This window comes from Tenebrio molitor, chromosome 2 (assembly GCF_963966145.1).
Source record: "Tenebrio molitor chromosome 2, icTenMoli1.1, whole genome shotgun sequence".
Lineage (NCBI taxonomy): Eukaryota > Metazoa > Arthropoda > Insecta > Coleoptera > Tenebrionidae > Tenebrio > Tenebrio molitor.
The window spans coordinates 28,190,607-28,328,999 of record NC_091047.1 but is presented as its reverse complement, the minus strand read 5'-3'; the positions used below and the strand labels follow the sequence as shown (position 1 = coordinate 28,328,999).

Below are 138,393 nucleotides of genomic sequence, written 5' to 3'. Positions count from 1 at the left end.
CAAACTATTGAAATTCTCGAAAGCACTGGAAGACCACAAAAGACGAAGTTCGAAAAACCACAAACGTATATAGATCTCCCAGAGCTGCAGCGGTTTTATGGCAGGGCAATAGTAATTATTACGCCTGTTGAGATGCCGATACGCGACATAAACAGACCCCTGTCAATCATCATTTTCGTTCTATACCTGTCAGTTTACAGGGTAGTACTTGGACGAATTTACGATTAGGGGTTGTACTTGCGGTTTAAACCTATTGTCGGTGTTGTTAACGTTTATACAATGGTACCCTGCCATAAAACCGCTGCAGCTCTGGGAGAACTTTACTAGTTTCAATTTGGTTGTAGGTCGTAAAATTTTATGGTACTTTAAGTTAAAGATCTTGCGGGGCTTATAAATCCTAGTTTACCACTAGCAGGTAATATTTTAAGCAGGGTTGTATTGTACATTTGGTATATTTGCATTGTACGGCAAACGGCACGCGCCGCTTTCCAACCTTTTCAAACCCAACCATTGTGCCCGTTAATCGCTCATAATATCCAATAAAATTTTACGACCTACAACCAAATTGAAATTACAATATGTCAATGACATAAACAAATGTCACTCATGTCAAACGGCGGGAAATTCAGATTACACTGTTACAAATGGTTTGATTTTTCCAACGCCTACTCAGCCCAGGATTTCATTTGAACACACGATATTTGAGTCATATTCAAAGCTTTATCGTATCTAACGTATTATGAGCGCGTAACTAATGTATTATTATGATTAAATAACGTATTATAAGTAACTAAGGAAGCTGAGTTATTCGAATATTATCATAATTATCAATAAATGTGTAACATAAAGTAATCATAATCGTTAACAATACGATAGATGTATTTGCAAACAACTTTTGATTGATTGGTATAAATTAATCAAATTATTGTCAATTCAAAAACACACGAAACTAGTCGGACATAAACGTTGAAGGCACCACAGGTGTTATAATGATACGTCCTCGGTCGGCGTGCTCCCCTCGGGACAGAGGCCCTGGGGTTTCACTATGCCGACCTCGCGCGTTATCAACCTTATAACACGCTTGATACCTTATAGTTATTAAGGTTCAATAACATTATCGTTCAATAACAACACAGTAGGGTATTAATAGTTATTAATGTTAAAATTAATTAAGGTTAAAATTAACACACGTATTTCAGATACATCCTGCATAATTTGCATTTTTAAAAGGAAAATTTTGCATCTTTAAAAATAGTTACAAATTATCTTTAACTGATTGTAGCAAAGTAGTACCACAAGAACCGTCTTTGTCGTCTTGATCTAATGCCCACATCATCACTCCTCCCAAATTACGAGACTTTGCAAATTGAACCTACAACAATAATCACAATTAGTTAATATTTTGTTATACTGTACTCGTGTCAACTATACCTTCAGTCCGATAGAGCGAGGATTATCGAAGCCAATCCATTGATCTCCGGAGTACTTGTACGGTACTTCTTGTTCGTCATCCCACACTTCAGTCCATCCATCGACTAAACTACAAATCTGGAAAAGTATCATTGAATCAAGAATTAAAGAATATTTAGGTGCGTACGTGATCATAGGATCCTCCTTCTCCTCCTCCAACTGTCGGGGCCCCCACTCCGTGGTTGTTAGGGTCGGCTAGAGTGTACCCGTGACCGTAGAATCCCAACCCCAGAACGATCTTATCAAGAGCAGCCCCTCTGTTCAACCAGTTATTCACAGCAGCGGCGCAGTTAGCGTGACTTTTTTCCCAATCGCTGTCGGTGGATGAAGCATAGAGCGGAGAATTTTGACCAGTCTTACCACCAGCATCCCCATGGAAGTCATAAGTCATCAAGTTTATGTAGTCAACCACTCTGCAATCATCATTTGTAACAAGTAGGCGGGCACATTTATTGTTGAGCGACTTTACTCTGAGATTGCTCCAATATTGTAAGCACCAGCATCTGGGTCATTGGATACAGCGGTGGTCAGCAAGTACCCTCCGTTGTCGTTGAATTTGCCCCTCAGCACCCAAAGCATGTCGATGAAATTTTCCTAAAAGTTGCAAAGTATGTGATTTGTATTTTGTACGAAACAGGTCTTTACCTGATCAGCAGGGGTACCACCGCGTTGTCCGGGGTACTCCCAGTCGATGTCTAAACCATCAAAATTGTACGTCTGCAAGTACCAAAGGGTGCTGTCAGCCATGTTGGCCTTCTTGTCAGCATCTGCAGCGACATTGGAGAAGGGTGTAGAACCTTCGTTCCAACCTCCCACGCTCAAGATCAGCTTCAGATCAGGATTCTTAGATTTTAAGCCACTCAGTCTCTTCAGCATAGCTAAGAGTAACAATGAAATGAATGAACGCCTGCTTTGGTACATTTTAGCAAATTAACTCACAGTCGCTTCCGTCCAGACGAAGACTTCCATCCTCATTGATACCCATAAAAGCGTAGTTAATGTGGGTGCAAATGTTTACGTCAATGTCGTCCGGTCCGAAAATACCCTCATTCCAAGTTTCGTAGTAGCAAAAGACTTTATCTGAAAAATCGTTTGATTATTTAAGTTTGAGAAGCAAACATTTTTACCTGTGGCCGCTGAGGCTGAGTCAAGCGAAACATACGCAAAAAGAAGGACTATTAGCTTAAGTAGCATCTTAGATATTTTGGCGAACTGTTTAGAAGCAAAACACCGACGAATAACTAATATTAACCTGCGATCTTCTTTATTTAAGAGCTGCCCTTATCATTGTTGTCAGTCACTTTGTGACTATTTTGGTCGTCGAGAGTAGCACATTTATAAAATGATAATATTAAGTGGACCTTGTTGAGGTGATGTGAATTCAATCTGAAAAACACTTCAATTGATCTAATGATAGTTGTTTTAATTTAACAAAAAACTTCCCATCTCTGTAAATACTTACTGTTACTGTTTTTAAATTTCTGATATTTTTCAAAATTCAATTAAATAGTGCGGTTCTATTATTAACTGTAGGAGTTATCTAATCTGCAATTACGAGAGAGGCGATAAAGATCGGAATTCAGAAAGAATCTATCTTGGCAACAGTGTCACCAAGTGAAAATGAATAATCTTTGTTTAGGAAGTGGAAATTTGTTCAAAATAAAAGTCAAAAATCTTCTGGGCCGTAAGCAATGATGTCAGTTATTGTAAGCGTACCTATTTTTTCACAATATGCTAAAATCTTAATTTTTTCAAATGTAGCTATTGTCAGATCAATGCACAAGATAATTGAGATATTTATCTGGTTTCAGCACACAATAATGGCAAACAAAATTTGACGTAAATATAACACAAAATAATATTAATCTTAAGCATCAGATGATTCCAATAATGGTTACCAGAGGCTAGTGTGATCAACTGGAACAAGCTATCAGAAATCATATATTAATAAATAAAAATAGTTGTTATTTATTATACAAGATGATAAAATTAATTGCATCTTATTTTTTTAAAAATCATTGTCAAAATTGTGTCAGGTTTTAGAATCTCGTTAGTATGAGTGTTGTCAGGGTAATAAAAAAATACATTTTAAATTTCGGTAATATGTGTGATGTTAGGGTAATAAAAAATAATAGCTATTTATGCACCAAGGGCGTTACAACGATGATTACGCCCGGAGACCGATGAATCCAGCTCGAGGGCTTTAGCCCGAGAGATGGATATCGTTCGATGGGCGTAATCATTCGGTGACGCCGTGGTGCATACAAGATTTTATTTTTCACTATACTCTGTCCGCTCATAGATTGCTTGATATAAATGTTACTAAACAAATAAAAAAAGAGAGTGTGTTGTAAAGACGCACGATAGAAGTGAAACTTTTGTATTTCAGGGAAATCAGAATATTGTAAATTATCACTGATAGGTGCAAGAGGAGGTGGCTGAGCCGAGGTGCTAGTTGCAGGTTCATTGTCTTTATTATTTACACCGTCCAAACTAGCACGTATTGTACTCCTTTCTATACTATCTCGTTCAATTTCAGATCTATTTTTTCTTTTTTTTCACATTCTGAACTGTCACTTCACTCGTACTATTGCGATCAAAAAATTATGGACACTAATGTCATCGTGCTGTGCTAAAACGACCCTTATGTATTAATAACTTCAATTTTGATTGTGTCAATTTTGAAAATATGAATGTCAGATTTACCGAGAAAATATTCAAAAAGTTGTAAAAATCAGACAAATGGAATAGAACGAGGTTTTAATTAATAAAAAATATAAACCAAATACCCAAATGTACTCGCATATTAAAAAAAATATATTTTAAACCGGTATCAAATTGATAACAATTTCATCTTTCATGTGACAGTTTCAATAAAGCATGATTTAGAGTTATTTTTTTAATGTGACAGAAGTTTGATGTCCAAAATTTTATGATCGTAATAGTACGAGTAATTTTTCTCTCACGCCACGCTCTTGTTCTTTCTGCGGCTGACTTAGGCATATTCACAACAAAATTGTATATTTTAATGAAGTAAATAAATTATTAACAACGATAACACTAAACAATATCGAAATGCGTAACTCATTGTTCATTTTTAAGCCTCCAAATTTAAAGAGAGGACATTTTCGATAAATGCCGTGAGTGTGACAAAGACAGAAGTATACACAATTTTAAGGGATGTTTGTATCATGTCAAACAGATTAACTTACATGAAGATGGAAATATTGGCGCAACCGTTGTGCGAGTGCGAGACAGTGTTTACTCCCACCACTTTTCGTCACACAAAAAGGTTGCCGATCAGAATTTCAAAACCCTCCCATAAAAAGTTTCACTTCAAAAAAAAAAATGGCATCTTTCCAATTATGAATTGATGAGGGCATTATGAATTCATTACGCCCGCTTATTCTTAATACGCCCTGTTATTATTCCCCGGTTGTTATGGACATGTTTACGTATTTCGTATCCTAGGAGTTATTATTATACTAAAGTGAAAAATAAATTACTTTATCTACCCTTGCGGTTAAAGTAGCACTTTATCTACCCTTGCGGTTAAAATGCTACTTGACCTTTTGATTTGAATAGATAAAAGCACACTATAACATCTGTTCTAGAAAAAAACTATTTAATCTGAACAAGAACTTAAAAAAATGTGTACACATAATGTTTTATAAACTTCTACACAGAATCTCAACTTAGTCAAAAAAACATAAAAAGACGTAATAATAACAATACTGTGTATATTTGCTACATATCTACCAGAATTAGTTAAGAAAACAAGTACTCGGTGACGGCGATCTTCAAGTTACAATATTATTTCAATCAATTTAAACAAAAATGAACCCAACTTATTTCATTTTAAATGAAATAGCTTTTATATTTTTTGAATCAAGTATGCAGTGCCTACACAAAACGGTATATGTCGTGGATGGAAGTGGGAAAGAATTCACATTTTTGCAGATTAAGCACTTTTAATAGCTCGTATTAGATCTCCATTGTCATCGTTGATAGTCCAAACCATTACTCCGCCTAAGCGGTTGGCCCTTGCGAATCTCACCTACAATCAAACTTTTCGCCATTTTGACAAACACAAAAACATTTAAATACTTTTTCAGCGATGGAATCAGCATCGTCATACCCAATCCATTCATTTGCTGAGTATTTGTACGGCACTTTTGAATAACTGTCCCAACATTTAGTCCAACGCAAGCCAGCAATCTACAAATTCAGAATAAAAACTGTTTAAAACATGTTTTTTTACAACACTTTACCTGTTTGTATGTCATAGTGTCCTCTGAAGCTCCTTGAGCTGGTGCCCCCACTCCTTTGCTACCGCTTGTTAACCTATACCTCTGGCCGTAAAAGGCTAACCCCATGACTATTTTCGAAGGGGGAGCTTCACAACACCATTTTTGAATGGCGACCTTACAGTTGGAGTTTTCCTTTTCCCACTGACTGTCTGATGAAGATGCGTAGAGTGGGGCGTTATGTCCAGTTCTTCCTTGTGAAGCCTGGTGGAAATCGTAGGTCATAACGTTAATAAAATCCACTGAGCTACAACAAAAATGTCAACAGTTTGATTTTTCTTAATTTGACGCTTACTCTGCAATGGATCTTATGTCATAAGAAGAGGGATTTGCAAGGGGTGAAACTGCTATCGTGAGAAGGTAACTACCCCACCTGGCAAACTTGTTTCGAATTATTCTCAACATGGTAACAAAATTATGCTAAAATAATGGCGCTTAGAATTTTTTTGAGTTAATTTTCATTGGTAGGTACTCTGTCTGCAGGAGAGCCGCCGTTTTGCGCCGGGTATTCCCAGTCGATGTCAAGACCGTCGAAACCATACTGTTGCATAAGTGAGAGTGCACTGTCGGCCATCGTTTCGACTTTTCTGCGATCAGCAGCGATGTTAGAGAACTTGACAGAGCCCACATTCCATCCACCAACGCTCAGTAACAGTTTTCTTCCTGAGTTAAAACTCCTCAATCTTCTTATTGTGTCTGCAAAATTTGAATGTTTAGAAATGTCTTGGTTTTTCGTTTGGTTAGATGACATACTTATGTTAACACCTTCGTCTCCGTGAAAATCTAAGTTGCCGTGATTGTCGACGCTGAGAAATGCATAAATGATGTAATTGTAAGCTCTGTCAATGTTCTCGGGTGTTGGTGACGTTGGATCCCAACTCTTGTAGTAACCGACAATTTTGTCTTAAAAAATAAAATCATATCATTATTCCAATATGTAGTTTGCAAATATTTCATTTTTGTTATATCCATGTAACTAAGAAAGAACAATAAAAGCCATGTTGCCGAGGTAAAATCGACATAAAGTCACTTCTTGGAAATGCTGGAAATAATGAAGAAAATAATTGCAAACCTGATCACAATCATTCACAAGTATTATTATGCCACTGGCTAGTAAAAGACAACAAAAACCTGCTTTAATATTTAAAATAAATATGATCAAAGCTGCAACATTTGAACACTCATATCTTCAAATCTAAAGCAAATAGAATTTTTTAATTATTTTTCTCATTATTTTCTAATATGAGTTGACATTCCCCAATTGAGTTGTTCCGCTACATAGAGATATTTTTTTAACCCCACTTTCTAAACATAGGATAAAATATTAAGAAAAAATACTTTTACCAAATAATGGTATTCGAGGTTAAAATTTATTAATCAGTGGTATTCTTCGCTCTAACCTATTTTTGACAAAAATGTTAAAGTAGATGAATCATTTATATTTCTTGTTCATCAAAATAATTTAGAAGGGCCGGTAGATTAGAAAAATGTTAAAAATAGTGATTAACTGATTATCATATTAATGTTACTATAGGTATATTGTTATTGATCATATACTGCGCCAAAAAATTGTCGCAAACACTAACGTATTTTTGCATCCTAAAAAATGGCAGAAGTAATTGAAGCAAAAATGATATATTATAATTTATTCTTTTCTTAACACATATTATGTTAATGAAGACGTTTACATTTGTGTAGATATGTTTTGTGATCATGAAAGAAAAAATATTTTCTAAATTCGATGTGTTGCGACAATTTTTTTTGGCGCAGTGAAGTTTAGGCATCATTTTTAAAAACAAAAGTTTTCAAAAATTTACTCCTATAGTATTGTCGTTATGACTTTTTATCTGCTCCGCCCACATAAATTGACTAATGAGAATCAAAGCCAGATTCAATCTGTATAATTTTTCATCACATTTGTCACGTAAAAAACTTAAGGTTAGAATTTTGCTGTCTCAAATCCACAATTATTGTTTTTCGAATGTCAGAATTTTTTTTCTGTATAAATCAGATCGTCTTAAAAACCTACTTGATTGATAACTAAGAAAATGTAGTGGGCGGGGCAGATAAAATGTTACGTTGTCTTTAGTATAACATAGAAAATAAGAAAAAAGCAATATAAAACACTTAAGTTACTGTCACGTGACTAAATTCTACGAATCCACGTATACCTAAGCCACTCCCTGATACCTCCCCAAATCACATTTTGTCGTCATAGAAACGAATAAACTACATATTATATGTACTAAATCGTATCTAATGTCTAAAACTTACTTAACGACATTTTTCGAAGTATTCCACAGATCTAGTCAAACCGATGATTTAGAATTATTCCATGGATCCCATGAAACTGATACTTAAATAGGTTTTGTTTCATCGGCGTCGACGGAGATGTTTCGTTTACGGCTGAGATATATACAATGTGTATCTATTTATAGAGCAAATGAAGTTAAGTTAAGTAGGGAGATCGGCCCACTCGGTCGTAGTCGGACGTGGAAGCAATGACTAAGTAGGACTTACTCGTATAAACGAATAATTTGCATGTAAACAAAAATATTTTTCCAAGAAAAGACATAAAAAGAATAGATAAATGTGACTAAGTGGAAATAAATACATTTGAATAAATAATGTGATGCACGTCAACGTTATCATTCTTGGTATATACTGATATGTACGATTATTAAGTCAAATTTGGCTACAGCACATTTCATACTTGAGTGGATACAAATAAAAGGACTAAATGTAATGAATTGCTTGGAAAATGGGATTTCTGCCATCACATCCAGACTTCTGCTTTTGACATAATGGACTTGGAACAATAATAAAATTTTGTGATCTATAACATTGTACAAATCTTTACTTATCTTGGTAATTGTTTACTTTACCTACTTCTGGAATTTTCGCGTTTTTTCTGGCTAGACAGCCTCAGGGCGTCCTCCTACATCGTTTCCCACCACTGAAACCTTGTGCAAATGAATTTTTCGTGCCCTTTACTGTAGTTTCAATTTGGTTGTAGGTCGTAAAATTTTATCGTACTTTAAGTTAAAGATCTTGCGGGGCTTTTAAATCCTAGTTTACCACTAGCAGGTAATATTTTAAGCAGGGTTGTATTGTACATTTGGTATATTTGCATTGTACGGCAAACGGCACGCGCTGCTTCCCAACCTTTTCAAACCCAACCATTGTGCCCGTTAATCGCTCATAATATCCAATAAAATTTTACGACCTACAACCAAATTGAAACTACAATAGTTAGGTATACTAAGACATTGACGCGACCTTGAAACACAACAAGAGAGAAAAAAAGGGCATTTGCACAAGGTTTGAATGAAGGGAAACGATCTAGGAGGACGCCCTAAGACTGTCTAACCAGAAAAAACGCGAAAATTCCAGAAGTAGGTAAGTAAACAATTACCCTTATCTTCATCAAAGGTTATTTCCATCTACTGGTAATTGTTACTGATCGTCCCAAGATTCAGTCCATCTATCGTTCAGTTTACATAAACAACTGCAAAAACTGAAAACAAAATTTTTTTGTATTTCGCTGTAACCAATGTAACCATAATTAATTATTGACTTGTGTTCTTAGGCCTCTTTCACACGATTAACTTGTGTGCGACACCAAAGAACTTTCCGTAGAACCTTGTCACACTGTCAACACTAGGTATTTGGGTCAGTTACCCTTTCTCCAGTCAGTAGCCGTGGCCTCACTAGTGATTATTTGTCATCCACGATAGAATGTTTAACAGAGTACATTTTGCCAGTGTTTTTGCTATAAAAATAACTGGAAAAGAGACTACATATAAAAAAGACAACTTTGGATTCATCTGTTGATCTTAGCAAGGTTCGAGGGATACAAAATTAATTTTTTTAATTTTTATTTTTTCGTTGATCATGATCAACACTCTCAACATGTTGAGAAAAGTCATATTCCGTGTGGTCTCCCCGTGTATTTCCATCGTTTGAAGAAGTACCTGCACAGAGGAGAATTTTCGCTCGTTTTCTCATCAGCAGAGGTCTCAACGAAGTCGTAAGTCATGATGATGCAAGAGTATCAACAACAGTGTTTTATAACAATTTTAAATATAGTAAAGCTTTGGTTGTAAACATGAGCCAAGAAAATCTTATAAATTGTATTCACATTGTAGCTGTTCCCAACAGGATTTGAAGACACTGGAACAGTTATTAAACCTCCTTCGTTTTCATTAAAGAGAGTACACAATCCACATTATGTGGATTAAGTTTCCTAGAAACAGTAAACGTAGTATTAACAACTTTCTTTTAATTTTTTATACTCTTTATCAGAAGGTGTTCTTCCACGTTGTCCTGGATATTAATCCATGTCAAATTTGTACATTTACGTGTACATCTGCAACGACATCCTAAAAATTTCTTCGAACCTTCACTTCATCCACTAACACATCAATAATTTTAAATGCGCTCATTCAATCAATGGTTATTTATTGTTGAAATGATTTAGAACTATTTTTTTATTTACTTCTTCCGTGATGAAATGGAAATATGGTAATAAGGTTTAAAAATCGTGTTTGAGATAAGATCCAATTCTGATCGTTTTTGTTCGTGTTTTCTCGAAGGACCAGATTTTTCGCGATATTGTATCCGGCTCGAAGAACCAAAATGTTCGCGTATTCTCGAAAGACTATATTCTATTCCATCTTTAAAAAAACAATAGGTTGCCATGCTTTAATTTTGTTAAATTGGCAGTACTGAGGAAAGTTGTTGCATTTCTGTTACGTCCAACTGTACCCACGAAGGTCTGGACGGGTGCTTACACCCCCACCCTCAGTTTTCTAGAAGTAGGTAGTAAAATTTTGTAAATAGTAGGGAGAGAATAACTAGAAACCAGAGACGAATAAAGTACTCAACAAAGGTGACAGTTATTTTTTCTCGAATAAAGACGTCCATCACAAAGCGTCCAATTCGATCGCAACAACCCAGCAAAAACACAGCAGACAAAAGGGTTACAGTCCTAAACAAAAGTAGTAGTTATATTTCATTTCATTTTGGTTGTAAACCTTTTTTAATTAAATTTGAAATGCTATGTTGCAAGATGATTCTAAAACAAAATATTTTAAAGTAATCAATAAATGTCATTTTAACGTTTTTCTAATTTATTTTCAATTAGATAACACAAAGTAATAATTTAAAGGGTTTGTGAACAAAAACACGTCAAAATTTCAAAGCTACAGTTTTTAAGAAAGATCCCACAGATTCACAAAAAAAGCGGAACATAAGTATGGCAACATTGTGACTTCAAAATTTTCAAAATTCCTAACGAAACTTTTCTTCAGATATACAGGATGAAATCTGTCAGATTGTCATGGCCAAGCATCGTTTTTTTAAAGTTGGAATACATTTTTTTATAAACTAAACTCCATCCATTTTCAATATACATTACTGTTAGGGAATTTTCTTTTTTTGTATTGCAATGAAAGTGTTTTATTTTTTCTAATATTGAACATTCAAAGCGGGCGTTTTGAATTTGTCCAAAAATTTGACACTGTCAGATTAGGAGACGATAACAGAATTAGCAAAATTTTGTGTCCGGTGTTCATTTAAATTTCCGGTCAAAGTTGGCGTTGAAGAGTCGATTGTGAACGCACCACTCGTATAAAAACACAAATAACGGTAAAATTTAAACAGTTGATTAGTGATCCGTAATTTTGACCGGAAATTTAAATGAACACCCGACAGTTTATGTAGTGAAAGGTGCACTCGCACTTAGATTATCAAAGGAGAAGATAGTTATATACACGGTGTCCCAGAACTCGCGCCCCAGAGAAAACAGACAAATGCCGACGACAATCTCGATTCTAAAAATGCAAACGAAGAACAATTAATGGCTTTCCTAAGAGAGTTGTGAGACATCTAAGATCCAACAATTCCAGAAAGGGAACTCTGAGGTGTTAATGTGAATAAAATCGGTTGCTAAGTTTATAAATTGTCACAATTAAATAATGTCATAATGACATGTCAGCTAAAGTGTCAACATCAACATGTTAGGTTAAGGCAGATGTCATTCAAGATGTCACATTCGCCATCGATCACATGAATCTATGTATTTTAATTTTTTTAAATAAAACAACAAATGGCGGTTCTGAAAACAACCTTGTTTATTCTAATGCACGAGAGCTTATCGTACAAAACAGGAAGAAAAAGTATAACACAAGCAAAAAGGGATTATGAAACGAAAAAAAAATACAATCAGAGGAAGTGCTCAAAGTAGCCACCATTCATTTGCAAGCATAACCGTGCCAGTCGCAAAAGATTCAGTTTAGAATTCGTAACCATTTCAGGAATAACTGTGGCAAAAGCTTCCTGATGGCAACTCCTGAATTGTTCTCCTGTAGCAATAAGGCAATAGAACCGCACAGGCCAGTGTGGTGGACCACCACAACTTATCAATCCTACCTAAAGAGGGAAGTTAGCTGACATGTAAACTAATTTCTAGTGAAGACATACCACACGATTCCCTAATAGGCCAACCCACAAATTTATATAAAATCGTTGCTGAAATGCTCTTGAAAATAGAGCATGTGGATTTACTTCATTTCCACATTCTCCGTAAATTATCAACATTTCCACATAATCCGTTGCAGAATACCTACATGATGAAAGAGCACGGTTGACCACGACGGCGGTACTAAAGCGATTTGAAGTGATTTGAATGAAATTTTGACACTGACGTTTCTCAAAAGTTTCATAGCCGTTCAATTTATTGAAAACGTAATAAAATATGCAACCTAGCAACAATTACGGAAAATAGACCTGGATGGCTTAAAATGCTTTGATTGGTCGAATTAAACTGTTCTTTTCTTGAATACCGTTCAAGATAGAAAATTTTTTCATTGGAATTATTTATTTGTCCTTTTATGAAGATTTCTACTTTTTTCTCTGGGGCGCGAATTCTGGGACACCGTGTATACTCAATTTCATATAAATGTGCATCTAAGCAAACCATGAACATCTGATTTTCTGTTGGTATTAAAGCTAAAGCTAGTGACTTTGACTTTCAAAGTTGCTTGCTCTGCGCGAACCCGATTTGACTAATTTTTCAGTTTTTGTCCATTTTAACGTTGCTGATTTCAAAAGCAATGTTACGTCTTTTTACTGATTAAATTAAAGTAATTCTTATTTGTTTTTGTCTTTGTATTTTTACCAAGTAAAGCTTTATTGGACATGACCTTCATAAATGTGACTTTTGTAATGTAACTAACTAAATTAAAGGTGCTTTTACAAATGCACAGCTCACTTGATGCACATTTATATGAAATCAATTATAGAGTCTGTTTAGAAGGAAAACGATGTTTCTAAATTTTTTATGGAGTTTTATAGCTATTCAGATTTTATATGGATTGCCAAAATCAACACTATAAATTGTCTTTGATGGCTTGCAATAAGGGATTCCTGCCACCACAAGCTCCATCCTTGTCATCATTGTCAATAGCCCACATCATGACTCCACCCAGATTTCTGCTTTTAGCGTATTGCACCTACAACAATTATAATTCTTGTTATCTAGAACTTTGTGCAAACTTTACTAACCTTCAGACCGATCGATCGAGGATTATCGTAACCGATCCATTGGTTTCCGGCATATCTGTATGGTACTTGTTGTTCATCGTCCCAAGCTTCAGTCCATCCATCGTTCAGTTTGCAGATCTGTAAAGTTAAATCACAGATAAATACTTAATCAAAAAGAATTGAAAGAACATTTTTTTAATACTTCACTGTAACCGATGTATCCATCGTTCATTCCCACACCACTGACTGGTGCTCCTACAGTGTGTTGGTTGGGATCTGCTAACTCGAAGGTATGTCCGTAGAAACCTAGACCCAAGATCAGTTTAGTAGGGTCTGCTCCACTGTTTAACCAATTGTTTATAGAAGAGTCACAGTTTGCGTGGTCCCGTTCCCAGTCGCTGTCACTTGAAGAAGCATACAGAGGGGAGTTTTGGCCTGTTTTTCCACCAGCAGAAGCCCCATGGAAGTCATAAGTCATGACGTTAATAGCATCGACAACTCTAAAGTTTCAAAAGTGGCGAGTGGCGTTTTGATTATACGCAAGAGTCAAGAAATACGTACTTAGAAATTGCATTTACGTTGTAACTGTTTCCATCAGGATCCGAAGACACTGCAACTGTTATTAAACCTCCTCCGTTTTCGTCAAGGAGATTGCGAATCACCCACAGCATGTCGATGAAGTTTTCCTAAAACAGTCAAAATGTTGCAAACATTTTTTAATTTTCAATTTGGTACCTTGTCAGCAGGAGTTCCTCCACGCTGTCCTGGGTATTCCCAGTCGATGTCGATACCGTCAAAATTGTACGTTTGCATGTAATAAAGGGTACTGTAGGCCATGTTTGTCTTCTTACCGGCGTCTGCAGCAACATCTGAAAATGTCGTCGAACCCTCACTCCATCCACCAACACTTATCAAGAGTTTCAAATTTGAATTTCTAGATTTCAAAGCGCTCAATCTTTTCAGTATATCTGGAAGATTTGAAGGTAATTTTTTGTTGAATTGATTTTGAATGTTTTTACCATCTCCACCATCGAGCCGAAAACTGCCATCTTCATTTATTCCCAAAAACGCGTAATTGACATGAGTGCAAATGCTAACGTCGATGTCTTCAGGAGCGAAGTAGCTTTCTGCCCAGCTCTCATAATAGCAAGCCACCTTGTCTGTGGAATTATTTAAGAAAGAGTAGAATTATTGCCATGATTGATGAACCAACTTACCAGTCGCAGCGATTGCGTAGTGCAACGACAGACACAGTGCAAGTATTAGTTGAAGTACTATATTCATTTTGTTATTCCTTTGACAAGGAAAATCTTACTGATGTTTTCGATATTTATTTGGCTTATTTGTAGCCCTAATTTATCAATTTATCGGATACTTCTAACCACTTTGCATCAAGAAAAAACTTCAAAAGGTAAAAGTCTCATTATCAGATGGAGATAACACGGAAACAATAACTCGTTACATTTTGAAATCGTTGTTTGTATTTGGAAAAGGTCTTAAAATCAGAAAAAAAACAGAGATGCGTATTGATCTTTTATACTGGGTGCCCCAAAATTCGCGGAACAGCTTAGTAGTACGTTGTTAAGTAGTCATTAAAATATCAGCAAAAAAAAAATTAATATTCTTTTTTGTAGAAGATATGAACCTATAATATCACCTTTTGGAAATGATGGAAATAATGAAGTAAATAATTGCAAACATGATCACAATCCTTCAGCATTCTTATAGCATTGGCTAGTAAAAGGTAAATAGTCAAAATATTTTTTAATATTTAAAATAAACGAGATCAAAGCTGCACCTTTTGAGCCCCCATATCTTCAAATCAAAGAGGTAAAGAATTTTTTAATTATTTTTTTCATTATAGATATTATGTATAGCGGATGTATTTTTTTTTTCTATTTTGTATAGTTTTTTAATATTTATCTATGTGATTCTGTAGCATATTGCTAATAATAAATCATTATTATTATTATCATTATTTTATAACATGAATTGACATTGTCCGATTGAGTTATTCCGCGAATTTTGGACTGCAGCTGAAATGTAGCGGAACAGTCTGTTATTGAAATGCGTGACCAAATTTTAACCACAAGCTACTGGCTTCATGTAGAATTTAAATTCTGTCAAAAAATAAAATGACATTTATTTTTTGAACTACAATTTTTTTAAATGGCTTTTAGTCTTCTACGTTGTTCCACAGCCTCGTAGATAAAATTTCCCCACATTTTAAATGTACACCCTGTTTATCATATTTTATAAAACTTACACCAATGCGGTTTCCTTGTTTTGAAGCATATTTCCTAGAGGTTACTTCGCATTGGCCTACACTTTATAAAATGTGATATACACGGTGTATTTTTAAAATGTGCCGAAATTTTATCTACGAGGTTGTGGGACAACCTAGAGAAGACTAAACGCAATTTAAAAAAGTGTAGCTCAAAAAATAAATATCATTTTATTTTTTTACATAGAATTTTTTAAATATTTTTTCCGAGTTCTACATGAAGCCAGTAGCTCGTGGTTAAAGTTTGGGCACGCATTTCAGTAAGACCCTGTATAAACTGTTGTAATTAATATGTATAACAGAAATGTAAAATACAAGGTCCGCCCGAAAGGTTCGGATTGGTTTATTATTGCTGGTGTCTTTGATATTGCAAATTTGAAATTTCAAGATGTGAATCATTACATAGGGGAAGGCATCTCAGCATAGTTGTCATGCCATATTTCATTCCCAGTCCCTACTTCAAAATGGTACCTTACATTTTTAATGACACCTTTTTAGTGCGTCTGTATAAAAAATTGAGAGTTAGAAAGGAAAGTTTTTGAAATATTTGACTTTGAAGTTTAAAAATTGAATATTTTATCAATTTATCTACTTTAACAATAGAAAATTTCCAAACTTTCAAAATGAGTTTGCGAAATAACTGTACGTACTATTGTTCAAATAATAAACGGTGACTATCTTGAGCATTTAAATAGATTTAAATTAGAATACTCTAGGTCTCTATGTTTTGTGCGGTAAGTCACATTTTTCTTTTTGTCAGGGTCTGTAGCCACATCAAAGAATTTTTAGATCCTTCACTCCAACCCCCGACACTTATCAGTAGTTTGGGTTTTTGAATTTAAAGGGGCCAAGTTGCTTCAATATTCCTGAAAAAATAAATTCTTCCTAATTGTTTTGAAATTGTAATAAAATTTTTGATTATTCTTTTTGTTATTTGTTATTACATATTAATAATTAAATATTTTTTTGCACTGCCTAGGTTTTAAGTGCTATATTTAATTGTTTGCATTGCTATAACCACATTATGCTAACCTCATCTTTCTATTCGATAAAAATAACCTATCACTTTTTTACACAGGTTAATTAAATAAAATGATAACAATGATAATAAGACGCCTTTTTTCATAATCCGTCATTAAAAATGTAGGATGTCATTGAAAACATTGAAGTATATTTAAATAGAAACAAAATGTTTTATATTTAACGATTTCCTAATGTTAATAGAACTCTGGGTTTTATTTGTATTTTTCAATTCTTCCATATAGGTATCGTGCGATTAAAAAAAAATCTAGTTCCTAATAATAAGTAATAACTGTCATGATTCAGTTAGCGACACCAGGTTAAATATTGTTGTACTTGACAACCATCAAGTTTTTCTATTGGAATTGAGAAACCTTAAAAATGTTATTCTTGCACCTTGATGGTCCTCAACTCTGATTGGTCAAGCTTAGGATGTCTTTTCTCGTTTATTATCGCTTGAGAGAGGAGTCTTTTTCTTTAAAATTCAGGTTATAACATTTACACAAATATGTATTCCCATTTTTCTCTGGGGAGGCAGTTCTGGGACACTCGCTATTATTTGTTTCTTTCTTTAATATCTTTTCTGTCACGATACTGATACTTATGGAATTAGGGATTAAAATATTTTTTCTCATTCAATTTATAGTTTAAAATGTTTTCATATATTTTCTCTTGTATTATTACAAGTTTGTTTAATTCTAGAACTAGATGTTCACTTTCTTAATTCTGGATAGACGAATATTTAAGAAGAATTAGGTAAGTATTTAGAAATTAATTAAAAATATTTTAAATTTTTATTTTACCTTCAATTATGAATTAAGACGAAAAAGAAAACAACTTGAACTTTTTGTTAGTTAGACTTTCTCTTCAAAAAGTGTTAAGTGTATACAGGGTGATTCTGAAATAAGTTTGAAAAAAAAATGTGGAGTATCCTTCACGCAAATTAATTCTGCTTAAATAACTTTTGGAAGTGAAATCAAAAGGATGGAAATAACCCTATATTCTTGTATTTTCAACGCCTATGAATAGGAGACATTTGTCCAAATTTTTTCACTTCATTAGCAGCCCTTGTTACATCAACTCTACAATAAAGTCGCACGTGCAAAGGTGTAAGCACACTGCTTTGTAAATGTTTCTATGGAAATGATCGAGAGCAGTTTGTGACTGACGGGCACCTTTTACCTTTGATTAATATTGTTGCTAAACTACTAAGATAATCAGGTAATCACCTTTGACATAGCCAGCGTGTTTAGCATTTTGACCAAATTTTCAATCATTGGTATCTCGAAAACGAAAAAACTTTTATAAGAATTTTTTTTTGTCTATGACGTCTTCTCATTATCACCAATTACCGGTTTTTTTTTCCAAACTTATTTCAGAATCACCCTGTATTACGCCATTTTGGTCACGATCGAGATGATCAGCGCGCTCTAAACTTAAGTCAAGTTTACTTATGAATAGTAAACAACAAAATAAGCTGCTTTACTAAATTTATTTCAAAAGACTACACTTTTTCTGACATATTTACTACAAATTGTCTTTTATTGCCTGCAACAGAGGGCTTTTCTCGCCACAGACTGCATCCTTGTCATCATCATTAACCGCCCACATCATTACTCCTCCCAGATTTCTACTTTTAGCATACTCCACCTAGAATTTTTCATCCCAGCAAACACAGTTTTGTCAAAATCTTGCATTACCTTAAGCTTAATCGATTGAGAGTTATCGTACCCTATCCACTGGGTGTTTGAATACTTGTATGGTACTTCTTGCTCATCATCCCACTCTTCAGTCCATCCGTCAGCAAGTTGACAAATCTGAAAATATTTTAAACCAAATTTTTTACAATAATTTTTTAAATGAAAAAGTACCTCAGAGTAGGACGTATAATCTGCATTTGCGCCATTAGCGGGCGAACCCACTGCGTGTTGTTCAGGGTCTGTCAACTCGAACACATGTCCATAGAATCCTAGACCTAGAATCATCTTCGAAGGATCGGCGCCGCTGTTCAACCAGTTGTTAATTGAGGCGTCACAGTTGGCGTTGGGGTCTGTGTCGGCTGAAGAGGCATAAAGAGGTGAGTTTTCGCCAGTTGTTTTGTCATCTTGAGTCCCGTGGTAGTCAAAAGTCATGACGATTATAGCATCGACCACTCTACCGTTAAAAAATTAAATCAGTTGTCCTTCATTCTATTTTTTCTCTTACTTGGAAATCGCATTGACGTTGTAACTGTCTGGATCGGGATTTGCCGAAACCGCCACTGTTATCACACCGCCTCCGTTGTCATCTAGAGCTTTGCGAACAACTGAAAGCAAGTCGACGAAATTTTCCTAAAAGATAAATTACAAAATTAGATTTTTCACACTGAATTCAATACTTTGTCATCTGGAGTCCCCCCGTTTTGGCCCGGATATTCCCAGTCGATGTCAATACCGTCTAAATTGTAGGTTTGCATGTAATGGATGAGGGTAGATGCAAGAGTTGATTTCTTGTGAGGATCTGCAGCGACATGGGAAAATGCCATCGAGTCTTCGGTCCAGCCACCAAGAGTGATCAATAATTTGACATCAGGATTCGTCGACTTAAGAGAACCAAATTTTTGCAAGACGCTGTCTGAAATTGATCTTGTTTCTAACAGAAGTGGGAAGAAATTTTTGTTTACCATCGGCTCCATCATCAAATCGGAAGTTTCCGTCGTCGTTTAGTCTCAAGAAGGCAAAGTTGACGTGAGTGCAGGTACTGACGTCGATATCGTCAGGTGGAAAGTGGCTTTGATTTGTCCAACTTTCGTAATAGCAAATTACCTTGTCTGGGGAGAAAAAAAATTGTAAAACAATTTATTGTAAATTAGGAGTATTAATTAAAAAACTTACTGGTTGCTCCTAATGTAGTGTGTAGCAAAAAATTTGCCACAAATACTGCTAAAATTAGTTTTGCAATCATTTTCAGGAGAAGACAGTTTCTGACGATGCTTCATTTGGGGGTCCTATTTATAGGTAAAATTTATCTTTTTCTCAAAATTCTCAGAAAAACGCAAATGTAATGATCGAATTTTGATAATTTTTTTGGTGGCGGTTTTTCTTTGAGATTTGGAACCTTACAAACATCGAGTAATTGTTTCTTGGAAATATTTCTGTGTAGTACGGTTTTTTGCTTATTACCGTAACTTAAAGAAAAAAAAGTAACAAAGAGAAGATAACAACATAGGTACTTAAAATCAGCAACAAAAAATTATTTTTAAAGCATAAGAAAGAAGGACGATGAAAGATAACGATGAAGGACCAAATAAAGAAGTTTATTATTATCTTGCATTGGTCACATGCTTCAGTTATCTAATCAATCTATTAATCAGAAGCAAATGTGATGTAAGAATAAACATTTGTTGCATGATCCACTTTCCGAGTTTTAGATTTGTTTTGAATTCACCGTTGTAAAAATCTAGATATCTGTACAAGATGTTTCACGTAACTTTCCTACCCTGACGAACTTCAAATACAACCAGTAATTTTCTTTCACTTATAACTATAACTTTCATTAACGTCAGGGGTTTCCAAAAATATGATAATTAAATTATATTTTTGCATTTTGTGACTACTGAATATTGAGTTACATACATTCGGCGTATATCTCGGAAAGTTACGTGAAACGCCTTGTATAGTGGGTTCAAAAATTTTGACAAACTTCAATGTTTATACTGTTTTTCCATAATTCTGTTCAGTACAAAGTAATGTTTTTTTAAATGGGATCAACTCTATGTTGTAACATTTTCTGATAACAAAACCCTGATAAATTTGTCATAGGCTATTTCCAGCCCGCGATTGTAACATTCGTAGTCATGACAAGAAGGTGGCGTTACTTATGTTGCTACTTACATTTGTGATATTTTAATCTTTGTTTTGTTGAATTAAACTCAGTTTTCAATGTGCCGCTAGGTTTCGGATGAGTCAGAGTTAGAATGTTGTAGGTACGACCCTATGGGAGCTAGGTGACTTTCAGGAAGTCGTGGGGTTAGTTAGTAAAGTAACGTGGGGTCAATGGTTAGTTAGCGGAGGCGGACCTAAAGCCTTGCTTTATGCGGCTCTGGGATGTCGACGTGAAGCCCCGCGGCAGTTCTAGACCTCGTGGTTTGTCGGTAAACGGTTGGTTGGGGAAGGCGGACCTAGGCCTTGCTCTATGCGGCTCTGGGATGCTCATCGTACAACCCCGAGACGCTTCTATCACTCGTTATTGGTCGGTAAACATAGTCCGACGCGTATTAACACGAGTATCTAGAAATGTCGCTTGATCTCAGACGATTCAGACTAATTATGTTCCTGAATCCCCTCGCGGCCGAAAGTTTGTTACCTCCAGCTCTTAAGCTCCTGTTGGCGTACCTTGACCGCGTATTTACTAATTAAACATACACTGAGTTTTTTTTTTTCGCTGAACATACAACGTAAAATGGCTATGTTCAGTTCTAAAATGGACAAGTCAATTCATTCGAAATAGGCAACCAAACTTACAGATTCATGAATCCTATGTTCAGTAAAATAAAAAACTCACGGTAGGTTTGGCATTAATCGAGTTGTAAAATATGAATAATACTTGGGGTACAGTTTTGAAGAGGATTTTTATCCGTCCCTGCCTGTGATAACTGCATTGTAATTTTGTTACATGTTTTTTTTTGCAAACTTTAACTTGTATTTTTTGTTGTCATTTACACGTTTCTGTCCATTTTTAAGTGTTACCACATTAATATTGTTGTCTGGCTTTGTAAGGGCCCCCAGCTAGTTAATTTACTTTAATTCGTTAAACTTAATTCCTGTTATTTTGGATTCGTTTCATTTGTTCGTCGGAAATCAATGTTATTACAGGCATTTTTCAATAAAAGGTATTTTGCGTCCCTCACTCATGTGTTTTATTTTGTGGTACTCTTCCAACTGGAACCCTCATCGTTTGCATTCCGAACCTCTTCCGCCAGAAGAAAAACACAACGTAGGACCCTTCGCTTCGATGACGATCGCCACCACACTTGTAAGTATCAGTTTTGCGCAGGTTCGAATATTTGGCGGAGAGAAGTAGGAATGTATTAGATCATTACAGAATTAGCGTTAAATTTTATTGTTAACCTTAAATATTTATTTGTTCTTGTTTGAGTTCAATTATAATTTTTACACTAAAAACTATATTAAATTTTTAAAGTAAAATTTGTGATTTTTTCAAAAAAATTGTTACGTAAAGTCCGCTTTTTTTATAATCAATTGTCAAAGTGTTGTCAGGTTGGCAGAAAATTCAAAACAGTGAATTTTATAAATCACGTTTGGAACATTGACTTTTGAAATTGTCACCGAATGTCACATTTGACAATTTAAACTTAAATTAAACACGTGTCTCAAACTCACAAACATATGCAACATAACCTCAATAATGATCTAGGGGAAATCTAGGGTGAAACTGAGATAGAACTGGACCAAATGTCAATGATTTTTAATATGGTCTTTTTCCATTTTTTGACATTGACAATTGATTATAAAAAAAAACGGACTTTAAGGTACTCTCGTGTCAAAAATTAAAAATAAATTACTCCCTAGAATTCGAACTTTTAGGGAAATAACGTTTTTCATGTTGTGTGTAACTAGAATTTTCAAAAGTTATTTTGAATGCCTAAGGTTGGTTACTTTGAATTGAGAGATTAAATCGAAATAAATATGCCGTCAGTAACCAAAATTGATTGTGAAACGAAAAATCATCTATCACTTAGCGAGAAATTAGTCATTTGCAACTGTTACAATTAATTTGCTGTCTTACATTTTTGGGATATCTTTTGTTTGTCACCAGAAACCACATAGCCTCCAACCTAACCAAATTTATGGCAACCTAGTAACGAATATCCCTAAATCCTAGGGAGTAATTTATTTTTGACACGATTATAACAAATTTTTTCATTCATCGTTTAGCTAGAAGGAAGGTCTATGAGAAAGAGAAGAAAAAAGTGGAGAGTTGTCATTTAAAAAAATTGGTGATGACGTCATTGTGCAAAAACCAATGATGTTATTTAAACAAATTGCACGTCACATGATGCCAATTTTCGAAATAAAATCGACCTATTCGAGCGATTTTCTTAAAAATATCAGATAATGCTATTATGAATTTTGTTCCTCACTTTATCGCCACACTGTATTGTTTGAGGGTTGTCTTGAGTATAGATTTGGTCGGATTCATATGCTTTCTTCTTTAGATCCTTTATCTCCTTAATTGTTTTTCGTTTCCATCTCCCATCTTCAGGTTTTGTTTCCTTAAATATTTTCCTCAACATTTTCCTTTCTCATGTTTTCTGTTTCATCTCGGTCTTTTTTGTTAAAACTCAGGTTTCAAACCCGTATACCACCGTTGGTCGTAGACAACTCAGTAAACCTATAGAACGCAAACTCCTATGCATTTTATTGGTTTTTTTGGAAACGCACCCACCACAAGCCGTCAGGGGACGCTGCCGTTTTATAAAAATAAAAATCGCGGAAACTTATGCCAAAATTAAAAAAACATATATATAATACATTCATTTTTGTTTTAGACCAGAATAGGCTATTTTAATTTTTTTAAATATTGGTATCGGGGCTATGTCAAAATAACAAAATCAAAATTGTTCGAACTGCCAGTGTCAAATTTGACATTATTATTAAGTATTAAGGTAAATTAGTTTTAAATTTGTGCAATATTTACATTTATCACTAAATACACACATTATTGAGTCCTCGAAACTATGTAGTTAATTGGAAAATGATAATGCTTGGCTACATGGTCATGAACCTCAAATACAGGGTCTCTATAAATGATTGTCGGGTCCAGCCAGCCATGGAAACTTGTCAAATTTTGAATGTGCCGCTTTGTTCGGCAAATAATGAATGTCACATTTTCAGGTTAGGTTGTTTGCTTTTAACCAGAGACAAGTTTCAACTGTGCTTTACTCTTGCTAACATTAATGTATTTATTATTTAATATCAACACCAACAGGGGAACAATTATTGCCCCCATCGTACCGCCACACACTGTACAGGAATTGGTATGAGAACAAATCCAAACAGATAAATACTTGATACTGCCTTTTTGTCTGCTTTAGTGCTTCCACATTTCTTGTTTTATGCTAGTGGTAAATACGACCTAGACTGAATTGTCGAATATGGTATTGACTCCCATTTTTTCTTCCAATATAAATAACAGTGTTTTTCAAATAAGTCTTTCTGGTTTTTCAGTAAAATCAAATGTATTCAACAACATAATTTACAACACTAAATAACGATAACAAATAGTTATTTTTTTATAAAATAGATTTAAAATGTCCCCCATTAACTTCTAAACACTTGACAATTCTTCATTTATTTTCAAAAATATTTTGCAGCATTTCTTAGTTAAAGGTACAGCAACACTGCTATCCACAGTTTCACACACCAATTTTCAAAACATGTAAAGGAGTCTCTACAAATTGGTGTGGATTCTCAGCACTCCAAATTATGAAATTGAGGTGATTTTGAATGTGATTACACTATTAAACACAACTTTGATAATCTGCAGGTTGGAATTCTTGTACAACACTAATTTTATAAAGATGCAGTTGTAGCCTATTTTAATGATTTTGTGACAAGTGCTTCGTGGTACACCAGATTGTTGAGATAAACAGGCTATGGATATCTGTAGAGTCTTTTCCACCATTTCTTTCAAAACCTCGAGTATTTCATCAGATACTGGTGGTCCTCCTAATGATTTGCCCTTGCTAATTGTTCTGATTGTTAAAAATCTGTTCACAATTCGCTTAATGTGAGTTAACAATCATCTTGAATGTTGTTCAGATATTTTGCTGGAATTCATTTTTACAAAGAGATAATTCCCCATTACTAAACCTTCCATTTCTAAAGTAAAAAACAACAATGAACGTGTTTTGTTCAACAGAATAAACCATTGTAAAGAAAATAAAGCTTAAATAAAACATAAAACATTAAAGCATAACCTCACAAATTTTGAAGAATACAGATTTTTGGTGTATATTAACTGTGATTAACTGCGATAAAACGAATATAAGGAACCAGAACTCGACTGACAAGCGCAAACGAAACGGTATTCACTAATGTCAGAAGTGACCGTGAAAACGAACTAGAATTTGGCATCGGTTTCAAAAAAGCGGAACAGTAAAATTTTTTCCCAAGGCTGGCTTGACCAGACAATCATTTATAGAGACCCTGTATTATACATGATGTATATTGTCATTCAGCCACAGTCTTACCATACAACTCGCCAAATTTCCATAGCCTACTCTGGTCTAAAACAAAAATGAATGCACTGTATTTTGACATATTAAGTCATAAATAATAAATCTACTGGTACGAGAATTTGCAGAGTTCAAAGGTATTTAAACCATGTGGAACTCGCCATAGATTTTCAAATCCAATTGAATATCCTGGGCATTTTATGGAATGGATTTAAAACACGGGTAACAAGCAGTTATCAACTTTGTAGCCTTTTAAAGTGTAGGTATAACAGCTACACTGTGTGTGGACTTCATTTTACCAGCAAATACTTCGGCACGAACAATAGATTGCTGAATGTGGCCGTATCCTCGACTCAATACAACTTCCCTCCTTTTCCAGTCCAGACTTACTTCCAGTAATAGTAAAAAAATATTGATAATTATATTTTAACTGAAAACTATTTTTTATAGAATTTTCATTGGATCTACTAATCTACGATATTTCTACTGAAGACGCTATAAGTAAATTGTGTAAATCCTGTTTTATGTAGTAATGAAGATATAAATTCTTGTGAAGTTTCAAAAAGAAAACAAGAAAAGCTGAGCATAATCAAAATTATAAAAAGCCCGAATGTTAATCCAAAATTCGGGTTGCAACTACGGGCTGCAATGTACCGAAAACGTTACATGCAAAATTCGATGTCAAAATAAAGAGCAAAATTTTGAAGGTGAGGAAGCCATAAATCTCTGTTTGTCGCAATTGAGGAAAAGGAACACCAAATCAAAATTTATAAGAATGCAATGGAAATGTATCGAAAAAAATTGAAAATAAAAACTTCAAAATAAATGAAGTCTTTTAATTTCATAAATAAATTATTTTGAGAATCGCCCTCAAATGTCACATGATTTATATTGACAAATCACAACTCCTAATTGTTTAAATAGCAACCAATCACAATTTAGTTAAGCGGAAATTTTCCCTAGGGAAAATTTCCGATATAATTGACCTAGGGAAAAATTTTTTCGGGCGATTCTCTTCCGAATATACCTCGGGACAGATATATGTCGCCAGAAATTTTTTCTTGCAGTCCAACACTCGTGTTTGTCGCTCAAAATTTTCTTGCTACAAACACTCGTGTGTGAGGACTGCTCGAAAAATTTCCGGCAATATATCTGTCCCTTGGTATATTATATATGAGAATCGCCCTCAAATGTCACATGATTTATATTGTCAAATCACAACTCCGAATTATTTGAATAGCAACCAATCACAATTTAATTAAGCGGAAATTTTCCCTAGGGAAAATTTCCGATATAATTTACCTAGGGAAAAGTTTTTTCGGGCGATTCTCTTCCGAATATACCTCGGGACAGATATATATCGCCAGAAATTTTTTCTTGCAATCCAACACTCGTGTTTGTCGCTCAAAATTACCCTCGGGCTGGCGCCCTCGTGTAATTTTCTTGCTACAAACACTCGTGTGTCAGGACTGCTCGAAAAAATTTCCGGCAATATATCTGTCACTTGGTATATTATATATGAAAATTAAAATAAATAAAAAAGCCAGGATATCCAGCTGGCTGTGTCTTATTTTGCACCTACCACAAGCCAGTAGATGGCGTCGGGACACAAAAAACTATGGGAGTTTGCGTTCTATAGGTTTACTGTGTTGTCTATGCCGTTGGCTTATTACTACTGTCCTCTATATTTTATCTCTAAATACTGCTTCTGAAACTACGTATTGTGATGAACCAAGTGGGCAATTCAAAAATCCCACCAAGCGGCCACCTACTTTTTTTTCTACCAACATAAGCAATGAAAATAAAACCCGCGAAAATTCAAAAAAATGGCCAAGAGCGCGTGATCGTACCTCGTTAATTTCCCTACGTTGTGTGTTTTTTTTAATACAAATTAAACACTACCAGATTTGTTCCAACAGGGTTTGTGAACCACACAGAAGAGTGCAAATAAAAACAACACAATAATTAGTACAAGATATTTATCCAATGTTATTATTTTTGTTAACGCCGGGATTAATGAATAATAAAACGTTTCTGGAGAGGGCACCCAAGTCTCCCCAAATGTGAGAAGACTACTCATTTAGAACTCTAGGAAAATGGTGAGCTCTGGCCATTCCCCTAGACCCCTGAATGAGGCTGCGCCAAAAACCCCTCCTGAAAAATACGAACAAATCCGAAGTGACCACGTGAACGGGACAGTTATTGTGAGTTGAGCAAACCAACACAATTCAAAATTCAGGAAAAACAGAAGGGTCATGTACATTACAAACAATGCAGTTACTTCGGACCGTTCGAGCGAGAGCGAGCACTAGGCGAGAACTTTAGCATTTTTTTTTTTCAAGTTAATTTACAATGTACGACAGATACGCTATAGAAGGAGTGAGTGGCTTGTGTGTGGTCCGGTGGTCTGTGGCACCCTATCCTTATAACTTTAACATTTCCCGCCTACCCGTGATTTAGTGCTAAAGGAAAAGTCCTAGCTGCTTTACATTAAGTCAACAAATTTAGCTACTCTAAGTTCAGCGGTTGAGTTGAATATGACTATTTCCAAGCAAAAACAAACGACGCTTGTCAACTTACACCATGAGCGACGTTGCGGGCCACCATTCAGCAAGCCCCGCCAAGCGTTATGGTCTTCGGGTCTCTCTTGGGACGCAACATGTTAAACGAGGGGTCACGGGGTCGTGTTCAACGATTGGATGTTAGGAAAAACTAAACCCCTCAAACAGAGAGAAACCCTCGCGACAAGGAAGAATTGACATTTACAGCAACTGGAAAATGCAAACGAAACCGCGAAAAAGCTTTCTTGACGGAGTAACCTAAGAACACTTTCAACTTGGGATGGAAAAGTGGTAACAACCAATAACACATACATAAAAATTTAAAACCACAGTCCGGTCGACCCTAGCTTAGTTGAGCCGGTTTATCGACATAAGGTGGCGCCCTGAATAATATGTAGGGCACCAGGACCTAAACGATGGAAATAACTAAATGTAGAAGATCCCTGGATAAGGAAAAGCCCGCGCAGATACCTGAAATATAAACCCAATTGGTTGCTACCAGGATGGAAGGTGGAAACTTTAAAATTTTGATTAACGTGTTAAGCAATAAATAGATACTTGTTACACCAAAAGCGTCGCTCGGAATAATTAAATGAGGGATCAAAAATGAGGGAGTGCGCTTATAAATTGTGAAAGCCACAGACCCATGCTAAAAACTTGGCCTTGGTGCCCTTTTTCTTTTAGGAACGTTAGTGAATTGTTACACCTGAGTTTACAACAAACGTGAGCCGTACGTAGCGTACGATTTTATAAAATTTGCAAAGCTAGAAACAAGCTGCCTTACGCTCCTTCGCAAGCTTATAAATGTTAAAAACGTAATACATGGGGATGGTCGAGATAATTGTGGATTTTGTAAAACATGGTGGAAACCTCACAAACCCACGTGTGACCCATTTGTGTCTTATTATTGTTAAACTACATTTCGCGCGAAACAGAAATAATTTTAGTACCCCAAACACATTCCTAGTTCAAAAACAGAAGCTGGACAGCAACATTTAGCACAGTTTAATATTAAAAAAAAAAAAAAACTAAAAACGCACAATTTGAACACAGAAAAATACACCGTACTTCTGCACTACTCTGCAGTCAAGACCAAAAGTGTCCCAAAAAAAACATAGCCGTTCATCCCCTGTCGACTTTCACCCCCGCCTCAAGTGGTCGGTGATGATACCGACATCGGTACTACCATAGTTTTTATTGGCGGTTAGTTTGAATTCAAAAGCGGGTATCTCAGTATATTCATTAAATAACACACTCGATAGCGGATTCCCTTGCTTAACTTAATTTTTTTTTACAAAACTTTGTAGGACTCTTCTGTCTGCCGAAATTTTTATCTGTGTGTCTGTCATACCAATAATTTTTTTTCTGGATCTTACTGGGGTATCGAAATAATAAATAGATATGTTGAAATTAATAAAATACAACGTAGAATGGAAAAATATCTTTCAAATTTTTCTAATATGTATTCGTTTATTTCAATCAATAAGATTATCTTTTATCGCATTAAGTAATTGGTTTTTGGTCCCAGAGTATCCAAGAAAATCATCCATGTCAACAGTCCAGACCATCACCCCAGCCAAATTATGATCTTTTGCAAATTGAACCTACAATTACAAAACAAACAAAAAATGTCAAAAAACTTTAAAAAATAAACGATTTACTTTCAATGCAACTGATTCGTCGTCGTCATAACCGATCCACTGGTCCCCCTTGTACTTGTATGGAACCTTTTGCTGATCATCAAACTTCCTCTCCCAGTCACTCGTCAACTCACAAATCTGGAAGCCCCAATATCATGACAACAACCTAATTAATTTCTTTTTTGTCAGAATTTGAGAATTCTCTCCTGTGTGAACGGATTTTGATAAATTTAACAACTTGTCAAAACGAAACGTCAAGCTAATTTTAAAGGTTTTCAGCGATTTGGAACCTTTGGGGGCCTCGTCGAACAAAAAAACGTTGTATTCAACTTGTTCTTGTGTAATTTGGGTTCTTTTTGGCACTCGTGGACCTTTAAAACTCTCGTTTCACTCGAGTTTTAAACTGGCCCACTCATGCCAAAAAAAGCCCAAATTACACACGAACTCGTTAAATAAACTACTATTTTGTTCGACACTGTCAGAATTTGAGAATTTTGTCATATGTGTATGGATTTTGATAAATGTCACAACTTGTCAAAACGAAATTTCAAGCTAATATTACAGATTTTAAGCGATTTGGAGCCTGTAAGGGGCTGTCGAACAAAAAAACGTTGTATTCAACTCGTTCGTGTGTAAATTGGGCCTTTTTTGGCACTCGTGGGCTTTTAAAACGAAATGCCCACTCGTACTTGGGAGCATGGAATTTCGGGCAGCAATTTATGTGTCATTTAAAAAAACTCAATGTAGTCTAAGCTTTATTGTCATAAATGTCATAATAATTAATTTTGACTGAACCTCAAAATAAACTGTCACAATTGTTCAGTTTTCAGAAAATCACATCTAAGGACTTAACTTTTCAGGATTGTGAATGCAATTTGTCAGAATGATATGTGACAATAGTAGATATTAAAATGAGGTTATTCATACGTCTAGCACCTAAAGCCTATTTCACATCTTATATCAGTCAAATTTCAAGTCTGCCCGAAATTCCGTGCTCCCAATCGTACCAAAAAAAACCTAATTTACACAAGAACTCATTAAAGAAACTATTACTATTTTATCACCTCATTGTACCCCATAATGCCGTACCCTTTGGTATAAGGCCCCGACATTCCAGCACCCACGACAGGAGCCCCAAGATCGTGCTCATTAGGATCGGCTAGCTGGAAAGTGTGTCCGTAGAAGGCCAAACCAATGGTAAGTTTTGCGGGATCGGCACCTTCATTAAGCCAGTTGATAACAGTCGAGTTGACATTCTCGTATTCTTTTTGCCATGCACTGTCAGAGTCGCCCCAGTAGAGTGGAGAGTTCTCGGCAGCGATGCCGCCTCCGGGGATGTGGAAGTCGTAGGTCATTAGATTGATAATGTCGACATTTTCAGACATTCCGGGAATGTCATAAGCGTCATCGATGGGAATGGCGGAGACTGCGATCGTGAGAATGTATCCACCGGGTTGGAAAGCTGTTTTCAGTTCTTTCAGAAGAATTACGAAATTTTCCTGAAAGGGAGTAAAACAATTTGAAATGTTTCGTGGTTTATGCATGTTTTTATAAAACAAAGATGAAAGATTTCTTAAGAAATTTTACCTTATCTTTAGCTTCTGGATATTCCCAGTCGATGTCTAACCCATTGAACCCATATTTATCGAAAAATTCGAAACAACTAGCGATCAGATTTGCTCTAAGCTCTGCAGATGCAGCAATCGGGGACAAGATAGCGTTTCCAGCGTTCCAACCCCCGATGCTGAATATGGTTTTTAAATATGGATTGATATCTTTCAGAGCCTCGACTCCTGCGATGTTTCCTAAAAGTTTTCATTTACAACACTCTTAAAATATTTACTGTGACTCCGTACCTTTCTCGATGTCACCCCATTCGTCTATGATTTGCAGGCTTCCATTCGGGAAGACTCCCAAGAAGGCGTAGTTGATGTGAGTGCAGATGCTTGCGTCGATGTCTTCAGCATGAAAAAATCCTTTGTCCGGTCGGTAAATCGCCCAGTTGGCATAGTAGCAAATTACTGTGTCTAAAAACCTTTTTGTTTGGATAATCATTAGAACAATTGAGTTGGAATATACCTGTGGCAGCGTGACCATAGTGGACGAAGAAACACAACCCCAAGAGCAAAATCAAGTACTTTGGAAACATCTTGCAAGGTTTGCGGATGTGGTGCAGGCGAAAGTAAAGATTTGCCAAATTGGAGTTTATAGTAAAACGGTGATAATTATCTGAACGATAATGTCAATCAAGTGGATTAAATGTCCATTCTGTGTAAAGTTTTTGTTATTTACTTCTATACCGCTGCAATTAGGATCGAGTGTTTATCTCTTCAGTAAGTTCTTGGAAACAAATGATTATTATTGTTTTAATCAACTTAAATAGGTTTGAAAACATCTACTGAGTGTTTTGTTATTCAAGAAGAAACAAATGCTAATTAAGATTTTATTTGAACCAAAATAAATAGTTTTCTCTTAATTAAAACGTTAAAATTCTACTGACAGTCTCTGCTAGCGTACAGTTGCCGGAAACAAAGGAAGGGTGGGCAGTCTAATTAATTAACTTGACATGTCGGAGCTCAATCATATCAAAATTAGCAAACTCATCAACTGTCATTATAGGTAACTCAAATCAAATTAACAACGTGATCACCCTCAATGGTGAAAACAACATTATTTCAATTAACTATAACTCACGAGCAGTCCTGATCTCAGTCAGCGAGTACATTTACACGGGCCGCTAACGCCGGTGTTATTTAAAACCGGTGTTATTAAAACTTAAAACGGGCGTTTACACAAGAGGTGTTGTACAGGCGTTAAAATCTACATCGGTGTTGGCGTGATGTGAGCTAAAACCTCTTCGCAGTGTGACCAACCGAAATGCTCGAGATTGGCGTTGGCGCTCGGCGCTTGTTGTTGAGCGGTTGGCGGTTGCCAACGACAACTGTGCTTGTGTTGGCAGGCCTGCTTCAAAACTGGTGTTAAGCATGGTGGCCATTTACACGTACATTTTACACCGGCTTAGTAACGTCACGCCTGTTGGTAAAGTGGTGTAGCGTTAGTAAATCGGTTTTAGTAAAACCGGCGTTGATTCCCATTTACACGTCAATTAACACCGGTGTTAACAACACCGGTTTAAATAAAACCGGCATTAGCGGCCCGTGAAAACGTACTCAATTGACTCTCAATTAATTATTAATTACGAGTGGTCCTGATCTCAGTCAGCAACCCTCAATTACTAATAAATCACGGGCAGTCCTGATCCCAGTCAGCCACCCCCAATTAATTATAAAACATTTAAAGACTCACAATACTAATTGTATTAAATTATGGCCATGATTGTTATCAAAATCAATTATTAAAATAGGTAAACTCACCACAACACCAACAGAAACAGGTCACTCAGTGTTACACTCACCTTATTGAATACACTTTTCCACAACAACCAACTTTTGCGCAAAAATGAATTGAAAATTAAACAGCGATGCAGTTTTGTTTAAGAACTATTTATTCCAAACTCCCGAATGCTTTCCTAACAAAGAGGTCTAATAAGTATGACTCACGTAACGGTAGCGTTTTAAAAACTATTAAATAAAAAGGACGCAAAAACGGAAAGATCACGGTCACATATGTAGGACAACAAATATTAAACAAATTTTTGTTTCCTGTTTTTCATCTTTTGCATATGTCTAAGTCACGTCCAAAGGTTAGATGGATTTATACACTTGTTTTGGACCTTCAGGAATTTCCATAAATATTTAGTTGAAGATACACAAAACAGTACCGAGACTTTATTTACAACCCTCTCGCACACCCCGATAGTGCGAGAGGCCAGACCGTCACAAACCTGTCAGCGTCGGACCATGAGACCCATTTCGTGATTGTTGGATACTTATAATTAGGGTATTTAAAGGGTGGACTAAGTCAGTCGAAGACGAACTGTGACACAGTGCAGGGTAAAGAGTCCAATTGGAATTTGTTATTAAAGTTTGTGCAAAAGTGAGTTTGTGAAAGGTGTAGTTAATTTACACAAGGTGAGTGGATCATTGAGTAACCTGTTTCTGTTGGTGATGTGGTGAGTTTACCTATTTTAATAATTGATATTGATGATGATCATGGCCATAATTAAATACAATTAGCATGGTGAGTCTTTGAATGATTTATAATAATTAATTGAGACTATTGAGAGTCGCTGACTGGGATCAGGGCTGCTCGTGATTGCTAATTAATTGAGGGTCGCTGACTGAGATCAGGACCGCTCGTGATTAATAATTAATTGAGAGTCGCTGACAGTGATCAGGACTGCTCGTAAGTTATAATCAACTGAGATGATGTTGTTTTCACCATTGAGGGTGATTATGTTGTTGATTTGATCAGAGTCATAACAGTTTCATGAAATTGCTAATTTTGATATGATTGAGCCCCGACATGTCGAGCTAATTAATTAGACTGTCCAACCTTCCTTTGTTTCCGGCAACTGTACGCTAGCAGAGACCGTGAAGTTGCTAGCGGTGTGAAATTGATTGTGATGCACTGGCAGAGACCGGGGATGCTGCCAGTGTGGCAGATCGAGTGTGTCGCTGACAGGGATCAGGACCGCTCATCTGTTTTTGGTGATCACAATTAATTGAGGGTCACTGAGTGATGTCAGGGCGCCTCGTTTGACTACAGTTGTTTATTGAGATGAGGACTGAGTCCTAGAGGGTTCTGTGTGAACCCTTCCCTTTCCCCTAACCCTGGACAGAGCTCAATGAGTTAATAATAATTGATAATGACCTAAAGTACTAGAGCTCAATGAATATGTAATGATAATTGACATTCACCAAAGGTATTAAGAGTTGACGTTGACGTTGTGATGGTACCATATTTGAGATGTGTGTGATTTATTATTGTAAATATGTGTTGGTTGTGCTCGCACAACACTTTTAGGGAACTAGTTACGCACCACCCCATTTTATTATTTTACAGGAGGTAAGCCTGTGATAGATGTGCAGACCACGATCACTTCGATCCACGACACAAGCCGTCATGACACCATTGTTAACGTAATGTTCACCGAATTATTTTATTTATTGATAATTACCAAATTACGACATCCTGACAGTGCATCAAGTCTGATTAGTCTCAGCATTACTATTATTTTTGTGTGCTGTCTCTCTCTGCGAAAGTTATTTCCCTCGCACTCGCATCATAGTCCCTACACATATTGCGCCGTCCTACACTTTGAAAAATGATTAACAATAAATAATTCAAAATGAATAGACTGAGCTGTCAAATGTCAAATTTAGAAATGCAGAAGAGGCGGCAAATCCATACGTATACCTACCGTAAATCACAGTCGATTAGTGGGTAATGAATATTATAACGGGGGATCAAGAAGGACTGTTTAAGTTGGCAATACAATTAAGAATTTTTTTTTATTCGGCTATTTACAACGCTGCAACCGGATATGTTTTGTGGATTTATTTGACAGATATCTGACATAGCATTAATAATGACAAAATGGTAGGTTATGAGAGTAAAAATTAACTAAAGGAAATTCTCGAAGTGCTCCCCATTTTGCTCTAAACATAAATTAACTCTTCTCTCGAACGATTCACCAGTATGTTTAATTTAATTTAATTTTTTTTCAGTAAGTTTTTGGAAACAAATGATTATTGTTTTAATCAACTTAAATTGTTTGAAAACATCTACTGAGTGTTTTGTTATTCAAGAAGAAACAAATGCTAATTAAGATTTTATTTGAACCAAAATAAATAGTTTTCTCTTAATTAAATTGTTAAAATTCTACTGGCAGCTCCCCGGTCTCTGCTAGTGTAGAGTTGCCGGAAACAAAGGAAAGGTGGACAGTCGAATTAATTAGCTCGACTTATCGGGGCTCAATCATATCAAAATTAGCAAACTCATCAACTGTCATTATAGGTAACTCTAATCAAATTAACAACGTGATCACCCTCAATGGTGAAAACAACATTATCTCAATTAATTACAACTCACGAGCAGTCCTGATCCCAGTCAGCGACTCTCAATTAATTATTAATCACGAGCGGTCCTGATCTCAGTCAGCAACCCTCAATTACTCATAAATCACGGGCAGTACTGATCCCAGTCAGCGACCCCCAATTAATTATAAAACATTTAAAGACTTACAATACTAATTGTATTTAATTATGGCCATGATCGTTATAAAAATCAATTATTAAAATAGGTAAACTCACCACAACACCAACAGAAACAGGTCACTCAGTGTTACACTCACCGTATTGAATACACCTTTCCACAACAACCAACTTTTGCACAAAAATGAATTTAAAATATAAACAGCGATGCAGACTATTTATTCCAAACTCCCGAACGCTCTTCTAACAAAGAGGTCTAACAAGTATGACTCACGTAACGGTAGCGTCTTATTAGTCGGAGAGCTGATGACGAATTTAGGGAAGGTATTTTAGGCAATCAGATATAGAAAAAGTTGTACAATTTGAAGGTTAGTGAATCTGGAATCGAGAGTCGCTAAGGGCGTTTGCGGTTATTTTACTACTGCGCAGCACATGACACTTGCAAAAAAATTAAGCCCCAAAACATACTTTAGGCAACTTGAAATTATATTAATTTTTTAGTTTAACATTTATAGATTACAGAAATAAAAATGCCAGATTATTTGGACGGTTTTAAAGTACAGCCCGACTGCCTCAGTCATTTTTTTAGTGCACGCAAAAAATATACTTTAGGCAGTCCAAAATTTTTATGGCAGATTTATTTGATATTAAAAATATGAGCAACAAAGCCCGACGAATACGAGGGTTAAAAATAATTACCCGACACGAATAAATATTTTTAATATAAAAGCCATAAATTTATTAACGAAAATTCGAAATAGTAGTTTATTTGACGAGTTTGTGTGTAAATTGGGCCTTTTTTGGCACGCGTGGGCCATTTTAAAACGCGAGTGAAACGAGCGTTTTAAAGGCCCACGAGTGCCAAAAAAGGCCCAATTTACACACGAACGAGTTGAATACAACGTTTTTTTGTTCGACGAGCCGCTTAAAGGCTCCAAATCGCTTAAAACCTTTAAAATTAGCTTGACGTTCCGTTTTGACAAGTTGTGACATTTATCAAAATCCGTTCACATAGGACAAAATTCTCAAATTCTGACAGTGTCGAACAAAAAAATATTATTTCTAAACATTTCTAAGCAATTTGTTTCTGTTAATCTAAAATTAATCTAATGTTTTTTTTTTTCATTATGTAACTTTAATTCAGACAATATTCGCATATTTGAAGCAAATTTTTAATACATAACTATTTGCCATCACATTTATATAGATAGAATACCTAAGCAGATATATGTATAAGCTCTATAGTAAAAAACGGCGTTGCTGAAGAAAAGATTTGTTGTTTAATAATCTATTTTAAAAAACGAGCCGGGGCCTTCCTTCCTTAGCTACTGCTGGCAGACGTCGATAAACTATCTCTCTTGGACCTATGTATACGCATAAGACTTTTTTGTAAGACTTTTTTGTCGCACTTACTTAAATATTTAAAAATGTTTATTCGTGTCGGGTAATTATTTTTAACCCTCGTATTCGTCGGGCTTTGTTGCACATATTTTTAATATCGATTAATAAATCTGCCATACAAATTTCAGACTCCCTAAAGTATATTTTTGCGTATACAAAAAAAATTTACTTTAGGGCAGTCGGGATGTACTTTAAAACCGTCCACATAATTTGCGATTTTTATTTCCGTAATCTACCGGGTGATCAAGAAGGACTGTTTAAGTTGGCAATACAATTAAGAACATTTTTTTATTCGGCTATTTACAACACTGCAACCGGAGATGTTTTGTGGGTTTATTTGACAGATATCTGACGTAGCATTAATAACGACAAAATGGTAGGTTATGAGAGTAAAAATTAACGGCAAAAAGAAATCAAAGTTGGAATTCGGGATAATAGTCTAAAAATTAGGTAAAGGAAATTCTCGAAGTGTTCCCCATTTTGCTCTAAACATAAATTAACTCTTCTCTCGGGCGATTTACCCAGCATGTTTAATTTAAATTGAAATGTCAAATTTGACTTGTCACTGATGCGACTGTCAGTGTGAAGCTGTCAACAACCGGAAGTTACTCCAGTTGTACCATTTAAAAATTAAATTCAGCATTACCACCTTAAACAGTCCTTCTTGATCACCCCGTATAAATGTTAAACTAAAAAATCAGTATAATTTCAAGTTGCCTAAAGTATGTTTTTTGGGATTAATTTTTTGCAAATGTCATATGCTGCGCAGTACTAAAATAACCGCAAATGCCCTTGACGACTCTCGATTCCAGATTCACTAGCATTCAAATAGTACAATTTTTTAAATTACTGATTGCCTAAAATACAAAATTCGTCATCAGCTCTCGGACTATTAAAAACTATTAAATAAAAAGGACGCAAAAATGGAAAAATCACGGTCACATATTGCGCCTTCCTACACCGTGAAAAATGATTAACAATAAATAATTCAAAATGACAAGAGTGAGCTGTCAAATGTCAAATCACCCCGTAATAACGCTATTGACTACGTCCACTACGTCCAGTTTTTTAAATATCATTATTCATTAGATAACAAAATCCCCAAACCATAACATTGAAATATTAACAAAGTATCATAGATTGTGTTGGTAATATCTTGAAACATTCGCGCCACTGATTCTCATTAATTGTTATGAAACCCACGCGAAAAATAAATTATATGACATTTCAAATTTGAAACTGTCAGTGCTGTCAAGTGGTTTAAACATTTAGATTTGCGATTTTTCATCTTTAGAGCTTTGGTTTGCGTTTCTCTGGTTTTAAAAATTATTAATTTTGATCGTGTTGCTGTTTTGATCTGTTCCGTTGCGATTTTTTATTGATTCTTTTGAATTTGTGAAGTGAGTGCGAGCCTCAAGAATCTATCTAGCATAATGAACACTTTAACTGACATTACAAACATCGAAAATGATACAGAGGTAGTTTTTGTTCATGCATTAAATATTAATCTCTTGTTTGTGTTTAGCCATTTCCGAAAAAAGCTGGATATTTTAATTTCATTAGCCAGCTTTTTTCGGGAATTCGAAAATGTATTGTGGGTTGCATTTTTAATTCCGTCGGGCACATTATCACTCGTGAAATACCCTGTATTAGATACAATAAAACCTAATATATTACACCTACTGTACTGAAGTTTTCTTTCATCTTTCCTAAGTGCAAACATGCAAAATAATAATAAAACATCACGTGTAGGTAAAACCTGCTCTTTCGATTTTTTTAAACTTCGCGCCGGATCTATTTGTTGTAGCGTTGAGTGAACATTTTTAGTGACATTTATGTCAAGCAATCTATGAGTGGACAGAGTATACCATTTTTTCACAATTTGCACTTTAAATCTTAATTTTTATAAGTATAACTAGAGTTGTTTTTATTTTAAATCTCTCATATTAAGCAGGCGATATTTCAAATTATGAAATAAACATGACCTTGACAGGTGTTATCATTCATTATTCCGCGAAAATGTATGTTTGAATAGAAGTTTTTTTAAATTAAATTAAACAAGGTTTTTAACACAATGGGCCCCGGGTGGCATCAATACGGTGACTCACTAGCCTTCGGACCGCGAGTCATCAACGCGGTGACACGACGCTCGAGTTTCCTTTGGACAGCGTGCATTCACCCGCAGTCCACGGCATAATACAAATGCAATGCACGTTGAAAAACCTCGGTCTGATGATTACAATAATTGTGGTCAAATATATGTATTGCAGGGGCTATGATGCGAGTGCCAGAGAGATAACTCTCGCAGAGAGAGACAGCACACAAAAATAATAATAATACTGATACTAATTAAATTGTCAATCAATATAACACATCAGACTTGATGCAGTGTCAGGATGTCGTAATTTGGTAATTGTCAATAAATAAAATAATTGGGTGAACATTACGTTAACAATGGTGTCATGACGGCTTGTGTCGTGGATCGAGGTGATCGTGGTCTGCACATCTATCACAGGCTTACCTCCTGTAAAATAATAAAATGGGGTGGTAAGTAACCAGTTCGCTGAAAGTGTTGTGCGAGCACAACCAACACATATTTACAATAACAAATCACATACATCTCAAATATGGTACCATCACAACGTCAACGTCAACTCTTAATACCTTTGGTGAATGTCAATTATCATTACATATTCATTGAGCTCTAGTACTTTAGGTCATTATCAATTATTATTAACTCATTGAGCTCTGTCCGGGGTTAGGGGAAAGGGAAAGAGTAGGGCTCACTCAGAACCCCCAGGACTCACATAGTCCACTGCACAACTGTAATCAAACGAGGCGCTCTGGTAACATTCAGCGACCCTCAATCAATTGTGATCACCAAAAACAGATGAACGGATCTGATAACACTCAGCGACACACTCGATCTGCCACACTGGCAGCATCCCCGGTCTCTGCCAGTGCATCACAATCAATTTCACACCGCTAGCAGCTCCACGGTCTCTGCCAGCGTACAGTTGCCGGAAGCAAAGGAAGGTTGGACAGTCTAATTAATTAGCTCGACATGTCGGGGCTCAATCATATCAAAATTAGCAATTTCATCAAACTGTTATGACTCTGATCAAATCAACAACATAATCACCCTCAATGATGAAAACAACATCATCTCAATTAATTATAACTTACTAGCAGTCCTGATCACTGTCAGCGACTCTCAATTAATGGTAATTGTCCACTTTAACTACTTCTGGAATTTTCGCGTTTTTTCTGGCTAGACAGCCTCAGGGCGTCCTCCTAGATCGTGTCCCACCAGTCATACCTTGTGCAAATCCCCTTTTTTTCTCTTGTTGTGTTTCAAGGTCGCGCCAAGTCTTAGTATAACTGAAGGGTAAGGAAAATTTTCATTTGCACAAGGTTTGACTGGTGGGAAACGATGTAGGAGGACGTCCTCAGGCTGTCTAGCCAGAAAAAACGTTACGAGATATTTCTCTTTTTGATCGGTGAAAAATTTACCAAAATTAACCTAATTGACATGTGTATGTTTCATATAGATGATAGATCGATAATGGGGATCTTTCTTATCGCCTCCTCAACCTCATGCGGCTGTCTCATTTGAAATTGGCGGAAATTTCAAACCGGATGAAAATTCTGTACTAATAGTGGCCGTTCCTGACACAAAATCAAACTTTAACTGTAACCAATCCAGATTTTGTAAGATTACACCGGAAATGTGCAGACAGATATGTTGTAATTGTAATAATAAATAAATATAAAAATGACTTTTACTTTTACGGGCGTCGTCAAGGCAACGGCTGCGAAATTCAATTTCGCGGCCTGTTGTACGTGCGCGAAGTGCTCATTTCGCGTACGGTTGCATACAAAGGTATTTTGCGTCCCTCACTCATGTGTTTTATTTTGCGGTACTCTTCCAACTGGAACCCTCATCGTTTGCATTCCGAACCTCTTCTGCCAGAAGAATAATACAACGTAGGACCCTTCGCTTCCATGGCGATCACCACCACACTTGTATCAGTTTTGCCCAGGTTCGAATATTTGGCGGAAAGAAGTAGGAATGTATTAGATCATTACAGAATTAGCGTTAAATTTTATTGTTAACCTTTTAACCTACCTGAGGGGATGGTCCACTGCACCGGCATCAGTTGGAGAGCAATTTGTGCATTGGGGGGTTCCTTGTCGAAAAAAATAGGGCGCCATGGATTTGGTTGCAAAAAAAGTTTAAAAATTTAACTCTGGGTCCAAATCCGAAAACCTCAGAAGAAAAATTCCGGCAATTCAATGATACACAGGGGTTGAAATGAACGTGTATTGATGTACATTTTTTTTTAAAATGAACATAAAAAGAGTATTTGATATGATAAATGAAATTGTGAAAATTAAATGTGAATATTTCTAGAAAACCGCTACCATTTGAAAAATAAAATAAAGTGCGATTCGGTTTTTGACCCGGGAATTACCCCTATATTAGAGCGCGTGGCCACGTGTCGTACAGGGCGTAAAATTAGTTCAAAATATTTAAATGATTTGAGCGAACAATCACGCGTCAAGTAGCTAGCCCTTCACAAGGTTAATTACAAACTTATTTTATAAAAATTCAGCGAACTAGCGCATCAACTCGGTAGATTTGTTTTGCGCAGAGTAACGGAACAAATCGCCCGTTCCTGGTGACAAATTACTGCTAGGAATCAAAAAGGTCTGACCGTAGTTGCTGCGGTGATGGTCGGTGCTGGTCGCTGCCGGAAGCTGGACTCCGGGGCTCCGGTAAGGGTGAGCTTTGGCGGTGAGGACTGCGCCTGCGCGGAGCGTTGTAGGTAGCTCGCCTCAAGGATTCGGCGGTAACTCCTGTAGGATCACGAACTTGCCTCTTGGGAGTACGGGGTACGAAGACGGTTTTTGACGGTAACGAAGATAAAGAGCGAGAGTGACGAGATAAAAAAAAGGCCTGGGGAAGACAATAGAAAGTTACCTAGATGAGGAATAAAAGAAGGAAGGTCGAAGACAAGAAGGTTGGAGGTCTCACCTGAGTTTTTACTCTGGCCTTTCTCGAAAAATTGTGCAGCGAGGTTCTCCACTTGCAGCTTCGGGATTTTTCTCGTGACGGTAGCTGCTTTTCCCTTTTGCGGCACTCAACGGTAACTGACGGGAACGTTCACCACGTGAACAAACTTGGTGCACACGCAAAACGGGAAGTGAGCTAAAATCTCGTATCTCTCCCTTTTATAAACTCGGTGTTTTTGTTAACTGCACGTGAAATTGAGTGGAGCAAAGGTGTACTGCCGTATGCTGCAGTCGCAGGAAAAGTGGGGTGTTGGATTTTTATGAGAGAAGACAGTTGACAGACCAAAATAAGCAAAGAAGTGAGGTTTTGTTAAATGAAATTGTGGATGGAAAATTGAGAAATCAGCAAACCTTTGCTCGCTGAGTCACACGGAGAAGACAATGGGCATTGAAATTGAACTAGTTTCGCCCACCGACTAGTTCGCGGCACGAAGGAACGAAGGCACTCAAATTGAGACTCACAGTGCCCGAGTGTGGGCCCCCAGGGTAAAGTTAAAAGGAACAAGGTGGCTAGACTACCCTGCTAGTAAAGCTTTTTCCGTAGGTGTCGGTGGAAATTTAAATTGACTTTTGGAAGACTTCTACTTCCCCTAAATCACAAAGGGTGGCGATATTCTTCAGCCCTTCACCACAGGCCGATGAAGATGATGAACTTTAAGAGAAAAATGCGGAAATGAAAGAGGTCGGTGATGTAATTAATTATATCAAGTATCCATCGAATTACCGGAGATGAGTATTTTAAACAATTATTGCTGAGGCAGAGTCAAAACTGTGTTTCAGCATGTAGCGCAAAGAAACCCTCAACATAAAAATCACGACTTTGGAATTTTTTGTCTAAAATGGGGCGCTTTAACCCGTTACAACCTTTATGTTTATTTGTTCTTATTTGAGCTCAATTAAAATTTTTACACTAAAAACTATGTACAGTCGCGAGCAATAAATTTTGGTCGTCAAGGTCATTCTTTTACGTAATCGAAAATGCTCCATTGTAAAACAGTATGACATTAATTGTCATTTTTTTCTCATTTTTTTGACACTTTGTTGACGATTTTATCGGTCGGTAAAACCACCCGCAAATTCGTCCCCACTAATTAGCGAAGAGCGCCCACGCAAAACCCGCAACGGAAGAACTCGTTCTCTTTTCCGTGCAAAGGTCCACCGAACAGCACGTAGTACCGTTTCGCCGAGTTAAAAATTAGTGTCCGAGCGTTCAATGCAATAACGTCCCGGAGGCGGAGGTCAAAGGACCGATTAAATTAACCGGCGAAAGGATAGGCTCGCGATCCAGTTAGGGATCGGAACCGGAAACGTCGAAGACGGATAAATTTCGGTACTAGCGTCGCAACAAGGCGATCAGCAGGAGTTTCTTCTCAACTCTACAGGACTCTTCCTGTTCACTCGACTACTCAACTCGTCATCATTCAGCCAGCCACACCACCTCGTGGAGGCACCACCCGGTGAAGCCCGGTCAGGGAGGAAGCGAGCCCCCGACTCCGGAGGAGCTCCGCCGGCGACACCTTATTTTCCGGAAACCAGGACGGTCTTCCTCGAGCCACACTCTAGGTCCCACTGAACTACGACTTGATCATTCATACCAAAAGCGAGGAGTGACCAGTCCTGTGCGACATCGCACCCTGCGAGGTGCAGGAACCGGGTAAACCGCCCCTGTAACATCTCGGACGGAAATAAATGTTGTGTTGTCTCTTCAAATCTTGTATCTCTCTCCCTTCCGCGCCCCAATCTGGACACCTGAAGTGTGTTTTGTGGCCGGCCCGACCTTCTGGGTCTTTTGGGTCGTAATAGTACATAGTAGCTAGTAGGAAGGTCTATGAGAAAGGGAAGAAAAAAGTGGAGGCTTGTCATTTAAAAAAATTGGTGATGATGTCATTGTACAAAAACCAATGACGTTATTTAAACAAACTGCACGTCACATGATGCCAATTTTCAAAATAAAATCGACCTATCCGAGCGATTTTCTTAAAAATATCAGATAATGCTATTATGAATTATGTTCCTCATTTTATCACCACACTGTATTGTTTGAGGATTGTCTTGGGTATAGAGTTGGTCGGATTCATATTCTTTCTTCTTTAGATCCTTTATCTCCTTAATTGTTTTTCGTCTCCATCTTCCATCTTCAGTTTTTGTTTCCTTAAATATTTTCCTCAACATTTTCCTCTCCCATGTTTTCAGTTTCATCTCGTTCTTTTTTGTTAAAACTCAGGTTTCAAACCCGTATTCCACCGTTGGCTTTACTACTATCCTCTATACAGGGTGATTCTGAAATAAGTTTGGAAAACAAATGTGGAGTATCCTTGACACAAAAGAATTCAGCATAAATGACTTTTGGAGGTGAAATCAAAAGGATGGAAATTACCCTATATCCTTATATTTCCAACGCCTATGAATAGGGAAAATTTGTCCGAATTTGTTCACTTCATTAGCAACCATTGTTACATCAACTCCACAATAAAGTCGTAGGTGCAAGCACACTGCTTTGTAAATGTTTCTATGGAAATGATCGAGAGGAGTAAGGTTACGTTTGTGGCTGACGGGCACCTTTGATTATTATTGTTGCTAAACTACCAAGATAATCAGGTAATCACCTTTAACTCAGCGGCGCACTAACAATTTTGACCAAATTTTCAATCATTTGTATCTCGAAAACGAAAAAACTTTTATAAGAATTTTTTTTTGTCAATGACTTCTTCTCATCATCACCAATTACCGTTTTTTTTTCCAAACTTATTTCAGAATCACCCTGTATATCACGACCTCCTTGATTAATACGAGACTCCGTCTCTATACGGCCGCTCGCGTTCGGTAGCTTCAAGCCATTTTCTTGTCAAGAGGGCACCACAGTACGGTGCTCGCCGGGTTGCCGTACGACACTGCTAAAATGATCATTTTAATTTGAAAAGGTTTCTCTTCTTGGTCTTGATGCCAAATTGTTGACAAAAGTCACAGAACTGAAGTATTTCTACTGCAAAATAAATTTTAAAATGAATAGAAAACCTAATTAATTCCATGTTTCATTTAAATTTCATCAGAGGGAGCTACTGTACGGTAACTTCAAGGTTGGTAGAATTGACTACTTTGTATAGAAGGTTGCCTCGTTGAAAATTGGGGGGAGAGGGGAAAAGTAACTCGTGACGTAAAATCAACCCAGAAATTTTGAGTGTTCGAATAGAACCCAAGGTTTATAAGCTCCCTGAAGTTTATTGGGTGGCTTTTTGGGCTCTATTCTAGCGAGGGAACACCTAGTACATGATCGACAGACTCTGTCGTAAAAGTTTAGTAGGTACATTGTGACGTCACGAGTAACTTTTGCGGGGGGGGGGGGGAAATTCAAACTATTGTTTTAAATGGCAACGAGGCAACCTTCGATACAAATTAGTCAGTTGTACCAACCCTGGGTAACTTGAAAAAACAGACATTTCGCGAACGCGAGCGGTCGTATACCGTGAGTTTTTTATTTTACTGAACATAGGATTCATGAATCTGTAAGTTTGGTTGCCTATTTCAAATGCATTGACTTGTCCATTTTAGAACTGAACATAGCCATTTTACGTTGTATGTTCAGCGAAATAAAAAACGCAATGTAGAGACGGAGTCTCGTATTAATCAAGGAGGTCGTGGAAACTATATTTATTAAATAACACACTCGATAGCGGATCCCCCTGCTTAAATTAATTTTTTTTTCAAAACTTTGTATAGTCTATGTATCACCCCAAGTCAGTAAAATATATATAGCACACATTTTAGTTACAAAATGCACGTTTATTCTAACATGTTACGAATAAAATTTTTTTGTTTGTTGCTATGATACTTTTGGCATTACGCTGAGAGAAATGTGACGTTCTAACAATAATAATGCCTACGCCAAACGGTGGCAAAACCTTTCATACTATACGAAATATTAAGTATGAAATAAAATAACAACATTTTGAAAACCATTTTATTACACAAGTATACATAATACCTATTACCTACCTAAATGGGTTTAGAATTATCCTTTAAATAAATCATGAAACTAAATCATTTATTATAAAGTAGAAAAGGAAATAAAATTATGAGGAAATTCACATATTTTCGTCTTCACAATTATCTGAATCGAAATCCGAACTGTCTGAATCTGAATCACCATTAGTATTTATAATCATGGGCTCAACATCTATGACGTCAATTTTTTTCTCAGTTTCCCATGCAGCATTAATTACTTTCTCAGTATGTGCTACATAATTTTTCCAATGTTCGGCACTTACTTTTTTGATTGCCATATTCCAAATCTTCAACACATCGTCTACAGTTGATCTTGTTTTGATTATTTCTTCGCCATAAAATCTTTTGCATTCAGACCAAACCATTTCGATTGCGTTGAAGTGGCAATGATATGGAGGCAATCTTAAGACAGAATGTCCGTGTTCTTCAGCATATTGGTCTAAATGGTATACTTTTTCTGGTAAATTACACGAAACGATTTTCCAAATTTGATCTTTCATATCGTTGACTGAAAATGTAACGTTTTTCTTCTGTAGCCATTCTTTCATCTTCTTTTTTGTCCAGCTTTTTATAGGATTTTCTTCCTGGAATTACAAATATTGTATTTTTTACACTAAATGGTACCTAGCAGAAATCAAACCTGCAATCCGCTATGATAACTTGCGTTATCCATTATGATAAGTGATGGTTCTTCTAAATTGGGTATCAATTCTGTTTTAAACCAATTCTCAAAGTTTTTCCGGTTCATGTTGTCGTGGTAATCTCCGCTTCTTGTCGTACTTTTAAAAATGAGCCCCGCATTTTCAACAAAACCATCTTCTTTTCCTGCATGTAACACAATATATCTGCATCCATCTCCAGTCTTTTTCGACGTCGTAGCCATACTACCATCTTGCCAAGATTTTCTATTTCCGCCTTTACTAAATACCCAAGTTTCGTCAAGTACCACGGGCTGGTATAATTGCATTCTCTTATGACGTAAATATTGTCTCAGAAAATGTCTTCTTTTTATTTGAATACAGGGTCTCTCCATGAGAAACTTTCGATTGTCGTTTTTTCCAAACTTGAATCCAATTTGACGAACCCATGTATGTATTGATTTGACGCAACACTTAAAGTCAGGATTTTCTTCCATAAATCTTGAATGCAATGATTTCATTGTAAGGTGTTTTTTTTCAGCACACATTTTATAAACAATTTCTCGTATCGAACTTTGCATTATTGGGTTTATTTTGGTCTTTAGTTCTTTAATTTTCTTCGACATTGAAGCTCTGAATTCGCTATCAGATTTTGTCGGCTTCTTTAAGCGGTAAAGGGATCTTGTTGAGATCTTTAAAACTTCAGCAGTCTGCGATACAATCATTTCTTCAGTTACCTTCTGGTCTGTTTTTTCGATGGATTGCTTGCGGAAATACTCGTACACCTGCAAAATTAACTTTTTTGATTGGTCGTTAAACCTTTTCACCATTTTAACGATTTATTATTACCACTTTCAACAAAATGTCTGAATTTGACAGTTGATTTTAAATTTTCAAAAATTGTCATGATTACCGAATTATTTGGATCTAGCACCGATATACGTATTTTCTAGTTCTTTTCTGTTTCATCCAAAGTCTTTAAGTTAGAAAAAGATAGTTTACTGACTTGGGGTGTTACATGGACTATAGGACTCTTCTGTCTACCGAAATTTTTATCTGTGTCTGTCATACCAATATTTTTTTTTCTGGATCTTACTGGGGTTATCGAAATAATAAATAGATATGTTGAAATTAATAAAATGCAACAACTTGTAGAATTAAAGGATCATCCATGGAAAAATATCTTTCACATTTTTCTAATAAGTATTCGTTTATTTCAATCAATAAATTGTTAACAAAGAAAAGTAGTTATTCTTTGCTTTTACAGATTATCTTTTATCGCATTAAGTAATTGGTTTTTGGTCCCACAGTATCCAAGAAAATCATCCATGTCAACAGTCCAGACCATCACTCCAGCCAAATTATGATCTTTTGCAAATTGAACCTACAATTACAAAAAAAAGAATGTCAAAAAAACTTAAAAAATAACAAATGATTTACTTTCAGTGCAATTGATTCGTCGTCGTCATAACCGATCCACTGGTCCCCCTTGTACTTGTATGGAACCTTTTGCTGATCATCAAACTTCCTCTCCCAGTCACTCGTCAACTCACAAACCTGCAAGCGCCCAATATCGTGACAACAATCTAATTAATTTCTTTTTTGTTCGACACTGTCAGAATTTGAGAATTTTCTCCTGTGTGAACGGATTTTGATAAATGTCACAACTTGTCAAAACGAAACTTCAAGCTAATATTACAGATTTTAAGCGATTTGGAGCCTTTAAGGGGCTGTCGAACAAAAAAACGTTGTATTCAACTTGTTCGTGTGTAAATTGGGCCTTTTTGGCACTCGTGGGCTTTTAAAACGAAATGGCCCACTCGTATCAAAAAAACCTAATTTACACAGGAACTCATTAAATAAACTATTATTATTTTATCACCTCATTGTACCCCATAATGCCGTACCCTTTGGTATAAGGCCCCGACATTCCAGCATCCACGACAGGAGCCCCAAGATCGTGCTCATTAGGATCGGCTAGCTGGAAAGTGTGTCCGTAGAAGGCCAAACCAATGGTAAGTTTTGCGGGATCGGCACCTTCATTAAGCCAGTTGACAACAGTCGAGTTGACATTCTCGTATTCTTTTTGCCATGCACTGTCAGAGTCGCCCCAGTAGAGTGGAGAGTTCTCGGCAGCGATGCCGCCTCCGGGGATGTGGAAGTCGTAGGTCATTAGATTGATAACGTCGACATTTTCAGACATTCCGGGAATGTCATAAGCGTCATCGATGGGAATGGCGGAAACTGCGATTGTGAGAATGTAGCCACCGGGTTGGAAAGCTGTTTTCAGTTCTTTCAGAAGAGTTACGAAATTTTCCTGAAAGTGAGTAAAACAATTTAAAATGTCTCGTGGTTTATGAATGTTTTTATAAAACAAAGATGAAAGATTTCTTAAGAAATTTTACCTTATCTTTAGCTTCTGGATACTCCCAGTCGATGTCCAACCCATTGAACCCATATTGATCGAAAAATTCGAAACAACTAGCGATCAGATTTGCTCTAAGCTCTGCAGATGCAGCAATCGGGGACAAGATAGCGTTTCCAGCGTTCCAACCCCCGATGCTGATTATGGTTTTCAAATCTGGATTGATCTCTTTCAGAGCCTCGACTCCTGCGAAGTTTCCTAAAAATTTTCATTTACAACACTCTTAAAATATTTACTGTGACTCCTTACCTTTCTCGATGTCACCCCATTCGTCTATGATTTGCAGGCTTCCATTCGGGAAGACTCCCAAGAAGGCGTAGTTAATGTGAGTGCAGATGCTTGCGTCGATGTCTTCAGCATGAAAAACTCCTTTGTCCGGTCGGTAAATCGCCCAGTTGGCATAGTAGCAAATTACTTTGTCTAAAAACTTTTTTGTTTGGATAATCATTAGTACAATTGAGTTGGAATATACCTGTGGCAGCGTGACAATAGTGGACCAGGAAGCACAACCCCAAGAGCAAAATCAAGTACTTTGGAAACATCTTGCAAGGTTTGCGGATGTGGTGCAGGCGAAAGTAAAGATTTGCCAAATTGGAGATAAGTTTATAGTAAAACAGTGATAATTATCTGAACGATAATGTCAATCAAGTGGATTAAATGTCCATTCTGTGTAAAGTTTTTGTTATTTACTTCTATACCGCTGCAATTAGAATCGAGTGTTTACCTCTTCAGTAAGTTCTTGGAAACAAATGATTATTATTGTTTTAATCAACTTAAATAGGTTTGAAAACATCTACTGAGTGTTTTGTTATTCAAGAAAAAACAAATGCTAATTAAGATTTTATTTGAACCAAAATAAATAGTTTTCTCTTAATTAAAATGTTAAAAAAATTTATGGTATGAGAACTACATACAGGTTGCTAAAAAGTATGGATACAGCTATATATTTTCAGAACGGTTTAGCAGAGCTCATTGAAATTCGGTACACAGTTAGAAGTGTTGAAATTCTATCATTGGACATTTTTTTGAATTTTCTAATAGTATATTATGACACAAGTTTATAAGGAAGCCTTTAAAGCACGCGCGACGAGTTTAAGAGCACGACGCGTAGCGGAGTCCTTTTAACGTCGCAAGTGCTTTAAAGGCCCTTATAAACGTGTATCATACGCTATTTTTTATTATACCTGCACTGCAATCTCAAAATTATAACAAAAAAAGTAAATTGAAATACCTTATCTGAACAAATCTGTGTCATTAATCGTTGATATAGAAATGGTCAATTGTTGATGTTTTGTTGCTATTATAAATTTTCTATAAATGTCTATTTATCATTGTTCAAAATGTAGGTGAATTTGTTGTTACCTAAGCAACCCTTAAAGCTTTAGTGTTTTAATGGCCCTTTTTCGCACGCATTTTAGTGTCAAAACAGGGATTATGATTCAGGTATAATAAAAAATCATTTATTTTGAAGGTACAAGGCTAACATAACTTTTTTTAAATAGCACTGGGGTCAAATTTAATATCTTTAAAAAGAGTATTGTTTTGTCAATTCAGCGATGTAACACATGCATATCTTATTTTAATCTAAACCTTATAAAAAATTATCGAATTAATAAAATTTGAAAAAATCTAACTTTGGAAATGTTGTCTTTATTTATCGTTAGTTCTTTGCCATCTGTATTTTGATCAAAAAATATATGAAAGGTAATAATAAGTGTAAAAAGTAGACATTTAACCGAAACAGAATACATTTTAATAAAGAAAAAATAAAAAGTTTAAACGCAAAATACATACATTTTACGCTACAAAAGATTTTCAAAATGGTAGCGATGTGGGTGTGTGTTACATCATTGAATTCACAAAAAATACTCTTTTTAAAAATATTAAATTTGAGCCCTCTTTTTAGCCATGACAGTGGAATCGAATGTCGATGGGCTGCAGCATATTTGGCGCGTATTTAAATGAAAATTAAATAGTAAGTAGTTTATTTAATGAGTTCGTGTGTAAATTGGGTTTTTTCGGCAGGAGTGGGCCATTTTAAAACGCGAGTGAAACGAGCGTTTTAAAGACCCACGAGTGCCAAAAAAGGCCCAAACATTTTTGTTGTTGCTCTAAGTTACTCAGAAAATCTTAATTAACACTTTGAAAAATGATTAACAATAAATAATTCAAAATGACAAGAGTGAGCTGTCAAATGTCAAATTTAGAAATGCAGAAGAGGCGGCAAATCCATACGTATACCTACCGTAAATCACAGCCGATTAGTAGGTAATGAATATTATAATAACTAAAGCTCGGATTATATGCACTAAAAAATGAAGAAAATATGTGCCTATACAGGGTGTTTCTGAAATACGTGTGTTAATTTTAAGCAGTGAAAGAACTCGCGAATTTATGAAATTTTTCTCTATAACATTTTGTAAAATTCGTAAAAGTATTCCAAATTTTTTTGCCCCACAATTTTTACCAAACGAGTCGTTTTGTGTGATTAACTAATTTCTATTTTTTGTAACCATGAGAATCTAAATTCTGATTACTTATTTTTTTCTATAACAATGGAACTTTTTAACAAAGCTCTGTTTCTATCACAACAGAAAATTTTCGCCCTTACCCATAGGCGGGTATACACTTTGATGGTTAGTTTATTCCAAATTTTAAATCAATTTGTATTGCTTTTTCGTAAAAATGTTATAGAGAAAAGTTCCATGATTTGGCGCCTTCTTCCACTGGTTAAAATTAACACACGTATTTCAGAAACACGCTTTTTAGCTAAAAATGCACAAATATGCAAAAAATATGCATAAACATGCTATAATATGCTCTATCACTTTTATAAAAAAAGACAATTTTCAAAAGGATATGACTGGAGAGCCGAAGGCGAGCCAGTCACCTTCTGAAGCCAGTAAAACCCGTTACCATGCGTGTAGTGTTGAATATTTTATTTGTTCCTCACTTGTAAATAGTTATACAAACTATTAAAAATTCCAGTATTTGAAAAAAAATCGTATGAGCTTTACACGTATTGCTTTGGAAACGCACATCACTCATATGAGCACGCGTGTAAAATTTTACATGCTTGCTAGTATCATTTTACATGCTAGCCAGTTAAGAGACATTTTTAAGGCGAATACTTGATAAACTGATGTTTACAAGTAGGGAACAATAGTTATTTATGTATTAAGAGCGTAAGAGGGCTTTTATGGCCTGAGGTGTGATTTTGAGCCCGAGTGATAACGAGGGCTAAAAACACGCTGAAGGCCATAAAAGCCAGTTCACGCCCGCAGTACATACACTATTTTATGCACGATTAAGACCTAACACCCTAACATTTAACAAAAATTAATAAATAAACGTCTGCTCACACCACGGGATGTTTGCATCGCGTGCTCCCGTCAAATTTTTAGTTTTGCGCGTAACCTTGGAAACAGTGAAAACACCCGTAGCCATTATGCCAATTGCAATTTTCGGTTATAAATTCATTAACGAAATGATAAACGAGGATGAGAAAGCGGCAGAAATGAGTGTCCAGTATCGAGTAATCCCCATTCGGGATTAGGTAATTTAAGTTAAGTGGCAACTTTTTTCCTAATTTCACCAAAAATGTTTTTGACTTTTATTTGACATATCTTTATGGCCCACGGGCATAAAGTGATCCGTGAGCCATAAAGAGACGTTTATGTCAAGAAAATTTGTGCATAACTGTCAAATTATAATATAATCGTGCATAAATAAAATTATTTGCTTGGATATTTTGGGAGGTACTCGTATCTATACAGTTGGTACAAATTTGGGCAAACTGTTCTGCAGCTAAAACAACAGGGCTAATAAGAATAGTATCAATTCTTTAAACACTGTGTATATCTACTTATTATATTTACTACAAAGATTCTTTATCTGATACTTTTACAAAGGGTTCGGCCTATCTGAAACAAATAAAATGCATTAAGTAGTTAAAACCTAAGTATCGGTTGATTTTACTGACAAACAAATACTTGAAATTTCAAAAGAGGTTAATGAGTAAGAAAATAATTTTGGAAACTTTGTCGACAGTTTTATTTTTGTGACACACTTGAGGATGTACTTGTCGTTGATAACTGGACCTGTATTCTGAAATAGACGTGTCGAAATAATAAAATATTTTGGAAAATGTGTTTATTTTTTATTTAAGTTTAATATTTTAGTTCATGAGGAGAGGTTGGTTAATTGCTAAATAGTAAATAAGATAAGTAAATTGTGGAGAATTAAGAGTACATACAGGTGTCCCAGAGTTGCGAAAAAGCTCCATAACTTGTTTGTTATTAAAGATATCAACTTTTACTTTTTTCTAGATGATATCTACGCTTCTACTGCACATTCGGAAAATATTGCGGTATATATACAGGGTGTCTCGATATTATAAAAACACTAAAGTTATGTTTTTTTAAACGGAACCTAAAAAAAAAACTCTGTTTGTGAGGCCGATGCAGCTAAGCCATAAAACGACCGAAGCGCTGACAGATTCCAGTGCGTCCAAAACATTTCATGAATAATTAATTATTAGCAGAAGAATTAATATTTCTAAGAAGATGAACTTTTTGGATTTCCTGCTCTAAAGTAATATCCCTTACCTAGCATGTTACAAACATCATGTTTTCTCACTTTTACGCCCGCACACAGCTTTCAGAACGAGGATGGCCAGTTGGTTAACGTAAGCCGAGCGCAGTATCTTCCCGACAAAAGAAATTTGCATATGCGTGTGTTAAGCGGTGATTATTATTGATTTATGACAACCCAGTTTTACGACTTATTTGCAACAATATCAAAAACCGACTTTACCCAGTTTGATTTTATTTTTGAATTCTATGCTAAATTATGAATCAAATTTATACAGGTCGTTTTTACTTACGTATTTGCCATCGTTTTTGATCAGTGGCGCTTTTTTTTACCAGAATTTCGAATTGCAGGGGTCCCTTCGAAAATTCGTACCTTCCAAATCGTTGCACATAAATTAAAATGATTGACGCTGTTTGATTTCTGAATATTTGCCGCATCTGCTGAGTGTTTACTTAACAACCTGCTCAGTCGCATATGCCTATTGCCTATTTTTTAAACATAACGAAATAGAAATGTCAAAAACTCATTTTTTTCAAATGGCACCCCGTATTTATTATTGCACTGGTCGAAAGCTTTTTTGACAAGCTTTTGAACAATATAAGGTTTGTATAGTCGAATCTGAAAATCTAGGGTGCTATCCTAAAATCGCTAAATTTGGTACAATTTTTCCGTTAAAAAGACAATACAAAAATCTAGTAGGCCTAACAAAAGATAATCACACAATATGGTCACTCCATAAAGATGAATCAACCAACAAAACAGTGCTTAACAATTAAACATTTAATTATTTTAGTGAAAATAGTAAAAATTGATATCTTTAATAACAAACAAGTTATGGAGCTTTTTCGCAACTCTGGGACACGCTGTATAAGTTAATATATAAATATAAATTTTTATTATTCAATCGACAAACAATAAAAATCTAAAATAAGTGATAAAATTAGAGAAATTCTTCAATGAGCATATAATAGTGGCTATTATTCAAGAGGATGAAAATTTCAACACGAGCCGTAGGCGAGTGAATAATAGCCATTATACGAGAGTTGAAGACTATAGTTTCTCCACGACTATACCAAGAAAAAATAATTTTCGAAAAATGATTTTAATTTGACTTTTTTAATATTTGACTATTAAAATTGTCGGTGATAGAATGTAATAATAATACGAGGGATGTGATTTGTCGACAGCCGTCGATTTCAGAATATTCTAATACGGGGCGTGGAATTCTTTCACTGAATATCCAACAAGAATCGATTCATTCTTTAATAGTCGTGGAGAAAAACTACTCTTGTTTCACATTCATATTATAATAAAAAAAAAGACAACAAAATAAATACATAATTAATTTGAATAAACTAATTTCTAGACGAATTATTGGTTTGCTGATTAGATTATTTTGACAGTTTAAAGACGACATTAGTCATACCATAGTTAATCTTATCACGTATCAATTTTTTGCAGATTGAAAAGTTTATTTTTAAATACTATTGTTTTTTTGTAAGAAACATATATTTGTATAATTCCTTCCTTTATAATAAGTCAATGACACTAAACTAATTGTAGTAGAAGATAAGTTAAAAATTTAAATAAAAACCGTAAATTTTATTTAAAACATTTAATGAAACACGTGGTTACAAGATTTTTAAGAAATCATCTTATCTAAGCCGAAAGGTTGTCTTTGATGGCTTGAAGTAGAGGATCGTGTACACCGCAGGTGGAAAGAAAATCGTCAGTGTCAATGGACCAAACAGCAACACCAGCCAATCCATTATCAACAGCAAACTTGGTCTACAAAACACAAAAATATTTTTCTTTGTTGATAAATAATTTCTTAAACTTCACCTTCAAACCAATGGACTCAGCATCATCATAGCTGACCCAGTTGCTACCATCATATTTGTATGGTACTTGGGCGTCATCTACCCAAACTCTGGTCCAGTCATCGTAGAATTCGCAAATCTGCAACAGTACCATCATTAGAATTTCCGTCTTTCGCATCATTCAAATCAGTAGGTACTTCATTGTAGCCCAAGACTCCAGGACTTTGAGTGTAGGGACCGCCGATTCCGGTAGTGGCTGGTGCTCCAACTTCGTGGTTGCTTTCGGAGGCAAGGGAGTAAGAATGTCCGTAGAACGGTACGCTGATGGTGAGTTTTGAAGCGTCAACTCCGGCGTCCAACCAGGCAACAACAGAAGTGTTGACACTTGACGAGCCGTAGAGCGGGGAGTTCAAACCGGTAACTGTTTCACCAGCTGTGTGGAAGTCGTAAGTCATCAAGTTGATCAAATCCACTGTGCTGTATGACAAAATGTAATAAAATTGAATGCAGCATTTGAATTTGTGTTTACTCTGAGATTGCTGGTACGTCGTAGGAAGAGAGGGGTGTGGAGGAGGTGGTAACGGTGATCAGGTAGCCGCTAGCGTCGAAAGCGGTTCGCATTTCTTGGAGGAGTTTAACGAAGTTGGCCTAATTCAAAAAAAAAAAAAATAGTTTCTTAATTCTACGTATTCTTTCTTTTTGGTCATACCTTGTCGCTGTTGACGGGATACTCCCAGTCGATATCGATCCCATCGTAACCCCACTGATTGAAGAAGGCAATGCAACTCTGAATCAAGCTGGCTCGAAGTACCGACGAAGCAGCCACTCCATTAAGGATGGCGTTTCCGGCGTTCCAACCTCCAATACTGACGAGAACCTTCAAGTCTGGATTTTGTGATTTGAGAGCTTCGACGTTTTGCAAACCACCCAAATCGACCTCGTTCCAAGAGTCGAGAATTGCCAGAGTACCATCAGCATTTACTCCCAAGAAGGCGTAGTTGACATGGGTGCATAGACTGGGGTCGATGTTCGTCGGCTTGAAGGAACCGTCACCGTTTCTGTAACCAGCCCAGCTGGCGAAGAAGCAGATGATTTTATCTGTAAAACCGAGCAGTAGATGAAAATATTAGAGATATTAGGTGAGAGTGAGTACCTGTCGCAGCGTTGGTGTGGTGGACGGTGGCCAATACGGCTGAGAAGAAGAGGAGAGTTTTTAGCAACATTTTCGGTTGGTTGAAGAGGACTACTGGCTAAGCGTATGAAAGTAGGTCTTTATATAGGAAATAGATGAATGAATTTATCTACAGATAATCAAATAGCGTCAAAACAAAATCGTTTCTGTCATCGATTGTTGCTAAATCTGGGAACAAAATACAGATATGATTGAAATTATCTTTGTTTGTTTGGAAGCAATGATGTATTGAATAATTTCAAAGAAATCAGATTATCGGAAAAGAATAGGTATTTCCGATAGTTAAGACCAACGGAAATAATGATAGTATCTAACTATTGATTATTATAGTAGTAAATGTATTTGATTTGTTCTAGAAACAGATTAATCTGAAAAAATAATTTGATATATCTATCCTAAACACTTTATCTTTATCTTTAAGTTTTTAATTTTTCTTCAGAAATTTCTTAAATTATATATTTCATTTGAAGGAAACTATTTGTGACGGACTGAGTACATATTACAACACATTCTAAAGAGAAGTCTCTTATTGTTTATTTATTAGTATTTAATAGATTCCGGGATACCAGGGCATAAAAGGCAATGAAACAGCAGATTGCCTAGCAAAAGAGGAAGAGTTCTGTTGGAACCAAGACCCGTCTGCGGGATACCACACAAGACCACGAAGGGGCTAGTTAGGGACCTGCTACAAAGCACCACCATTGATTGGAAAAGGGAGGAAGGTCTCTAAACTGGAGCAGTTGCAAAGGGTCGTAGAGAACCCATGCATAAAGAAAAAGGAAGAAATCATCGTTAGGGCGATAGACAATTTCCTATATGATGAGAAAGATGGAACTGTACTTCGGCATGTCGTTTCTGCAGCTCAGGAAGAAATGGCGAACGCGACCATTGACGACGTTCTTCTTTTCATGAGAGGTTCAGAGCGGCTAGATAGTGTGAGTACACACTTGGGGTACACAATAAACTTAAGTTTCACTGAGATGGGTTTTAAACCTCAATTCATGACAATTAATAATAATTTATACTTTCTATCTCTCATTTTATTGATTTTACAATTCTTTGTTTCATTTTTTGTTATGTACGATTTTTTACCTAAATCTTTAATATCGCTTTTGCTATCTTATAATCTTCTGTTTGGATCATTTTCATTATAGTTATTAATTTTTCAAAAATCTTTAACCGAGATTTTTTGTTTTGTCTCTTAATATCGGTTTTAGAAATTGGAAGAGAGGAGAGAAACAAAGCGCGGACAAGAGTCTAGAGGACCTCTAGATCGGAGTAATTCTTTGATGAAGTTGTCTATTATCATTTATCATAGTTGAGTTGACATTATCCATTTTGGTTTTTCCAAAGTGCTTGATAATATAGATCACGTATTTTTATTGGACGTAAGTATCAGATCATACTCGTAATTTAATACTGGTGTCCCTGAAGTGCGCCGCAAAATTTTAACCACGAGCTACTAGGCTTCATGTAGAACTCGGAAAAAATATTTTAAAAATTCTATGTCTATCTGGGCTACAATTTTTTTTAATTGCTTTTAGTCGTCTACGTTGTTCCACAACCTAGTAGGAAAAATTTCGGCACATTACACCCTGTATATCTTATTTTATAAAACGTACACCAAAGCGGTTTCCTTGTTTTAAAGCATATTTCCTAGAGGTTAGTTCGCATTGGCGTACATTTTATAAAATATGATATACAATGTTTAAAATGTGCCGAAATTTTACGTACGAGGTTGCGGGACAACGTAGAAGACTAAAAGTAATTAAAAAAATTTTTAGTTCAAAAATTAAATGTCATTTTATTTTTTGACATAGAATTTTTTACATATTTTTTCCGAGTTCTACATGAGGTCTAGTAGCTCGTGGTTAAAATTTTGCCGCGGACTTCAGGGACAGCCTGTAGATATTTAATTTTGCACATATAACACTCTATTTCATAAAATGAAGATGCAAGAAGCTGGTACCTTATTTGTCGTCTCTGGTGTAGAAGCAAAATACTAGGAAGGAAACTGCTTTGATGCCTTTAAAGAAAAATGTCTTTGTGCTTGAATACCTTCGTCACTTCGAATTTTGAAAAGCGAATATTAGATTTTTCTGCTTTTTTTGACTTCAGCGCGTACATTGGAAATTAATTCAACAAAACAGTTCTCTGGTATACTCTGTCTACTGATTTATTGGGTAACATAATTATTTTGAATCAATTTGTACTATGCCAAATATTTTTGTTTTGAAAAAATGTTTGATAATAATAGGTTTATATTTTATAATTAGTGGCATTTAGAGTTATCTTGGTCATTTATATTTTTACATCCGATAGATTATGTTTTATAATTGCAAATTCTGTGGTGATGCAGTTAATGTCAGAATTTTTAAGATTAATATACCGGGTGAATTTAAATGGTTGTGACTTTTTTTCATAGGTTGGTAATATTATTATTGATTATTCTGCTTTTTAATGTGATAGTTGACATAAACATAGGCGTCCTCGCCTATTTAATACAATTTATTAATACATAAAATGTCAAAATGACGTACGTACGCCAATGTGTTGATGAAGGTATCAAGTTTGCCAAAATAATTTATGAAAAATGTTCCCAACTTAAGAAAAAAAAGTCAAAATCATTTAAAATCACCCGGTACTTACTATCGAAAATGATTTCTTTATGTGGTTCATTGAAATTTATTCAATCAAAGTTCAATTTTATTTTTTAACATGATTTATTATCTTTTTATTTCAACTAGATTTTTTGATATTGCTTATTTGCAAAACAATTATAATATGATAAGTGCAAGTGTTACACTCACCAGGGTTTATTAATAAACAATGAGTAACAACTAATCTCAATTGTTTCATACTTAAGAAACAAACATGCAATAAAAAAATATTGCAACATTTTGAAATTCAGAAGTATTTAACAATTAAAATTTTGTACTTGTGGAATTACAAGTTGTCTTTGATTGCTTGAAGTAGAGGTTGCTGAGTCCCGCACGATCCACGAAAATCATCTGTATCAATGGACCAAATACCTACACCCGCCAGTCCGTTATCTTTTGCAAATTTCGCCTAAAAATCCAACAATAAGAATTATAAATCCAATTTCTTTTGAACAATCATACTTTCAATCCAATGGATTCTGGATCGTCGTAGCTCACCCAGTTGTTTCCTTGATACTTGTAAGGTGCTTGTCCTTCCTCATCCCAAACTGTCGTCCAGTCGTCATAAAATTCACAAATCTTAAACAAACCCTCGTAGAATTCTCTAAACAACTACACAACTCTACAACATACTTCGTTGTATCCCAAAACTCCGGGACTCTTAGTGTAAGGACCTCCGATTCCCGTAGATCCAGCTGCTCCAATCTCGTGGTTGCTTTCGTCAAGAAGGGAGTACGTCTGTCCGTAAAATGGTACAACGATTGTGAGTTTTGATGGTTCCACTCCCAAATAAATCCAGGTTGCTACAGAGGTGTTAACACTCCATACACCATGAAGAGGGGAGTTCAAGCCTGTTCGTCCTTCTTCAGGTATATGAAAGCCGTAGACCATCACATGGATCAAATCCACAACTCTGTTTTGTACTTGTTAGCAACTTCCAAATGTTAAATTTGTAAATGTTACTTACTTATTGATGGCTGGTACGTCGTACGATAACAATGGCTTTCCAGGTACCGCAATGGAAATTATATATCCAGCACTGTCGAATGCAGATCTCATCTCTTGTAAGAGTTTTACAAAGTTGCTCTAAAATTAATATATTATAAGTTGTGGACGAAAAGTACTCTTGATGGTACTTGGGTACCTTATCACTGTCCTTAGGGTATTGCCAATCAATGTCAATTCCGTCATAACCCCATTCTTCCAAGAAAGAAATGCAACTAGCGATCAAATTTGCTCTCAGTTGTGAAGAAGCAGCAATTCCGTTCAAAAACTCATTGCCAGCGTTCCATCCCCCAATACTAATGAGAACCTTCAGGTCGGGATTCGCATATTTCAAAGACTCGACGTGGGCAAGACCACCCAAATCTATCTCGCTCCAAGAGTCCAAGATTTTAAGACTTCCGTCAGGGTTTACTCCCAAGAAAGCGTAGTTGACGTGAGTGCAAATTTGGGGGTCGATGTTTTCCGGTACGAAAGCCCCACTGTTGGGTCTGTAGCGAGCCCAGCTGGCAAAGTAGCACACCACTTTGTCTAAAAAAAATGTGAGTGAGATTTGTTGCAATGTAACTAGGTGAACAGTTACCAGTTTCAGCGTAGGTGGAGTGGGTTGAGGCCAAAACAGCCGTAATTAGCAAAACGGTTTTGAGGAACATCTTGATCGAATGGTGAAAAAAAATATACTGGTTTGATCGTCGAAATTCGAAACGTTATATACTGTGCGAAAACAAAGATTTTTGGGGTCGACAGGAAGTTCCAGATTAAGTGGACTTGGAACTACATTTCCTTTAAACCATAGAAAATCGCAGTAGCAAAATCTATACTTGGAATCAATGGTTATCTTTGAAAAAACAAATTAAAAAGGAATTATAAGACTGAAAAGATCTATAAAAATTGCGAAATTAATAAGATTACGGAATTGATCTACCTAAGTAAAAAGATATTGTTGCCATAATTTTAATTAAGTATTCTCAAGACTTAAAATATTTTGAGGCGGCAGGATTACAAGGGGTTATTGATAAATAATTAGTCTTGGTTATTTCTAATAAACAAAAACGAATGTCCTTACCATGCCAATTAAATATAAACATTTATAAGTGAATGTACAAAGCTTGACGTTAAAAGGTCTTTTTTTGTTCGACACTGTCAGAATTTGAGAATTTTCTCCTGTGTGAACGGATTTTGATGAATTTGACAACTTGTCAAAACGAAACGTCAAGCTAATTTTAAAGATTTTCAGCCATTTGGAGCCTTTGGGGGGGCTCGTCGAACAAAAAAACGTTGTATTCAACTCGTTCTTGTGTAATTTGCGCTTTTTTGGCACTCGTGGACCTTTAAAACTCTCGTTTCACTCGAGTTTTAAACTGGTCCACTCATGCCAAAAAAATCCCAAATTACACACGAACTCGTTAAATAAATAACTATTTTAATTATTATTTTTTTTCAAAAGCTATGGCTGAAACAAATTTTAATTTTAACTATGAATCGATTAGCGTTCAATGATCAGTTATCTATTTTTGGAGGTGTTAACTGGTAAAGAAAAGATGTAAAAAAAATTAAAGTCGAGCAAAGAGCTGGAAGAATGATTTCTGCGTTAACAGAAAACGTCGATCTTGTTCATGATATGACTTTGCAATTAATGAATCGTTGCAAAATGAATATCAGAGACTTTTTTAACATTTCATTATGAACTCGTTCTTTACGTCATTAACAACGAATTGAGTATGAGTACATTATCAGCAAAATGGATAAACAGAGAATGAGGCTAAAGACAGTTGGTTCGTTTAGCTACAGTGGTTGAAAGTTAGATTCATCATTGTGATCCATCTGAAAAGTTTCACTTGCAGAAGATCTGCAGGAAAAGTTCTCATCTTTCTGGGATAAATAAATATGGGGTAATTTTCATTGAGCACATCTATGCCGAGAGATTATGGTTGTTCTTTGTTAACAAAATTTTGAAGCGAATTGCGGAAACGTGTCCTGGAAAACTTTCTAAAGGTACATTGTTTTGCGGCACTTTGTTACTTTTTCAAGTGCAATAAAATCAGTTTTAAAATTGTCTCTCATCCAGCATGTTTTCCTGACTTGGCCACTTCGGCTTGTTACCTATTTTCAAAACTCAAGAAAGTCTTAAAAGGATGAAGATCTACATCAAAAGAGATGGTGATCTATGATTTAGAAACCTAAGTTGCAGACCAAGAAAACGCATTATTTCTAAGGGGTTACATTTGTGAGTACTTTATGAAAGTTGTGTGTGAATTGAATTGATTGGTGATTGTGTTATTTCGCAAATATGTAATCTCATTTTTTGCGCGATTGTACTCTATTTGGTTGTTTACCACGTCTGTTTCCAAGATGGTAAGCTCTGTTTACTGGTTGCTAACGATAAACTCGATGGTAAGTAATTTTTGGTGTTCTAGAACGGTAAGTAAAGTTTATTCAAAATTAATCGATTATTATAATAATTTTTATGTAGACGGAAGTTGAAGACAAGATGTGGGGGGCACTTTCTGGAAACTCATAAAGCTCTTGTAGTCGGCTTTCCTTGGCGCTGCAATGAAATAGCATTAGGAAACTTGCCACGATATTGGCATTGTCAAAATGTTCATACCCCGGATTTTCCTTGTCTTCTTGATTACAAATTGAGATCGTTGGTTTCGAAAATTATTCATTTATGTAGACGGAAGTTGAAGACAAGATGTTAGCACTTTCTGGAAACTCACACGGCTCTTGTAGTCAGCCTACCTTGCCGCTGCAATGAAACAATTTTAGTAACAGACTTGCCGCGACATTAGAATTGTCAAAATGTTCATACCCTGGATTTTCCTTGTCTTCTTGATTTCATATTGAGTTCGCTGGTTTCGAAAATTCTTGATTTATGTAGACAGAAGATGAAGACAAGATGTTAGCACTTTCTGGAAACTCACACGAGTCACACGGCTCTTGTGGTCGGCATTCCTTGCCGCTGCAATGAAATAATATTAGCGAACTTTCCGCGACATTAGTATTATCAAAATTTTCATACCCCGCATTTTCCTTGTCTTCTTGATTAGGTACACATTGAGGTTGTTGGTTTCGAAAATAATTCTTCATTTATGTAGACAGAAGTTGAAGACAAGATGTTAGCACTTTCTGGAAACTCACACGGCTCTTGTAGTCGGCTTTCCTTGTTGCTGCAATGAAATAGCATTAGCAAACTTGCCGCGACATTGGCATTGTCAACATTTTCATACCCCGCATTTTCCTTGTCTTCTTGATTACACACTGAGATCGTTGGTTTCGAAAATTCTTCATTTATGTAGACGGAAGTTGAAGACAAGATGTCAGCACTTTTTGGAAACTCACACGGCTCTTGTAGTCGGCCTACCTTGCCGCTGCAATGAAACAATTTTAGTAACAGACTTGCCGCGACATTAGAATTGTCAAAATGTTCACACCCCGAATTTTCCTTGTCTTCTTGATTTCATATTGAGTTCGCTGGTTTCGAAAATTCTTGATTTATGTAGACAGAAGTTGAAGACAAGATGTTAGCACTTTCTGGAAACTCACACGGCTCTTGTGGTCGGCATTCCTTGCCGCTGCAATGAAATAATATTAGCGAACTTGCCGCGACATTAGTATTATCAAAATTTTCATACCACAAATTTTCCTTGTCTTCTTAATTACACGTTGAGGTCGTTAGTTTAAAAAATTCTTTATTTGTGACGCACCCCACATTCAAAGTTTCTTCTACAATATCCACTTCGTTTTCGGAATCACTAATATCACTCATTTTACTCAGTGACGGCTCGTTAGGGGCGGCAGAGTCGGCCGGGCCGTACCACACAAAATTACGAATTTTATTTTCATATTTTCTGATAAAAAAATGTTTACGTTATTTTTCTTCAAACCCAAATAACAACTTAAATTACAATTTTCATTTCTGTCTCGTACCTAATTACATTGTACTGTGTACCGTATGTTTTGTAAATACACATATTAGTACCTATAAATACCTAAACGCTTCCAGGATAGTTTTGATAAAAAAAAAATGTGTGTAAATAAAAATCCACTTAATAAACGCAAAATTCTTCTAAACATAAATTATGATGTCTGTTCGCCTTCATCGTTTTTTTTAATTGCCTCAGTAAAGACCAATTTAAATTACATATTGAAGTTAAAGTTATTTTTTCACCATTACAAAAATTAAATGCATATGAATATTTACAAAACTATGACAATAATTGACAAAGCCGTTCCTAGGCTCCTGCGGCAAGTGTTTAGTAAATAATAAATACATTCGGTCAAGGAAGGGGAAGGCTCGGCCAGTGACGTATTTGCCGAGTGCACACAGACCAATCTTTGCACTGCGATTTTGAAACGATGAATACATTCAGAAGTACGTCCAGCTGTCTCGTCTCACCAATCTTAAGTTATGTTGCTGTAACTTGTAACGGATAGCTTAGCTCGTTTCACACAACCCCGGCAAAAGTTAATTTGGCCGAGATTCCGTTGCAGCGCTGTGGCGCTGCTAGACTGAGACGATACAAACATCCCGTGACGCGTGACACGATACAAACATCCCATAAAACATTATACCTTATTTATCATCGAGAACCTTAGAGTTTGCGTTTGCGTAGTTTAATTAATTAATTCCTTAACTTCAAATGCTCGTCTGCTCCTAACCGTTTAATGTATCGTCTTTTGTTTCCGTTTTGTGTGTTTAATCTGTTATTATGTAATTATTATAGTATTATTTAAATTGTGAGTGTAAGTGGTAAGTAGGTAAAGACACCGACAATGGCAAATCTAAAAGATGTAGTGAGTACCAATGCCGATTTGGTTAATTATTTATTGGTAAATAAATTTCATACATTGTCTTATGATGACAAAATATTTGTGAAGAAATTGCCAGTTCCACACCCTCAATGGTTGATTTAATACAATCAAAAAGTTTTCTAAAACTCTGTACCAGAAACGGGCAGCCAGGTTCGTAATAAATTGTTTTGCTGGTATTGTGTACTCTTTTCGGTAAATAAAAATCCTTACAATTCGATAGGGTACGACAATTTAAAAGAAATTCATCGCGCTTTAGTTAAACAGGAAATACCTAAAGAATATACACATTCGGCAATAAAATTTAAATTATTCGATAAACAAAATATTGTAAACACAATCGACAGTGGTCAATCCGATCATAAAGAATATATTAAAAAATACAATGAAAAGGTCCGGGAAAATCGAGAAATGGTTAAACATTTAATAAATATGACAATTTTTTTGTCTGCACAAGAATTGGCATTTCGGGGTAATGATGAATCAGATAATGAAGGTAATTTTAAAGAGTTAGCCAAATTTGCCGCTACTTTAGAAGAAAATTTATAGATCCTTCTTTATCTCCTGTTTTGACTGGGCTATCAAAAACAATGCAAAACGATTTAATCGACTCGGTAACAAAAATTCTACTGAAAACCATTTATGACGAAATTAACAGCGCCGTATTGCGTAAGCTTTATTGTCATTTTTTTTTGACACTATTCCAGCTGACAGTTTAAACATTTATTTTATACTCCTATTTTCCTTTTCCAAATGCCCTCTTCTTTTGATAAAGGTAGATTTTGATTGGAACTTCGCATTAAATAAATATTCATATATAATATACCAAGGGACAGATATATTGCTGGAAATTTTTTCGAGCAGTCCTCACACACGAGTGTTTGTAGCAAGAAAATTACACGAGGGCGCTAGCCCGAGGGTAATTTTGAGCGACAAACACGAGTGTTGGACTGCAAGAAAAAATTTCTGGCGATATATATCTGCCCCGAGGTATATTTGGAAGAGAATCGCCCGAAACATTTTTTCCCTAGGTCAATTATATCGGAAATTTTCCCTAGGGAAAATTTCCGCTTAATTAAATTGTGATTGGTTGCTATTCAAACAATTCGGAGTTGTGATTTGTCAATATAAATCATGTGACATTTGAGGGCGATTCTCACTATATACTTGCTTACTCACAATCATTCCCTACAACCTACAGTACTTAATGACAACGTCAATCAATTCAAAGTAGGGTTAGAATCAGATAAGGGTTATTTCACATAAAAAGGCAAGACAATGACGTTGATGTCCCTCTTTTTTTGCTCGCAATAGTAACTTGCTCTTGTTTTGCTATGTGAATTTTTTTTAATTATGCACCTACATTTGCCATGCGGATGCCTATCAAAAAGTTAAATTGACTAATTAGAGCTTTACCGATCTACTCATGTTCGGCCGACCCATATTCGCGGAACACGGGCCGTCACTGATTTTACTGCTTGTTTTTCAACACAATTGGCGATATTTGCGCACAAAAACTGCAATGGCGGTAGTTGTTTGCAGATTGCCTTAGAAACGCGATACAAAAATCGACATTGTGGCAACACGATGTGAAGGGCGTCGTATCGCATTGCATTCTATAGTTCATTTTTTAATGCTGTAGAAAAAGTCAGGCAACCCAATATACAGTTATCAATGCTGCCTAGATACCTCAAATTTATTTATAATTGATATGGATCCACGATGCCGCTAAAAATTCTGGTTGTCAAAATCTGCGTCATTCTGACAAGGTTTTGACATTCGATAAAAAAATTTAATTGAAATGAGAAAACGTGTTTAACAATGTGTTTAATCTAGAATTCATGAATAAAAAAGCAGTAAGTTAGTAAATAGAAACAATAATTAACGATAACTCAGACATATTATGGATTTAAAAAATCAACTCTCATCTTCGAATTCTTCTGGTTAATCCGAATCGTCATCAGACTCTCCAAGGTGTATAATCAGTGGTTCCACGGTCACTTCAATACGCACATCCAATTCCCACATCTGCTCTTCTTTAGTTTAACCGTATCCCCAACCTTAAGTTCCGCATGTTCATCATCATCATAGACAAGTTTGTAAATGTTCAAAATCATGTTTTTTCGAATGCCGATAAGGGCGACTTACTTTTTCGATAATCAAGTAAAAAACCCTTGACCAAACTAGCCTTTAAATTAATACATAATTGACAATGACACGAATTGACATTCACATGAACGCATTTATTGTGGCATATGGCATCATGGATTGAGGTAATTTACAAAATTGAAATAGGAATCTAGTGAACTATTGAAAGTGTATATTTGGCTGCCTGACTTTTTCTACAGCATTAAAAAATGAACTATAGTTAGGAATGTTTTGTAATAAATATTCAATCGCGCAAAAAATCTCATAAGCATGACGAACGTTAATGACAATGTACGGATCTCAGGCAATATTGGAGTCGTCGCAAGCTCCTCCTCCAAACAATTGTCTTCGATCCGTACATTGTCATTACCGTTCTTTATACTTAATATACTATTACACTGGAGAATCTCCCCTCGTATAATAATAGTCGAAGTGGTAATTCATTACTTACATTGAAATCTGCTCATTTTTTAGAAGTTGTTCTAATTCGTGAAGTCCAAACCAAGGTATTTATCAGTAACTTTACAAGGCAAGGATAATAAAAATGTTCCACAGTTTAAATCCGGCAAAATGTAATTAATGAATTTGACTTAAGCGAATTTTAGATTGAAGGAACCATCAAATGTTTATTAAGTAACTTTTATCATGTTCAAGTTTTTGATAGAAGTAAATTCAAGTGCAAAATTTGCTAGTTAGAGACAAATTGTTTGATCATATAAATTAAGAAAATTATTATTTTTTCCTTTGAAGTTCCCGCTTTATTCATGAAATGGACGTGACCAATAATTCAACACGTTCTTCTCTCTTTTCCTTCACCTTATTGCGTATTGAAATTGATCCCTCTGTGATAATCACGAAGGTGATAAAATTCAAATCTATAGGATTACATAATTCGTACTTTAAAATTTAGATTAAAAGTTTGTTTTAAAATTATAAAGATTATTTTACTCCTTTATTAATCATTTCCACTTTTGACTAAATACGCAGAATTTTATTAAAGGAAGACCTAAATTTTAAATCCACCAAAAATATTTATATAGTATATTTTTTTATTTGTTTCTTAATTATTTTTGCTTGGATCAAAGTCACCTAAAACTAATTATTTTTTTGTGCAGTCGTACGCGAAATCCAATTTCGTGGCCGTTGCTTTTAACGACGGCCGTAAAAGTAAATGTCATTTTAATATGTAAGATCTAATACATTACTTCTTTCCGGCAAATAATAGAACCTGCGCAAAACTGATACAAGTGTGGTGGTGATCGTCATCGAAGCGAAAGGCCCTACGTTGTGTTTTTCTTTTGGCGGAAAAGGTTCGGAATGCAAACGATGAGGGTTCCAGTTGGAAGAGTACAGCAAAATAAAAACACACATGTGAGGGACGCAGAATACCTTTTATTGAAAAATGCCTGTAACAACTTTGACTTTCGGCGGACAAATGGACGAATCCAAAATAACGGGAATTAAGTTTAACGAATTAAAGTAAATTAACTAGCTGAGGTCAGTGCAAAGCCAAACAACAATACTGATGCGGCAACACTTAAAACGAACAGAAATGGGTAAACGAAAATAACAATTTAAAGTTTGTACAAACAAGGAATCAAATTATAATGCAGTTATCACAGGCAGTGACGGATAAAAACCCTCATCAAAACCGTATTCCAGGTATTACTCATCTTTTACAACTTGATTAATGACAATCCTATACTTAATTAGTGAATACAAGCTCAAGGTACACAATCGGGGGCTTAGAAGCTGGTGGTAACAAACTCTCGGTCGCGAGGGGACTCAGAAGAATAATCTGAATCGTCTGAGATCAAGCAACGGTTATAGATTTTTCGTGCCTCCGGCCGGAATTTGGTAAATTACAGATGTCGAAATCGTCCAGAAACACATGCATTGCCGGCCTAGTCCGGCTAAAAGTAGGGATTTTGAGTTGTCATCGGTTTCGGTTGGCATTTGTTATCAGAATTCTATCAAACGTCAATGTTTGTTCTGTGGATGGCTCGTTAAAAATGTTTTTCTATTTATAACAACGTACAAACTACAAAGAAGCAATATTTAACTAAAATTAATTAATTAAAATTACGTTTCGAGCCACTTCTTGAATATGGGCTGGTGTATTTATTACAACAAATGTTTCAGGAAACTTTCAAAAACAAAACAAATTAATTAAATTTAATAAATGTCAGGAAACAAGAGCGATGTTGATTTTAAAATTTAAATGTTTAAATGTAAGTGTTGCCAACACAAAAAAAGTCGCTAATACCAATTATTAAAACAAGTGCTTTAACTTCCATTTAACAAAAATCCGCAGAAGTCGGCACAAAAAATTTTGTGTATCACACGTCCAGAAACTGTTTTGCGAGCATTCGTACTTACAATACTCGTCTATCGACTCGTATTGCAAACCGTACTCATGCTCGCAACGTGCAGTTTCTGGCCTTGTGATACAAATAACTATTCGTGTTAACGCGCGTCGGGCTATGTTTACCGACAAATAACGAATGATAGAAGCGACCCCGTGGTTTCACCGAGCCGCATCGAGCAAGGCTTAGGTCCGCCTTCGCCAACCCACCGTTTACCGACAAACCCCAAACTAGAAACGTTGCGGGGCTTCACGGCAACATCCCGGAGCCGCATCGAGCAAGGCTTAGGTCCGCCTCCGCTAACTAACCGTTGACCCCACGTTACTTTACTAGCTAACCCCACGACTTCCTGAATGTTACCTAGCTCCCATAGGGTCGTACCTACAACATTCTAACTCTGACTCATCCAAAACCTAACGGTGCAACAAAATAATATCTACAAACATACCTTCTACCACGTGGTCTTGGTATCAACAAAAAAAAACCATGCGGGTTAATTTTCCGTGGGTGGATTGAAAAGTTTAATTCTCCAAAAGGGGGACCAAATATCTACACGAGACGGTAGCGGGATTGATTTCTCATTCAACTAACGGTTTCAAAAACTTCGATCGCTTTCAACACTGGATTCTTTTCGAAAAAAAAACACCCTTACACGTCGGAAACCGACAAAAAGTGGCCTCCCTCCTATGTACCCTCTACCTGCCGTGTTGTCAACTCCTCCCTTAGTTCCTCGTCTGTCCGGTAGTACTTTCGTTTTTGGCGCGCTATTGTGGCGGTACCGGGAATTCAAATTTAAATTTTAAACTGTGTCACTACAACCATCTCATTTAAATAAGCTTTTCAAAAGAGCGGCCTCTCGTAGAGCTTTCATTAATAACGAAAAATAACATATGAACGTTTCTTTTTTTTTTTTTTTTTGTAATATTCATCATAGAGAAAATGAGTGACCCAAGTCTTCAAAACGCTATTCTCAATGCTTTCTTTCTTTCTTTAAACATTTAATTAAAAGCTGTTACGGTCTAATTTTTTTCATATTGTCTCCTGCCAAAATCTACTCTACGACATACTACAAAGAAGTATGGTTTAGATTTAGAGTTATGTAGTAATATATTTTGAATTTGTATTATTATCTTCAGCATTTTAAAACATGTTGATTTAATATTTGGTTAATCTGTTCGCTTACCTACTAATATTATTTTTTGTAGTTTTATCAAGATAATAATCAAAATGTAATATGACTGAAGGAAAAGTAAATATTTAAGCCACAAGGAATGGAAGGACACCATAACATTCGAGGGAGAATTGTACCGACCGAGATGTAACCGACGCTTGTTATTCTCCCGAGAATGGTTTAGTCCTTACAGTCCTCGATTCTGTTATAATGCACCTCATATCCATATATGCAGATATCCTTATATCCCAATATACAGGGTGTCTCAACTAAGACTTTCGAGCCTAATACCTCGGTTATTTTCCAATAAATTTTTGTGAAATTTAAAATGCAAATATTTTAGACGGTGAAGAGTAAAATCACATTAGTGGAATAACCCAAGTCTTAAAAACGTAATTTTTACATGCCTTTTTAAAATGTTGAATCACTTAAGATTTATATCAAAAAATTTATCGTCAATAAAAAATGCTGTAAGGAGAAACTCGTCCTTAAAAGACGTCTGGTTTCAAGAAAAAAGAAAAATCTATGTTAAACGTGGCTGCAGATACAAAACGCGCATGAAACAAACCCGTACTATCGCCGAATTTCAGTCACCCCTGTTCGCACAAACGGCGGTGACATATTTCACGTTTTTCTTTCTAACCTTACAAAGTTAAAGCCAACATTTGGACGTAATTTATTATACCAGATGTTTTAATTCTTCCATAAAGGACTAGAAAACTATAGGGCATTCATTTTAAATGTTGGGTAAAGTTGTAAACTCAAAACACCGTAAATTACGAAAGTGGCAAATTTTCGTTGTATCGGTACCGTAAAGTAGGAATGCCTCTGTTCATATAAAACTGGTACCACGGCGTACTTTCACCATCTTATCGACGAGCAAAAGAAAGAGACGTTAAAATATCCACAAGTAAAAAAAAATTGAAAGACATTTTGTGATCAGTAACCAAAAAAATGTAAAGAGATTGTTGATTTTAAATAATGTATTTAACAAAAAAGATTACTTTATAAAGAAATAAGAGTAATTAGTAAAGTATCCATTACATGTATATTTTAAAGTACCTAAGTAAGAAATAAATAATAAAATACGTAAACAAATAAAAAATTAATCGTCATCTGAATCAAATTCACTAGATGATTCATCAGTATTGGCAACCAATATTATTGGTTCCACTTGGTCAAAGTGTCAAAGCAGGCAAGTTTTATTACAAAACCCAACATTTAAAATGACTGCCCTATATCGGGATATTTTACAAAAGTAATTTAGTTCACGTACGCTTCCTGTGTCTTCAAATAAATAGATGACTCTCGGAACCTTCAATTTTGTAAAGCCTACATTTGGATAGTGTTCCACGAGAAAACGAACTGTGCTATTGAAGTTCTTACGATACTCTCCGTAGGTCAAAATTGTTTCATTTTTCAACAATATTGAAATTTTTGCGATTGTAGTCTATTTTTAGAGTATTTTCAATAAATTTACACAATTTGACATTTATAATAAAGTGCGCCGACTTTTAGTAGGTAAAAACGAGTTTTATAAGAGTTGATTTGGCGCACGAGTCCCAGGTGTGGAAAACGACCCGTAGGGGAGTTTTCTATGGGACGAGTGCGTCAATGCCTTATAAAACGAGATTTTTATGTTATTTTTTAGAATTTGCACCCTTGCTTTAATTTTTAAATAAAAAATTAAAAATTCTAGGAAATTTTGCATTAATTGGTAATTCAAGGTAACGGATGCAACTACATCTGCAACAGATGTTAAAAAGTAGAGTTTGAACATTAATATTGGAAGTTTTTTGGTGTAAATGACAATAATAATACACTGAAATATTTATAAAAATTTTCTTAGAGCAATAAACGACTCCAAATTGAATACAATAATAGACCTATTAGAGACGCAAATTCTAAAATCACATTTTAAGTGCACAAAATGTTGCTTGGCAACTTTTCATCAATTGTTTCAAAAGGTAACTCCTCAAATACCTTCAAAATTTAGATGAAACTTTTAACAACAAAATCTAATCTTTTCCTCAGATGAGTGATCTAGTTAATTGTTTGTGCAGACACCTATTTTCAAAGGAAATGTGTTAAAATTACATTTTTAACTTGAGGTAATTTTATTATTACTAATTGAACCTTCATCGTCTAAAATATTTGTATTTTAAATTTAATAAAAATCCGTTCTCAAATAACCGAGATATTAGGCTCGAAAGTCTTAGCTGAGATATGCTGTATAGTGATCCTAGAACTCTAAGGTTTTATGATAGGCGCTACTAATAACGAGGGGATTAGTATTTGACACCTCCTAGTGACAAGAGGAGCACTTCGTCCAAGAAAGACTACCTGGTACCGTCTGCCCTCTTTCTAAATCCAGAGCCCACAGGCCAATGACCGACCCTTAAAGGTCTGTTTATTAACGTCCATTACCTGTTTCTTTGTTAAGCTGTTTAATTTCATAACAATATTGCCTATCATAAAACGTTAGAATTCTGGGATCACTATACTATTGGAATACTAACTATTAGCATCTGTGGATCTGTGAAAAGAATTAAATATTAAAAAAAGGGAAACAATTATTTATTTATTTTGTTGGATGTTTTTTGTAAAATGGTGCAAGTGGTATACTTCGTCCAGCGAGGAAGTGGGAGATTTTAAATTGTAGACTTGTAACCCAACATTACAAAATGCACTAGAATACATTAATTAGAGCATAATTTAAGGGCAAAAAATGTTGCTGCTTGAAGGTAAATCAATAAATAATTTACGCTAGGTAGTACTTTCTCTGCGTAGAATTTAGTGATTTTTATGTCAACCACCAATCTCTCACGGGACAAAGTATACAAGAAAATATATTTTTTTATTTGCATGTAGAAGTGATTTAAGACGTTGAAACAATTGTAACGTTCTAATGTCACCTACGCGATGAGAAACATGCATTTTGCATCTGCATTCCTGATAGTCAAAATGACAATCTTCATACAATAGGTACATCAAATTGTTTCTTGATTTTTCGCTGCTTACTTTTAGTACATTCTGGTTTCACATTTTTTTCAATCGCAATTTTTTTTGTTTCTTACTTAATGCTGAAGTTGCTGCTTTCTACAAAATTATTTTAATTAATTAATAATTTAATTGAACCTAATCTAATGCAGTGATCTAAAATTTATTGTTTAGATATATTTATCAGTAAAATGGCAATATATATTGATTAAATGCGATTTTTATATTAATAAGATTAATCAAAAAGATAGTCGAATCTGAATGTGATAAACATGTGATTAATTTAATTTGGAACAATAAAATTGTCAAAAATGGAATTATTTATTTCAAATATCAACCTTACATGTTGAGATGCATCAGCAGATCAAGTGATTAATATGACCGATAATGATATCTGCCGTTTAATTATATTATTTTTTATTATAATATTGAAAACAGCTTTCAAATACGAAATTAGTATATTATGAAATTACTCGTATGACACAAGTTTATAAGAAAGCACGTACTATTCCGGACACGGAATCTTGGCCACAAGTGACATTTAACTGACAAATATGTGTGAACTGGCCTTTATTGAATATAACCCAACTTTTGACTCGATAATGCCATTTCCCTGCTTCAAAACTTCAAAGTGATTTTTAATAACTGTCATTTATTAATAACACTAAAGATTGGTTTACATATTTTTTTTAGAAATGTCTAAAAAATGTTGGCCAAGATTCCGTGTCCGGAATAGTACCACGAATTTAAGAGCACGACGCGATAGCGGAGTGCTTTTGTGGCTAGTGCTTTAAAGGCCGATATACACGTGTATTATACGCTGTTTTATTATACCTACCTGGACTACAGTCTGGAAATTATAAAAAAAAATAAATAAATTGAAGTACTTTTTTCAATTGTTGTTGTCTCGTTGTTATGTATATTTATTATAAATTGTGTATAAATGTGTATTTATGATTGTTCAAAATTATTTGTAGGTGAATTTGTTGTTACCTAGGAAACTTTAAAGTTTTAGTGTTTTAAAAACTCGATTTTGCACGTTTTGTAGTGTCAAAATAGTATATTCTTTGTTGTATTTGCACAAGACAGTCTATTGTCGAACGAGAGGGTTTAGGACACGACGAGGAGTGCTTTAAAGGAACGAGTTCGACAACATGTCTTGTGAAACGAGTGTAACATGCTATTTTTCGTGTTCGTTTAAGCAAAGTCCTAAAAAACATTAATTAATTGTAAATTTTGAGATTATCTTTGACAGATGTCAAGTTAGATATATAAACCACAAAGTTTCTGTATTTAGTTATATACCACTTTTCACGTTATGTATCTCAGGAAACGAACACGAAAACAGATATTATGATTTAGGTATAATAATAATTATTTTTGTATTAAGTGGGCAAAATGAGTGTATGAATGCACCAATAAAACACGAATTTTGCCACGAAATATACACTATTTTTTCTACAATCGTCAAAAAAAGAATTTGATTTTTGAAGGCAAATTAGATGAAGGAAATCAAAGTATCAAGTATTGTTACAAGTCATTGTAACTCAGCAAAGAGTAGTAGGATGTTTTAATCGCGATTAATTCCCACGTACATCAAACGTGCATAATCAGCCAATCAGAGCTATTGCTTTCAACCAGTCAAAAATGTTTATCGCGTCCTGCTACTGTTATCTGTCAAAAATAACACGACTTAATGTTTATTTATCTGATAAATTTCCCAATTTTCACTTAAACATTTTTGCTTTAGACAATTTTACTGTTTTATATTTGGGCATTTTTATTCTAAGGTTAAACCCTCGAGCTAAAGCTCTTGGGCCTAACCTGAATAAAAATGTCCAAATTCAACTCGTAAAATTGTCACTTATAATACTATAGATGAGTAAGCAAAGTTGAATTCGAATTTCACGAGTGCGCAGCACGAGTGGTATTCTCAAGCTTGGGGGACATGAGTGAGAACACTACAAAAATAGTCTACTTAACTTTGACTAAGAGTTCGGCGGACTATTCAACGAACAAAATTTATAATAAATTTTCCTGATAATCATCACTAGTGAAAATAACCGATAATTTTCACATGTGATGATTGATGAATAATTAGAAAGTTTCGTTTTGATTGGTCCAGAAATGACAAATCGTCCATTTTTATTGGAGAATTTGATGTGAATTGAATAGTCAAAGCAAAAAGTTTTCGTGAAACTGAAAAATGTATCCGATAAAAAAATTTGGTCCTGTTATTTTACCTTCGATAAACATTTTTGATTGAATGAAAACAAGCGCTCTGATTGGCTGAACACGCACGTTTGATGTATGTGGGAATTAATCAAAAAATTGTTATGTAAGGTACCATTTTTTTTCACTCATCGTTTAGGTAGGTATACCTACTAACCACAGCCACCTTTACTGTAACAAGCCATGAACAGCGAAATGTGGCAACATGCAACATGGCGAGCGGGTCTGTTCTGTTTACTTTGCTTTGCACTGCTGGTAGTGTTTTTCGTTTCGTTTCAACTAACAAATTGTTGTTTATGCGTTCAATTGGCATTAAATGTTGCTTCAGGGTGTTTAATTTGTTAAGTAATATCTGTTTGTGACAGATTTTGCTGTGTTTAGAGGCAAATAGCTTCTAAGACAATTTTATAGGTTAAGTGCAGTTTTCCAGTTTTAGTCACAGTTTTAGTGTTAAAATAGTTTGTGCTGTTTGGTCAAGTGCTTCCATTTTAGTGTTTTTAATAATAATAATAATAATAATAATTTTTATTCGTACACCACCCAATAGGTATCGCACACGTCAAACATATACAAGAACAAAATATGTACAACAAAATATGTACAACAAAATAGCAAAACACAATACACGATGCTTCAGCAACACAACACACAATAAAAGTAGGTCAAACCAATCCAATTATATCTATTTTAATTTAATGTATCAATCGTGTCCCTCAGAAAATCCTCGAAATTGTAGTAGGCTTTCTTTAGAAGAAACTTTTTTATGTTTATTTTAAAATTGTCTACACTAGCATTCCTGACCACCTCTGGCAATTTGTTGTAAAACTTAATACCATAGAACAAGACTCCAGTTTGAGACTTATTAAGTCTAAGTTCTTTTAAACATAGATTTGATTTTTTTCGGGTTTCATAAGTATGAATCTCGCGATGAGAAGTGTATTCATCCAGGTGAGTTTTAACATAAATTAAACAGACCAATATATAAAATGATGGTAAGGTAAGTATGTTTAATGATGTAAAATAAACTTTGCAGTCGTCAGTATAGCCTAAACCTGCTAAGATGCGTATCGCTTTTCTCTGCAAGCCAAATAGCCGATGGCGAATAGTAGTGTGTCCCCATACTAAGAGGCCATATATTAGGTGTGATTCGCAAATTCCGAAATAGATACTTCTCAGATATTCAGGAGAAAGTTGATTTTTGAGATTTCTTAGGAGAAAGATATTTTTACTTACTTTTTCTGCAACTGAATCTCCATGTATACTCCAACAGAGCTTTGGGTCAATATGAAGACCGAGGAAATTTGCTGAGGTTTGAAAATTTTCTGGCGTCTCAGTTTTTCGTAGAGAGAATAACATATTTTGTGTTTTGTGCACATTAAGGCACAGTTTGTTAGCCTGAAACCATTCCAAGGCTTCATTTAAGGCTGACTCATGAATTATTGGTATCGACTCGTAGGTCGTTACTTTATTTTTAACAGTTGTATCGTCTGCGTATAACCCACTTGACGATTTCAGAGATAGTGGTAAGTCGTTTATAAATATAATGAAAAGTAATGGACCCAGTATTGACCCTTGCGGAACCCCTTGATTAATTGGTAAGCAATTTGATGTTTTGTTTTTAAACTTTACGACTTGGCATCGATCTGCTAAATATGACTTCAGCATTTTACAGCTATTTGGATGTAGATTATACGATGGGAGTTTCTTTGCTAAAATACTGTGAGAAACACAGTCGAAAGCCTTGGAGAGGTCAAGGAAAGAAACAAGAGCCATATCTCCGCTCTCAAAGCATGATGTTACAAAGCTATATAGTTATTTACGAACCAAGTGCGGGAAGACGATGTTCCCGCATGAGCGCATTTTTTAAAGCACGAGCGACGAAGGAGCGAGTGCCTTTAATTAATGCGCGAATGAACGGAAGATGTCTTCACGCAAGTGGTTCGTACAATATTTTTTGTACGAAAATTAAATTAAATTTTTTTGTTTTAATACATTAAACATAAACGAACATAAAACCAAGTAGACAGTGATCTTTGGTTATTGGAAACGATTGCTTCACTTGATATTTCAATTTTTGCAATAATTTGTGAATTTTGTAAGAACAATTTTCAACGATTATAAATCTTTCCGTAATTTTTTAATGGAGGAAAACCCAGGGAAGTTGTATTTTATGAACTAAATTTTATTATTATCAAGACAGATTTTTTTTTGAATGCCTCAAAGGGCCAGTGTTTTTTGCAATTTTTACATTCGAGTCGACCGGGAAGCACTCGTTTCGGAGCGAGCGTTGGATGTTGGAAGCGTTGCTTTCAAGGCTATGAGTACAAAAAAGATTTAACACAGCATCCACTGTTGACTTTTTTTTTCTAAAACCAAATTGATATTTTGATATTAAATTGTTTGATTCTAAGTACTCTGAGAGCTGCATAGACAGTACTTTTTCCAGAAGTTTCGAAAATATCGGTAAGAGCGCAATGGGTCTAAAGTTTGACGGGTTGTTTTTATCCCCTTTTTTATAGATAGGTATCACTTTCGCTCTTTTCAAGCACTCTGGAAAAGTATTTTCACGAATACATAGATTAACTAGCTTAGTTAATGGGGAGATTATTACATTTTTGATGGTTTTAATTAGATTAACATTAAGATCATAAATGTCGTTGCAATTACTATTTTTTAGACCGTCAATTAAATCCCTTACAATCACACATGACACCTCTCTAAATTGAAAATTAGTCGAATTTGGTGGATTCAGTTGCTCCCTAATAAAGCTCATAGGATTTTTAGTGTTAGCATTAGAATTAGAATAGCAGGAGGTAGTCTGAGAAGCAATGCTCGTAAAAAAACTATTAAAAGAATTAGATGTTATGTCGCAGGTTTCATCACAAGTGTTTGAATATGTATTTCGATTTTGATTTACTATATTCCACATTGCTTTTGTTTTATTTTTGGCTGTTTCAATGCTTTTCTTATTGTAGTTCATTTTTTTGAGCTTGATTTTTTCTCTATATAATTTACGAAAACTATTTCTTGCTTCTCTTGAGTGATCAGATTTAGAGGCTTTATATACAACATCTAAAGACTGCAAAGTCTTCCTCATAGATTTTAATTCATGGTCAAACCATTTAATTTTGTTCACTTTATAGCTGTTGTTGATTTTTACTACTACTTCGGGAAAATTTATACAAGCATGATGGCTTATTAGATCAATGAAAGAAGAGAATTTAGTATTTGCATCACAAGACTCATCTATGAAACTCCAGTTTATGTTACTTAATGAGTTATAAAATAGAAATTTACCAAAGTTGGTAATAGGTTTAAAATTCTGGAGTCTAGTCGAGTGGTTAAGTTTAGATTTGGGTAGTTTTAATTGAAGCTTAATGGCCAGGTGGTCAGATAAATGCGTATCGAATTGATTTACTGAACAACACGATGAGTGAAGATTTGTGAAGATGTTATCAAGACATGTTTCGTTTCTAGTGGGAAAATTAACAATATAGTGCAAACCGTGAGTATACATAAAGTCACATAAAAGATTTTTATAAGGATCCTCCTGATTGAACTTTACGTTGAAATCACCAGATATTAAGACATAATTTTGCAAAGTATCAATATAAGCCAGTAAATTTGACAAGCAGTCTAGGAATATTGAGAAATCTCCTGAAGGAGGTCTGTATATATTAATGAAAAAGGTATCTAGATGTGTTATCTTGATTGCTGCTATCTCACAATGGTTCTCCACCGACATCTGCTCAAGTTGAAGTAATGTTTCACAGTTCACAGCAGTTTTCGACATAATTATAGAACCACCATGTTTTGAAGTTTTCCTAGAGAAAAACGACTTTGTACAGAAATTTCCGATTCTTAAGTCACTTGCTTCGTAGGAGCTTAACCAGTGTTCACTGATAGCGACTAGAGAGTAATAATTATTGTTGGACAATATCAGTTCCAGTTCGCTCAGTTTAGCTCTCATAGACTGAATGTTGAGAACTAAAACATAGAGATCAGTTAGTTCGCAACTAATAGTTTGTTGTTCAGGGCAACTAAGGTTTTTGAGATGTGATGCACATCCTCCGTCATTTTTATTTACGGTTACTTTATCAACGAGTCTAAAATTGTCCCGAATTGTCGCGTCGAAAAAACCTGAACTGTTTGATGACCACTCCCTCAGGCCAGTTGCTGGGAGTGTAAAATAAAGTGAGTAATTCCTTGTCATACTGAGTGTTTACTTTAAACGAGGAATTGGAACCTTTGGACTGAAGCTTTTCAACTTCAAATGCTAATTGAGGCCATTTTTTATGCAGGTGGCTATTCACTTGGTCGATTGTGGTGTCAGATTTACATCTACTGATGTGAAGCCAAATTTTCCGTTCGGGAGCGCTAAAGCCAGGGTCCTCTGTAGTAGAGTCGACCGAATTTTGTGCGTTATCGGTTCCTTTTATCTGAAAGTCTGTTCGCTGTCGCTTCTTTACCTGTGGAGTCTTGGCCTTCTCAGTTTTTTTACTGTGTTTTTGCTGCCCTTTTTCCGATTTATTGGGATTTTCCTTCCAACTTTCGGCCTTTCCTGGTAGGTCGGATTGTTGTTTTATAAATTCTATTTGGCTATTTTTTGTATTAGCCTTATCCACATTTGTTATCACGGTTGATACCGACGAGTCCGATTTCTTCTTTTCCTCTTTGTCGCCGACACTTTCATTTTCAGACATGGTCACTTTTCCAGGAGAACCACAAGTACTACACAAAAATTGACTTCTAGTTCCCTCGCTGGTCAATAGTTTCACAAGTTCCCTGTTGGAGTCAGTCAGATTTTTTACTTGAGTTTCAAGTTCACTTATTTTATGTGTTACTTCACGTGTTTTTTCACTCAATAGTTTCTCGATAAAGTGTTCAAGATCTCTATTTACCGTGTTAGATCGCGTAATATTCACCATATTTACTATGTTTTTCAAATTTACAAACTTATTGTAGGAGCAGCCGCGTACACGTCACGTCACGTCACGTCACGTCACGAATTGGAGGTTTTAAGGTTTTAAGAGTAAAATACCTGCTAAGACAGGTTTGGTTTAGGTTTAATTAGTTACTTTAGGGTTAACATTACTTTAGATTGTGCAGCATGTCTCGCACATGTTGCGTTCCCGGATGCAAATCCAATTATGCGAGTAACTACTCTGAATGCTGGTGGGAATTTAGTATCACCTTTTAGTTTTCCAAGGGACGAAACATTGATAAGCAAATAGCTACACGCTCGGCTACACGCCATATCACGAAAAAATTAGACTCAAACTAAATATTCTGTAGTATGTTGCATGCATTTTCCTTAAAATGAGATAATTCGTTTTGATATACATCGGTTACCAGACGGAACTGTAAAAGACATTCCTGTTCATGTGAGACCAATATTGAAAGAAACTGCGGTGCCTTCTATTTTTCCAAATTTACCTAGTTACTTGAGTAAAAATATACCTAAGCGGATTAAGTAGGAAAGACCCAGCTGAGAAAAAGAAATGAGGAGCGGATTAATAAGTTACAAGAAATTTTTGAAAAAAACGATCATATAGAAGATTTTGTTGATATGACAACACAGTTTAATAATAAAATAGCATTGTCTGATAATTGCCAAATCAAATTAATACCAGGCAAAATGATATATTTTTATAGCTTACAACATATTGACGATGGTTTGCAATAAATTGCGATAAATTCTGACATGATTGTTAAAGTTTTTCTAAATGGTAATGAACTCAGTTCCACAGATTTGAAATGGGTCCTGCCATGTGACATGAAATTAAACAGATACTCGCAGAGGTAAATGGTATCCGGCGCTTCACGCTGCGATAGTGTACCCTTTAGTGGGAATAAGTCTGTTATAACAACTGAAATCACCAATTTACGGTGAACGATTGCCCCAATGACGATTACGATTTGAATAAAGTAAATTTCTGAACGTTAATCAAATGGATAATGAAAGTGCAACCGCTTTTTACAAGCGAAGTTTCTAAGGAATCTGTTTTAAGTAAGTGAATTTTTAATATTTAGTTTAAAGAAAAAACCTGTAAATTATTTTATTCACAATCGGTTAGTAACGTGAAGCTTTTCTAACCTCTTAAAGGTTAGAAAGTGAGCGATTACTCGTGTACACATCAACCGGTCAGTAATGGTGAAAAAGGAGTCAGTAATGAGTCGTAAGCGGTCAGTAATGAAACCCATAACTGACCTGTGGTGGCGCTACTGTCGCACCAATTGCGAAAATCTCTGTACGTTTTTCTGATATCGTAATTTGCTTTTCTAAGGTAAGAGATTGAGTGTTAATTTGTGCGCGAATTCCCGCAATTCTGGGGAGGGCACACTCTATTTCACTATCGCACATTTTGTTTGTTAAAAAATGTGAGCAAATGTCAATTTGGTTTGACTTTTGTAAACTAAAATTTAATACAATCTCAAGCGCCTACTAAGTTTTAATATTTTGCCGAAATAAACGATAATATTACGGAGGTTGGTTTTTATTTATTTTTTATTATTATAATGTTGCTTGTTTTATTAAATGATTGATTGTGAATAAAATAGTATACAAACCTCGGAGAAAGTCCATTCCTGTGTCTCGAGAACTAGTTCACCTCGAGGGCAAGCCTCTCGGTAAACTATTGTTCTCTCGACAGGAATGGAACACTTTCCGCCTCGGTATGTAATATACTATTACATGATTAAATAGTTTATATTTTAAATAAAACAATATTAAAATTTGGCAAATTGCTCTTACAATACAGCGTATGAGTATGAGTGCACTGCAGTAGACCCGCTAGCGTTGGTTGATGCGCTGTTGCCACTTCAGTGTTCATTGCTTGTTACAGTAAAGGTGGCTGTGTACTAACTATCAAAAAAATCACCATGGAAATGATAATATTTTTTGATAAAATTTGATAGACATGTTGCTATCAGTCTAGACACGTATCCTATAAAGTCAGAATCAAATCTGATTAAGTTAACATCTCTTGCTTTAAGTGATTACCATTTTTTAATTTTTCTTGTTGCCTTGTTTTTGTTTGTTGTCATTGGTTGAAATCGTTCTAATCTAGTAGTAGATGTGTGAAACAATGCCTCCAAAAGAAGACATCAAGCTTTTCGTCAATTAACACCCTTTGAGAAAGGCCGAATTATCGGGTTTAAAGAGGCCAGTTTCTCACAGACAAATTTCAAGAATAGTAAACCCTTCTGTATATACTCTTGTACAGTGTTCGCAAGCAAGCAGACAGACAAGATCGTCACTTACGATTTTTAACATTTAGAGATCGCCACATGTCCACAAGCTCGGTATCTACAGCTTGGTACAATGTAACGGATGGACTAATTTCTCTGCCAACGATTTATCTTTGAATAAGATCTTAAGGCCTCCACAGTAACCGTCCTCATTTGGTTCTACCTTTAACACGTGAACATCGTCGTCAAAGGCTAGACTGGTGTCGTGAACGAATCAAGACCTGTGACAGAGAGTGGGTAAATTTACAAGGAGGTCCCACGCACTATTAACGAAAAAACAGCTGAATTTCATGTCTGACTCCAAATAAACTGAATTTGTTTCTTTATTGTGTTTTTGCTTATTAGAACAATTGTCTTAAATTTTATTAAAAAATGTTAACTTCTACTTAGTGTTCGGATTTTTTGATAATAAAAATGACGAGCCTGACCAGGTAAAAATGCAATCCAAAATACACTTTACAAAGCATTCATTATGTTTTGGTATTTAAAAATTAAATCAGGAATCCAAGTAGGTATTCTATTAATTTGAAAGTTATATCTGTCATTGTATTTTTCGTTCATAGTTAGTATGTATTTGGAAAGGTTTTCGAACGATGACAGAACCGATAATGATCCTCCTTACCAATTACTTTTGTGATTTTAATTGTTTATTATTATTATTAATTTTTTATTTTTCTGTCAGAACTTGTCGTTCATTAAGTTGACGTTAAAAGCTGTCTATGTTTTATGTGCATTATGATAATGCCGGATAATGTAATAGTGATCGAGATAGCTCTGTGAATTGTCTTTTGGGTTACATTTTTACCTGGTCAGGCTCGTCATCTTACGTGAATAATCCTGTATATAGCAAATAATCCGAAGTGTGAGTAAAATAACCGAAGAAAGAGGAAACCGAAATTAGTCAGCGTAGTGTCAGACGAAATAAAAAAAAACATAAGTATATAGGTATCACCCTTTTCACCTGGAGTTGCACCAAGAACTTTATGGACAAGATTTTGAAAACCGAGTAATTTTTTGTCGATGGGCCGAAGAGCAAATAAGGCTCAATAATAATAATTTTTTTAATAAAGTTTTGTGCACCAATGAGTGTAATTAACAAAAAAAAAAAAAACGGCCAGATGAATGCACTACTGGGCCGTTGAGAATCCCCACTGGATGCATCAACAAGCAATCCAAAATTATTAGTCTTTAAATGTTTTGGGAAGAGTTATCCATAACATTGTGGTGGGTCCATTTTTCTTTGAAGGGCACCTAAATTGGGAAATCTATGCACGTTTCTTACGCGAGCAATTAGAGGGGCTGGAGGATGTTCCACTTAATCTAAGGCAAGGTATGTTTATAACATTTTGCAAACATTATAAATTTAACAACACAATTTCATAATAGATATGTGGTTTCATCAAGACGGGGCCCCTGGTCATTACAGTCAAATTGCTAGAGCCGAATTGGATTGGAAGAGCAACTTGGTGAGAGGTGGATTAGTCGCGGTGGTCTCATCTCATAACCCCCTAGGTCCCCAGATTTAACCGCACCCGATTTCTTTTTGTGGGGTACGGTGAAAGAGATGGTATACCAACAAGAACCTACTACCATTCAAAATATGCATGATTGAATTCGAAACGAATTTGCGGAAATTAACAGCGGTTATGACTGCATTGAGAATGATGGACATCATTTTGAACACTTAGAAATTTATTACAAAGATAAAAATATTTATAAAATAGGTTTTATTAATTTAAAATAATGGTTACGGTCCTGGAAAAATTACGAGACATCACTAACATCTGCACCAGACCTTTGGACAGTTGTAAATCTTGCATTCATACTCCAATTACAGTTCCCATTGTCACCTAAATTTACGACAGCACAAGTAGCAGGTCATAAATAAAAATGATTTTCAAAGTTAAAATGTTAAATTGCGTTTAATTCAAAATCTAATTGGTGTTTTTTCCCGCTGATTTCGTAAATAATTATTATTATAGGAAGTGAATCTGAGCAGGTCAGTATAAAAATCAGAATTTGACTCTATGGTTGAAATTTACTTTTTTTTTGGCTTTGTTTGTAAGCGAAAAATTATAAAAATATTATAAAATGTACCTTACCAATACCCAGGTAAGTGTGAAAAATGTCGACAATTTTATTTAATTAGAAGTCACGATTTCTCGCCTGGGCGTAACCGATGACCCTCCCCTCCCTGTATTTGTTTTGGCTTTTGGATATAAGAATAAGTTGTGATACATACCTTAAAATATAATATACTGGTACATTTAAAATTTTTATTAAACACTACTCTACTACTTTTAAGGATTATTGTACCGACAAAGATATTAAGAATCGTCTTATACTTTTTTTAATTAATTTTAATTTATTTACTCGAAAATTAACTTCAGTGACAGAAATAAGTTGGAGAAGAGAATACTATCAATTAAGTTATTTTACCTATATTTAATTGTAAAACAGAATTCTAATTATACATCTTTTTATTTCATGTTGTCATGAACAGCTTGCAATAGTGCATTTTTTGTTCCACAGAGGGCATGCAAATCGTCAGTTTCAATAGACCAAATCATCACACCAGCCAGGTTGTTATCCTTGGCATATTGCGCCTAAAAGCAATATTTCAAAACAAGAAAACTCCTCCAATCATTTACCTTTAGTCCAACAGATTCCGGATTGTCAAAACCGACCCACAAGGTGTCATCATACATGTAGGGAACCTTCTGGACGTCGTCCCAAGCGATGGTCCCATCTTTGTGAAATTCACACAACTACAAACAACACAAAATCAAATCGAATCTAAAAAATCGTCTATCTACCTCGTTGTAGCCCAGAGTTCCCATATTATCTGTAAAGTCTCCAGCAGGAGCTGGACCACTTGATGGTGCCCCCAAGTCGTGTTGGCTGGCGTCGGTTAGAGTGAAAGCGTGACCGTAGAAGGCAATTCCAATGGCAAGCTTCTGGGGGTCAGCTCCGCTCAAAATCCAGTGAGTAATGGAGGAATTGGCGTTGAGATTGTCTCTTTGCCACTCCCCATCTAAGGGAGAGGCGTACAGAGGCGAGTTTTGAGCTGTGTATCCAGACCACGACCCATGGAAATCGTACGTCATTACATTTATTACATCTAGAACACTGTTGACGTGTGAGGAAAGCTGTTAAAAATCTTAGGTCTTCTTCTTACTTAGACATGGCAGGGACGTCGTAAGCAGCATCAGTTGGAATAGCGGCAACAGCAACTGTTAAAACGTAACCGTGAGGCTCGAATGCTTCTTTCAGTTCTGTTAGGAGGGTAATGTAGTTTTCCTACAAGACATCTCGTTAAGATGTGTTAACTAGTTAGCAAAAAGAACTTACTCTGTCTCCTTCAAGAGGATATTCCCAATCCACATCTATACCGTCGAAGTCGTAGGTTTGGCAGAACTCGATGGCACTCTGCGCCATAGTCGCTCTTTTGGTCGCGTCTGCTGACACAGCAGTGAAGATTGCAGTTCCAGCGGCATATCCGCCTAAACTAAATATGGCTTTGAGATTTGGGTTGATCTTCTTCAAAGCGCTCACTTTCTTGAGTCCCTCTTAAAGCACAATTAACAAATACTCGATCATGGGTCGCAACACTTACCGTTTACAATGTCAGTGGCGTTGTCTAAAATCAGCAAGCTTCCATCATCGTTGAGGCCAAGGAAAGCGTAATTTACGTGAGTGCAGAGATTGGCATCAATGTCTTCTGGTGTGAATTTGCCATCTCCGGGTCTGGTAGCTCCCCAGCTGGCATAGTAGCATAGGATTTTGTCTACGAATGAGATTTAAAATATTGAAGAAAAGTGGAAATGGCTTACCTGTTGCTCCGGAAGCTGTCTGGATTGAAGCTGCCGTGGCGGCAATTACGATTAATACTTTGGTTAGCATGTTGATTAAAGTGTTTAGTGCTCTAGTGCCCAAGTTCAATTGGGGGTATCATAAATAATATTTATATGAAACTGATAATAAACATTGGAAAATACTTCAAGTAAAACAAGTTGCGATAACAAACACTTAAAATTATCTATAGAGAGAGTTTTGGTACTTCAGCGATAATATTAGGACGCTTGTTGAAAAAATAGAAAGATGTACTAGAACAGTTGAAGAGTAGAATTAGGTACAGATGAAGATAAGAAGAGTTGCTTAATTTATTTGACGTACCTGACATTTTGAATGCATGTTTCTCATGTGTGTTGGGCATGAAACTCTTAAGCTTCTGAAGTATTTATTCGTAGAGGAGATCGAGATAAACAAGTGTTTAACGAATTCTAGGAAAATGTAGAGTAGGCGAATTAAAAACAAGAGCAATAATTTCCAATTTTTCTGTTGTTTTTAATAGCGGCATTTGTACGAATTTCCAAATCTTCTGGGAAAATGTACTGGTAAATGCAATTTTGGTGAAATTAATAAAATAGGAGTAATAAATAAAAATTAAAATTCTGTTTTCTTGAAAAGAAGAATATATTTCTTGTTCTGTTTAGACAGAACGTGGTGGGGTAAATATGAACTATAGAGCTCACCGAAAAATGCTTTGAACCATTTTATCAAGATGATTTTTTTATTGCTTTTATTTTCAGTAAAATGCAATTTTTTGTTTTGTTTTTATACAAGGTCTCTATAAATGATTGTCTGGTCCAGCTTGCTATGAAAACCTGTCAAAATTTAAATGTGCCCCTTAATACTGAATGTCGTATTTTTAGGTTATTGGTTTTCAATTTGATTAAAAAAAAAATGCGGTTTTATAATTTTGAATTTTTATTTCAGACTTTCAAAATCTGTTCTTCAAAAACTTCTTGTGTAAAAACAAACCACAACGTTAATGACCATATTGCAGAAATTATTGGACATACGGAAAGAGATTTTGTTCAAAATTGTATAACTTATAAAAGTTATAAAATTCGTCTGAACAGTTTCTACCTTAGGGATAATCCTAAGCGTATTATTGTCAAAAATACTCTTCTTTGCACTATCTCATCTGTACAAAGTCACCAGCCCAACTGGGATACAGGCTGTTTGATAAAAAACGCCTCAACCCATAACTTTTTATTTTATTATCCGATTTCAATGAACAAAAAAACCAAAGATATGGTTTTTCATGCGCTACGAAGCGGCCATAATTTTTTTTTTTTTGGCGTTATTTTCAGTATCTAACGATATAGTCAACTTTTTTTTTTTTAATGGACACATGTACACTTCGCACCAAAATTAACGCATAATTTTCAAAATGGAGTAACATTTTTTTTGTAGTTCTTTAAATTGAAATAGCATAAAGCCTAACGTTTACGTGGACCAAATCAATATATTATTTTATAAATAACGTTAAACAAAGTAAAATACAGGAACGATTCAAAAATTAACACAACATTATTTAAGAAATTACACGAAAAAGTAACTAATAACAGGTATTTCCTCCTCGTGTGGTAACTACTGCTTGACACCGCCTACCCCTACTCGGTGTTAAATGTCTTATGTAATCTTGGTCAACACCATCCCAAATCTCAACAAGCCTGTTTCCAAGATCGTTAAGATTTATTGGCGCAGGTTGCGAAGCTGCAACTTGTCTTTCCATGTGGTCCCATAAGTGCTCTATCGGATTTAAATCTGGACTTTGGGTTGGCTAGTCCACAGTGTTAATACCAACGTCGTGAAGGTATCGACTCACCACTTGTGCTACGTGAGGCTTTGCATTATTATGCATAAACAAGAAATTTTAGCCGATATGTGGTGCATAGGCCACACCATGAGGTTCCCAGATATTGGTTATGTGTCTGTAGGCATTTAAGTGTCCACTGCTGCAACAACCATCACCGTGCGGGTATCTAAAGATATGCTTCCCCAAATCATAACTGAGCCTCCACCAAAACTAACGGTTCCAACAACATTGCACTGGGCAAATCGTTCTCCAGGACGCCTGTAGACTTTCATACACCTGTCATTAGAGAATCGACAAAACTTAGACTCTTCGCTGAACAATACCTTAGCTCAATCAGCTTCTTGCCAATTTAGGTGTTCGCGAGCAAACTCTAGTCGTCTTTTGCGGTGGCCTGCGGTTAAAAGGGAACCCGTTGCGGGTACAAACGGCAGCAGATGATGCTCTGCCAATCTTCGCCTAATTGTATTTTGGCTAATTTGAGTATTCCGGGAAAAGTCTTGACTCAAGCTAGAACTTGTTACAAATCGTTGTCTCAAGGTTCGTAAGCGCAAAAATCTGTCGTGAGCTGCGTTTGTATCCGTTTCCTACCCTGACCCAACCTTCTCGCATTGGCACCTGTTCGTCTAACTCGATTTTGAACCCTTAGAATGGTAGATTCAGTCACCCCCAAGCGTCGAGAGATGGATTGTTGAGATTCGCATTTTTCGGAGAACGCCACCACCATCGCACATTTTTCCGCGGAAAGATTTATTCGAACTCATCCATTACGATCCATTTTACTCGAATATAACAATAACAGGCTACCTTCAAAATAGTTAACTTTGATCATTGACAAAAATGTGGCAAGGAATAAACAGAAAATAACACTGCTATAATGTATTCCAACTTAAAAAAAACGATGCTTGGCCATGACAATCTGACAGATTTCATCCTGTATATCTGAATAAAAGTTTGGTTAGGAATTTTGAAGGCACAGTGTTGCCATACTTATGTTCCGCCTTTTTGCGAATCGATTGAAACTGTATTACAAGAAATTAATGGAGAACCCATCATTTTTTATTAAAAATGGCAATTAAAAAAAAAACAAATCAAAATGTAAACATCTGGTGGAGGCTTTAGTCATTGAATGAGTTTCAAGAACGCTTGCTTTAGTTTAACAAGCAGAAAACGGATAGGTAAGTTCTCCAAAATGGAATCACTTTTTTTAAAAAACATCTACACTTTAACCTCCGCCATTATTTCATCTTCAGAATTATCTTCATCATTAGATTCCGAATCATCTTCTAATGTTTAGCCCACGAATAATTTCGGTCAGATTTCTTTTAAAAAATGGTTCCACTTTTCTGATTTTCATCTTTTTGTAGTTCTAGTATCCTCCAGACCCTTTTTTGTAATTATGCAATATATAACAGATCTTCCCACCTATAAATTAATTATACAGTTCAGGATTTCATCGAATACAAATTCATTGTTCTCACATTGAAGGTATCCATCAATTTGTTAATAATCGCATCATTACTTAGATCGGGCGGGCCTATCTCGTTTAAAATGTGTCTAGCCCTTCAACACACTACGTTTTGTCACGACAAATACAACTTTTGGCATTATGCACTTGTAGTAAACCCTTTAAATTATTTTATGCACGATTATATTATAATTTGACAATTATGCACAAATTTTCTTGACATAAACGTCTCTTTATGGCCCACGGATCACTTTATGCCCGTGGGTCATAAAGATATGTCAAATAAAAGTAAAAAAAAATTTGGGGAAATTAGGAAAAAAATTGCCACTTAACTTAAATTACCTAATCCCGAATGGGGATTACTCGATACTGGACACTCATTTCTGCCGCTGTCTCTCCTCGTTTATCATTTCGTTAATGAATTTATAACCGAAAATTGCAATTGGCATAATGGCTACGGGTGTTTTCACTGTTCCCAAGGTTACGCGCAAAACTAAAAATTTGACGGGAGCACGCGATGCAAACATCCCGTGGTATGGGGCAGACATTTATTTATTAATTTTTGTTAAATGTTAGTGTTTTAGGTCTTAATCGTGCATAAAATAGTGTATGTACTGCGGGCGTGAACTGGCTTTTATGGCCTTCAGCGTGTTTTTAGTCACACCTCAGGCCATAAAAGCCCTCTTACGCCCTTAATACATAAATAACTAATAGTCGTTTTCAACGACATCCGTGCTGTCAGTGTCATTTTTAATATGTTGGTGCAGATTGTACACACAAATTTATAACCAGTATTCAGAGTATAAGAAAATCCTAGTTATAAAAATGTCAAACAAGAAATTGAGGTTATGGTAAAAGAAAATTTACATTTCGTGAAACGTCAACAACACACGATAAAACTCAATCTTCAACATGGTGTAAAACATGGTTAAACGAAGTCATCCTCGGAATCCGAATCAGACTACATTTTTTATCGGAAATGATAAATAATAATTTGAATTTGTTAATTTGCCGCGTCAGGATAAATTGCCAAATTAGGAAATTCAAAATTACTAAATTGAAACACCAAGTGATGCCAACATGCTGTCATACTGGCAGCACGGATGTCATTGAAAACGACTATACTTTGTGTTGTCTAATTTAAAATAAATTAGAAAAACGTCAAAATGACATTTATTGATAACTTTATTTACTTTTTGTCTTTTTGTTTTCGAATCATCTTGCAACATAGCAATTCAAATTTAGTTACAAAAAATTTACAACCAAAATAAAATGAAATATAACTACTACTTTCCTCAGTAATGCCAATTTAACAAAATTAAAGCATGGCAACCTATCGTTTTTTTAAAGATGGAATAGATTATATGTTTTCAATTTCTAAGCTGACGTTTAGGTGACATTTATCGTACTTTGTATTCCGATTGTTTTTCACGGCACTCTTAAAAATTTTATAATAAGCTGAACCACAAAAAAAGGTTTTTTTTTCAGTTAGTTATGAATCAAATGATAACTTTCAATACATCATTAGATTCAGAAAAAAAACCTTGCCAGACCAAGTCTAAAAAACTACATGTGTCCATTAAAAAAAAAAGTTGACTATCGTTAGCTATTGAAGATAACGCCAAAAAAAAAAATACATTTTATGGCTGTTTTGTAGCGCTTGAAAAACCATATCTTTAATTTTTTTGTTCATTGAAATCGGGTAATAAATAAAAAAGTTATGGGTTGAGGCGTTTTTCATCAAACAGCCTGTATATGCCCAAAAAAGGATAGGTTTATGTATACAATTAATTCTATAAAATTACCAAATATCATTTCCCCGCCACATTTTATAGGGTAAAATATTTTAAATCTCCCCGAAGATAATGAGGAAAATGTCATTTGCGTGCCTTGGCAAGAAAATCGAAACAGGAACTTTTAATGAAAGATTTTAAGTTGGCGGCACCAAGTGTCAACGTCATGTGGAATTTTTGTACAACTTTTTAACTGAGAAATATTGATGTTGGGCAAATGTGTATCCTCTATCGCAAGTTGTACATTGTGTATAGCAGAATTCCAATCACTAGAGGCCGAGGGGATTACCAGACTTACGAGCGGGCGGCCACCAGGTCGACAAACTTCATGACGACGGGTTAGGAATAACAGAGAGGACGCCGACGGTTTTGAATATTTGAGGAATTGATTGACTTTTGTGGTGTCACAGGCGCTTTTTGGATCTTTTATGTTGCCAATGGAAGAAAAATAAATTCCCTATCCGGTATTATTTTAACAAAAATTATTACATTTTTCTTTAAATAAATTGTCGGCCGAAAAAGTTTTGTGTATTACTGGTCACAGGGCTAAAAAATGTGCTAAAAAAGTGCTTGAACTTGTGGTGCCTCGGCTGACGCCTCTGCCCCCACAGACCGTGCTCGCACTTGCAAAATGACATTTTCTAGCCTTGTGAAAATAACTATTAATAGAACCTTGTAAAAAAATTAATCTCAGCAGCATGACCCACTTTGCTGATAAACTTGTCAGTCTAATTTTAACTTGTCTATGTCGTTTAATTATTATAGAACAATGAATATTTTCTTAAAATTATTGTGCAAGGAGATAACAGGGCTTAAAGGAGGAATAGACTCATCTGATTTATCTAAGAAGTTATGTAAAATTAGTCCTATTGGAGCCTAAAATCATTTGTTGTTGTTAGTTTTAATGTACACATCAGTAAAATAATCCTGTATTTTCAAACTTAGACCCACATAAAATTTTAATGTCATCTTTTATTAGCGTTATAAACTCAAATATATCTATCTAGAAGTCATTAACTAATTTCAATATTTTGTCAGAAAGAAACACATTGTTAGCAATTCAACATCTGTCTGCAAAATCAAGTTTTAGTTTCTGTTTTGTTTCGTTTATAAAAGTTACAAAATAGGTACTTTGTGTTTTTAAGAAAAAAATTATTTCAAAGAAGCCTCGAAGCTACGCTCGTTTACGCGATTTAAATTAGACTTTTGCTGTTAACCGGCGTAAAACCATTTTCATTAAAACAGGTCTCAAGACCTGCACGAGTTGGAAAGTTTACTACAACTCCTGATATTAACAAAGTTTAATAATGTTACAGAGTTTGAGAGCTGACCCTCTTTTATTAGATGAGACAGCGATCACTTAAATTTGTCAAATTTGACATCACTACTAACTCGTAATTAGTTCAGTTAGAACTTTAGAAGATGGAAACGTTTCACGTTTAATTGATTCAACCTAGAGCCAATTAGTAACAATATGAAACAATTCTACCAATCTCAGCACCGATTTCGCCGAAAATAAACAAGAACATAGATAAATAAATGTGTAAAAGAAAAAAAATATATTGTTAGATAAATTATGTCTTTATTGCTTTATTTACGGCTTTCAAGAGACCATTTTTCTCACCGCAGAACTCGTGCATGTCGTCAGTCTCAATGGACCAGATAAAAACTCCAGCCAAATTTTTCTCTTTAGCATATTGCACCTAGAATTTAATTTAAATTGTGTAAAAATGGAGACATTCTAAAAAAACCTACTTTGATTGCTACGGATTCTTCGTTATCGTAACCAATCCAAAAGTCACCATCGTACAAGTAAGGCACTTTCATATCATCCAAAAATACTACAGTTCCGTTAGGATGAAATTCGCAGATCTTAAATATTTTTTTATTTTAGTTCTTCAACCCACTTTAAAAAATTTAACTTACTTCGTTGTAACCGAGACTTCCTAGATTATCTGTGTATTCTCCTGGTTCACCTGGTGCCACCGTTGCGGCTCCAAGATCATGTTCTGAAGGATTGGAAAGAATGAAAGAATGTCCGTAAAACGCAATTCCTATAGCGAGTTTTTGTGGGTCAGCTCCACCTTCTAACCAGTATCTGATGGCAGCATCAGAATTCCTGTTGTCCTTTTCCCACTGGCTCTCGTTGTCTCCACCGTAAAGAGGTGAATTTTCGGCAGTTACCCCTCCCCAAATAGCGTGGAAGTCATAGGTCATAACATTGATGACGTCCAAAACACTGTTAACAGATACTCAACAAAAATAAGAGATGGAGAAGAATCGACTCACTTGGACATTGCAGGAATGTCATAACCTCCGACTTCGCCAGGAATCGAATTGACAGCAACTGTCACGAGGTAGCCTTTCGGTTCAAACGCCGTCTTCAAAGCAGTAAGAAGTTTGATGAATTTCTCTTGGTCATTTCCCCGAGGATACTCCCAGTCGACGTCCAACCCGTCAAAATTATAAGTTTCGCAGAGCTCGAGAGCACTCTGAGTTAGGGTTTCCAGTTTTTCGGCATCATCCGCAACAGTGTTGAATCTTCCAGTGTCAGCAGCAGCACCTCCAACACTAAAGAGCACCTTCAGATTTGGATTTTGTTCTTTCAAGGCGCTCACTCTTTTAAAACCGCCTACACAAGCAGTTAGTTCCATATAGATTAGGTGAGGTACTCTTACCTTGATTAACATCGTTCTCTTCGTCCAGAATTTGCAACGTACCGTCGTTGTTCAATCCCAAAAAAGCGTAATTGACGTGGGTGCACAAGTTGGGGTCGATGTCTTCTGGCACAAATTTACCATTTCCTGGACGGGTTACGGCCCAGCTGGCATAATAACAAATTACCTTGTCTAGAATTGGAACAGTTGTGTAACTAGAAGTGTTACTTTACAAAAAGACATACCAGACGCTGTTAAGACTTGGCCGAAGAAGATTGAAAATATGCAAAGAAGCACGACTTTCAAAGACATTTTGAAGATGAGGTACCAACAGCAGAGTTACCAAAATAATTGAAGAGCTTTTATATCAATTTGCGCTCAAATATCGATGAGTTTGGGCGTTCAAGAACTTATCAGTATCGATACACTGATAATAATTGTTTGTTGTATTGCTCAAAGGAAAATATCTATTTAGATTATGGAGGTTGTAATTTTTTGTTTGGAGAAAAGAGAAAAACGAATGTTTTGTAACTTATTGTATTTATCAGTGAGTCAAGAGAATGTTACAATGTTGGAAAATAAAATAATTGTTATCAATTATCATCTAAGAGGTTTTACTTTATTTTTTAATTTCGTTGTTGATTGCCTTGAGTAGACCATTTTCTTCTCCACAAAATCCGTGCATATCATCGGTTTCAATCGACCAAATGAAAACTCCTGCTAGATTTTTTTCTTTGGCATATTGTACCTGATAATATCAATTAAAAGAAAACAAAATAGAAACAAGAGAAACAAATACCTTCAGTGCAACAGATTCTTCGTTATCATAACCAATCCAGAAGGAACCATCATACAAATAGGGTACTTTCATATCATCTAAAAACACAACGGTTCCATTGGGGTGAAATTCACAAACCTACAAGCAGTAATAGTTCTAAAGTTATCCTTTCACGCATTCTGATTCTACCTCATTGTAACCCAAGCTTCCTAGATTATCGGTATAAGGTCCCGGATCGCTCGGAGCCTGAGTTGGATCATTGAGACCATGATTGGATGGATTCTGCAGGATAAAAGAATGTCCATAGAACGCGACCCCCATGGCGACCTTCTGTGGGTCAGCACCTCCATCTAGCCAGTACCTAATAGCAGCATCACAATTACGATTTTCTTGTTGCCAGTCACTCTCATTGACTCCTCCATACAACGGAGAATTTTCAGAAGTGAATCCTGCGAAAATCGCGTGGAAATCGTAGGTCATCACGTTTATAAGATCTAAAACGCTGTCAAAGATTTCAGTTAACAGGACGAAGAGAAGTGATACAAAAGAATTACTTTGACATTGCAGGGATATCATAACCTCCCACTTCTCCAGGTATGGAGTTTACAGCTACTGTAAGGAGGTAGCCACCAGGTTCGAAAGCGCCTTTCAATGCTGACAGCAGCGTATTGAAACCTTCTTTGCTGTTGGGGTACTCCCAGTCAACATCAAGACCGTCAAAGTCGTAGGTTTCGAAAAACTCGATGGCACTTTGAGCCATCGCTTGCTGCTTCTGGGCATCTTGAGAAATGGAAACGAAGACGTCGGTACCAGCTGTGGCTCCACCAACACTCAGAAGTACTTTTAAATTGGGGTTGGTTTCTTTCAAAGCGCTTACGCGTTTGAATCCACCTAAAAAGAAACTTAGATTTTTTTTTCAAAAAAGGACAAATAGTACTAACCTTGATTGACATCATTTTCTTCGTCTAAGATTTGCAAGGTCCCGTCAGTGTTTAGACCGGCGAATGCGTAGTTGATGTGGGTGCATAAGCTGGGGTTGATATCTTCAGGGACAAATTTACCATTTCCTGGTCGCGTGACAGCCCAGCTTGCGTAGTAGCATATTACCTTATCTGGAAAAAGAAGTGATTGCTTGTTGGAGTAACCATATTTAAACTACTAACCAGTGGCGCCGAAAACTTGTCCAGTTATAGCTGCCAAGAGGCAGAGTGGTATTATTCTTGGAAACATTATTAGTACCTTCGAACTGACACCAGCAACTTTGGCACAAAGTTGAAGAGCTTTTATAGTACTCTATATTTAAATTTTGCGTCATGCAATGAAAACGTTGCGGTGCTTGAAGGTTTCAAGACTCGAAAACTGAACAATTTTTATCTTGATAACAACATGTTTGTTTTCTTGAGTGTTGGTATCAGATATGACTCTTTTGCTACTTTGAAAGCTATTAATCAATCAATTAATCATCCTGAGATTTTTGGAATTCTTTATCTGCTCCTACTTGACCAGATAAGACATCTAAATTGAAGTATTAGGTAAGTATTTATCTATTTTTTACAGAGGTGGTGTAAGAATAGACAAAATTGAACAAGCTTCATTGAAACCATCTTGAAGAATTAAAATATTTGTTTAATGTTATTTACTGCACATCTATTTGTTAAAATCGGTGGTTTCAAAACAACAAAGTAGTAATAATAAGTTCTTTGAAAATAAATCGAAAGTAACATTAGCTAATTTATTTTAAAATTTTATGTGCTAGTTACAAGTCTTTGTCGGTTAGGGTAACTAATAAACTCAAGAAGTAAAACAAAAAAATCTGTTCTAAATTTTTTATTAGACAACAAGTCAAAAACAGTTTTTTATTTATTTCTTCATTTCGTTATTGATTGCTTTGAGTAGACCATTTTCTTCTCCACAGAATCCATGCATATCGTCGGTTTCTATCGACCAAATGAAAACTCCCGCTAGATTTTTCTCTTTGGCATATTGTACCTAATAATATAAAATTAGAAAAAGCAAAAAGAAAGAACAAGAAAAACGAATACCTTCGCTGCAGCGGATGCTTCGTTGTCATAACCAATCCAGAATGTATCATCATACAAGTACGGTACTTTCATATCATCTAGGAACACGACAGTCCCATCGGTGTGGAGTTCACAAATCTGCAACCATCAATATTAATTAAATTCTTCTCTTGTTCTATTATTTTACCTCATTGTAACCCAAGCTGCCGAGGTTATCGGTGTATGGTCCAGGATCATTTGGAGCAACAGCTGTATCACCGAGCCCATGCTTGGATGCGTCTTGCAGTGTGTAACCATGCCCATAGAACGCAATACCGATGGTGACCTTCTGTGGGTCAGCACCTCCATCTATCCAGTATCTAATAGCTGCATCACAGTTACGATTTTCGTGTTGCCAATCGCTTTCGTTGACTCCTCCATACAACGGAGAATTTTCAAAAGTTTGACCTGTGTACTGCGCGTGAAAGTCGTATGTCATCACGTTTATAATATCTAAAACGCTGCCAAAGATTTCGATTAATTGGAGGAAAATAAGCGGGAAAGAGATTTACCTTGACATTGTGGGGATATCATAGCCTCCAACTTCTCCAGGTATGGAGTTAACAGCTACTGTGAGGAGATAGCCTCCAGGTTCGAAAGCGCTTTTCAAACCTGAGAGGAGCGCATTGAAGGTTTCTTTGCCGTAAGGGTACTCCCAGTCTACATCAAGACCGTCGAAGTTGTAAGTTTCGAAAAAGTCGATGGCATTTTGAGCCAGCACTTGTTGTTTCTCCGGATCCGAACCAATGGATGTGAATGCGTCGGTACTAGCTGTGGCTCCACCAACACTTAGAAGTACTTTCAGGTTGGGGTTGGCTTCTTTCAAAGCGCTGACACGCTTGAAACCGCCTAAAACGGAAATTAAAAATGTTTTCAAAAAAGGAAAAAAATGCATCAACTAACCTTGGTTGACATCATTCTCTTCGTCTAAAATTTGCAAGGTTCCGTTACTATTTAGACCGGCGAAGGCGTAGTTGATGTGGGTGCATAAGTTGGGGTTGATGTCTTCAGGGACAAATTTACCATTTCCTGGTCGCGTCACAGCCCAGCTTGCGTAATAGCATATTACTTTATCTAGCAAAAAACACTTATTATTTGTTACAGTAATAATGAAGTAGGTACTAACCAGAAGCGCCGAAGACTTGTTCAGTTAGAGCTCCCAACAGGCAGATGGTTATCACTCTTGGAAACATTTTCGGCACGGGTTGAGACCTGTGACTTTGGCCAAAAGTTGAAGAGTTTTTATAGTACTCTATATTCAAATCCACTGTCATGCAGTGGAAACGTTGAGGTGCTCGAATGTTTCAAAACTTGAGAATTAAACAATTTTTATCTTGATAACAAATATGTTTGTTATTTTGAGTTTGAGTGTTGGTATCAGATACATTTTTTCTTTGGTAATTTGAGAGTCATTAATCATTGGGGTAATCCTTGTTAAGTAGATATTTAGAAATCTTTATCTCTACTTACATTATCGGATACCTAATAACATTAAAAATAAAGTATATGTAGGTATCTTAATTTTACACAGAGATGGCGTTACGTAGACAAGTATGACTTTTCTTTATTATCTTTGTTAATCAATATTTAAGTTGGTACCGAAATATTATTACTTATATAAATATATTAAGTATAAGAAGAAAAAAAGATTGTTCAAATATGCGATTTTGTTATATTTGCTGGCTACAATTATTTTAACTGAATAAGAATGACTACTTTAAATATTTTTAAGTTAAGTTATATGATATTTTGTTTATTATCAAGATTTGTAAATCTCTTTGATATAACTTTGTTAAATAACACTCTATAATAATTAAACTTTTATGTTTTATTGTTGGTTTTTAATTAAATACTTTTGGTGAAATTATGAAAAACATATCCTCTTACCTTTTCAATTGCGTCTATATTATCAAAATCATGCGCCAGGTATATGGAACATAAAAAAAATAATTAAAACGACCAACATAAGAGTCTCTTCTACGTTAAGCCTTTGTTTATTTGTTCCACAAAAAAGAACTTGAAGTATTGTGATTTCTGCGTAACATAAAAGATAATGATCAAAATGGAAGAAACGATCACCTGATAAATTAATTTTAAATAAATAAAATCTATCAGATCAACAACACTTAAATTGGTAAATCTGTGAAATCAAAATTCAATAGGTTTACATCAGCATAATCTTTTTCAATTAGTTTATTTTGTAAATAGGTATGTAATACCAATAGGTAAAACCTTAGTAGCTACTCGCTGCTAAGTTAATTCTAAATCGTCTACATTTTTTTCTGGAGAAGAAAATCTGCCTTTATGCAAGCTGAGCTAAGACAAAACCTGGAAATGGTAGACTTTTACAACAAGCCATCAATACTAATTTCTGCGCTCAAGTCAATTACGCCTTCATTGCAATCAAATAATATGACAGATTACTTCTTCCTAAAGGAAGACATCAAAAAACATTCACACATTCTAAACGGTTTGAAGTTAACAAATAATGCGCTGAATGAAATCACTCAAAATCTGAAAATATTGCGGGATGCTGGTGGTACCTCGGCCTGTTCAGGAGTCTTTACTACTACTGTAGTACTACTGTACTGGAGACGCCCAGAAGCGCCAAATAATTGTCCAAAACGCCCCAAACTTACTGGAGACTCACAATTATGATGGACTAGATGTCGAAAGAGACTACCCGTCAGGTGATCCTCTTGTGACCTTCATGGACTTCCTCACCTTACATTCAAAATCCCTTCTATCCGAAAAACTATGTTATCATAAGTGCTATCCATTTTTGGGAAAGTTGGCTGCTATGACGTATCTAGCATGTTCAAATAAATGCTTGTAGCAAATTGCAACACATATTGATTAAGCAATTGATTGTAGTATCTTTGACGTTATGAACGTTTTGACTTATGATTTTCATGAGCATAAGGAGGATTTGAAATACTTAGCAAAATTACGCGTAGCAGAAGTGTGAAATTGTTCAATTTAAAATTGTCTTTTTATATATTGGTTACCATGGCCGAAAGTTTGACACTGCATTAAACGGGCTGTAAATTGTAAAGTAAGGTCCGTTGTTAAGAAAACGCATAAAACACATAGCAACTATAGCTATTTATGCACCAAGGGCGTTACAACGATGATTACGCCCGGAGAACGATGAATCCAGCTCGAGGGCTTTAGCCCGAGAGATGGATATCGTTCGATGGGCGTAATCATACGGTGACGCCGTGGTGCATACAAGATTTTATTTTTCACTATACGTGTTCTTAAAAAAAAAATGGCATCTTTGCAATTTTGAATTGATGAGGGCGTTATGAATTCATTACGCCCGCTTATTCTTATTACGCCCTGTATTATTCCCCGGTTGTTATGGACATGTTTACGTATTTCGTATCCTAGGAGTTATCATGCAAGTATACTAAAGTGAAAAATAAACATTTTTACGGCCCCCCCTCACCTTAACTGAGGTAGCATTTTTTTTTTTGTAATTAAAAAACCGAAATTTATTCTATGTATTTGTTAATGCAATTGTGCGTAAAACATTACCCTCCTTCGTCGGGCCTCAAATTTTGGCTGCGGGTGTAATCTTACACTTCCGGCCCTCTATACGTAAATAACTACATATTTTACTCGAGGTATATTAATAAATAAAAAACACATATGCGGTTTGCAATCGATAATTGATAAATTTAGGATTTGCGGAACTGAAGGGGAAACAATTGAACACATCATTTCTTCTTGCACCGTTTTGGCTCAAAGCGAATATAAGAAACATCATGATATATTCGCTAAAATTATACACATGAATTTAGCTGTTAAATTCAATTTATTAAAGAATACATAACCACATTATAGTTATACACCAGAAAGTTGTTTGGAAAATTATAATTACAAATTATATTTTGATCGATAAACAACAAAAGCAAGCATATCTTTTAGATATAGCTGTTCCAAATTCACATAATATAACACAGACATATAACACAAAGATTAATAAATATTTAGAGCTCTCCGTTGCTATGAGAAATCTTTGGTGTTTAGAAAAAAATTCGATTTTACCACTAATTTCAGCAACAGGAATAGTACCGCAATCTCTTTTTAAAAAATTAAAAATTCTGGATTTAGGTAACACATTGGTAGTTGAAATTCAAAATAGTATATTAAAAGACAAGTTTCATAAGACCAGTCTTGAAGCACGAATTCAAGATTAAAAAACGAGTGGCGTAGCCACGAGTTATTTTAAAGAATGAGTGCTTCAAGGTATTATGAAACGAGTTTTTTATACTATTTTTTGTAATTTGCCCTTTTTAAGCCGTTGTTAATCAAAAATGTTTATTTTTCTCAATTTAGGGATTTTTGTGGCGGTTGGTAATGTCTTAATTTTAAAAGTGAAAATTTGATCAAGTCTTCAAAGTCGCCTTTTGTTTTATTCAAATTCTGTCACAAAACACGAATATGGAAGATAATTTTTCATGTACGCCCACTGAAATACGTGAAATTGCCAAAAATACGGTCGCGAATTTGTTGCCTGATAAATCCTGATAAATAATTCTTTGCACATTTTGTAATTTAAACTGACACGCATGACGGATCAAGCTATACCAACCTAAAAATTTTCGTAAAATGTTCCGTGAAATAATGGCTATAAGGACATCCCAGATGATGACGTAGCGTTCGTTAATATGTCTATTAGAGAATCAAAATGGAGGCAAATTACAAAAAGGTATATTATTATACTCATCTCACATCGTAAGGAAGTTCCTTAACATTGACACAGAACATAATAAAACATAACAAATTCAAAATGTGGAGGCGAGACGCCGGTAATTATGTTGATTAGCACTGCACTATTATTTGATAGTAATATCCGTAATAGTGTATATACTCCGGCAAAATTGCCGTGCCGCCGGGTGGTGAAAGTTTCAGAATAAACAAAAAAAAATTAAATCAAAATTTTATTTGTGGATAATTGGTAATACTAGATTTTCTTTAATTTTTTATTTCCTTGTTAATGGTTTTCAGAAGAGCATTCTTCTCACCACAAAACTCATGCATGTCGTCTGTTTCTATGGACCAAATAAACACACCAGCTAGATTCTTTTCCTTGGCATATTGCACCTGAAACAGATAATTTATCATTTGACAAATATTTTACTTTATTAAGTACCTTGGCGGTGACTGATTCCTCATTGTCGTAACCAATCCAAAAGTCGCCTTCATACAGATAGGGTACTTTCATATCGTCCATGAAAACAACGGTTCCATTAGAATGAAACTCGCAAATCTGAAAAAGTGATCATTGTTATACCACATATTTCTTCTCCGAAGTCTTTTAGATTTACCTCGTTATACCCTAGACTTCCCAGATTAACAGTATACGGACCAGGTTCTCCAGGACCGACAGTTTGATCATTAAGTCCATGTTTATTTGGGTCGGAAAGAATGAAAGAATGTCCGTAGAAAGCGATCCCAATTGCTACTTTCTCGGCTTCTGCACCTCCATCTAACCAGTACCTAATGGCAGCATCAGCGTTGCGATTTTCTCTCTGCCAGTCACTCTCATTGTCTCCTCCATACAAAGGCGAATTTTCTGCAGTGAATCCACCCCACATGGCATGGAAGTCGTACGTCATAACGTTGATGAGATCCAAAACTCTAAAAAGAAACAGTTAACTTTATTCGTAGTACCGAATTAGCTAAATCAACTCACTTTGTCATTTCTGGAATGTCATAACCTCCAACTTCGCCTGGAATCGAGTTCACGGCAACTGTGAGCAAGTACCCTTTCGGTTCGAAAGCTGCCTTCAGTCCGGAGAGGAGTTTGTTGAATGTTGCCTTGTCTTGTGGGTACTCCCAATCAACATCCAAACCGTCATAACCGTACGTTTCAAAGAACTCGATCGCACTTTGAGCCATCGCGTCTAGTTTTGCTGGGTCGTTTCCAGCCGATTCAAAGGCGCCAGCACCAGCTGTGGCACCGCCGACACTTAGTAGTACCTTCAGATTTGGATTTATTTCTTTCAAAGCGCTGACTCTTTTGAGACCTCCTATAATACCACAAAACTGTGACCTTTTAGTAGTATGTATTAAACACAATAGTCTACCTTGATTGATATCATTTTCTTCATCTAGAACCGCAAGGGTACAATCATCGTTTAGACCAACAAATGCATAGTTGACGTGAGTGCACAAGTTCGCATCGATGTCTTCGGGTACGAATTTACCATTTCCCTCTCTAGTGGCGCCCCAACTTGCGTAGTAGCATATTACTTTGTCTGAAAATAAAAATAGTGCAGGTGTTGTAAACAGAGAGAAAGGCAATAGGTACCAACCAGTAGCAGCAAAAGATTTTCCTGCAAAGAATGCAAGAACCAAGATTATCACTTTGAAGATCATTTTGCCGGTTTGTAACTGAAAACTTGACGAACCGGTATATATTTTATCTGGATTCGTAGTCAAGATATCGCGAAGTGAAGCCTTGAAGCACATCAATGATAAGAATGCTGTTTATGAATTTAAGATGCTACCGATAACAGCTACTCCAGAGTATTGTTTGTGCGTGATAGAGCACAAGAGAAATTGTGGTAGTAGACACTTGAAAAGATAAAGTTAAATTTGGACTAATTTATGTTACAAAAATAAAATAAGGACACCTACAAGTAAAATTTTATTCATGACTCTGTTATTACACCAGTTTTACTTTTTTATTTTGTTGTAAATGCTTTTTAGAAGCCCGTTCTTCTCGCCACAGAACCCGTGCATGTCATCTGTTTCAATGGACCAAATGAAAACTCCAGCCAAATTTTTCTCTTGCGCGTACCTCACCTAAAACCAAATGTTAAATTTTGGGACATTTTCAAATGAAAAAAGTCTTTACCTTGTAGCCTATAGACTCTTCATTGTCATAACCAATCCAAAAGTTGTCATCATACAGATATGGTACTTTCATATCTTCAAGAAAGACGACAGTACCGTTGGGATGAAATTCACACACCTTTAAAAAAGTCTCAACAACCAGACCAACAAAATTGTCTTTTTTACCTCGTTGTAGCCCAAACTACCTTGATTGTCTGTGTACTCCCCTGGCTCTCCTGGTCCAGCCGTGGGAGCATCGAGACCATTGTTGCTGGGATTTGACAGGATGTAAGTGTGTCCGTAGAAAGCTATTCCGATTGTGACTTTCTGGGGATCTGCGCCACCATCTAACCAGTACCTAATAGCAGCATCAGCGTTACGGTTCTCTTTGGTCCAAGAACTTTCGTTAACTCCTCCGTACAAAGGGGAGTTCTCAGCGGTAGGTCCCCAACCCGCGTGGAAATCGTAAGTCATTACATTGATCACGTCTAAAACTCTAAAACATTTGGTTTAATTTTGAAAAGTACCCATGACGCTGGCAGAAGTACTTAGACATTGCTGCGATGTCGTAACCTCCAACTTCTCCCGGAATGGAGTTTACTGCAACGGTAACTAGATAGCCTTTAGGCTCAAACGCGGTTTTCAAAGCTGACAGGAGCTCCACATAAGTCTCGATATCACCACCTCCTGGGTACTCCCAGTCGACATCGAGTCCATCAAAGCCGTACGTTTCAAAGAATTCGATTGCGCTCTTAGCCATTGCATCGCGTTTTTCTGGACTCGAAGCTACCGTCGAGAAGACGCCAGTGTCTGCAGCAGCTCCACCGATACTTAGCAGTACTTTCAAATCTGGGTTAACTTCTTTCAAAGCACTGACTCGCTTCAGCCCACCTAGAATTTTTAAACTTAGAAACTACGAGGTTCTAAGACCAATTTTACCTTGATTTATGTCATTTTCTTCATCCAGAACTTGCAGACTTCCATCATCATTCAGTCCTAAGAAAGCGTAATTGACGTGTGTGCATAGATTGGGATCGATATCTTCTGGTACAAATTTTCCATTTCCGGGTCTGGTAACTGCCCAACTTGCGTAGTAACAAATTACTTTGTCTAAAAAGAATATTTTAAAAGTTAGGGAAGGAGTAATTAAACACAGATTGACAACCAGTGGCAGCAGAAGCCTGCTGCAGTAAAACTGCAAAGCCAAGAAAAAGTATTACTTTGTGGTTCATTTTTTGTGATTTAAAAACACAATAGATGAAAAAGTGATCTACAACCTTTTATAGGTATTAATTTACTCTCTCATTAAAGATATCAGTGCTATCGGGAATTATTGTAAACAATTACAGATATTAATGTAAGCACAATCGTCAGACTGAGCTGTTATTTGTCTTTTGTTAAATTTCTCATGAGGATGAAATGTGATCAGAGTAAAATGAACTGAAGCGGAAAAAAAAATAAAACAGAAAAATAAAAATACACCGATTACAATAGAAATTTAATAAAGGGGAAAATGAAAAATAAAGAAATCTGAAAAAACGTGTCAAGAGAAAATTAAAAAGAATGTGAATAAAAGAGAAGTGGTAAGAAAATTAAAAAGAACGCGAGTTACGTTGGTTATTTAACATCTTGCCAAAAATATTGAATAAGGAAGGTACTACAGAGTACAGCAAAATAAAAAAAAAGAAGAAAGAGAACCAGGGAGGAATGAAAACAGGGAAAAGGTAAATTAACAGTAGAAATACTCGTAATTATGATTTATTTGATGTTTGTTAATACACTTTTACAGTGCTTTATTTATTGCTTTTAACAAACCGTTTTCTTCACCGCAGAATCCTTTCATGTCATCAGTGTCTATGGACCAAATAAACACGCCTGCTAGATTCTTCTCTTTAGCATATTTCACCTACAAAGAATTAGAATTATTTTTTATCTATAAAACATTTAAAAAAATCAAAAAAGTAAAATGTACTTTCTTAATCGGCAAAACTTCATTGTTTTTACCTTCTCCGCAACAGATTCTTCATTGTCGTAGCCAATCCAAAAAGTGTCATCGTATAAGTAAGGTACCTTCATATCGTCCAGGAATACAACAGTACCATCTGGATGAAATTCACAAACCTTCAACACACTCGTGGAGATAAGTGTAAACAAATAGAAATTCTTTATACCTCATTGTAGCCCAAACTGAAGGTGTTGTTGGTATATGGTCCCGGGTCTCCAGGTCCACCAGCAGGAGCGTCCAGCCCATGGTTGTCTGGACTGATTTTATAAGTGTGTCCGTAGAAAGCAATCCCAATGGCAATTTTTTGGGGGTCGCCGCCTCCATCCAACCAATATCTGATGGCAGCATCGGCATTACGGTTGTCTCTGTTCCACTGACTTTCATTGTCTCCTCCATACAACGGAGAATTTTCAGCAGTGGGACCCCACATGGCGTGGAAATCGTAGGTCATAACGTTGATCACATCCAAAATACTAAGAAAACAAACAATGTGACTACACAAAGAGAAAAGAATAAAACGTGTTGCTTACTCAGACATTGCTGGGATATCGTAACCTCCAACTTCTCCAGGAATGGAGTTCACAGCGACTGTAAGAAGATATCCTTTCGGTTCAAAAGCTGTCTTCAAAGTAGTCAGAAGATCGATGTAGGTTTTCATGTCACCACCTCGAGGGTACTCCCAGTCCACATCCAGACCGTCGTAGTTGTACGTTTCGCAAAATTCTATGGCGCTTTGGGCCATGGCTTGACTCAGTTCAGCACTTGCTGCTATTCTGGTAAAGACTCCAGTGTCAGCTGATGCTCCTCCAATACTGAACAACACTTTCAAGTTTGGATTTACTTCTTTTAGGGCGCTCACCCTCTTCAAACCTTCTGCATGAGACCCATTATTTAAAAAGTTGTCAAAAACGAAGAAAAACTATCGAGAATCGAGAATAAAGAAAACTTTTTTCGGAACTTACCTTGATTTATGTCATTTTCTTCGTCCAAAATTTGCAAGCTTCCGTCGTTGTTAAGACCCAAGAACGCATAGTTGACGTGGGTGCACAGATTTGGATTGATGTCTTCGGCTACGAATTGGCCGTTTTCTGGCCTCATGGCAGCCCAGCTGGCATAGTAGCAAATTACTTTATCTACAAAAAAATTCAAACACAATAAAGGAAATATTGTGCAACAAGCAGGTACTTACCGGTTGCTGTTAAAGATTGCACTATAAGAAGTGCAAAAACTGACAAGAGTAGTACTACTCTGGACATCATTTTTTTCAGTGTTTAAGAAACACATAAATTCTGGAGTTGTTTAATTGCTTTTATATCTATCGACTCCAAAATCACTTATTATCGTCAAAATTATCAAAAATCAAACTCTTGATTCGTTTTAAATTAATTTTATTCAGTTGAAGATAAACAGTTGTTTTGCTTCACTGTTTTATAGATAATCGACAAATTTTTTTGCTATCTTACGCAATTTATCTGTGTAGTACTACTTGTAGATTCTCGTACAAAGTCTATATTTTTGTCGACTGTTAAAAATATTTGTTTGCCATACAAAAACTAAGTTCGTCGCAATTTAATTTTGTTGTGTTTATTATAAATATGTAAAAACCCTTAGATAAAATATGACAATGTGCAAGTGTTTAAACACTGTCCTGAATCAGATACTTCTTCTTTCCTCAATTTCAAAGCAGTAGAAGAAATGAAAACATTGAGGAAAGTTTGTTGTCACGTAGTCAACAGATAACTTTAGTAGAGTGTTTTTGTAGTGTCATTGGTACCTACAAAGTACTTACTTGCTGATAATTTTCCAAAAGCGGATATGAATTATTAAATTCAGTAGTTCTATAAAAAGAAAAATCTGAAAACTCCATGTCATCCTGACTTGCTTTGTTGGGTTCAAAAATGCGATTGTTTAGATAATTTCAGACAAGATACTATATAAACAAAAAATATGACTGTTGACACTGACTCGTTCCCAGTCAAAATAACAATGAGAACTCTTGCTACGTTTGTACTAATCTCTGCCGCATTGACTGCAGCATCTGCAGGTAAGTCTACTCAAGCCACCAAACTCTTCTAAATCTGAACTGAAACTCTAGCAAAAATTGTGTGCTACTACTCCTCCTGGGCTATCTACTACGAAGGTGATGGAGCAGTCCAACCCGAAGACCTAGACGCCAACATGTGTACCCACATCAACTACGCATTCGTTTCTATCAACAGCGATGGGAGTTTGTCTGCTGAAGATGAATACGCCGACATCGACCAAGGTAAAGTCAACTCTTCTATCACTGTTAGATCTATTGGAATTGTTCCATAGGTGGATACAAGCGTGTTGTCGCTTTGAAAGAGAAAAACTCAAATCTGAAGGTGCTCCTCAGTATCGGGGGAGCGGACGCTCCATCCCAGACCTTCTCCCAAATTGCTGGTGATGCTGGTAAAAGAGCAGCCATGGTGGGGAGTGCTCGCTGGTTCATGGAGACTTACGGTTTCGACGGTGTAGATCTTGACTGGGAAATTCCAGGATCCGGAGATAGAGTATTTAAACCTAGACTAAACAAACTTCTTCTACCAACTGTCAATTTTAGGCCAATTTCATCTCTCTTTTGAAAGATTTCAAAGATGATTTCAGTCGGGATGGATGGGAGGTCAGTGCTGCTGTTGGTGCTGATGTCAGTGATGGTTACGACGTTGGGCAAATGTCTCAGTAAGTCTACTTAGGTACTTTAAGTGAAACAACGTCTTACAAGTGTTTTAGAATTTTGGATCACATTAACATTATGACATACGACATGTATGGTCCTTGGAGCGAGTACACTGGTCAGAACTCGCCTCTGTGGGCTTCTTCTGTGGAGAGCGAGTGGGAAAAAGATAATCTCAATATGGATGCTGCGATTAGGCAATGGAGGGATGCTGGAGCAAGTGCTGGAAAGCTCATTGCAGGAATCGCCTTCTACGGACACAGCTTCACTCTCAAAGATTCAAATAATAATGGACTACACGCACCCATCAAAGGCGCGGGAAAAGGAGGGCCCATCATTGGAGAGGAAGGAAGTTGGAGCTATTTGGAGGTAATTTGTAGAACACATTTGAAAAAAGATTTAAAAGCAAAGAATGTTGGTAGTTTTGCGAGAACAGGGATTCCTGGAGTTGCGCGTGGGATGCTGAGCAAAAGATGCCGATTTGTGTTAGTGGAGACCAATGGCTGGGTATAGATGATGAAGGATCAATCCGTAACAAAGTGGCCTACATTAATTCCAATGGGTTGGGCGGAGCCATGATTTGGTCCATCGATCAAGACGATGTTCATGGACGTTGTGGGGATGCCAAACCTTTGTTGCATGCCATCAAAGACAACATAAACTAGCGATATATTTTGCACAGTTTTTACAATTAGATTTTGTCCAATTTATCAGATTCAGTAGACAAAGAGAACTTTGATGATTGTCGCTGTAAGTAATATCACTAATAGTATGTTATGATTAAAAATTAAATTAGAATGTATTTGAAAAACAAATGCAAATATGACACATGCACCACACTTAGATAAGATATGAAACCTTTTTAAACTGTTTAACTTGCTACACTGATTGAATTATTGTTTTTTGCTAAGTGATCTTTATTTATTTATTTATTTATTTTTTTAATTGCCATTCCCGTTTTTAGCCTTACGGCTTTTTACGGTACCTTTCGGTCGGCCGTTTTTTCCATTCCAATTTCCTTTGCCTTCTCAGGTGATGCGACCGGCCACCCACGCCCATTCCACCTCACATTCACAGACATACACAACAACATTTATACACCCATGGGCGCCTTTTCTCGACGGGACTCGAACCCGTGCTGACCTCGCGGTGGTGGCCGAAAGAGTGTTGATTCTTCCTTGAACCACCCTACCGTCAGCCCCGAGGAGACATACACACACATCCATGGCCCGGCGGAGGTTCCTTCCTTTGAAAAAATCCTCCTCCTTCGGTGGGATTCGAACCCACTAGCATCGGGACCGCGACTTCGGAGTACTTTCTCCGACAGCCATGCGGCCACCGAGCCACCTTAAGTGATCTTTATTTAAAAATGCTTTAAAATACTGCGAATAAATGAATCTACTTCACAGAACTTCTTTCTATTTAAATCTATTAAGATTGATAACATTACAAAAGTTTTCAATGGTTTCCAATGTTTCTAGCAAAAAAAAAATCCAAGCACACTGCTTTTAATACTAAAAACTATACATTATTATTGTCTTATTTTCCTTCAAATTGATTTTGAAATTAAATTGTTGTCTCAAATAACATTACAATCGCAAATGTTTTTAGATACGAAGCAATACTCTCGTGTATTACTGTTTGCATTCTTGGTGATTTTAGATATTAATCTACTTAAATAAAATTTACAAAGAAAACATAAATTTTTTCTATAATTGATTCAAAAAATTGAAATTCACGCATAGTTATCTGTGCATGAAGTGGGTCATTTTCTTACGTGTCTTTTTTTTACATTGTTAGTAAGATCGAAACCATACAAAACAGTGTGTGAAATGCAATTTCACGCATACGACTATTTCTGTTTTTCATTTCACGCACTGTTTTTTATTAGTTACCTAGCAACATGGTCACTGCATTGAAACTTCAGAGTTCCTTCAAAAATTTGAATTTTTAATTTCAATTTTTTGAATCAATTATAGAAAAAATATTGTTTATATTTCGTGCGCGAAGATGTTTTTGTGCATTCAAAGGCTTATACTGCCTCGACCTTCGTCTCGGCGTAAAAGACCTTTTCATGCACAAAAAACACTCTCTTCGCGCACTTAATATAAAAATAACTATTAATTTATTTGGGTCGAAATTGAGATTTAATCAAGTAAAAAAATAAATTTCGGTTTTCTACGTTATACGATTAAATTATTGTAATAGTCTTTAAGGATAAATTGAGAGTAATAAAGCATTAAAATGCAAAAAACAAATTAATATTTTTGATGTTACATGTTCGTTCTAACAATTAAATGAGAAAATTAATTCATGATTCCAAAAATAAACCTTCATGTTTCTTTCACAATAGGTAACGAGAAATATAAAGTTAGGTAATATGGCTGTTATTGAACCTTTTTTTTTTATTAAGTAGGTAAAGTTTGTCCAGCGAGAGATTGGTTGACATAAAAACCACTAAATTCTACGTAGAGAAAGTAGTACCTAGCGCACGTAAAATTTGAAATTTATCCTTCAAGCAGTAACATTTTTGCCCTGAAATTATGCTCTAATTAATGTATTCTAGTGCATTTTGTAGTGTTGGGTTAATTTAATACTATTTAAAATCTCCCAATCTCTCGCTGGACAAAGTATACCTAATTTCAAGAAACACAATTCTAACGTAGGTACAAATCATTTGAGGCAACTTGGTAGAATTGTTTTCAGTTGGTCATCCTGTGTTCTTGTATTTACTATCAATGACATTATCAACTAAAAGCAGTTAAAGTTTCCTTTTAAACATTACCTATTTATAGTTAATAACAAGCGTTGATTGGTTTTTATTTTATATTTTACTTATTGTAGAGAAAAAAATAAAGCTGTAAAATACGAGTATATTTATAGCAGTATATTTGTACAATCATATTATGTATTATAGGTATTATACTTGAATTTATTGTGTCAAGGATAACTCGCCTCGTTGCCACTGTCATAATATTTTAATTTTAAAGATTAGTCCAGCGTTTCTCAACCTTTTAATCTTTGCGACCCAATTTTCAATCACAATTCTGATCAAGAATCTTGTCTGCACTTTGTAAAGACATGGCTGCAGTACATTCAGCATCACTGTTTTACTGCAAGGCAAGATGGTTTTCACGTGGGATATTTTTGCAATGTGTTTATGAATTAAAAGATGAAATCGCCATTTTTCTAGAAAAGAAAAGCGAACTGGAAGCCGCAAAGTTGCGAAATGATTTATGTATTTGTGATGAAATTGAGTTACTTGGTCGACATTTATTCGAGAAATTAAATACCTTGAATCTTCAACTCCAAGGACCAAATATACATACGTTGGATACCAGTAATAAAGTTAATGCTTTTTGTAGAAAATTGGAATTGTGGAGGAGAAATTTAAAGCATAAAACCTAGAAATGTTTGCAAATGTGGATGAATATCTTAAAAGGCTGAAGAACAATATATGAATATTGTTTGTGTAACCATTGGAAATTACTTAGCCATACTGGCAAAGAATTTTAAAACGTATTTTCTTGCTGACGACAACTTACGAGTGGGTTAGGTACCCATTTCAAAATGCTCCCGAAGATCTCCCAACTGCCGAAAAAGAAATATCTTCACACACTTCATGGCAAGTGGCGAAATGAAAGACAATTTAGTAATAAATTACCTATTGAATTTTGGGCAGGGGTGGTGATGAGTTTTCTGGCGAATCGGATTTTCTGTGGCGACTGCTTTAAAGATTTCAGCTAAATATAGAAAAAGAACTCAGAGTGTCAATTTCTAATATTAAACCTTCTTTTGAAAAACTTCGCTTTGCAAGACAGGCCCAAGGGAGTCACTAGTAAATTATTAAACTTGATTTAAATTTAGTATTGATATAGATATTTTCTCATTTATATTTTCTAATTTTTCGATACGCTCCCCCCCCCCCCCCCCTTTATTGTTATTACGGCCCTCTAGGGGGGCGCGCCCTACAGTTTGTGAATCGCTGGATTAGTCGGTAAACAAATACTCCTTCAAAGAACGTATAATAAGTATTTTTTTTAGTGTTATACTGTTTTTAAATGCTATACATATTATTTTTTATCTTAGTACATCAGTTAGATCAGTTAGACAAATTGTTTATTTGCTTACAACAAATTTATTATTTGATAAGCGAAGACGTGTTGCTGTTGGGTTACTACTTTAACGCCAAAAAAAGAGTTGTTCTAATTTTAATTCTAATTTTATTTATAATATTTTTAGTTGTTCAATAAACTGTTCAATTCTCTCTAATCTGTTTAATTATAAAAACAGTTTAATTATGTTTTCATAAGTCCACTAGTGTTTTATAGACCTCATAATATTTTCAAAATGAGCATTATTATTATAATTATAATAAACAGGTGTTGGATAAAAAAATTCATTTTAAGATCGTTAGGTTGTTTCATGATCGGATATAAAAATAAAATATTTCTATCGAATTTCATCTGATAAATGGCAAAAGTGGATTTTTTTAAGCAGAAGTACCGTGTGACGTAGTTATAATAGGATTCCGTTCAAAGTGTAAGAGATTAAATAATCAGAAATGTCATACTAGTACCTATCTGTGAAAATTAAGAGATACATATCGAATGATGGATTGCTAAAACACTCGTATCCTTAATTAAAAATTTTAATAAACGATCCAGGTTCCACATATTTTCTGTCCTCATCACTTATAATTTTATTATACATAGTTATTTGTATGTACAACTAGTTATGACAGTCATACTTTTTTTCACGAATTTGCAGATTGATTAATGAGGGCGTAGCCCGAGTTAATCATGCAAAGAAATGAAAAAAGGGGCTTTCATAACGTGTTGTACACATTATTTTTTTGCATATCGTAAGTTCAGAAATTTGGTCCAAAAGAATTTATGAAAAATTACAAAAAAAAAAAAATAGGTATGCTTTGACAATCATCTCCAAGGAAATGGAATAAAATGATGCAAAAAAGTACAACTTTCACTACGATTTTGCGTGTAAAAAGTGCCATTTTCATTACGATATGCAAAAAATTAATATAATTTATCAATTCCTTTAAAATGTATGGTATTTAAGGTTACTAGCATGGCTCGCCAGTCACCTTCTGGAGCCAGTAAAACGTGTGCGTGGATTGTTAAATATTTTATTTGTTCCTCACTTGTAAATAGTTACAAACTATTAAAAATTATTGGCTCCAAAGGTGATTGGCTCCCCTTCGGCTCTCAAGTCATATCCTTCTGCCCGCCAGTAAAAACTTTTTTACCATGCTAGTGATGTAAATATTATAAACCTTTTAAAAAATAAAAAAGATACTTTTGTGTATATTATAAAAATCATGTTATGTTTGAAAATTAAAATAACATAATTTTTGTTAGGTTCTCGTGTACCTATATTTGTCAACTATGATTTTAATCTCTTTACGTGATAATTCAGAATCAAAATGTAGTCCTGCCGTGAACACACTGTTTATGCATGGAATATACTTCTGAATTGCTCTTAAACGTTTAAATACGCTTTTATTGTTGTTAAAGAGTACTCACTCATGGATTACTTTGTGATAAAATAGGAGATAATGGTGTAGTGTTTCTAGAAATTCAATACAAATAGATTTTTTTAAGGCTTAGGTAGATAACTTCTAAAAATATTAATCTTGTATTACGATTCATATGTTGGTTTAGAATGTATAATTATTAAATACCTAGGTCATTAACGTTACGTTACTAATTTTGTAATAATAGTTATTTATGTGACGCGCTTAGTAAATTAATCTTTACGGGCGAGTTGGAATTTGTGGGACGAGCGACGAAGGAGCGAGTTCCATAATCCAGTAAGCCCCGTAAAGATTGATTGCTAAGCGAGTTGCATACAAACTTTTATTTCCAACTTCAGCCTTTAAACATCGTTTTTTAATTGCTATTTATGTTTTTAAAAAGATGATATTTTCTAATGAAAGGCGGTATGGCAATTGATACCTACGTCGTCATGGTGTTGTGATAAACAACAAAAATACTGTTAGAAGTTTTGTGAAAATTGTTGGAAAAAGAAAGAAAAGAAAGAATGGTTTTAATGCACGATGAAGACTTTGAAGGCGATTTTCTTGAAGTGGAAGAAAATATCCGAGGAATTGCCAACGCTGCATGTGCAGTTCTCTTACTGATTCGATCCAAAGAGCGGTACGAAAATGACTTTCGAAAACGGATCAAAATGCATTATTAATGTATGTAATTGCAAAAATTGATAGTTAAATTTGTTTCTGTTTACAAACAAAAAAAGGCCCTTTTTCGAACGCATTTTAGTGTCAAAAACAGGGATTATGATTCGGGTATAATAAAAAATATCTTTTTTCACAATATGTAAATTTTACAAGAAATGAGGAACCTTTGCTTGATTAAAGATATTTGACAAATGCTTAGAATTGGCTAAAAGTGAAATGTAATAATCGTATTACTGATCATGTCAAAAAAATTGAAAATGTAGCAAAATCTTTTTATTTACTTTATACATTGTCCAGTCAGATTTATGCAATTATTTTATGATTCATCTACGTATTCAATTTAATTTTTTTCCCTATTACTTCTATACCGTATGTCCTCGGATTGAGTTTACAAGATGAATTTTTTTTTTTATTTTACGCAAAAGAACCCCCATTTCTGTAAAAAGTCTTCTTCAATACATAGGAAGACTTAACATTAAAATAAAAGAAAATATCTTTTACTTTTTTTCGAAAAAATCAAACAATTAAAAACTTGTGCTGATATTCTGTGCAGACCTCTTAGCATGCTATTTGGGCAATCGTTTGACTCGGGGGTTTTACCTTCGGATTGGAGGACGGCAATTATCTGTCCCATCTTTAAAAAAGGAGATAAATTTGATCCAGGTAACTATAGGCCTGTAAGTTTGACGTCGTTAGTGGTTAAAATTATGGAGTCGATTATTTATGATACTACCATAAAATTCTTAGTGAACCATCATGTCATACCTGATAATCAGCATGGTTTTATGCCTGGGAAGTCCATCACCTCCAATCTACTATGTTGTCTTTCTGACTGGACCAAACTGTTAGATTTAGGCAGACCTCTTGATGTTGTATATTTCGATTTTGCTAAGGCTTTCGATCGGGTGCCAAGAAAGCTTATTTAAATTGCAACATATCGGTATCCGGGACAGTCTTTTTTATTGGCTTGACGCCTTTCTTAGTGATCGTACTTTTAAGGTTAAAGTTGGTGGCGTGCTTAGCGCATCGGAAAAGGTAATAAGTGGGGTTCCACAGAGGTCCGTGCTCGGTCCGTTATTGTTCATAGTTTACACGGCCGACGTCAAATACAGTGTAAGATCGTCATGGGTCATGTATGCTGATGATATGAAGATATATAATGATAGTTTAAATTACCAAATGCTTTCCAATGACATCTCTAACATCAGTAAATGGGCAAGCGATTGGCAGCTTCCACTTAACATTGGGAAATGCACGGTTCTTCATATCGGCGACAAAAACCCGTGTCATGGGTATTATTTGGGTGGTGTGGAACTGCTCAAGTCGAGTTCATGTTTGGATTTGGGAGTTCTGGTAACATCAAATTTGTCATGGTCGGAACATACCTCATATGTGGTCAAGAGGGCGAATAAAATTGTCTATCTTTTGAGCAAAACATTTACTAAGACTACCTTGGCTGTAACTGCTAAGCTTATTAAGTCATATGTTAGGCCAGTTCTGGAGTTCGGTCATGGAGTATGGGCTCCTAATTTAAAACGTGACATTGACTTGTTGGAATCTGTGCAACGACGAGCGACTCGTATCCCTTTCGGTAGAAATCGCCCCGAGTACTCTGAAAGAATTTCCTTAATGAACCTTCCCCTGCTTTCCGACAGACGTAAAAGAGGAGATGTTATATTGGTACATCAAGCGCTGACTGGTGACAAAAATTCCTCCATTAAGCACCTTTTTCCATTAAACGACGGGGGGAGAACTAGAGGGCATGATTTGAAGCTGGCAAAGGACAATTTTCGCACAAGTGCTAGGCAAAACTTCATCACGAATCGAGTGTTCGACGTGTGGAACTCCCTACCTGTAGAAGTAGTTACCAGCACAACACCTCTTGGCTTTAAATCTCGGTATGACAGTTATGTGACTTCAGTAATTAAGTAAAACGTATTGTGGTTTACTATTGTTTTGGACGCGCGGGCATAACAGGCTCGGCCTCTGCCCGAACGCTTATTTTAATAATAATAATAAAATACTCGTAATTGAATATAAAAGTATTCTATTAACTCTGCGCCGTTTTCTGCACATAATTCAACCCTACATCGAAGTTCTTTTATCCCGAATTTCTTCGATTGTTAATGATGCTACAGCTTTCCTTATGCGCTATCTTAGTTCTTCAGCTCTATTAGGCAGGTCTTCACAATATTTTTTTTGTAAATTAGTCACTAATTAAGTTTTTAGAAACTTTTTTATAAGCTTCTGCACACCCATGCGTGATACATAGTTGTTGGTAAATTTTTCATTAAATTTTGTATTTATGTGACGAAAACCATTCCAACACTGGATTAAATAAATTCTGTGTTCTAAAGACAACATTTTGAAATTATTTCTAACAATAATAAGTTGTTTGCCAAAAACCAAGGCCAATTGTAATAAAATTTATAACATAAAAATTAATTCCAAATCCCAAATTTTAACAGAAAATGTTAATTTAAAAATGCAGTACATCAATACTGAGATTTTAATAACGGAAATGGGAGTTTCAAATGAAGCAAGAAATGTTATTCCCGTTTTTGCGTAAAATCTAAAATAAAACATGTTTTCCTCTTGTGAACTCAATCCGGGGACATAACGTAGAATAATTATTCAAAATTCACATTTCAATAATTTTTTACTTTGCATTTTTAATGCAGTTCATTTTGTTGTTCTTTTCTTAATATTTCTGTTTGCCACACACATAGATTTCTTTTAAAGTTGACTCAAGTTGCAAAAAACCACTTTGCATTTGCAACAGCACTTTTATGGCATTAGTCAATTGAAATTACTTTAAAATTGTACTTATATGGAAAATATTGAATCCAAACTATGATTTTCTGGTCCCTTTGTGCCTTTATTTGTTTAAAAAATATGAAAAAAATGCTGTTGCAAATCACAAGTGGTTTTTTGCAACTTGAGTCAACTATACATCACAACTTTTAACTAAAAGTTAACCCACTTTTTTATTTCTTCTAGGCTTTCTTTTGTCACAGTTTCTTTCTGTTGTTTCCTAAAGTCTGACTAAGATTATTTCTCGACATTATATGGTGTCATATTTTATTGGGAAATGAAATGACTATTACCAAACCAAATAAATATAAACATTGTGCAATTGCACTCCTAGCGTTAATCTAATCTCTAATCTAAGCATTAGTAATTCCATAAAAATTCATTTACTTATTGTATATTTTATTTAGGCCAACAATAATTTTCAAAAATACAGTAAAATTAATCAGTTTAAATCTTCCATTTAGTATTTATCTCAACCACTTCAACTAAGCTAGCTCTTGAAATATTTTTCATCAAAAATATAAACTACTCCACTGATAACATCTTTGTTTTTCTTCCATCGTGTGATGTGTATAAAAGCCGGTCCAGCCTAGGTAGAAGCAGCATTTGCAGACGAACCATTCAAGCAAGATGACTAAACTGTTGCTACTTCTCGCCTTCACAAGCGCCTTCATGGTGCTCTCTGCCTCAGCTGGTAAGTACCTCTAACTCATTTTTAACCAAATTATAAAAATATGACCACAGGAAATGTGGTTTGCTACTTCGCCAGCTGGACAATCTACCGCCCTGACAATGGCAAATACACGGCCCTCGATGTTGATCCCAACCTTTGCACTCACATCCTGTACGCTTTCGTCGGTCTTGGGGAAGATGGTTCCGTAAGAGTTTTAGATGATTGGGAGCTTACCGGATTGGGTAAATCCATTAATTTGTGATTCTTCCCTTCTTTTAATTGTTGACCTGTAGATGAAATGAACCATTTGATGAGTCTCAAAGAACAGAATCCCAACTTGAAGATCATTCTTAGTATGGGAGGATGGAACGAAGGGTCCCAAAAGTACTCCGCAGTCGCCGCAAGTCCAGGTTTGAGACAGGCGATGGTACAATCTGTCCTGGCCTTTGTCGATCAGTACGGTTTTGATGGTTTCGACTTGGACTGGGAGTACCCCTGCCAGAGAGGTGGTGTCGATGAAGACAAGGCAAGTAATTAATTGATAAAAAATGCTTTCTGTCAACTTAGTCCTTTAGGCTAACTTCATCACACTTCTTGGAGAACTCAAAGCACCTCTGAATGAGAAAGGCCTGATCTTGTCTGCTGCCGTTTCTGGAGGAATCGCTTCTTGCGAGCTGTCTTACGACATCCCCGGAGTTTCAGAGTAAGACTCTGTGGTTCTAGCAAAACTCTTGCTTAATTTTGTGACTTCTAGAAATCTGGACATGATCAACGTGATGGTCTACGACTTCCATGGCGCTTTCGAGAGCTTTGTTGGTCACTACGCCCCCTTGTACGCCTCCAGTCTTGATGCAACCGACGAACAAAAGACTCTCAACGTCGTACGTAAACAATTTGCTATTATCGAGTACCGTATTAAGTTTTAAATTATCTAGGCTGCCGGTATTGAATACTGGTTGGATCAGGGTGCTGATCCCAAGAAAATCAACATTGGTCTTGGAACCTACGGCCGCGGTTTCGCTTTGGCTGATCCAAATAATTCTTCTCTGTACGCTGCTACTTATGGAGGAAGTGAAGCCGGTCCGTACACACGCGCTATGGGTGTGATTGGGTACAATGAAGTTTGTGAACTGTACAGCAGTTGGGAGTACACCTGGGATGATGAGCAACAAGTACCACATATCCAGAACGGCAACCAATGGCTCGGTTACGACGATGAGAAGTCCATTCAGTTGAAGGTAGTACCATGAGTGTTTTAATGTGTGACAGAATTTTCAACCTGTTGGATTTAGGTTGAATACGCCAATTCGAAAGGTCTGGGTGGTGCCATGGTCTGGTCCTTGGACACTGACGATTTCCGTGGAATCTGCGGCAACGGACCCTATCCAATCCTTACTACAATCAACAAATATTTGAATTAAAACTGGCTTGTTCATTAAACAATTAAAATAGTTTTATGCTTTCATTTCCTTAAAAAACCAAAATTAAATTGTCGCTTTTGTTCGAAGTGTTGACACTTTATAGAAGACACAGGATGCAATAAAGAAAAGCAAGAAAAAGTATCCAAAAACAAAACAAACATAAGCAAACGATAACATTTGATTTTTTTTTTCTTAATTTTGATACACACCTTGATATATTTATTAATCTGTTATATGATTACATGATTGATGATATTTTTTTATAATTAATATTTCAAATCAAAATAACTGAGTCATTCAATTCACATGAAATCACTTAAAAATTTGTAAAATTTGTCACTGGCACCGTTTATACAACAGTTGATAAGTTAAAGTACTGTAAATATAGATAAGATTATCGATAACTAGATATGGCCAAAGAAATTACTTGTAATGTATCTAAGATAGTTCAAGTAATCGTTATAAATGTTCGGAAATGATTTGTCGTTTTTACCAATATTAGATCAATAGAAATTAGATCAAGAACAGAAAGATATTTTCATATAAAAACGTTACTAAAATTAAGTACATACTTGCAAGACCTCAGGGCAAAGAACTTTTATTTGTAAAAATAGATATTTGTGCTTTGTGCAACAAGTGCATTAAATAAGTACTACATTTTATCACGAATGAGAAGTTTGAGCGCACGAGTCGTAGATGAGTACAGAATCCCATGAGTAAAAAAAGACGCTTTATGCATGAGTCTTATTACAATATTTTTTTCTACGACTGTCTGTAATTAAAAAAGCAATCAAAATCAAAACACAAATCTAAAATTTTTGAAGCTAACATCGCGAAATAACTTCAATTATTTTCATTCTCATGACTTGATTTTTTCGATGCATGTGTTTGCATAACGCCAGAGTGAAATAATGACACACTACGGGACTTGTGTTCATATTGTGTACTTTATTTCTTTATTACTGCTACAAAGTTTCATAAGTTGTCCTACTTATTAGCCGTTCACGATTGTTTTAAACACGCAGCAGGCCAAGATATTTTTTTGTTGGATTGGCGTCAGGTCCTGTCATATAACGTTTCGTTTTTAAATATTCGCCTTGTTGTCAATTCCGTCATTAATTTAGTTAGTAATAATAACTTACCCATTTTAAAACATCAGGAATGTTCTTAAACGAGAACTTGGCTACAAATATGTATGTTTCATTTCAATTAAAGTTTTAAATTATTGTTCTTAATGCGTTCACGTACCTATTTAAAAAATGTAGCAAACTGGCAGCAATATTCGCTTCAATTATTACCTAAAATAGATTTATTATGACAAATCACAATACTACCAACTAAAATGTCAGATTTTCATAGATAGTCCGAATTTGAAACAATCGTGAACGGTATAGGTATATCGAGCGATTCATTGAATTTGTTATTAAAGGTGGCGCTAGAATTGAAGCCGTAGGTTTTTTTGAATCGATACACTTATTTGTGTATAAATTAATGTTACAAAATGCTATCAGTGGAGTTAAACGAAGGTCTCGTTTGTGCTTAGAATAAAATGGTGAACACTTTCAGCATCTGTTGTAACGAATCCTTAATTCGCCATTTTCTGTTTTACAATTGTCATTAAATGTGACGTTTGTCGCGATAGTTCAAAACTAGGCATGTGTTGACAGTTCCAGCACCAACTCTAATAACAAATTCAATGGATCGCACGATATAAGTTATAGTATGATCAAAAAGTCTTTGGATCGCGATAGCTATGAAATGTAAAACATCTATTGAGTTATTTACTTCTACTGCCCGTAGTTTTTATGTGTACTTCAAAGTAGCGTTAATCTCTCACGGAACTCATTTAAACATAAACGAGCCGAATAAACCCAATTACCATTTTACCACGATGTACATTATTGTAGTATGATTTAATAATAAAAAATGTATGTTCTATTTGAAACATTTTGAATTATAACCTGCTAACTTGAAAGTTCTCAAGTAAATGTCAAAAATAATTGAAATAAATAATTTCATAGATGACTTGTTAATTCCACGGCAACCCTGACTTTTTGATCATACGATATTTATAACACAGGAGAAATAGATAGAATTTGTAATATCTTACTCTTGACTAGATAAGTACGTGATAGATAATACAAAACTGCGCATATCTTCAAAATAGCTGATCCGACTTTTACCAAAATAAATTAAATACTAAAGGAAGTGTTTTATGCAAAGAAACATTCAAGTCAAATTAAAATCAATACAGGTGTCTCAAAAATGGCGCCCAATCTCTTGAGGGGTTAAACTATTTGAAGAGTTGAGTTCAATTTCGTTGTGAATTTTTTTCTCCTTTGACTATTTTCTAAGTTATATACATTTTAAAATAAGCAAATTTCGCAACATCGGTTGGTATGCACAATCAACTAAACCAATTCTCCTTTGAGGTCAATGTTGCCACTGTTATTTTAGCGTATTTTGGTAGGTCATTACTCTAAAAAGAATTACTTCGGTGTTGTTCCACTACCTAAAGGGGTCTTGGAAAAAGTAACATTGTAAAGTAATTTATGATTCAGCTGTAAAATTTGGTAATAAAGGAGATACATCTCTTTGAAATTACCATATTTAAGAGCAAGTTATACAAAATCTGTTGGTCCGATCAAATTTTATATTGAGATTTACCTTCCTAGACTTCTATTCTTTAAGACCCTTAGGAGATTGGGCGCCATTTTTGAGACACCCTGTATACATATGCCCAGAGACCTTACTGAAACATTCTTAATAACTATTTTTGTATAAAGAAAAATTCAAATGAGCGTATTTTTGCAAAAGTTGTGGTGAACGAAAGTACATTTCAGAGACAGAGAGATAGACACAGAGACAGATAGACAGACAGATACACGCACGTCGTATCGCTTTCTGGAAAATTTTAAAAACATTTTTTATCGTAAAAATATCTAACTTTAAAAAATAATTTTGGAACGTGGAAATTCTGTATGTTTATTTGTTCATACCAATTTTGCAAAGACAAAATTTTCTTAAATTTAAATATTTGTAATTTTTCAAATCCTACTGCATATTGTAGGTCAGTTGAAACTGCACTCTTAAGACTGATATCGGGTGTTTTTTTTTAATTTCACCACGTAGTAGGCGTTGAAGAGTCGATTGTGAACGCACCACTCGTGTAAAACGTAAGTTTTTGAACAGCTGAGCCGTAATATAACCTGCATAGTGCGTTCACAGTCGACTCTTCAACGCCTACTATAAGGTGCAATTTAAAAAAATATCCGATGTAGTCTTAAAAGTGCTATTTCTGTATAGAGAGTAGTACCCCTGAAGCTTGAAATCTTTTCAGCAATGATATTGTCGACATGTTCTATTCTTAATATTGGGAAGACTCCCCAGATAGAAAAATATTATTGGTAACAGCTCCAGCAAAAAGAATTCATTTGTTAGTGAACAATTACTTAAATTACAGAAATTCACTACGTAAATTAATCGCAACTACTTCTCGACACTTTGATTATTATAAATGACATCTGCTTCGAATAAACACTTGAGATAGTGTCATCTAACTCTTACTAAGACCTCCTGCAAATCCTCTCGAGATTACTAGAAAAATTGGAAATTTCATTTTTCCTGTCAGATTTTTGATAAACACTTAAAATAGAGAGTCGCTCTATTATTCACTTATCAGATGCTTATAGTTTAAGACCAATAAATAATAAGATTAGATATTCATCTTCCATTTTTCTGCATATAAATATCCAACTCAAGAAAGTCTGGCAAGTCGACAAGTCTTCCCCTTCAAATCAAAATGTCAAAGCTCTTGCTTCTTCTAGCTTTTACCAGTGCCTTCATGGTGCTATCTGCTTCTGCTGGTAAATATTCAATCAACACATTTAATCCTCAATCAACCGAATCTGTTTCAGGAAATGTGGTATGCTACTTTGCCAGCTGGACCATCTACAGACCCGACAATGGTAAATTCACGGCTCTTGATGTGGACCCCAATCTCTGCACCCACATTTTGTACGCTTTCGTTGGTCTTCGAGAAGATGGTACTGTTTCCGTTTTGGACGACTGGGAACTCACTGGTCTAGGTAATATAACAAAGATTTTATCAATGCAATTGTAAATCGGGATGCTTGCAGATGAGATGAATCATTTGATGAGCCTCAAGGAGCAAAATCCTAATTTGAAGATAATTCTCAGCATGGGCGGATGGAACGAGGGATCGTACAAGTACTCACAAGTGGCCAGAAATGCCAATACCAGAGCTGCAATGGTACAAGCCGTTCTTGATTTCATCGACCTGTACGGTTTTGATGGTTTTGATCTGGATTGGGAGTACCCTTGCCAACGTGGTGGCGAAGATATAGACAAAGTACGTTAAAAAATTTTTAAAAATTACAGTGTCAACTATTTCTTGCAGGCAAATTTTGTTACTCTCCTTGGAGAACTCAAGTCTGCCCTTAATGCTAAAGGCTTGATTTTGTCAGCTGCTGTCTCAGGAGGAATTGCTTCTTGCAAGCTCTCTTACGACATTCCCGGAGTCTCAGAGTAGGAATCTATCGATATGTCAAAACACTTTGATTATTATTTATTGACTTGCAGAAACCTGGATATGATTAATGTGATGGTCTACGACTTCCATGGTGCCTTTGAGAGCTTCGTGGGTCACTATGCCCCCTTATACGCCTCCAGTCTAGACGTAACCGACGAACAAAAAACCCTCAACGTCGTACGTAAACGATTAGCTGATCTAGTACTATATTGATTTATAAATGTTTAGGCTGCTGGTATCCAGTACTGGCTGGATGAAGGTGCAGACCCTCAGAAAATCAACATTGGTTTGGGAACATACGGTCGTGGATTCAGTTTGGCCGATCCTAACAACTCTTCATTGTACGCTGGTACCTATGGAGGAAGCGAAGCCGGTCCTTACACTCGCGAAATGGGTGTTATCGGCTACAATGAGGTAAATTGTAGATATTTCAAGAGCGGCAAGTAGAACTAACTCCTTTATTTTTTGGATTAGATATGTGAATTGGACAGTGATTGGGACTACACGTGGGATGATGAGCAACAAGTACCACATATCCAAAACGGCAACCAATGGCTTGGCTTCGATGATCAAAAGTCGATTCAGTTGAAGATTGAATTCGCCAATTCCAAAAATCTTGGTGGGGCTATGGTGTGGTCTTTGGACACTGACGATTTCCGCGGACTCTGTGGCAACGGACCGTATCCCATTCTCAACACCATCAACCAGTACTTGAACTAAGCATAATATTTGTACTTGAATGAATTTTTAATAAAACTTCTGTATATAAAAAATATTAAATTACTAAGCTCTTCTAACTGCGTTGCACCGGAACATAAACGGCGAATTAACCCTTTAATAATTTAAATTATGTATTAAGGGCATAATCAGGAAATTATGGCACGAGTGAATGTTTAAAGCCCGAGGAAGGAGGGCTTTTAAATACCCGAGTGTGTCGTTAATGCTGCGGATGTGTGCAGACGTGTGCCAACGTGCTCCGTTCTGTTTTCCATTTGCCAGTGTTTAGTGTGATTCGTATATTTTCGAAAGTTATATCGTTTTCTAACTCAGATATTACTTGTGCCTTTGCATATCCAACTTTTGCAACTTTTTACGTAAGTACCTAAAGCACCTATACTTATTTATTGCCGTATTAATAGCTATTTATGCACCAAGGGCGTTACAACGATGATTACGCCCGGAGAACGATGAATCCAACTCGGCGGCTTTAGCCCGAGAGATGGATATCGTTCGATGGGCGTAATCATTCGGTGACGCCGTGGTGCATACAAGATTTTATTTTTCACTACGTGTTCTTAAAAAAAATATATTGGCATCTCTGCAATTATGAATTGATGAGGGCGTTATGAATTCATTACGCCCACTTATTCTTATTACGCCCGCTTATTCTTATTACGCCCTGTATTATGCCCCGGTTGTTATGGACATGTTTACGTATTTCGTATCCTAGGAGTTATCATGCAATTATACTAAAGTGAAAAATAAATACATTTTTCAACGAGACAGATAAGATCCGTATCTTACCGTTGTTTTTGTCCTCTGGTGTTTTTTGTACCTAGCGATACACAGCGTTGCGTTATAAAAACATTAAAAATAACAAGCGGGTGCGCCTCTTGCATATTAATTAGGTGCAATGAGTGCTAATTGTTGCCACTGCTTTAAGGATGTTAGTGGAAAATCGGCACACGTTAAGTGTGATGGCTGTACATTAAACATCCACATACGTTGTCTGACTTTGAGTGAAAAAGAAGTTGAATCTATCAAATCTCGGTCTGCTAATATTAAAGTGCTCTGCAACCGATGCAACGTAACGTTTACTACTATGGCGGAGATAAAAACTCTTGTTAATAGTATGAAAACGTCATTTGATGAACGTTTTGCTCAGTTGGAAACTCTGATTGGCTCGAATACCAGGTCAGTTCGAGCCTGCAATGTCATCTTATATAATGTCAAGAAAGATCCTCATGTTGAAGATGTGGGGATCGCAAACGATATTTTGAAGGTTATCAACACTTCGCTAGCTGTATCCCCTGAGAATGTTGTCCGTTTGGGAAAGAGTAGCGGCAGGAAACCAGCCCCGCTTAAACTGCGGTTAAATAATTCCGATTCAGCTCGATCGTGCTTAAGAAAACAATCAGTTCTTTTGGGTAAGGATGTTTATGCGAAAATTGTTATAAGAGAGGACAAAACACCTCGTCAAATGCAGTATCTCAAGTCACTACGTGAAGAATTAGATCAGCGCATAAACTCCGGTGTAACTAATTTAACAATTAAGTATATTAATCGCGTGCCCCAGATCATTACCAAACAAAAAAACTGATTGTCGAAAATTTCAATATATCTGTTCTCTATACAAATATCTGTTCAATAACGTCCAAATTTAACGAGTTGCTTGTAGAAGTACTTAATACTTATTATAAGTCAACCGAGGAGAAAAACACGAATATCTCCCGTGGTGTATACAATATTTTATTTTTTAGTCTCTCTATTTAAAAGTTAAAATTTTATTAAAAATATTGAGCAGGGGAGATTGTGTGAATATGTGGTTGCTATAGTTTCGTTCTCATGAGTTTGTTGTCAACAATGTGGAGGGCGAAAAAATTTGACAAATCCCAAGGGAGATATGAGTTGTTTTTCACAATCTGTATCTATGACGAAATGAAACAATATCGTGTTACTAAAAAATAAAATGTATTTAAATACGGCAATAAATAAGTATAGTGTGATTGAAAAAGAATGAGGACAATTTGAATTTGGCGCCTAGTGAATAATTTGTCATGTTAGTAACAAGTATAGGCGAAACAAATGACCGATGGTGGCGCTGCAATCGTGACAAATATGGCCGTCGTAAGAAGTATATTACGTTATTTCGTTTCTGTTTTTGTTATTGTGTACGATGGTGTACCTTAGTTTTGAGGATGTTTTTTCTTATTTGGAGGCAGTACCCTCATTTCAGTGTGTTGGGAAAGGGCACAGAGTCTTAAAAAGTGTCACCAGAGTGGTTTTATTTGGTCTGTGCCTGAAAACTTAAGCATCCATGCTTTATGTATATCAACTTTTCCTTTTAATCCAAATCTGTTAAAATGTAGGTACCAATTTAATGAAAAACTAAGGAAGATTAAACATTCATGTTGAATGAACTTTTGAGGTTATAGATTTACTTGTTAGTTATTAGCCGTTGACGATTGTTTTAAATACGCAGCAGGCCAAGATATTTTTTTGTTAGATTGCAGTCAGGTCCTGTCATATACTACGTGACAAAGAAAGGTAAACACCCAGTACTCATAGTTTTATTGCAATAAGTTTTTGCGGGCAAATGTGTTTTGGGTCAGATAAGAATAAATAACTATTTTGAACCAAATAAAGGCACAAAGGGACCAGAAAATCATAGTTTGGATTGAATGTTTTCCATATAAGTACAGTTTTAAAGTAATTTCAAATGACTAATGCCATAAAAGTGCTGTTGCAAAGGCAAAGTGGCTTTTTGCAACTTGAATCAACTTTAGTAAATAGTAAATACACATGTAACAACCACGAGGTATACTTCACAAAGTAATTCAACCAGGTTCCGCCAGAGGTCACTTTAGAACATTTCGTTCGCCTATTGACAGCAAAAATAAATAAAAGTCATCAATTATAGATAGTGTAATTAATATTGATAATTACTTACTATTTCGAAACGACCGGTCGTCTCTTAGGAGGGGTGGCGTTTGCATCTATGTTGACAAATCGGTTATTAGTAAAAAATTTACTATTACAGAACTTAACATTTCTGTCAAAGCTTACGATTCTGTATGGATTAAAATCGAAAACGTTCAATTTAATTTTGTCACTGCATGGGTCTACAGGCCGCCAACAAATTCAGTCTTAAACAGCCAGAATAATGACATAACCTTACTTGATACAATTGTATCTACCTTGGAAAAGTTTCCTAATTTAATTATTGTGGGAGATTTCAATTTTCCCAACATAGCTTCGAACACAGAACAGATATTTGTAGATTTTGTGTCAGAAAATAGTTTTTCTCAATTAATCAATGAACCCACAAGGTACCGAACTTGTCAAAATCCATCTTTATTCTTTATTAGATCTAATTTTAACAACGGATAAAAATCTTGTGACTTCAGTGAAAGTTTCAAGTCCCATAGATCATTCAACTATAAAATTTGATTTACAATTGCTTCTTTACCCTGATAAAAAAATACAAGGAATATAATTATATTAAAACTGACTTTGAAAACCTTAACAATGAACTATCGCTTGTTGATTGGAATATTTTAAAATCATTGTTTACTCAGGGATAATGGGACAAACTCTTATCAATTATTAGAACATATTGTAACGGTCCGAATAGGTTCGATAAATTAAGAATTTGCCAACCTTTCTTTGAAAATTCAGGTACGCGTTCTGTCCGAACACAACACAAAGATAACAGTTTTTATGGGAAAAGAAACACTGCAAAATTTACTCGTTCGACAATTTGGGAGGTCCAGTTAAAATCAAGGGATAATTGAATTAATGAATTTGATATTAGCAGATTTCAAATTGAGAGAACCACAAAATTAATGTTCATTAGGTTAATTTACTTTTTTGGCATTCTCAAATTTGTGGCATATTTGTAATTAAAGGGCAAGAATTGCAAATTAGAAACAGAGCGCTTTATTGTAAAAAATATTTAGAATCGTTGGCACTTTTAGTTAGAAAAGTAACAAGGCAAAGTAGAAAGGGAGTCGGTAGAAAGCACAGAGCACCGGGTAACGGTAAAGTCAGGTAGTCGTAGAAATCAGAGGTGTGAGTGAGCGAGAGAGAATGAAATTTACGAACTGATTATTAATTAGAACGGTTTTGGGGAATCAAACTAATGTAGAACAATTTTTAGAAGTACCTAGCAGATCAACAACAGCTGACACGTGAAGAGAGGTACCCTTTGGCCCTGTTAGAACCTTTTTCCCTTTTTATTTTCGACCACCGGAGTAGACCAGGGTGATCTATGAGATTCCAAGGCAGCGCGTCGGATTCAATTTAACAAGTCAAATCTAAATCGGATCACATAGTTCGCATCTCAAACTCTTATAATGCTGTTCGCGCCATAAACTCCTATATTGGTCCAGCTCAGTCATTTATTCAAGAGTCAGATCGCAATTCGTGGGCTGCGAGTCAAATTTCATTGAGTCAAATTTCCACCAACTTCTGATAATTTGTTGGGACCAAACACCACCACATTCGATTATTTGTTAAATAAAATTTAAGTGAAATGTGCTCAATCGTTTTAATTCTATTTGGAAAAAACCTTCCAAAGGTACGGCCTTTCGTTAGAACCTCATTAAACAAAATGAAAAATAAAACACAACATAGGATCCATAAACATTTCTTTTCTCATTATTTTTGTTTCATATTTTTCCGCAAAAATTTCATCCGAGGGAATGCGGCAACCAACAATACACCAAATGAGGGAGGAAAGTTTCATCGAGGAAAAGTCAAGGAAGTCGGAACGTTTCAGTATGTGCATTCTAACTCTAGATTATTTAGTAAAAGGTTAAATTGTAATAAACCTTGGATTGACGACAGCCTCCTTAATAAAGTAAAATACAAAAAAAATGTGGAAAAAATACGGGGTCATTATAAATGTTTGTCACAACTAGTGGGCGTAGTGGCGCACCTAAAGCATAGCGCACAGCCACCTACGATGGGGCAATAATTTATAATGACCCTGTACAGGGTGTTAGGTAAACGTCCGGCCAAACTTTAACCGCGAGCTACTGGCTTCATGTAGAACTCGGAAAAAATATTTAAAAAATTCTATGTCAAAAAATAAATTGACATTTAATTTTTGAGGTACAATTTTTTTAACTGCTTTTAGTCTTCTACGTTGTCCCACAACCTCGTAGGTAAAATTTCGTCATATTTTAAAAATACACCCTGTATATCATATTTTATAAAACGTGCGCCAATGCGAAGTAACCTCTAGGAAATATGCTTTAAAACAAGGAAACCGAAGATACTGGCGAGGGACATGGTGCTTCAATCCCTTCTGAGTAGCTGCAAAAAAAAATACAGTTTGTATTGTATTGTGTGGGTTATACAAACGCAAGATGTTATTTTTAATACTATAATGCTACTTTAAATGCACACCTATTTTATTTAATAAATAATTTTTTCCTTGTGGTTTGTTAAACAGCTTTATAACTGTTATAAATTAAATAGTAGAGAAATTTTTCTTACTTAACAATTCTGCAAAATGCCTCCATTGCTTCTGGAGACCCAAACTTTAGGATCACATGTTTCCCTCTTAGTTGAAGGCGTAATTGGTTTCCATCTGTGCAGCTAATCACAATTATTTCATTTTTATAGTAAAATTCATCGTAAATCGCATTTAACGAGTTAAACGAAACGGCCTTTTTATGAATCGCCACCCACACATCCGTCTCTGGTTGTTGTTTTAGTCTGACCATCTATTCGAAAGACAAAACAGATTTTACTAAAAACATTAACAAGAAAGGAACGTACCTTGCTTTTTTGTTTTATGCGAAAAACTCTTCGAATCTCACCGAAGGGGGAGGATATTTTCCAAGGGCCATGGATGTGTGTGTATGTCTTTCCTGATCCTGATGATGATGATGATGACCCTGAGGAACAAGAGGAAAATTCTCAAGAGGAATTCCCGAATTCATAAACTCTAATGAATTCAGCTCATCTATACCGTTCGATCCAGATCATTCGGGTTACAAAGGGATCAAAAAGAGTAAAACAGTAAACTTTTACTGCATCGTGGACTATGCCCACTGGGGACACCACGTCAAAAAAAAACGCACCCTATATCTACCTCTGTGGTGGTGTGGAAAAGAATAAAAAGTACAAAAATAAAAGAAATTCTCGATTTCTATACGCTGTAACTACGAAACTGTTGATCTGACAAAAAAACATAAAAAAACAAAAAATGTAGAGAATTGCATGCTCTACATTTTCTATAATAACTTAGATAGAAGTATCTCGCACGGATAGTGAAATAATCGCAAAAATGTGATTTTGCACCCCTCTTCTCCAGTATGGCGGGGCGAGCAGCAACCCCCCAAGGTCGCAAACTCGGCAATATTAATAATATGCCTAATAGAAGATACCTGCCAAGTATAAACTTTTCTGTACCTTTTGGAAGGTGGAGCCATTTTTATGTCTTTATTGACTGGACTATACCGTCCCGAGTAGATATTTTGTGTCCCCGTGAGGAATCTGACGTTTTAATCCACCCCGGGTAATTTGTCCCACGTTCGTCGTTCCCTTTTTTTTTGAGACCAGGACCACGTGGTATGGGTATGTTGTAAATATCATTTTGTTGCATGCTGTTTCTTTCGAGAAGCGCCCATTTGTTAATTTTAAGCGTTATCCCTAAGTTTTCCCCGGGAGGTTCATTTTTTTTGGCAATCTGGTAATTTCAAAAATTGTTTTGCTTTCACTAACATTTTCTAACGGCACTCGACCAGCCATCGATTATTGTATTCGTTATTTATGTTGCTTACCGATATTTGTGCCATTTAAAGCGTTTTTATTTTATCGTTATTTAACTTTGCGCTTTGTTCTCTTTTATTTGCTCATTGTTTAATGTTGCGTTTTGTTTTGCTTATTTTATCATTGTTTATTGTTGCGCTTTGTTTTGCTGAATTTTCTCATCGTTTAATGTTACGCTTTGTTCGATTGAATTAAACTCGGGTTTGTCTTTGTGTCGTTAAGAGTTAAAGTAAAATGTTGTAAGTGCGCCCCTATGGGAGCTAGGGGACAATCAGGAAGTCGTGGGGTTGTTTAGTAAATTTCTGTGGAAGCTACGGTTATTTAGAGCCGTTAGCGGGGGCGGACCTAAGTCTTTGCGGAAGCGGCTTCGGGATGTTATCGTGAAGCTTCCGTCGAGGTTATAGAGACTTCGGGGGTTTGTCGGGAAACGGTTGGTCGGGGACGGCGGACCTAGGTCTTTGCGGTTGCGGTCTAGGAATGCTAATCGTACGACCCCGAGACGCTCTGTCACTCTTGCTTGGTCAGTGAAATAGTCTGACGTTCATTAATACCCCGAATATCTATAAACGTCGCTTGATCTCAAGATGATTCAGATTATTCTTCTGAGCCCCTTCGCGGCCGAGAGTTTGTTACCTCCAGCTCTAAGCTCCCGTTGCCGTACCTTGACCGTGTAGTTACTAATTAAATTTGAATTGTAAAATATGAGTAATACCTGGGATATGGTTTTGGAAAGGGTTTTTATCCGTCCCTGTCTGTGATAACTGCCTTATAATTTGTTCACTTGTTTTGTAACCTTTAACTTGTCATTTTTGTTGTCATTTACCCGTTGTGTTTGTTTTCAATGTTGCTGTATTAATATTGTTGTTTGTTTTTGCGATGGCCTCAGCTAGTTAATTTTCTTTAGTTTGTTATACTTGGCCCCCGTTAATTTTGGATTCATTTTATTTGTTCGCCGAAAATTAATGTTATCACAGGCATTTTTCAATAAAAGGTATTTTGCGTCCCTCACATGTGTGTTTTATTTTTGCGGCACTCTTCCGCCAAAAGAAAAACACAACGTAGGGCTCCTCCGCTTCGATGACGATCACGACCACATTTGTTACCGTTTTGCGCAGGTTCGAATATATGGCGGAAAAAGGTAATGTATTCAGATCATTACATAGCTAAGACTGTGCAACTTAATATCTCTCTTATTTAAAAATATTTCGGTTATATAAATGGAAGGTAACATAACTATAAATTTGAAAGAGAATGGAATATCTACAGTTTGTTGCATATCAAATGACGAAGAAATTCTGTTTGATCTGACAGAAGGTGAAGTTGAATTGTTACGAAAAATTGCTGTTATTTTAATCTCTCCAGAAGAAGTGAAAGAACATGTGCATAAATTCTTAAAATTTGTTTAAAATTGTTATTTTTGCTCTTTTACTTGAAATATTTAGTGCTTCGCATGTAAAAGACAAAATCAAGTTTCTAGTGTGTTAATAATTGGTTGCTTTTCTCTATCTAAGCCAAAAATCGGTTTGTGTTGTGCCGTTGTGTTAAATACCTTTAATCATTCTCATTTGATATCATCATCAAACATATTAATAATACATTAATATAGGTACATTTCTTTCTATCTTATTTTACTATGTTCTTTCAAACAAGAATAGGCATTTAAGATAGATTAAGAAATTCATCACTTCATTTTCTTTAAGTCAACACTTGTTATCTATTACAAACACTATTATAATTTTGTTATTCATTTTCCTTTGTTTCACAACCGTGTTTAGACGCATACTACGAGAACTGTTCGTATTTGTACTGTTTGTATTTTAAATTAATAATATACGAAAAGTCAGTTATTGAAGACTCAAGTCCATAACAATTGAAATTATTGCATTCCAGGTTAAGATGGATATTATTCTATTAATTTCATTTTGTGCTTTTTTATCAATTTGAGGTAAGTAATACCACTAGATGAAAAATTACGCTAAATTAATCGAGACTATTGTTTATCAGACTCATTTTAAATCAAATCTTTTTCATATTTGCTTATCATGTGCAGATAAAACAATGGAGCAAAAACGTTTTGGGGTAAAAAATTCAAGCATAGAAGAACTGAGGTTATTTCAGTTGGGTCTTCGACGCGAAAGGATGGGTTTCGAAACACGGGCAAAAGTGTTTTTCAGCTCCGAAAAGGCCGAAAGAAGAGTGAAAGCCAACAATCGGAAACTTACCATAATTCCGTCTAATCCCAAGATTTATTTATTTAAATTACCCAGACAGCAGTTGTTACAGTTGGATGAGACGACGATAACACTACATCTCGACGATATCCTCAATATAAACATTCAATTTTGCACAGTGCAAGAATGCGAACGCTTCAAAGCAGCCCTGGGAAATTTGGGACCCGAGTAAGAATGGTTTAACACTTTTCATTTTATGTTGTTTTATTCTTGAAAATTTAGGGACGGTTCAACTGATTCTGAGGGGGCGCCGCCGAATGGAGCTGGATTTTAATTATGTTATTATTATTTTGTATGCTACTTTTTGCTAATATACTACTTTTTGATAAATTAATTCAATAAATTATTTTTCTTCTAAAATATTTGATTTTAGATTTTAACTTTTAACAAAGGTACCTTGAAAAACGGGGTAGATCTGATAAAAAAATGGTGTGTGCTGAACAAGCCCATATAGTTTTGCTTTTTTAAACATACCTTTGAAAACAAAGTCAAAATGCTTAAAAAACAAAGTGTTCTGAAGGGGTCCTACTAGAAGTGACGTTAAAAGCACTCCGCTACGCGTCTTAAACTCGTCGCGCGTGCTTTAAAGGCTTCCTTATAAACTTGTATCATAATATACTATTTTCTACAACCGTCAAAAAAAAAAACAGAATGTGTCGTAAAGACGCACGATAGAAGTGAAACTTTTGTATTACAGGGAAACATTGTAATTATTCATCACTTTTAAATAGCATATTCACAACAAAATTGTATATTTTAATGAAGAAAATAAATTATAAATAACTATAACACTAAACAGTATCGAAATGCGTAACTCATTGTTCATTTTTAAGCCTCCAAATTAATGAGAGTACATTATCGATAAATGCCGTGAGTGTGACAAAGACAGAAGTATACAGAATTTTAAGGAATGTTTTTGCGCGATTGTACTCTATTTGGTTGTTTACCACGTCTGTTTCCAAGATGGTAAGCTCTGTTTACTCGTTGCTAACGATAAACTCGATGGTAAGTAATTTTTGGTGTTCTAGAACGGTAAGTAAAGTTTATTCAAAATTAATCGATTATTATAATAATTTTTATGTAGACAGAAGTTGAAGACAAGATGTGGGGGCACTTTCTGGAAACTCACACGGCTCTTGTAGTCGGCCTACCTTGCTGCTGCAATGAAACAATTTTAGTAACAGACTTGCCGCGACATTAGAATTGTCAAAATGTTCATACCCGGATTTTCCTTGTCTTCTTGATTAGGTACACATTGAGGTTGTTGGTTTCGAAAATAATTCTTTATTTATGTAGACAGAAGTTGAAGACAAGATGTTAGCACTTTCTGGAAACTCACACGGCTCTTGTACTCGGCTTTCCTTGCTGCTGCAATGAAATAGCATTAGCAAACTTGCCGCGACATTGGCATTGTCAAAATTTTCATACCCCGCATTTTCCTTGTCTTCTTGATTACAAATTGAGATCGTTGGTTTCGAAAAATCTTCATTTATGTAGACGGAAGTTGAAGACAAGATGTTAGCACTTTCTGGAAACTCACACGGCTCTTGTAGTCGGCCTACCTCGCCGCTGCAATGAAACAATTTTAGTAACAGACTTGCCGCGACATTAGAATTGTCAAAATGTTCATACCCCGGATTTTCCTTGTCTTCTTGATTTCATATTGAGTTCGCTGGTTTCGAAAATTCTTGATTTATGTAGACAGAAGTTGAAGACAAGATGTTAGCACTTTCTGGAAACTCACACGGCTCTTGTGGTCGGCATTCCTTGCCGCTGCAATGAAATAATATTAGTGAACTTGCCGCGACATTAGTATTATCAAAATTTTCATACCACAAATTTTCCTTGTCTTCTTAATTACACGTTGAGGTCGTTAGTTTCAAAAATTCTTTATTTGTGACGCACCCCACATTCAAAGTTTCTTCTACAATATCCACTTCGTTTTCGGAATCACTAATATCACTCATTTTACTGCTTGTTTTGTTAAAATTAGTTTATAATTAGTATCAAAATACTCTGTTTGCGATTTGCCGGCGCCATCTAGCGCACTTGTGTGGACATTGTAGTTGGTACTTCTAGCACACAATAACAAAAAATAAACAGTCGAGAAACGTCCATTGCACGTATTTTATTAGGTTATGGGCCCAGACCAGCCCAGACTCGCAAATCTAATAATTTCTCAAGTAATTTCTAGAAATCAATTTTCGTGTTGTGTGAAAAATGTCGACATCAAGCTACCTGGTCAACGTTCCGAAGTTAAAAGGACGTGAAAATTACGACGATTGGGCGTTCGCAGCAAGAAATTTTTTGGTGTTGGAAGGTATGCGTTACCAGCCGATTTGAGTGAAGCTGATCAAAGAAAAGCGAAAGCGAAACTCGTGATGACAATTGACCCCCCCCCTTATATGTGCACATCAAGAATGAGAACACGGTAAGTGCCTTATGGAACAAGCTAAAACAGTTATTCGATGACTCAGGATACACAAGGAAAATCAGTTTACTTCGAACATTGATATCCATTCGACTTGAAAATTGTGACTCCATGACAAGTTATGTGTCTCAAATGGTGGAAACAGCGCAAAGATTAAAAGGAACGGGTTTCGAAATCAACGAGCAGTGGATTGGTTCATTGCTATTGGCTGGACTTCCTGAAAAATTCGCACCAATGATAATGGCCATCGAACATTCGGGAATAGAAATCAGTGCTGACGTCATAAAAACAAAGTTGCTTGACATGAGTTCTGAGGTCGGAAGTACTGAAACAGAATCTGCGTTTTGGTCGAAACAGCGAACAAAAAACACCGATCGTGGCGGAAAACAAAAACAAACGCCAGATAAAACGGGTAAGCAGATAAAATGCTATAACTGCAAGAAAATTGGCCACTACAAAAACCAGTGTCCTGAATTGAAAGAGAGGCAAGCTAATGCTTTTAGTGCGGCTTTTCTAAACGGCAAATTCAGTACAGAAGATTGGTATGTAGACTCGGGAGCAAGTGCTCATATGACGCCAAATCCAGAAAAGTTACAGCGAGTTCGACAAGTGCACGAAATGAAAGAAATTATTATTGCAAATCATATGTCTATGCCAGTCAAATGTGCCGGGGATACACAAATCACTACAAGAGTGAAGAATTCTCAGTTTGACATCACAGTGAGAAACATTTTATGCATTCCTAACCTCACAACAAATCTGTTATCAGTTAGTCAGTTGGTGGCGAATGGAAATACAGTATCGTTCAAGAAGAATATCTGTCACATCCATAATCAACAGAAAGTGCTAATAGGAGTAGCAGAATTGGAAAATGGGGTGTACAAATTGAACACAGTGAAGTCCGAGAAGGTGTTGGCAGCGACGGTGGTTCAGGCTACAGATGCAAAGACGTGGCATAGAAAACTAGGACACATCAACAGCAATGACCTTGAAAGAATGAAAGGAGGCGCTGTAGAGGGAGTATTCTACAACGAGAAAGCTGACATTCAGAAATCGAATTGTCAAGTGTGCTGTGAAGGAAAACAGACCCGTTTACCTTTTCCGTCGGCAAACCATAGAAGCAAGAAACTACTAGAAGTGGTACACTCAGATTTATGCGGACCGATGGAAACCAAGTCAATTGGTCAAGCTAAATATTTTCTCCTGTTTGTAGATGATGCCAGTCGAATGTCATTTGTGTACTTCTTGAAGGAGAAGAACCAGGCATTACAACGTTTTAAGGAATTTCGAGGTATGGTTGAGAACCAAACTGAATCAAAAATCAAAACATTGAGAACCGACAATGGAGGGGAGTTTTGTTCACAACAGATGGAAAGCTACTTGAAAGCAGCAGGAATTACCCATCAGAAGACCAACCCGTATACTCCGGAGCAGAACGGTCTCTGTGAGCGTTTCAACAGGACAATAGTTGAACGTGCAAAATGTCTACTCTTTGAAGCTGAACTAGACAAAAGTTTTTGGGCCGAGGCAGTCAATACGGCAGTATACCTCAAGAATAGGTCGCCGGCTTCAGGTCTAGGACAGATGACACCATTTGAAAGGTGGAC

At 35.7% G+C, this 138,393-nt stretch overlaps 16 protein-coding genes and 3 long non-coding RNA genes across 27 annotated transcripts; 4 read left to right on the top strand and 15 right to left on the bottom strand.

Moving 5' to 3' along the window:
- Positions 1-1,136: 1,136 nt before the first annotated feature.
- Positions 1,137-3,016, bottom strand: LOC138123665 (acidic mammalian chitinase-like). Its single transcript, XM_069038445.1, has 8 exons — positions 2,933-3,016; positions 2,598-2,856; positions 2,410-2,550; positions 2,116-2,348; positions 1,940-2,064; positions 1,598-1,883; positions 1,432-1,548; positions 1,137-1,372 (listed from the first exon to the last, which is right to left on the bottom strand). Exons 2-8 carry the CDS (start codon positions 2,662-2,664, stop codon positions 1,256-1,258), a joined length of 1,086 nt encoding a protein of 361 aa, XP_068894546.1. The 5' UTR covers positions 2,665-2,856; positions 2,933-3,016; the 3' UTR covers positions 1,137-1,255.
- A 2,062-nt stretch (positions 3,017-5,078) lies between these two features.
- Positions 5,079-8,211, bottom strand: LOC138123666 (chitinase-3-like protein 1). The gene is made up of 7 exons (XM_069038446.1): positions 8,052-8,211; positions 6,531-6,680; positions 6,250-6,473; positions 6,073-6,197; positions 5,742-6,024; positions 5,578-5,688; positions 5,079-5,527 (listed from the first exon to the last, which is right to left on the bottom strand). The coding sequence occupies exons 1-7, from the start codon at positions 8,059-8,061 to the stop codon at positions 5,432-5,434; spliced, it is 999 nt and encodes a 332-aa protein (XP_068894547.1). The 5' UTR covers positions 8,062-8,211; the 3' UTR covers positions 5,079-5,431.
- A 4,894-nt stretch (positions 8,212-13,105) lies between these two features.
- Positions 13,106-14,697, bottom strand: LOC138123275 (acidic mammalian chitinase-like). Its single transcript, XM_069037905.1, has 7 exons — positions 14,540-14,697; positions 14,342-14,482; positions 14,058-14,290; positions 13,884-14,008; positions 13,525-13,822; positions 13,344-13,460; positions 13,106-13,291 (listed from the first exon to the last, which is right to left on the bottom strand). The coding sequence occupies exons 1-7, from the start codon at positions 14,604-14,606 to the stop codon at positions 13,169-13,171; spliced, it is 1,104 nt and encodes a 367-aa protein (XP_068894006.1). The 5' UTR covers positions 14,607-14,697; the 3' UTR covers positions 13,106-13,168.
- A 3,402-nt stretch (positions 14,698-18,099) lies between these two features.
- LOC138124397 (acidic mammalian chitinase-like) lies at positions 18,100-19,646 on the bottom strand. 2 transcript variants are annotated; one of them, XM_069039423.1, is made up of 7 exons: positions 19,500-19,646; positions 19,289-19,435; positions 19,004-19,239; positions 18,832-18,956; positions 18,498-18,780; positions 18,327-18,443; positions 18,100-18,276 (listed from the first exon to the last, which is right to left on the bottom strand). In XM_069039423.1, the coding sequence occupies exons 1-7, from the start codon at positions 19,567-19,569 to the stop codon at positions 18,154-18,156; spliced, it is 1,101 nt and encodes a 366-aa protein (XP_068895524.1). In that variant the 5' UTR covers positions 19,570-19,646; the 3' UTR covers positions 18,100-18,153. The 2 variants fall into 2 exon arrangements, with proteins under 2 accessions (XP_068895524.1, XP_068895523.1); XM_069039422.1 differs by having other exon boundaries at positions 18,327-18,780.
- Positions 19,647-28,851: 9,205 nt separating this feature from the next.
- On the bottom strand, positions 28,852-35,427 carry LOC138123273 (acidic mammalian chitinase-like). Of its 4 annotated transcripts, none has more exons than XM_069037904.1 (7): positions 35,323-35,427; positions 31,146-31,368; positions 30,923-31,093; positions 30,654-30,871; positions 30,131-30,565; positions 29,088-29,204; positions 28,852-29,030 (listed from the first exon to the last, which is right to left on the bottom strand). In XM_069037904.1, the coding sequence occupies exons 2-7, from the start codon at positions 31,213-31,215 to the stop codon at positions 28,902-28,904; spliced, it is 1,140 nt and encodes a 379-aa protein (XP_068894005.1). In that variant the 5' UTR covers positions 31,216-31,368; positions 35,323-35,427; the 3' UTR covers positions 28,852-28,901. The 4 variants fall into 4 exon arrangements, with proteins under 4 accessions (XP_068894005.1, XP_068894003.1, XP_068894002.1 ...); XM_069037902.1 differs by lacking the exon at positions 35,323-35,427 and adding an exon at positions 32,441-32,852 and having other exon boundaries at positions 31,146-31,406; XM_069037901.1 differs by lacking the exon at positions 35,323-35,427 and adding an exon at positions 32,441-32,852.
- A 5,466-nt stretch (positions 35,428-40,893) lies between these two features.
- On the bottom strand, positions 40,894-41,876 carry LOC138123272 (uncharacterized). The gene is made up of 2 exons (XR_011156754.1): positions 41,622-41,876; positions 40,894-41,543 (listed from the first exon to the last, which is right to left on the bottom strand). It is a non-coding gene; the product is annotated as an uncharacterized lncRNA (long non-coding RNA).
- A 5,614-nt stretch (positions 41,877-47,490) lies between these two features.
- On the bottom strand, positions 47,491-56,448 carry LOC138123306 (probable chitinase 10). The gene is made up of 12 exons (XM_069037945.1): positions 56,291-56,448; positions 55,847-56,235; positions 55,667-55,785; positions 55,335-55,614; positions 55,160-55,276; positions 54,979-55,105; positions 49,197-49,346; positions 48,974-49,144; positions 48,705-48,922; positions 48,182-48,616; positions 47,740-47,856; positions 47,491-47,683 (listed from the first exon to the last, which is right to left on the bottom strand). Exons 1-12 carry the CDS (start codon positions 56,358-56,360, stop codon positions 47,561-47,563), a joined length of 2,316 nt encoding a protein of 771 aa, XP_068894046.1. The 5' UTR covers positions 56,361-56,448; the 3' UTR covers positions 47,491-47,560.
- A 2,585-nt stretch (positions 56,449-59,033) lies between these two features.
- On the bottom strand, positions 59,034-60,734 carry LOC138122684 (acidic mammalian chitinase-like). The gene is made up of 6 exons (XM_069036938.1): positions 60,575-60,734; positions 60,134-60,522; positions 59,957-60,075; positions 59,623-59,902; positions 59,452-59,568; positions 59,034-59,398 (listed from the first exon to the last, which is right to left on the bottom strand). Exons 1-6 carry the CDS (start codon positions 60,642-60,644, stop codon positions 59,276-59,278), a joined length of 1,098 nt encoding a protein of 365 aa, XP_068893039.1. The 5' UTR covers positions 60,645-60,734; the 3' UTR covers positions 59,034-59,275.
- Positions 60,735-62,355: 1,621 nt separating this feature from the next.
- On the bottom strand, positions 62,356-136,497 carry LOC138122685 (uncharacterized). Of its 5 annotated transcripts, XR_011156587.1 has the most exons (7): positions 136,189-136,494; positions 135,988-136,128; positions 135,784-135,924; positions 63,426-63,566; positions 63,222-63,362; positions 63,014-63,161; positions 62,358-62,539 (listed from the first exon to the last, which is right to left on the bottom strand). It is a non-coding gene; the product is annotated as an uncharacterized lncRNA (long non-coding RNA). The 5 variants fall into 5 exon arrangements; XR_011156583.1 differs by having other exon boundaries at positions 62,356-62,539; positions 135,988-136,497; XR_011156586.1 differs by lacking the exons at positions 62,358-62,539; positions 63,014-63,161; positions 63,222-63,362; positions 63,426-63,566 and adding exons at positions 135,202-135,513; positions 135,577-135,723 and having other exon boundaries at positions 135,988-136,490.
- LOC138124931 (chitinase-like protein 3) lies at positions 85,397-94,960 on the bottom strand. The gene is made up of 12 exons (XM_069040130.1): positions 94,800-94,960; positions 94,576-94,746; positions 94,187-94,529; positions 93,824-94,136; positions 93,653-93,769; positions 93,483-93,600; positions 86,588-86,758; positions 86,323-86,540; positions 86,150-86,271; positions 85,788-86,100; positions 85,623-85,739; positions 85,397-85,577 (listed from the first exon to the last, which is right to left on the bottom strand). Exons 1-12 carry the CDS (start codon positions 94,864-94,866, stop codon positions 85,452-85,454), a joined length of 2,196 nt encoding a protein of 731 aa, XP_068896231.1. The 5' UTR covers positions 94,867-94,960; the 3' UTR covers positions 85,397-85,451.
- On the bottom strand, positions 95,078-96,695 carry LOC138122682 (acidic mammalian chitinase-like). The gene is made up of 6 exons (XM_069036937.1): positions 96,496-96,695; positions 96,274-96,444; positions 95,887-96,223; positions 95,522-95,834; positions 95,354-95,470; positions 95,078-95,302 (listed from the first exon to the last, which is right to left on the bottom strand). The coding sequence occupies exons 1-6, from the start codon at positions 96,560-96,562 to the stop codon at positions 95,174-95,176; spliced, it is 1,134 nt and encodes a 377-aa protein (XP_068893038.1). The 5' UTR covers positions 96,563-96,695; the 3' UTR covers positions 95,078-95,173.
- On the bottom strand, positions 97,145-98,720 carry LOC138123260 (chitinase-like protein 4). The gene is made up of 6 exons (XM_069037880.1): positions 98,519-98,720; positions 98,296-98,466; positions 97,905-98,241; positions 97,541-97,853; positions 97,375-97,491; positions 97,145-97,321 (listed from the first exon to the last, which is right to left on the bottom strand). Exons 1-6 carry the CDS (start codon positions 98,664-98,666, stop codon positions 97,193-97,195), a joined length of 1,215 nt encoding a protein of 404 aa, XP_068893981.1. The 5' UTR covers positions 98,667-98,720; the 3' UTR covers positions 97,145-97,192.
- LOC138123258 (acidic mammalian chitinase-like) lies at positions 102,329-103,878 on the bottom strand. Its single transcript, XM_069037879.1, has 6 exons — positions 103,719-103,878; positions 103,491-103,661; positions 103,097-103,433; positions 102,729-103,041; positions 102,554-102,670; positions 102,329-102,504 (listed from the first exon to the last, which is right to left on the bottom strand). The coding sequence occupies exons 1-6, from the start codon at positions 103,873-103,875 to the stop codon at positions 102,376-102,378; spliced, it is 1,224 nt and encodes a 407-aa protein (XP_068893980.1). The 5' UTR covers positions 103,876-103,878; the 3' UTR covers positions 102,329-102,375.
- LOC138123262 (acidic mammalian chitinase-like) lies at positions 104,041-105,542 on the bottom strand. Its single transcript, XM_069037882.1, has 6 exons — positions 105,407-105,542; positions 105,181-105,351; positions 104,790-105,132; positions 104,428-104,737; positions 104,264-104,380; positions 104,041-104,211 (listed from the first exon to the last, which is right to left on the bottom strand). Exons 1-6 carry the CDS (start codon positions 105,471-105,473, stop codon positions 104,083-104,085), a joined length of 1,137 nt encoding a protein of 378 aa, XP_068893983.1. The 5' UTR covers positions 105,474-105,542; the 3' UTR covers positions 104,041-104,082.
- Positions 105,984-107,594, bottom strand: LOC138123263 (acidic mammalian chitinase-like). Its single transcript, XM_069037884.1, has 6 exons — positions 107,436-107,594; positions 107,209-107,379; positions 106,777-107,119; positions 106,413-106,719; positions 106,246-106,362; positions 105,984-106,147 (listed from the first exon to the last, which is right to left on the bottom strand). Exons 1-6 carry the CDS (start codon positions 107,503-107,505, stop codon positions 106,025-106,027), a joined length of 1,131 nt encoding a protein of 376 aa, XP_068893985.1. The 5' UTR covers positions 107,506-107,594; the 3' UTR covers positions 105,984-106,024.
- On the top strand, positions 108,137-109,854 carry LOC138123261 (acidic mammalian chitinase-like). The gene is made up of 6 exons (XM_069037881.1): positions 108,137-108,290; positions 108,342-108,512; positions 108,563-108,780; positions 108,831-108,949; positions 109,001-109,313; positions 109,367-109,854. The coding sequence occupies exons 1-6, from the start codon at positions 108,194-108,196 to the stop codon at positions 109,607-109,609; spliced, it is 1,161 nt and encodes a 386-aa protein (XP_068893982.1). The 5' UTR covers positions 108,137-108,193; the 3' UTR covers positions 109,610-109,854.
- On the top strand, positions 118,511-120,100 carry LOC138123721 (acidic mammalian chitinase-like). Its single transcript, XM_069038516.1, has 7 exons — positions 118,511-118,669; positions 118,720-118,890; positions 118,942-119,174; positions 119,224-119,351; positions 119,403-119,529; positions 119,584-119,886; positions 119,941-120,100. The coding sequence occupies exons 1-7, from the start codon at positions 118,606-118,608 to the stop codon at positions 120,067-120,069; spliced, it is 1,155 nt and encodes a 384-aa protein (XP_068894617.1). The 5' UTR covers positions 118,511-118,605; the 3' UTR covers positions 120,070-120,100.
- On the top strand, positions 123,782-125,404 carry LOC138124261 (acidic mammalian chitinase-like). The gene is made up of 7 exons (XM_069039249.1): positions 123,782-123,935; positions 123,987-124,157; positions 124,209-124,441; positions 124,490-124,617; positions 124,672-124,798; positions 124,850-125,035; positions 125,096-125,404. Exons 1-7 carry the CDS (start codon positions 123,872-123,874, stop codon positions 125,339-125,341), a joined length of 1,155 nt encoding a protein of 384 aa, XP_068895350.1. The 5' UTR covers positions 123,782-123,871; the 3' UTR covers positions 125,342-125,404.
- LOC138124276 (uncharacterized) lies at positions 133,855-134,715 on the top strand. Its single transcript, XR_011157093.1, has 3 exons — positions 133,855-134,069; positions 134,175-134,523; positions 134,578-134,715. It is a non-coding gene; the product is annotated as an uncharacterized lncRNA (long non-coding RNA).
- Positions 136,498-138,393: the final 1,896 nt, after the last annotated feature.

What these genes read in the sequence shown, in the direction of transcription:
- LOC138123665 (XM_069038445.1), bottom strand. Translation starts at nt 2,664, where the DNA reads ATGCTACTTAAGCTAATAGTCCTTCTTTTTGCGTATGTTTCGCTTGAC. An exon ending in GTGGTACCCCTGCTGATCAG is followed by an intron (nt 2,065 to 2,115) that starts GTAAAGACCTGT and finishes TGCAACTTTTAG; the next exon opens with GAAAATTTCATCGACATGCT. An exon ending in CTCGCTCTATCGGACTGAAG is followed by an intron (nt 1,373 to 1,431) that starts GTATAGTTGACA and finishes TTATTGTTGTAG; the next exon opens with GTTCAATTTGCAAAGTCTCG.
- LOC138123666 (XM_069038446.1), bottom strand. An exon ending in AGACGAAGGTGTTAACATAA is followed by an intron (nt 6,474 to 6,530) that starts GTATGTCATCTA and finishes CAAATTTTGCAG; the next exon opens with ACACAATAAGAAGATTGAGG. An exon ending in CTGATTCCATCGCTGAAAAA is followed by an intron (nt 5,528 to 5,577) that starts GTATTTAAATGT and finishes GTTTGATTGTAG; the next exon opens with GTGAGATTCGCAAGGGCCAA.
- LOC138123275 (XM_069037905.1), bottom strand. Translation starts at nt 14,606, where the DNA reads ATGAATATAGTACTTCAACTAATACTTGCACTGTGTCTGTCGTTGCAC. An exon ending in GAGGAACTCCTGCTGACAAG is followed by an intron (nt 14,009 to 14,057) that starts GTACCAAATTGA and finishes TGACTGTTTTAG; the next exon opens with GAAAACTTCATCGACATGCT. An exon ending in CTCGATCGATCGGTCTGAAG is followed by an intron (nt 13,292 to 13,343) that starts GTTAGTAAAGTT and finishes TAATTGTTGTAG; the next exon opens with GTGCAATACGCTAAAAGCAG.
- LOC138124397 (XM_069039422.1), bottom strand. Translation starts at nt 19,569, where the DNA reads ATGATTGCAAAACTAATTTTAGCAGTATTTGTGGCAAATTTTTTGCTA. An exon ending in ATTTGATGATGGAGCCGATG is followed by an intron (nt 19,240 to 19,288) that starts GTAAACAAAAAT and finishes GATCAATTTCAG; the next exon opens with ACAGCGTCTTGCAAAAATTT. An exon ending in CTCAATCGATTAAGCTTAAG is followed by an intron (nt 18,277 to 18,326) that starts GTAATGCAAGAT and finishes GAAAAATTCTAG; the next exon opens with GTGGAGTATGCTAAAAGTAG.
- LOC138123273 (XM_069037904.1), bottom strand. Translation starts at nt 31,215, where the DNA reads ATGTTTCCAAAGTACTTGATTTTGCTCTTGGGGTTGTGTTTCTTCGTC. An exon ending in ATGGGGTGACATCGAGAAAG is followed by an intron (nt 30,872 to 30,922) that starts GTACGGAGTCAC and finishes GAAAACTTTTAG; the next exon opens with GAAACATCGCAGGAGTCGAG. An exon ending in ACGAATCAGTTGCATTGAAA is followed by an intron (nt 29,031 to 29,087) that starts GTAAATCGTTTA and finishes TTGTAATTGTAG; the next exon opens with GTTCAATTTGCAAAAGATCA.
- LOC138123306 (XM_069037945.1), bottom strand. Translation starts at nt 56,360, where the DNA reads ATGTTGCTAAAAACTCTCCTCTTCTTCTCAGCCGTATTGGCCACCGTC. An exon ending in CAAAGACAACCTTTCGGCTT is followed by an intron (nt 49,347 to 54,978) that starts AGATAAGATGAT and finishes CGTTCAGATAAT; the next exon opens with TATCACTGTTTTACTATAAA. An exon ending in ATCCAGAAGCTAAAGATAAG is followed by an intron (nt 48,617 to 48,704) that starts GTAAAATTTCTT and finishes ACTCACTTTCAG; the next exon opens with GAAAATTTCGTAACTCTTCT.
- LOC138122684 (XM_069036938.1), bottom strand. Translation starts at nt 60,644, where the DNA reads ATGTTCCTCAAAACCGTTTTGCTAATTACGGCTGTTTTGGCCTCAACC. An exon ending in ACCCTAAGGACAGTGATAAG is followed by an intron (nt 60,076 to 60,133) that starts GTACCCAAGTAC and finishes TATTAATTTTAG; the next exon opens with AGCAACTTTGTAAAACTCTT. An exon ending in GACGTACCAGCCATCAATAA is followed by an intron (nt 59,903 to 59,956) that starts GTAAGTAACATT and finishes AGTACAAAACAG; the next exon opens with AGTTGTGGATTTGATCCATG.
- LOC138124931 (XM_069040130.1), bottom strand. Translation starts at nt 94,866, where the DNA reads ATGTCTTTGAAAGTCGTGCTTCTTTGCATATTTTCAATCTTCTTCGGC. An exon ending in GACATTCCTGCAATGTCCAA is followed by an intron (nt 94,137 to 94,186) that starts GTGAGTCGATTC and finishes ATCTGTTAACAG; the next exon opens with TGTTTTGGACGTCATCAATG. An exon ending in GAAAGCCGTAAATAAAGCAA is followed by an intron (nt 86,759 to 93,482) that starts TAAAGACATAAT and finishes TCTCATTCGTAG; the next exon opens with ACAAAATCCTATGCTACTAT.
- LOC138122682 (XM_069036937.1), bottom strand. Translation starts at nt 96,562, where the DNA reads ATGTTTCCAAGAATAATACCACTCTGCCTCTTGGCAGCTATAACTGGA. An exon ending in ACAAGTTTTCGGCGCCACTG is followed by an intron (nt 96,445 to 96,495) that starts GTTAGTAGTTTA and finishes TTCTTTTTCCAG; the next exon opens with ATAAGGTAATATGCTACTAC. An exon ending in GATATCCCTGCAATGTCAAA is followed by an intron (nt 95,835 to 95,886) that starts GTAATTCTTTTG and finishes AATCTTTGACAG; the next exon opens with CGTTTTAGATCTTATAAACG.
- LOC138123260 (XM_069037880.1), bottom strand. Translation starts at nt 98,666, where the DNA reads ATGACAGTGGATTTGAATATAGAGTACTATAAAAACTCTTCAACTTTT. An exon ending in ACAAGTCTTCGGCGCTTCTG is followed by an intron (nt 98,467 to 98,518) that starts GTTAGTACCTAC and finishes GTTTTTTGCTAG; the next exon opens with ATAAAGTAATATGCTATTAC. An exon ending in AGAGAATGATGTCAACCAAG is followed by an intron (nt 98,242 to 98,295) that starts GTTAGTTGATGC and finishes TTTCCGTTTTAG; the next exon opens with GCGGTTTCAAGCGTGTCAGC.
- LOC138123258 (XM_069037879.1), bottom strand. Translation starts at nt 103,875, where the DNA reads ATGTGCTTCAAGGCTTCACTTCGCGATATCTTGACTACGAATCCAGAT. An exon ending in AGAAAATGATATCAATCAAG is followed by an intron (nt 103,434 to 103,490) that starts GTAGACTATTGT and finishes GTGGTATTATAG; the next exon opens with GAGGTCTCAAAAGAGTCAGC. An exon ending in GACATTCCAGAAATGACAAA is followed by an intron (nt 103,042 to 103,096) that starts GTGAGTTGATTT and finishes GTTTCTTTTTAG; the next exon opens with AGTTTTGGATCTCATCAACG.
- LOC138123262 (XM_069037882.1), bottom strand. Translation starts at nt 105,473, where the DNA reads ATGAACCACAAAGTAATACTTTTTCTTGGCTTTGCAGTTTTACTGCAG. An exon ending in GCAGGCTTCTGCTGCCACTG is followed by an intron (nt 105,352 to 105,406) that starts GTTGTCAATCTG and finishes TATTCTTTTTAG; the next exon opens with ACAAAGTAATTTGTTACTAC. An exon ending in GACATCGCAGCAATGTCTAA is followed by an intron (nt 104,738 to 104,789) that starts GTACTTCTGCCA and finishes CAAATGTTTTAG; the next exon opens with AGTTTTAGACGTGATCAATG.
- LOC138123263 (XM_069037884.1), bottom strand. Translation starts at nt 107,505, where the DNA reads ATGATGTCCAGAGTAGTACTACTCTTGTCAGTTTTTGCACTTCTTATA. An exon ending in AGAAAATGACATAAATCAAG is followed by an intron (nt 107,120 to 107,208) that starts GTAAGTTCCGAA and finishes GGTCTCATGCAG; the next exon opens with AAGGTTTGAAGAGGGTGAGC. An exon ending in TCAGTTTGGGCTACAATGAG is followed by an intron (nt 106,363 to 106,412) that starts GTATAAAGAATT and finishes AGTGTGTTGAAG; the next exon opens with GTTTGTGAATTTCATCCAGA.
- LOC138123261 (XM_069037881.1), top strand. Translation starts at nt 108,194, where the DNA reads ATGACTGTTGACACTGACTCGTTCCCAGTCAAAATAACAATGAGAACT. An exon ending in ATACGCCGACATCGACCAAG is followed by an intron (nt 108,513 to 108,562) that starts GTAAAGTCAACT and finishes ATTGTTCCATAG; the next exon opens with GTGGATACAAGCGTGTTGTC. An exon ending in GACGTTGGGCAAATGTCTCA is followed by an intron (nt 108,950 to 109,000) that starts GTAAGTCTACTT and finishes CAAGTGTTTTAG; the next exon opens with AATTTTGGATCACATTAACA.
- LOC138123721 (XM_069038516.1), top strand. Translation starts at nt 118,606, where the DNA reads ATGACTAAACTGTTGCTACTTCTCGCCTTCACAAGCGCCTTCATGGTG. An exon ending in GGTGCTCTCTGCCTCAGCTG is followed by an intron (nt 118,670 to 118,719) that starts GTAAGTACCTCT and finishes ATATGACCACAG; the next exon opens with GAAATGTGGTTTGCTACTTC. An exon ending in GTGGTGTCGATGAAGACAAG is followed by an intron (nt 119,175 to 119,223) that starts GCAAGTAATTAA and finishes TTAGTCCTTTAG; the next exon opens with GCTAACTTCATCACACTTCT.
- LOC138124261 (XM_069039249.1), top strand. Translation starts at nt 123,872, where the DNA reads ATGTCAAAGCTCTTGCTTCTTCTAGCTTTTACCAGTGCCTTCATGGTG. An exon ending in GACATTCCCGGAGTCTCAGA is followed by an intron (nt 124,618 to 124,671) that starts GTAGGAATCTAT and finishes ATTGACTTGCAG; the next exon opens with AAACCTGGATATGATTAATG. An exon ending in AACAAAAAACCCTCAACGTC is followed by an intron (nt 124,799 to 124,849) that starts GTACGTAAACGA and finishes ATAAATGTTTAG; the next exon opens with GCTGCTGGTATCCAGTACTG.